The 124,970-nt window shown below is 36.1% G+C and overlaps 4 protein-coding genes and 2 long non-coding RNA genes across 6 annotated transcripts; 1 reads left to right on the top strand and 5 right to left on the bottom strand.

The window, feature by feature from the left end:
* Nucleotides 1–7,074: 7,074 nt before the first annotated feature.
* Nucleotides 7,075–19,404, bottom strand: LOC126812602 (uncharacterized). Its single transcript, XM_050539073.1, has 7 exons — nucleotides 19,318–19,404; nucleotides 14,841–15,155; nucleotides 12,137–12,478; nucleotides 11,118–11,177; nucleotides 9,172–9,483; nucleotides 8,195–8,557; nucleotides 7,075–7,205 (listed from the first exon to the last, which is right to left on the bottom strand). The coding sequence occupies exons 1-7, from the start codon at nucleotides 19,370–19,372 to the stop codon at nucleotides 7,075–7,077; spliced, it is 1,578 nt and encodes a 525-aa protein (XP_050395030.1). The 5' UTR covers nucleotides 19,373–19,404.
* Nucleotides 19,405–27,111: 7,707 nt separating this feature from the next.
* On the bottom strand, nucleotides 27,112–30,596 carry LOC126815547 (uncharacterized). Its single transcript, XR_007677968.2, has 4 exons — nucleotides 30,539–30,596; nucleotides 29,569–29,625; nucleotides 28,060–28,184; nucleotides 27,112–27,252 (listed from the first exon to the last, which is right to left on the bottom strand). It is a non-coding gene; the product is annotated as an uncharacterized LOC126815547 (long non-coding RNA).
* Nucleotides 30,597–36,798: 6,202 nt separating this feature from the next.
* On the bottom strand, nucleotides 36,799–38,655 carry LOC126815575 (uncharacterized). The gene is made up of 3 exons (XR_007677989.2): nucleotides 38,619–38,655; nucleotides 37,771–37,835; nucleotides 36,799–36,917 (listed from the first exon to the last, which is right to left on the bottom strand). It is a non-coding gene; the product is annotated as an uncharacterized LOC126815575 (long non-coding RNA).
* A 2,459-nt stretch (nucleotides 38,656–41,114) lies between these two features.
* LOC126815514 (uncharacterized) lies at nucleotides 41,115–47,226 on the top strand. Its single transcript, XM_050541204.2, has 5 exons — nucleotides 41,115–41,172; nucleotides 42,583–42,725; nucleotides 44,717–44,881; nucleotides 45,673–45,719; nucleotides 47,122–47,226. Exons 1-5 carry the CDS (start codon nucleotides 41,117–41,119, stop codon nucleotides 47,173–47,175), a joined length of 465 nt encoding a protein of 154 aa, XP_050397161.1. The 5' UTR covers nucleotides 41,115–41,116; the 3' UTR covers nucleotides 47,176–47,226.
* A 1,384-nt stretch (nucleotides 47,227–48,610) lies between these two features.
* LOC126808456 (voltage-dependent calcium channel type A subunit alpha-1) lies at nucleotides 48,611–81,632 on the bottom strand (the record flags this gene model as incomplete). Its single annotated transcript, XM_056103067.1, has 23 exons — nucleotides 48,611–54,302; nucleotides 54,657–54,954; nucleotides 57,505–57,582; nucleotides 60,296–60,386; nucleotides 61,265–61,383; nucleotides 64,697–64,714; nucleotides 66,661–66,708; nucleotides 67,745–67,854; nucleotides 68,965–69,069; nucleotides 69,556–69,661; nucleotides 70,070–70,166; nucleotides 70,464–70,591; nucleotides 71,379–71,544; nucleotides 72,187–72,278; nucleotides 72,992–73,057; nucleotides 73,548–73,664; nucleotides 74,103–74,186; nucleotides 76,990–77,100; nucleotides 78,688–78,852; nucleotides 79,466–79,667; nucleotides 80,169–80,312; nucleotides 80,892–81,052; nucleotides 81,450–81,632. Coding segments are annotated over 23 exons (3,621 nt in total), but the record flags the coding sequence as incomplete, so codon positions are not given.
* A 21,575-nt stretch (nucleotides 81,633–103,207) lies between these two features.
* On the bottom strand, nucleotides 103,208–116,452 carry LOC130014132 (voltage-dependent calcium channel type A subunit alpha-1-like). The gene is made up of 9 exons (XM_056103051.1): nucleotides 116,353–116,452; nucleotides 115,658–115,797; nucleotides 114,354–114,445; nucleotides 109,822–109,992; nucleotides 108,043–108,263; nucleotides 107,171–107,274; nucleotides 106,581–106,756; nucleotides 106,029–106,154; nucleotides 103,208–103,329 (listed from the first exon to the last, which is right to left on the bottom strand). The coding sequence occupies exons 1-9, from the start codon at nucleotides 116,443–116,445 to the stop codon at nucleotides 103,208–103,210; spliced, it is 1,245 nt and encodes a 414-aa protein (XP_055959026.1). The 5' UTR covers nucleotides 116,446–116,452.
* Between the last annotated feature and the right edge of the window lie 8,518 nt (nucleotides 116,453–124,970).

The raw sequence follows: 124,970 nt of genomic DNA, 5'->3' as shown, positions 1-124,970 counted from the left end.
AATGACAGATTACAAATGTCCTTATATACTCTTCAAAAAAAGTAGGGGATATTCAGAAACAATACAGAACTGCGGAAATGCACTGCTGTTTTGGGGCAATCTGACCCACTCCTCTTGCAGCGCCACGGTCAATTCTTGCAGTGTTGTCGGTTGACGTTGACGTCGACGAACACGGCTCCCGATCAAATTAAACGTAACACACTAAAGCAAAGATACGCTACGCAGTAAATCTTATGCAAGAACTGATAGGAAAGCAAACATGGATAGATAAACCAGCACGCGGCAGTTTTCATCAACCCTTCCTTGAAGTGTGAAAGTTGACAATGCCCCCCCCCCCCACGTGTATGGCGCTATTGCGTGTCGCATGTGCAGCTCGGTGGTTCTGTTGGGGCAATAAGTTCTTCATCTGTGAACATACTCTCAAAGCATAGGTATTTGCATTTCAATATCCCCTACTTTTGTTGAAGAGTATATATAAAAGACAGAGTTTGTTTGTTTGTTTGTTATTTACATTAAAACCAGTTTGATTAAAATACAGATCCTATTTCGTTTTTGTTTTTAAAGTTTAAAATTTCGTTTTACTTGTCTTTATTACACTAGGATCTGGAAGAGTTGTTGTATAACCTGGGTTCTTGATGATGTGAGGAATTAGCCAATGAAACGGTCCGTTACGGTCAGCTTTTGGGGTGAGGTGCACGGAACCTTGGGTAAACCATTAGAAACGTCAACGCTGATTGATTAACCAATGTCTGATTTCATAAGGTCAAAAGCCGCTCGTATAACACCTGAAGCGACCTCCTACTTTAGCTGTTCAGATACCCATCGACGGTATAAAAAAAACGAAACGAAATATAGATCTGTATTTTAATCAGATTGCAGGAACCAAACGATATATGCGGAGTTTTCGCCGGTGCAACACCGGGTAACTAAGCTAAGGTATTATGAAACAAAAAAAATAGTCTCTAAAAGAGGAAAACAGCAAGGATTATGGGAGTTTAAAGCGGAAGTACTAATAGAAAAGCCACGTTTTATTAACAAAAACATTCAATACTATTCATCACCTAATGTATTGATAGATGTCCTTGATAACTGAACTCTCAATGTTTTTGTTATGATTTTTCAGCAAATGAGCCAATGGTTTGACAATCATATGCTACGCCATGTTTGATAGAAACAGATCCGAATCTTCTGGATATTTTCTTCCCCGTCAACTTTGACATCGAATCCCTTATGCTGCATCATATCAGTATACTGATAGCCGCGAACACCAAGACGAAAGTTCATATTCGAATACCAAGCTATCAAACACGACATAAAGTTGTCCATTTATATTGTATTGCCCGTCTTCAATTAGCCCAGGTTAGGTGCAGAAGAGTAGGACGTTAAACCCCATTTCATTTCATTTATATTGTATTGTATTGTACATGTGACTAAAAGAATATCAGTATTTCTCGCAAACAATTGATTACATGTTGGTGAAGCTCACTAATAGTAACAAACAAAATTTACACAAAAGCAAATACACGGACAGGACATCACACTCAGGAAAACACAAACATACAGACAATTCAAAAAAGTGAATGGATCCGGGGGCTAGCAGTAAGCGTCCACTGCGCTGTACAGTCCCGGGTCTGTAGTGACACAGACTTCACTCAAATTTGAATACAATTAGGAATACAACCAAAAGAACCCATTGTGTAATGCCAGCATGAGTCATGATCTGCTATATGCTACACGAAATATGAATGTAAGCATATGTAGTAAAATTCAACTATAAAAGTAACCACATCGGTGAAATGTATAAAAAAGTAGTCTAAACTCTAAATTCAATCAAGAAATACTTCAGTATTCAATACATATAGGGTACATGTCTACAATATAATTAGAAGCCTAGTTCCTGCTCGTACTTCCTCTTTAATATAGCACAGTGCACTGTAACCCGGGTATCATTTAATCTTGTGTATCTAGTGCGAGCGTGCTCTAGCTTGACGTATTTTAGGACTTCTTATGCTAGGGATGCGTAGCTCTAATACGTCGAGGCACAGCGTTCTTACAATATTTATTTTTCAAGGAGAAGAAACATAAGTACTAATTATTTGACGTCGAACTGGGTTTATTAACGAATGAACATCATAACACAAATAAAGATATATTGAAATCATAATTAAAACATCAATTAATGAATAATTGAATATATAATTTTAGCATATTATGTGACCAAGTGTAATTCTAAGCTATTTCTCATTATTATATTATGCATAAAAGAAACATACATTAAGCGTAAAATAAACATATATACTCAATGAATTATTAGGCGACACAATGTTACAGTATTGGGCCTTTATATCAGGTTCAGATGACAAGACTAGTTCAACATCTTATAATACTTTTATTCTCTGCTTCTTACATATCACGTACAAACATCGTAATGTTAAAAGATTCCATAACTAACTTGTATTGAGGGAGCCATGTCCTAGCTTGGCTAGGCACGAGTGTGCCAACTCCCAGACGCTCTCCCTCGTTCCGTCTCGGCTAATGCCATGGAGGCCATGGCCTCCGCTCTTGTGTCCTTGCCCGGACCTCACTCACTATGTCGTTTCCCTTCTGGGTTTATAAACCCATCAAAACAAAGGATCTTATTAGACACCTGGCTAATGTATCATATCAGGTCTAACATTTAATACATGCTTATCAGACAAAAACAGTTTAATAAAACATGCCACCAACAAGTTAAGGTTACATAATGACACAAGGAATGCTACCAAGACCTCCAGGGGTGTCGATAGTAGATAGGTTTAAAATCACTTTCACGTGTCAAGATGGTAGGAAGCGTCTATACAATCTGTCATTATGTAACAACAATTATAAACTAACTCACCTATACGAAACATACGTACTAATTATTTGACTTCGAACTGGGTTTATTAACGAATGAACATAATTGTTCGTATTTCGTCTCTTATATTTATACCCAGTCGCTATCGCCAACTTAATATCTTAATAATAATTAAACTAGAAATATTTCAACATATACATAATAACAGTTAAACATATAATACAAAATGTGATAACTCAAATATAGGTACTAAGATAGATGTTCAGAAAAGGTAAATAGATAAGAGTGCGTTCAGATTAGAACGATCGGGGTTCGGAGTAAAGATTAACATATCCACTTTAAAGCAATTAGTCAGTTTAGATACGTAATTACATGTATATCAAAATATGTACTATAACACTAGCAATGATCTCTTTCACATTCGTTTAATATCAAATCTTTGTTTAAAAATTCGTAAAAATCATTTAAAACCACCAAAAATCATCTGATTTGTACTTGTGTCCAGTTTAAAACTGATTAATTTTGATAATGAGTGTCTAATTTACATGTATTTAATTTCCTGACCACTGTTTAAAAATTAATCATTATACACCAATAAACAGTTGGGTTGTTTATTTTTTAACAGTGATCGAGAAATTAATCGCTTGTAAATTGGACACTCGTTATCAAAATTAAATGGTCAACTTTAAACTGAATTCAGGTATAACTTAGATGATTTTTGGTGATTATAAAAGATTTTTACGAATTTTTAAACAAAGATTTTATATTAAACAAATGTGAAAGAAATTAGTGCTAAATACACAATATTAAATGATACCCCGATTCGGTTACAGTGGTGGTTCTCAAACATTTTCTGTCAATGGCACACCCTGGAACACATGAAAAAAATAGCGGCAAACCTGGCTCAATATATATGAAAAAATATTTGAATTTTACAAAATAAACACATGGCAAGTGATAGACGGCATACAACCGTAGACATAGACTAGTCATAAAAACATAGAATGACTCAAACTAAATAAAGACAAACACAGCTGTGACCTTACTTTATTCATTGCAGTGTTTCGAATTTCATCAGTTAAATAGCTGGTTTCGCGGCACACTTAGGAAGATCTCGCGGCACACCTATGTGCGGCGGCGGTACAGTGATTGCGAATCACTGATATCGCATTTATTAAGTAAATAACACACAGTTCACAGTTACTCCAACATTAAGTTACTTAACATAGAAAAATAGACCAATTAAAGATTTCGTTTCGTTTTATTATTAATAGTGTTACAATTCCGATGATATAACTGGATTCAATTATGTAAACAAGACGTAAATAATGAAGGATGGTCCATTTACCTGGTCAGAAAGTTTTAACTCAATAGAATTGGCTACAATTTAATAAAATAGATATCCAGTTACTACAATAGGTGTTGACGCGTACATACAAATCTGAATGTTTGATCACATTAAACCTACTTTGTTCCCACCAATAACTTCCGACTACATTTGTGCACGACATGGAGTTATTACCCCGATTCTCGGCCTGGCACTTGTGCTTTGACTGTAATAAGGAAAAGAGGGACGATAATCTGAATGTTTGGCCACATTAAACCGACCCTATTCCCACTAATATCCTCCGACTAAATGTTTGCACGACATGGAGTTAGTAAGGTTACCTCGATTACCCAGATTCATGGAGAGGGTCGTTAAGCACAGCTGTGATATCTGCCATTAAACACATGGCTTACTAACCAGCAAGTCCGATGTTAGTCCTGCTGTTAGGTCGAGAACGTTAATCAGGAGTATCATGTATGGTTATGCCCGTTATCATTAGTAGAAGGTTAATGCACATTTAAACATACATTATGCAAGAGCTAAATCTGTCTATTGCAGGTCTTTCTTTAGGCCTGAAATGTTATCTAAATTATTAATTAGACATTAATTAACTTATTCAGATCATAATCAACTCTAGATGGCATCGCTAGCCTACGATCTTTAGTGGATTATGAGCCGATTTACTGCATAACTTTCCTTCACGATTTAACGATTAAATGGATAATCGAGACTATGCTGTTTATCGTACTGACTTTAGTAATGATGATCGAGGCTAGGCGTAAATTTCAATCGCTTAGTTCTCGGTTCATAGTAGATCAATTTGAATAAAATTTTCAGCAAATTGCCTTTACATTATCTAGTTTTTAACTATTATAGTGAGAATTGCCAGCTCTTTATCTAATCTCCCATAATGTATCTTTAAGTTTTGTTTATACGGTCGACACAGTAATACATTCCCAGAGTACAAACAATATCAACAACAATGTTAGCTGGCAAATGCGTAAGTATAAAAAATGATTTAAAAGGTGCTCAAATTAAATCATGATATTGGCATTGGGTCGTGTCTTGAAAGGCTTGTGCATAAAATTAGCAGTAACAAATGCTGATTAATTCTTCCTTTGATGTTTTCCATGTAGTCTTTTCCCAATTTTAGATTCTGTAAAAAAAACATGGTACTATTTACAAATGACAATAATGTTAAAGGCTTTAAAAATTATCAACATATTTTTTTAGAAGAATCAGAGGCGTTATATAAGACGGACACCCCCTCATTGTGTAAAATTAGACATTAGTCACATAGTGGATCCAAGATGGTGACCGTTTAGCGGATTTTTAGGAACTTTAATATTTGAACTCAACACAGCAGACCTTTGAAAACCTATTGAAGGCCATATTAAAGGGCATGTAAATTGAAAAATCGAGGAAACTTTAAAATTGGCCATTTTGGTGGCCATATTGGATCAAAGATGACCTCGTTTATTGGATTGTGTTGAAACATCAGCACCACCGAAAACCTATAAAAGTATATATTAAAAGGCATGTAAATCGAATAATTGAGGTAAAATGGGGTTTAACGTCCACTCGACACAACTAGGTCATTTCGGGACTAACATATGGTTTAATTTTATTTCAATAATTAGCTTGCGCATAGGGGTCTTTAGCAGTGGGAGGAAACCGGAGGACCCGGAGAAAACCCACGAGGTTGGACAGGCGACCCTACTCCTTGTCACGTACAACCGGGGATTCGAAACCACGCCAGTCGACTCAATGACAGTCTTTATGATACAGCGCGCGCACGCTAACCATTCAGTCGTCCAACCCCCATTGGCATTTTGGAGGCCATATTGAATCAAAGATGGCGGTTTTTTTACCGGATTGTAAAGAAACATCATGTTTTGAACTCGGCATCGCCGAAAACCTATAAAAAGACATATTACACGGCATGTAAATTGAATAATTGAGGTAAAATTTAAAATTTGCCATTTTCGCAGCCATTTTGGCGGCCATACTGGATGGAAGATGGCGGTCGTTCATCGGATTTTTTCAGAATATTATTTATTTTGAACTTAGCACCCCAAAAAAACTATAAAAAGACATATGAAACGGTATGTAAATTGAATTATTGAGGTAAATTGTAACATTTGCTATTTTCGCTGGCCATTTTGGATCCAAGATGGCGCTGACCTGACGGGGGCGTAGTCTGTTCATTTTGCATATAAATATACGTACTCCGTCTTCTACTAAGCATTTTTCTCCTGTTTTTATTTCCAGATGTCCTTTTCTTGTTTCTAGATCTTCGTTTCTTCACATCTCTTTTCTTACCTTAAAAATGACGAATCAAAAGATGAGATTTGAACCCATCTAATCAAAATCTGTCTTTTTGCTTATACTTCGAATGTAAACCACTTTAGCATGTACTCAGTGAGTAAGAATCTTAATTCAGATCTGTTTACCTCCCCGACCCTTCCGCATTAAAATCATAAATATTCACCAAACCGGGACACAAAATGTAAACCCAAACATTCTAGAACAAATGATCAATAAAATGTTCCATGTGAAAACGTGGAAAGGTCAAGCAATAACTGTTATAAATATACGAACTGTATTCGCTAAATGGGAGAAATAATTACTAGCCTAAATCCTTATATATCACCGGAAGTATCGTTTGTTTGATGAATAACGCTTGATTGGAGACGTTCTTGCACATTTTAGCACATATGACGTCACATGTGGATTGCGGGGGGGGGGGGGGTTATGACCTGCAGATTTCGTCAAAGTCTCTTGATGTAAAACAGTGCTAGCGCTAACCCTAACCTTAACGCTGGACAAAGCCTAACCAAATCCTCACCCACAATCCACATGTGACGTCATATGCGCATATGACGTCATATCCGATCTAGTGTTCTCCGTTCTATTTACCTTTCTTTACTTTATGTTTACGTTCATTCCTCTTTGGTCTTTTGGGGAAATATGTAGATTTCCCACCACACGTTCCAACTTCATCCACGATGACATCATTCTCAGTTTGATTGGTTACAGCAACTGAAAGAGAATTTGTCATTTTCATTTCAATACACAACTCGTCATCAAGATACACGCATGCGTTTGGGGCTAATTGTAATTCATTGCCAAGATACTGGTGTTTTCTTAATTATTATAGCTTATAGTAATCTGAATAGACTGGTGTTCAGATTTTCATTAATTAATCTAGTCGGGAGTTATTCTAAATTACCCGGAGAGAGAGAGAGAGAGAGAGAGAAAAAAAAAGATATGGGGTTTAACGTCCACTCGACACAAACTAGGTCATTTCGGGACCCGAAAAAAAAACCCCACAAGGCTGGACAGGCGACCCTACTCTTTGCCACGTACAACCTGGGAATCCAAACCACGCCAGACCTCATGATACAACGCGCACGCGCTAACCGTTCGGTCACCTAACCCGCCATTTAAGATATTCAAGTGTTATAATATAGTAGTTTGCAAGGTCTTCCAAAATCCCCCAAATGATGATCAGCGGCATTACGCTATAGCCTCATAATATAACCCCTTAATTCCATTTAAGCTTGGTTGTCTTTCAAGCTGGGGGCCACGGTAGTTAAGAGGCTGGCTGGCTATCTTGGGGGTTCTGCATTGGCAGAGATAGTTCATCTGGATTTTCCGACGTGGTTTCCATTTGTCAGTGCTGCAGGACGGAGGGCCTGACAAGGACAGCTGACTAGCCATTCGGATGAGACGAAAAACCGAGGCAGTTTGAATTCGATATAAGAGTAGGCCACAGTGCCGCTGACCGGGCAGTTTGAATTCGATATAAGAGTAGGCCACAGTGCCGCTGACCAGGCAGTTTGAATTCGATGTAAGAGTAGGCCACATTGCCGCTGACCGGGCAAAATTTCCCTCATGTATGGCGTAAGCCCGTCTTCATTAGCCCAGTCGGAACTGAATAGTAAGACGTTAATTTAATATCGTCTGTGAAGCTGGGTTTACAATAATATAAACGACACAAAAACACCACATAAAGATAACTAACTTACGTTCAAATTTAAAAACAAAACCACGTCCAGTTTTTGAATGTTCCGATGTTTTAAATTCTATATCAATACAGCCGTCTAGAGTTATGAAATCTATTGTGTCGTTTCCACGAAGTTTCTTTCTCTTTACTCGATGTCCATTGGGTGAAACGTACCATATATTAACCCTTTCTTTTGAAGTGTCAAGGTCAAGGTCAAAGTCATCAGCGAAAATGCGTACACCATATTTCTTATTGACACGTAACCGTTTCCTGCAAGTTTTAGTGACTGCTGGGTAATTCCAAGGAAAGCTGTCGTGACTTTTAATAAGACCATTAGTTTCTTTGATTTCCCAATGGTTGTCGTCACATATGTTGTACACGTAACCTTAATTTAGTAAAAATAGAGATATGGATATGTAAATACAGATAATATTTGCCATATTTGGAATGCAATGAAAATTGTGCTGTTTATTGGAAATTCCCGGTAAATCAATGAAATTATCAAATCTTTTCAATTTCCGCTTCAAAAGAAATGCAATGGGGTGTAGGGTCTATTTTCCTGAATCCAACGGGCTAATAAAAGTAGACATAACTGATGCGGTATCTTATGAGAGGAAATGCGCTCGGGAAGAGGTGTTTCCGCGGATACTGATCTTGGAAACATTACTGACGTTCTTTTACGTGTACATCCGAGTTTATCATTCCATTCAAACGACCGTATGCCCTTTCTTATTCGGTCGTCTATCCTCCATTACTGACGAGGGGGACAGACCTTGAACTTTCTCTGCCCACAAAGGGGCCCACTGAGGCGCTTCAGAGATTTATTTATGTACAAATGCATATAGCTTCATATGGTCCATGAGAGGTCCGTAGCTATTGGGGGTGGGCAAGAGGGACAGCTGGTTCTGGAAAAAAATCGGCGCACCTCTTGCACCACCCCCCCCCCCCCCACAAGATCGAATTTGAGACATTTTTGGATTATAATTATAACAGAATTACCCTTTGGAACACACTGAAAGTAGCTCATCATGGTATAACTCGGCATCAAAATAAAACATCTTTCTACTGATGTCATGGTTATTGGAATTCCCTCTTGCCATGACAGGTTACAAGAATTTAACCAATAGCAGCCATTTCTCTGAGCAAGTAAGGTGTGAATCAGTCCTGTGCAGTCACCGTCTCTATGGTAACACAGGTTGTTGTTACTGGCACCCACGGAAACTTCCGGTTTGTATATGACGTGATTTAATGGACAGGTCAATCGAATGCGGTCGGTTTTGCTGTTAATACATTCTTCAATACTGGCAAAAACTGTAATTAAGATGAAAAAGCGACTTTAATACATCAAATGAAATTAAATGGCGTATGACTATTCTTTGCAACCTTAAACATACATTGCAAGAGCTAAATCTGCCAGTTTTCTGGATTAGAACCAGGTATGCTGCTTCTGATTTTAATGTATAATAGAGACTATGTTTTTTATCGTACCGATTTTAGTTATGATGATCGAGGCTTTGCCCAAAATTCAATCGCTAAATTCTCGGTTCAGGGTGGATCAATTTGCCTGAAATTATCAGCAAATTTTCTTTACATTATCTAGTTTTTAACTATTATAGCTCGTTATCTAATCTCCCATAATGTATCTTTAAAACAGCCGAAAATTGGTCCAAAAGCAAATATTAATGTAATATAAATGTATATAAAGTGATTTATATTCAATTGTTTTAAAAATTGTGTTTGGTGAAACGCGCGAACAGTCGAAATTTAACGACAGTTCTTTACTCTTGCTTGGTCCATTCTACACGTTTGTTAGTATTATTATTTTGTCGTTTGTGAATCAGCCATTATTAAAGATACATTATGGTAGATTCCATAACGAGTTGGCAGTTCTAACTATAATAGTTAAAAACTAGATAATGTAAAGGCAATTTGCTGAAAATTTCATTCAAATTGATCCACAATGAACCGAGAACTAAGCGACTGAAATTCCCCAAAACCTCGGTCATCATTACTAAAGTCAGTTTGATAAACAGCATAGTCTCGATTATCCATTTAATCGAGAAGGAAAGTTGTGCAGTAAATCGGCTTACAATCCACTAAAGATCGCAGGCTAGCGCTGCCATCTAGAGTTGATTATGGTCTGAATAGGTTAATTAATGTCTAATTAATAATTTAGATAACATTTCAGGTCTAAAGAAAGGCCTGCAATAGACAGATTTAGCTCTTGCATAATGTATGTTTAATTACTTTCACATTGTCTTGTAGGATATGTTTTCATTGTCCGTTACAAATAGCATCCGAAACCATAGAATACACGACTCATAACCAACTGTTCACTGACTCTTAAATATTGGATATAAGGATCTCAATTTTCCCCTACAATATAACATCGCCAATATTGAATAAAATGGATAAATATTGAATTAGTGTTTTTAATTTCGAATATTATATAAAATATTGAGTTTGAGGTTTAGCTCCTTTAATGACCATTTTCAGGAAAATGATTTTTACAAGAAATCAATCTTTATACAAGCAGGCTTTCACGTCTATGTTGGCTTGGTTAAATTCGAGTGGACATGAACGCAAGAGAATCCGAGACAAAAGCTCCCCTTGTAGAGTTCAAGTTGTTCACCCTACTAAACTGTAGAGAGGGGTGGGGGATAACGTCCACTCGACACAAACTAGGTCATTTCGAGACTAACATATGGTTCAATTTTATTTCAATGATTCGCTTGCGCGTAGGGGTCTTTAGCCGTGGGAGGAAACCTGGGGACACGGTGAAAACCCACGAGGTTGAACAGGCAACCCTACTCCTTGTCACGTACAACCGCGAAATCGGAACCACGCCAGTTGACTCAATGACAGACCTTATAATACAGCACGAACGCGCTAACCATTCGGCCATCCAAACCCCTATATTATGTTAAAGTGTTGGGTTTACTTACCTTGGGGAGTATCTGAGTATGTTCTGTTAACAATATCTGTTGATAGTCTAATTCTTTCCTCTAGAAATACATAATATAAACATGACCTTCTATACTCATTTACTCTTCATTGGTCCAATCGGAGCAGAACAGTAGGATGTTAAACCCCATTTCATTTCTATCCTGTTTATGTCAATCGTGAGCTCTGTGTTACGGCCCTCATCCAATCTTACTGTTTTGCACAAAACTAGTCAGGAGGTCTGGACAAAGGCGACGTCTTTTTGCAGACGCTACCCATGGCCTTAGCATGCCATATTTGATAGACACCACTTTCTCCAAATGTATTATAACGGTAAATCTCTTTGATCTTTGGGGTATATTCTATGCCCGGAATAACTTGCGCTTTGAAAGTCGAGGGCGGCTTTGTATATATACAGGGGAATTTGGGGTTATTCTTCTGAAAGTTTTTCGTCAAACCTGTAACGGGTTATTCATCCAGAGTAGGTTTTTTCCCCATAAGAAAACATGTTACAAGGTTCTTCTTATGGGAATTCTGGGATATTCTCATCTTGCGTACATGTAAACATTGACGGTTTATAAGCAAGATAAAAGTCCTCGACTTCGGTTATGCTGGGGAAGAAAGACTTTGGAAAAAACTGTCGACAGAAGAAAATCGGCCTGCCAACCTCGGGTTTTCTTTTTCTTGGGTTATTTTCTTCAGTCTTTCTTTCCCCAGCATAACCCCCGTCTCGTGCTTTATCCTACACATATTAGATCTTCAAGATTTTCGTTATTTAAGAACATATATGTCAGTTTCTAAACAGCTTCGGATTACAATTTCGGTTGGTAAACCTGTATTTTTATGGTCCTACGATACAATGTTTAATACCATCCTTCCTAATGACCAGAACAGTAATTCCACTAAAGCATTTTCTTTCAGGCAAATCTTAATTAACATGTGTGGACTCTCCCTGGAACACCCCATAACACTTTCAATTAATGAGAATTCACACGGCTTAAAAATGTTAAGCTGTACTTACTTTGAAATCTGATCACAAAACCACGACCTATTTTCACCCCAGGTGACGTAATGAAATTTATTTCAACCAATCCGCTAATAATAGTCAGGGTTTTACTCAAGGCTGTAGTGACGTTATACGTTACGTCATTAGCTATGTCTCGTATGACAAGAGAGTCTCCGTCTTGGGTTTCAACATCATCTATCATTAATTTCAATGTGTAACCTTGATTCACAGCAATATATTTGGTGCATTTCTGCTTTGCAGACCCATACGACCACGGATATTCTGCGTGACTTCTTATTACGCCCTCTATGACGTCAATTTCCTTTTCGCTTGCGTCACAAATACTAAACAGGTGCTCTGTAAAGTGTATAAACAATAAACTGTCAGTACAAAAATAACTTGAATGTATACAAGGTTGATCTGTTTGTTAATGTGGCACTGACTCACTAAACAGGAGAGACTGGGGTCAGTCCCGGGGCCTCGTTTTTTCGTCCCATCCTAACGACTAGACAGCTATCCTTGTCAAGCCCTGCACCACTGACAAGGGGAAACCCCGCCGAAAAATCTCAATGAACTTTCTCGGCCAACACCGGAATCGACCCCGTGATCTCCAGGCTAGTGAACCAGCGCCTTACTCACCTAGCCACCGTCTCCCCCCCCCCCACCGGGTTGGTGCAGACAGGTAGAACGTTAAATAGTTTATCATATAACCTACTTTAAACTATAAACAATCCGGGGTGTTGGATGACCAAATGGTCAATGAGGACGTTGTGCAACAAGGAAGATAAAGCGATAGAAAATAATCTGAGATAGATAAAATTTAAACATTAACCATATTATAAATTAGGTCGTCACGATTTACCTAGCTTATCATAGCTTATCGCTGAAAATAGGAGGATAATTTTATTTACATACACCTCGCTGTTTATTTACATAAACTTAAAGGTACGGTATGGTAAACTTCTGTGCAATGAAATCAAATGAGATAATGCAGTCGGACATACGATTTCTAACTGTCAGGGGGTCTTTAACGTGCTCTGGTTTTGGTATCGTATCGTTCTTTTGCTTTTACTTTTCAAACCACCCGCTCTGCTATACTGGCAAATCGGAAACTAGGCTGAAAAAATATAGAGGAACCAGGGCCCGGCCCCAATTGTCTGTGAACCAATGTTTTACGCACCGAGCCACAAATGTGGAGCATATTGCATTCATATTGAGAGGGGGGGGGGGGAAATAAAGGTTAGCGCGCGTTGTTTCATAAGGTCTGTCATTGGGTTAATTGGCGTTAGTCATTTAGGGACTAATTAACATATGGTTCAATTATATTTCAATAATTCGCTTAGTGGGAGGAAACCGAGGGACCCGTAGAAAACCCACGAGGTTGTACGGGCGAGCCTACTCATTGTCACGTACCATCGGCGATTCGAAACCCCGCCAGTTGACCCAATGACAGACCTTATGATACAGTGCGCACGCACTAACCATTCAATCATCCACCCCCCACCCTTGGTGTAAACCGTATATTCAAATTACGCCATATGAAAATATATTTCTAATCAGCGACCGAAGTGCAAATTCTCTTTAATAGATAGATATCTTTAAGAGGTTGCTAATCTTTCATGTAAAACGGCCTAGTCGTAATTTAACGTGCTTATCTCTGTGTAAAAACTATCAATTTATACATAACGCAACATGAGCTTATTTTTTGTATACAAAACGATGATGGGTGTCTGTTTATGTTTATTATAAGCTGGTTCTGTTTCTAGATTGGGTAAACAGCACAAGGTCTGCATTTAGCATTTTATCTTCGTAGTCATAATAACCTGGTTTTAGGACCATCTCATTTTAGCACTTATTTGAGGTCAACTTGCAGGATGTAATGGCTGTGGTTTTGTTTTAAGCCCTGTTTCCACCATTCAGCTCACCAAAATCTTCTATCATGATGTTCCACGGGAGCATGTGAAGGACGCAGGTTATACTACCTATCTGCTTGTCCCATAGAAGTTACGTTTCCGTAAGTAGTAATAAACGTTAAAAAAAAAAATCCCGAACGATTAGTGTAATGCGAGGTCGGGAACAGCAAAACGTGACTAGCAGACGTGATTGCACGTGTGCGCTAATGAGACCATGAAAGGACTTCGGGTTATGCTTCACATAACTTCTCAGTCCCGAACTTTGAAAGTCACCCTTTTTCATATGGTACGTAGTTTATAAGAGTCGAGAATAGATACACTTCGTTGCCTCACTGCGGCGGCTATTTCCCTTGTTGGAGAAATATGATCACAAATCTATCTACCAGGCATTATATGTGTCTACGAAAAATCCTCACAATGAAATGAAGACAGGCATACGCCATACAGTGTGCTATGAGGGAAATTATGCCCGGACAGTGGCACTACGGCCTACTCTTATATCGAATTCCAACTGTCAAGGGATCTATTACGTGCACGTCAATGTGTACAAGGGATCTCGTTTTTTTCGTCCCATCCGAACGACTAGACAGCTGTCCTTCGTCCTGCATCACTGAGAAAGGGGGAACCACGTCGGAAAATCTGGATGAACTTTCCTCGGCCAATGCAGGGATAGAACACACGACCTCCAGGCCAGCGTCTTAACCACTTAGCCAACCTGACCCCCAGATAGCCAGGGGATAATAACAATTTACGTAGTTCACGCCACAACTTTCTATTTGGTTTGTAAATATTGAATTTAATTTTACCTTCTTTAATACACAGGGGATTTGAGTAGGCCACATAGTTCGCCGTCTCTCCAGTACATCTTCTGTCGTCTGTTTTAAGGATTACCTGCCCATTTCTCCAACCAACAGAACAAGATTCTCTCCAATAGCATTTGTTGTTTTGCTTCAACACACTCAGGGATTGGCCGATGCAGTCCCCATCTTCATAGCTGCAAGTTGATTGGTTGCCTTTACCAAGAAATATCATTGGACGATAGATCACATGACCTTTCGGACAACTGAAGTAAATGTGTTCCCTGCGTTTAAACAGGCAGCGACTGATTAATCCGTCATTTCCTGTAAATATATTAATTTAAAATTACAAGTCCATGCGACTGTTGGGTGTTTGGCAGGGCCGTAACTAGCTCAGGGCAACCAGGGGGGGGACGTGTTCTTAGGGATGCTGTAAAATTGACGGACAATGTATATCTACTTTTTTTTATGGTCGACAATTTATTCAGGGGGGGGGGCAAAACTTTTTTCAGGGGGAGCTTCACCCCACCCACCCCTGCGCCCCCTCCCCCTAGTTACGGGCCTGCTGTTTTGTCAGTGTAATTAGCCATGTAAGACATGAAATGGGGTTTAGCGTCTAAATTTTTGCAATAACCTGGCTAGTTAATCAACTCGGGCATACCTCATGCATTGTGCTATGGGGACACTCGGCAAACCTCGGTAGATTCCGTTACTCTACATCTAGCCTCGGCTGTATGACGTTAAGTGATATGTACCTACGCTTATACAATTGCGATGCGGCACCGGTTTAGTTATTAGGAAATCTTGCCGCTTTTAAAAAGAAGTTATCAAAATTGCGTTGTTCGAAGCGTGTGTAGAATTTTCAGTGCAAAGTTGTCCTTGAAAGAAAAACAGCTTCAGACTTTGAAATATTTGTATGATAAAACATTCTTCAAAGGCGTCGTCATGGGCAACGCCCTTGGTAATCCTGGAACTTGAAAGTAGTTCCAATAGCGGACTTCGTAATACAGCCGAGGCTAGATGTAGGGTACTGGAATCTGCCGAGGTTTGCCGAGTGCTATGGGGAAATTTCGCTCGGACAGCGGCCTTACGGCCTACACCTATTACGAATTCCAACTCTCAAGAGTTCTTTTATAGCTCATGTCAATATATACACGGGGCCGCTGTTTTTTCGTCCTACCCGAATGATTAGAATCCGTTTATTGTCATCTACTATCTTTGCTGTTTTATCCCTAATGATTCATTTGAGCTCGTCATTAGCTTGTCGTGTGAATTCACACGGAAATTGTTCGGGTGAAGCGCTTAAAAAGGCATTATGGAAGAAAGTATAAAGAGCTGGCAGTTCAAATAATTTAAAAATAGATTACTTCACTCTGAGTCGAGAAATACCTATTTTAAAAACATTGTAGCCTCAATCGTCATTGTTACTGTTGCTATAATAAGAATACACAAATTCTCGATTATCCAGTTTTACTGTTAATCATTACAGCCGTTTAACGACAGGGCGGATTCAAATCTAATAAAAAATCAGATGGCATCGAAAGTTGATTATGGTCTTGTCATGCCAATAAATGTCTAATTAATAGTTTATATAACATTTCAGCCAAAAGAAAGACTTGCAATAGGCAGATTAAGCTCTTGCATAAGACTCGAATGACCAGTACAGTGGTTACGATCAGTTCACACATCTTGTCAAAACTACAACTATTGATAACTTCGCCCAAAATAAAGTAATTTGGGTGAAAGTTTCAAAATATTTATTTTGCATTATCTACTAATGCACCTTTAATCAACGTGTCAAAACTTATTAGGGTGTATGTATTTCTGTTCCTGTATGCGATTGAAATGAAGAGAGAGAGAGAGAGAGAGAGAGAGAGAGAGAAATGGGGTTTACCGTCCACTCGACACAAACTAGGTCATTTCGGGACTAACATATGGTTTAATTTTATTTCAATAATTCGCTTGCGCGTAGGGGTCTTTAGCAGTGGAAGACCCGGAGAAAACCCACGAGGTTGGACAGGCGACCCTACTCCTTGTCACGTACAACCGGGGATTCGAAACCACGCCAGTAGACTCAATGACAGGTCTTATGATACCGCGCGCGTGTGCTAACCATTCGACCACCCAACCCCCACTCCTAACTTAAAATCACGACAGGCTTTATGATACAGCGAGCACGTGCTAACCATTCAGCCATCTAACCCCCCCTCGAAATGAAGAAGGAGGTGTCAAGGAATTTGAGCTTTGGGGGTCCAAGGTGGCAATAGCGCGTGGGTTGCGATAAATTGGTGTGTGTGGTGGGGAGAGTGGAGGGGGGGGCGGGATAATCTATAGTTTTATATAATCAGAAGCTTTGTGCTTATCGTCTCATTTAGATGCATGCATGTATAGGGTTAAAGGGGTGGGGGGGGGGGCTAGAACAAAGCGGCGTCAATGTTTTGCTAGTTAGATTTTTCGACGTTATATCGATAAATGTAGCAGACAGAATAAAATAATAAATAGTGAAATTTATCAAGATCAGTGACTTTTCGATGCGTCCGATTTAACTCAAACCTGTTGTCCAAGGCACACGGCCTTTAACAAGTAACTTAAAGCGATAATTTCATATTTTCTAAGAAAGTCAAAACATGATTATTTCTATGTCTTTTGCTCAATAGGTTATCAACTCACTATTATACGATCATGGGCATTATTTCCCACCCTTAAAAATCATTGACACAGGAAATAATAACACAATTACCTCCCTTGTTTTCCTATTGCCTCCATGCATTAGCTACCTTCAAACGTTGGAATTTGAAGTTGAAAATGATATTTTTGCCAATTTCTCAGCTGGCAATAGTGACTTATAGGATTAATAGGATTATTCTTTAACAAGGTAGGACGGTTTATGGATACCGTCTATTATAGGGCTTTATTTTAATAAATTTTAAAAATATAACTATATGAAATTGCAGCTTTAATGAATCGGATAATGCTGTTTGAAGTAGATATGCGTAACTGATATTAAAAAACTGCATTAGTAGAGAGAGAGAGAGAGAGAGAGAGGGTGGGGTTAACGTCCACTCGACACAGAATAGGTCATTTCGGGACTAACACATGATTCAATTTTATACCAATAATTCGCTTGCGCGTAGGGGTCTTTAGCAGTGACAGGAAACCTGAGAACCCGGAGAAGACCCACGAGGTTGAAAAGGCGGCCCTACCCCTTGTCATGTACACCTGGGAAATCGAAACCACGCCTCATGTTCTCTGAAAATTTCTCATTCACAATAACCTATACCAATAACAGCATTAAAATTTCTACGATAAACTCCTCAAGAAAATCGGCGCAACAAGAAATAAAATGAAATGAAATGGGGTGTAACGTTCTACTGTTCAGCGCAACAAAGTAATTTTGTAACACCATGGCTATAACATTAAAGGCTCAATGCCACTCTTGTTGTAACTGAATAATATGCCCCAATCTTTATTCTGGTCAACAAATTGCACTATTTGACAATATTCCAATTAATTGATGATACAAATTTCATCTTAACACACCTAATTTAAACAATTGGAAAAATTCAACTAAATGATTTGAAAAGCCTGACGTAAAGCTTTTCAAATGTGACTTGGATTTAAAAATATTTTTGAACCCTCTGGACAAGTAAAATAGGATTTAATGGATAATTTACACAACAGATAGGACACAAACACATCTAGTACTTAGAATAAGGCTATTTTTTTTATTTTCTGGAGCTGTCAAGCCAGCAAGAGTGTTATTGTCCCTTTAAAACGAAACGAAAATAAAGAAATCACCTTTACCCACTTATTGTAATCATTCAAAGCTATTATAAAAGTGCAAAGTACTATATACTTTGACTGGTTATACAAGTCATTTGTATGAACTGAAAGCAAACATCAATTTAATGGATTTTTTCTCCTTTTGTAACGATTGTTACAAGACTATCGACCAACTTGAATTGCTTTTGATTTATTTTAAACCTACATTATGCAAGAGCTAAATCTGCCTATTTACATATCTTTCTTTAGGCCTGAAATGTTTTCTAAATTATTAATTAGACATTAATTAACTTATCCAGGCCATAACCAGCTCTCGATAGCATCGGTTTTCTCCGATATTAAATAGATTAGAACAGTTCAGTCATATTTTGATTTACGCTTAAAATGGACGAGCGAGACATAGCTTCGAACAACGAGTACGGTGGTTGAAATTATTGCACACTTCTTGTCAAACCTTCAAAGGCTAATATCTTCGCTAGCAATAGGGTAATTTGAATGAAATTTTCAAATTATTCCTTTTCCATTATCTATTTTTGAACTATTATAGTCAAGAATCGCTAGCTCTTTATCTAAATCTTACATAATTTATGTTTAAATCACCCACTGATTGAAATAACACGAACACCCACAGATTATAAAATTCGTAGCCTAAAGCTTATTAGATATAGAAAATGAAAAATTATAAATAATTGTTTTTACTCACCAAAACAATGGATGAATGTCGTTAAAATGAGAAGAAGGAAAATCCGACATCTCATCGTGACAGAGTTCTCTTATTGAAATGTTCTCTTGACATCCGGGTATTTGCGTTAAGTCAGGTTGAACAAGGAAAGATTTACTTCCGGCATAATAATTACCACTGTCATTTTAAACAATAAAACATGACACGCATTGTCCTTTTGAAGTCGGGGATCACGTGGCTAAGTGGGTAATCCCTGCATTGACCGAGAAAGTTCATCCTGATTTTCCGGCGTGGTTCTCCCTTATCAGTGATGCAGGACGGAGGGCCTGACAAGGATAGCTGTCTAGTCCTTCGGATGAGACGAAAAACCGAGGTCCCGTGTATACATTGGAATGCACGTAAAAGATCCCTTGGCAGTTGGAATTCGATGTAAGAGTAGGCGATAGTGCCGCTGCCCGGACAAAATTTCCCTCATAGCACACTGTATGGCGTATGCCCGTCTTCATTAGCCCAGCATAGGAGCAGAACAGTAGGACGTTAAGCCCCATTTCATTTCATTTCATTTCATTTCCTTTTGAAGTCTGTTGAAATGAAATCAAATAGGGTTTGAAGGAATATTTATCTGAACCAACCGGAATAAATGAAGAACGGCATACGCCATGCTGTGTATCTACTCTTCGTCGAATTTGAATTGTTCTTTCACTTCCACGGGAACTGGCCTCATCCGAACGACTAGCCCTCTTTTTCTGATTGGCATGCCCCCCCCCCCCCCTGCCCTTCATCAATGAAAATGGAAAAGCACACTGAAAAATCATGAGAGACTTTCTTGTGCCAGGCCCCAACTGTCGTGCGATGCGTTACGATAGTATTGTCCCTAATGAGTTCACGATCTACTACGTGCAGATACGTTCGGATACGTTTCAATACGACCAACACGATTGCTACGACTGTCGTGTGTTACGATAGTATTGTCCCTAATGAGTTCACGATCTACTACGTGCAGAAACGTTCGGATACGTTTCAATACGACCAACACGATTGCTACGACTGTCGTGTGTTACGATAGTATTGTCCCTAATGAGTTCACGATCTACTACGTGCAGAAACGTTCGGATACGTTTCAATACGACCAACACGATTGCTACGACTGTCGTGTGTTACGATAGTATTGTCCCTAATGAGTTCACGATCTACTACGTGCAGATACGTTCGGATACGTTTCAATACGACCAACACGATTGCTACGACTGTCGTGTGTTACGATAGTATTGTCCCTAATGAGTTCACGATCTACTACGTGCAGATACGTTCGGATACGTTTCAATACGACCAACACGATTGCTACGACTGTCGTGTGTTACGATAGTATTGTCCCTAATGAGTTCACGATCTGCTACTTGCAGATACGTTTCAATACGACCAACACGATTGCTACGACTGTCGTGTGTTACGATAGGATTGCCCCTATTGACTCCGCGATGTGGTACGTGCAGATACGTTCGGATACGTTTCAATACGATCAACACGATTGCTATACGATACGACTGATCACAATATATGATAAGTCCTGATACCTAGCATTAGCGAATACCGCGAGTGAACCAAGGAACTCCTGTGGTAAATGAACCAGCGCCTGATTCAATAACCCACTGTGTCTCCTTTTAATGGCTTTTATGGAGTTTGACGGACGCTCGTAATAATATGACCCAAATAGGTAGATAATCAATAATTAGGGGGATATGATATTAAATAAAATCAATGTTTTGGTGAATGATATTGACCTTATGCAGCATTCTTAGAAAATAAACAAAATGATGTCTAAGGAGAATTAACAAAATATTATTTCCTGGAAAAATATACCTTTATGAGTTTAAGAACCAACTCTATTTCTGGGGAAACATTCGTTCAATTAAACTATTTACTTGGTCAACACGTGCTTGTTTCCTTAGTGCGCCTAAGGAAAAGTAGGGGACTATTAAAGATACATTATGGGAGATTAAATAAAGAGCTGGCAGTTCTCTCTATAATAGTTAAAAACTAGATAATGTAAAGGGAATTTGCTGAAAATTTCAGTCAAATTGATCCATTCTGAACCGAGAATGTAGCGATTGAATTTTGGACCTAGCCTCGATCATCATTATAAAAGTCAGTACGATAAAAAAAAACACAGTTTCGATTATCTATTTTTTTTATTTAATTATGAATGAGCGTTGAGCAGAAGATCGGATTATAATCCAGTAAATATCGCAGGCTAGCGATGACATCGAGAGTTGATTATGATTTGGATAAGTTAATTAAAGTCTAATTGATAATTTAGATAACATTCCAGGCCTCAAGAAAGACCTGCAATTGGCAGATTTAGCTCTTGCATAATGTATGTTTAATATAGGTTCTCCCGTCTATGTGTCCCGCCATATCTGGTGAATGTCTTGACTGTGTTGCGTAATTGTCTGCTTAAGCAGATATAAGCAATTTGATTGATCAATGATTTGAGACACGATAGCTCTACTTATATTTGAGGTAGTATGTTCAAACATGGTTCAGATATTCATTCGTGTTTTGATTGTGTCCAGCGATGGATAATTTCGAGATAAGTTTACACCTCACACGTTTTGGAACATGATGCATCTGTTTCCAATAGTTGAGTAGGTATTCGTTTTGTAAATGCCTTGACTGACTGCGTGTGGTGATGAGCATTTTCTGTTTAGAATAAGCAGAGATAAGCCATTTGATTCGCTGAGACCTAAGAACGCAATGATGATAATTTTATTGGGGAACTGAAATGGAGTTTAACGTCCTACTGTTCTGCTACTGCTGGGCCAATGTAACACTATCTTAATGAAACCGAGATCAGTTTTGTACTTATTAGGGTTTATTTACATCGAAACAGAACATTAAACAGCTACATAAATTAAACAGGAACGAAATTAAAACAGGGGTATAAGCAATAACATTAACATGGTACCTTAAAGCGAGAATTTAATATTTTCTAAGAAAGTCAAAACATAATTATGTCTATGTCTTTTGCTCAATAGGTTATCAACTCACTATTATACGATCATAGGCATTATTTCCCACACTTCAAAATCATTGACACAAGAAATAATCAAAGCCCTGTATAGGGAAAGTTACGACAACTCATTTCCAGGCGCCATTTTGGGTCCCAATTATGACGCCATAAAAGCTATGACTGATAGACTTTAATTAGTGTGTACGTGTTTAGAACAAAGTGCATCATTGAAAAGCCGATGTTTATTATCAAAACCAACTGGGGTCAATACGTTTACTGCACCTAAATAATAGTTCGTATTTTATAAAATTGAAAATTAAGCACTTTGTCACACTAATGAAGACGGGCTCATGTCAACTGCTGTGAGGGAAATTTTACCCGGACAGTGGCTCTGGGCCTTACTATTATATCGGGGTTCCTTTACGTGCAGTGGGGTTGGATGGCTGAATGGTTAGCACGTGCGTTCTGTATCATAAAGTCTGTCATTGAGTCAACTGGCGTGACAAGGAGTAGGGTCGCCTGTCTAACTTCGTGGGTTTTCTCTGGGTCCTCCGGTTTCCTCCCACTACTAAAGACCCCTACGCGCAAGCGAATTATGGAAATAAAATTGAACCATATGTTAGTCCCGAAATGACCTGGTTTGTTTCGAGTGAACGATAAACCCCATTTCTCTCTCTCTCTCTCTCCCTTTACGTGCACGCCAGTATGTACACGTGGCTGGATTTCCAAGGCAGAAAATTTATCGTAAGACGCTTAGATTATTGTCCGATAATAAAATCCTAAATATAAAGGTGTCACCTTAAAACGGCTAAATTTTGTTGTTGAAACTCTATTTGTATTTGGTTTTAAGGGGTCGTTTGAGATAGTATTTGTTAATTCTCATTCAAACATATATTGTATGTACATATAAAATTACACAGGTCAGTGTATAATTATGGGGATGGAACTGGTTGACACCAAGGCCTAATTTACATTGTCAGCATGCTTTATGTATTGTCTATCTCTAATTATAATATACAATCAAAGGCTTTCAGCTGGTTTTTAAATCATAGATAGTAGACATTATCTATAGCCAAGAAGGATTTAGGCCTAGTAGAAACGTTAACCCTCTCGGTGCCGGACGTCGAGAGTTCTCCACACACGTTTTTTCCATTAGACGTTCAGAGGTCGAAAATTCTAGAACTATAAAGGCAATACGTATAGTATCCAGTACCGCTAATAGGTGACGGATTGTCATTTTACCCGTGTACTCCCGTCTTCTTTGGGAATTTCTGGAAACTGGCATGAAAAGAGGTCATAAACGTTGTTTTCGTCCCCAAAAGTCGTGATATTTATCAGAATTTCATGCGATTTATGAAAACGCCTCTTTTAGACCCGAAAATGGCGTAATTATGATATTTTACTTGATACCTAGATATAACTTTGTGCTTGACGAATTCAAAAACCACAAAGTCCTATCTCCATTTATCGTATTTCAGTTAGCCCAAACTGAATGCCACTACATTTGGAAACACCATACACTCTGTTAGCTTCTTATATTGATAGCTTCCCCAGCTATGAAAATTTAGTAAAAATTCATGGAGATTCAAAATTCAGTGATGCAATACTCCATACCCATTTTTCTCAATTTAGGAAAAGGTGGGCAGGCCACGATATCTTTATATCGGCAAATACCAAAACACAACACAGTTATCTGATCAAAGATTTTAGAAGGCGTTTGGCGCGTTCAACCTGTTACCACGAGGTCGAATGGAGCTATAATGAAAGTGTTCTATTTCAGAGACAATTGCCCAAACGAAGATCTACCCCTTGTTCCTACCCCTTCCAAATTCATTAAAATTACCCAGAAAATCAAACTTCAAACAATGTACATTACTTCTAGAGCAAGATATGAACACAAATTTGCATAGAAGGGGACAGGAAACGGTTTTTCTGTAAATATCTCGAATTACATAATATATAACGGTGCATTTCATTGCAATTAGTGGAGGTCCTTGCGTTTGAAGACCCCCCCCCCCCACACACACACACAACCCTCCATCTTCTCTCACAGTATACACAACATATCTGACCTAATTTCAGTTAAATTTTCTGTTAGTTTTATTAGTTTAAATGACAGATTATTTAGCTTCACCAATATCAATCAAGTGACCGAGAGATTCCAAAAGCTGAAAAACAAAATCATAAATAAAATCATACTTTTGTTTGGTAAAATACTATTAACACCAGGTACAATTTTATGGATACACAATTACTGAGTTTAACACTAAGCGACGTTTCGGCGAGGATACTCGCGTCTTTATTGTCGAAACGTCGCTTAGTATGAAACTCAGTAATTTATCGTCGAAACGTCGCTTAGTATTAAACTCAGTAATTGTGTATCCATGAAATTTTACCTTGTGTTAATATGTTCAATTACTAAATGCCAATCAAAGGAGGTAAAATGTTATTGTTCACTTCTTGTGTACAGTTAAAGTAGCTGCATGATTGTCAGAGCTATAATATAATATCATTTAGTACAGGACAACAGATAACCTCAAATATTGTTTCAACCGGCACGGTATTGAAAAATATAGTCATTGATGGATTGTTTCCCTTTGTATCATGGATTAACAGAATGGGGTTTAGTGCCCCCTCAAAACATTACTTTGGTCATTTCCATGGTTACGTGTGCAATGCGTTGGGGCGATTTTCTCGGACAGCAGAGTATTCACCCACTTTGAATTCCGTCTTTCAATGGTTCTTTTACGTGCACTTCAATAATAGTACTTCGTACTTCCCCACAACAATTCGAGATTGGGAATTATTAAAGGACCCCATAAAGCCATCAACCAACATTAAATCCTTCAAATATCTATACAAACAAAAATTACGTTCCTTAATACATAAAGCGCCAATCTACTACTGTAAAGGTAATAGACATGAAAATATTATTGACACTAGAATACGGCATGGGTGTAGTTCGTTGCAAAATGATTTGTATAAAATAAACGTTGTGAATGATCCCACATGTTCTTGCGGCAAATTTATAGAAAATGCCGAACACTATTTCCTGCAATGTCACTTATATGATGTAATTCGTGCTGAACTATTAAATACATTGTCAAATTATTCTGTGATAAATATAGATATCCAATTGTGCGGCAATTCAGAATTGTCAATTGAGATGAATACAAACCTTTTCCTTGAAGTTCACAAACATATCAAACTTTCAAAACGATTTAAATAAAAGTTATTGTTAGTAGTTACATCTTAGAATAAATTATTAGCTATAGCTTTTTTTGGTGGATAACATTTTTTTTTTTTTTTTTTTTTCCGCACCCCCACCCCCCTTTTTTTATTATTATTATTTTATACATGGATCAGTTCATTTATATCCCATTTATTAAACTTTATTTTTCAATGTTTTAAATATAATTTTATATTCTCTTTATCACCTCTTCACTTATTTTATATAGAGCTTTGCGATATAATTCATCTGACTTTACTTATATTACTTATAAATTATTTATTATTCTATATACTATTTCGCAATCTTGTTAGTATTAAATAATGTCTATCATTTGTATGTATGGAAAGGGCTTTTCTAAGTTTTTGAAACTTGTGCTCAATCCTTTTGATATTTGTCAATAAAATATGTTTTTAAACAAAAAAAAATAGTACATGACCATTCATCTCATACGAACTTCTTTCTTTAAGATCAGGTGTTTTAAATTTAATTTTATATTTTGTATGTTATGTCCCAACCCCCATTAAAGGGAAATTATGGGAGATCAGATAAAGAGCTGACGGTTCTTGCTATAATAGTTACAGGGGCGTTAGGGAGATTAGATAAAGAGTTGACAGTCCTCGCTATGATAGTTAAAAAAAATAGATAACGTTAATAGGTGCTGAAAATTTCAGTGAGATTGTTCCACTCTGAACCGAGATATTAGCTTTTGAATTTTAGTCTAGCCTCGATTATCATTACTAAAGTCGGTTCGCTAAAAACAAAGTATAGATTATCCATTTTTACGTTTAGTTATTTTTCAAAAAATGTATTCCAATCCGCTAAATATCGCAGGCTAGCGATGGCATCGAGAGTTGATTATGGGCTGGATAAGTTAATTAATGTCTAATTAATAACTTAGATAACATTTCAGGCCTGAAGAAATACCTGCAATAGGCAAATTTAGCTATTACATAATGTATGTTTAATATTAATATCATTAATACATTGACGTCATTATTAATGTGACGTCATAATGTATGTTTAAGGCGGGCGGAAATAAACCAATAATTTGAATTCGTTGTGTATGAAAGGATACACATTTACTTACGATTGTCCAGTAGTGTACAAATTCATCTTCTGTTACCAAGCCATCCTCTGTAATGTAATATCAAGAGTGGAATCTAAACATACACCTTTAGAAATATCTAATGTTTGGGCATTCTCTAGAATCCAAGCATTTTTGAAAAAAATCTAACTCGTTGCAGTGTTTCAATAACAAGGCCAGTAACACCAAAATATATGTTGCGATATGTTGCGTTAATTGTGATTATTTGTGATTATAAAGATTGAGATTTCCATAAAATGTCATTAATTTGTCACGGAACGCCAAGGATTTAAATGAGGAGAAATTACTAGTCTGAATCCATATAAAAAGCTTGTTATCTCCCTTTAATCATTCCACTATGTCATCGCCACAGTTAATGGCTCTGAAAACCTCCTACCTACAGTTTCTTAAATGGGTATTTAGAAACCCCAGTACTTGAAGTAGTTGACTACCAATTAAACTTACCATCATAATCCATCAGCTTAAAGAAGGCATCGTAGTCATGTTTCTCCAGTCTGTTATCGTTATCTATATCGTAGATGTCATAGAGTTCATGAGATAATCTATAAAGCTCAGGGGTTGTTTTGTTAATGTATGACGTATATTCTAGTCGACTGATTACTCCATCCACTGTAAATACAATAAGTTACAATTTCATATTTTTTAGTTATATTTTTAAAATGTATTAAAATAATGCCTTAAAATCAATGCTATGTATAAACAGTCCTACCTTGTTAAAGAATAATCCTATTAATCCTATAATTCACTATTGCCAGTTGAGAAATTGGCAAAAATATTATTTTCAATTTCAAATTCAAACGTTTGAAGATAGCTATCCCATGGTGGGGGAAAATGAAAACAAGGGAGGTAATTGGGGGTACTTGTGTTATTATTTCCAGGGTGAATGATTTTTAAGTGTGAGAATGATACCTATGATCGTATAATAGTGAGTTGACAACCTACTGAGCAAAAGACATAAAAATAATTATGTTTTGACGTTCTTAGAAAATATGAAATTGTAACTTTAATTTATATAAAATCAGAGATAGTGAGCGGTCTGAGAGGGGACGTCATGGCCTCCTCGGCTTAGAGGCTAGGGTGTATCAGCAAAACAGATCGGCTGTGTGGGAATTACAGTTATGTCATGTGGTTCAACCAGTAGACAGGTTGTGCAACGATATGATTACGATTTCGATTACGATTAAGAATACGTATTAATAATCGTAATCGTAATCGTGACGACGAAATTCTTTTGCGGAAAATTACGATAAGGAATACGGCGCAGTCATGATTCTGCAAAACAGAGTCTAACAGGCATTTCTCGGCCAATGCAAGGATCGAACACGCGATCTCTAGGCTAGGAGCCAGCGTCTTACCCATTTACCCACCGTAGATCCACATGAGTATGTTCACCCACATAAAACGTCTTATACTTACATGGTTCAGTGTCATAGACGTAGAAAGTAAAATCGAGTTCAGATCTTTCAAACTTATTATCACCATTAAAGTCGTTACCATGGAACATGGCAAGGGCGGTTTCGTTATATGGTTGAAGGATGTTGCTATAAATAGATAAAGAGATAAGGAAATGATATAAAATGGCACATGGTTGAACGTCCTAAAGAATTGGCTAATGAATTAAAGACGGACATATGTCCCTTCAGTGTGGTATTGGAGACATTGTGCCGGGAATTCCAACTGCCACGGTATATTTTACGTGCACGCCAATATTCAATGTATGCACGGGACCTCGGTATTTCGTCCCATCCGAACGACCCTAAGTTGTCCCTTGCCAGACCCTCTATCCTGCACCACTGACAAGGATCAACTACGGCCAACACGGTGATCAAACACAGGACTTCAACGCTAGCAAGTCAACATGCTACTCACTGAGTCAACGCGGCTCAAAACATATAAGGTCAGGAACAGTAGGAAGATACGATGGATGCTATATATCGTCGCCCTTATTATAATGTGTTAGTTAGAATACCACGCCTTGACCCGAACCCTAACCCTAGCTTAGAGCTGTACATAAATCTGTGGGTACAAATCTGTTAGAATACCACGCCTTGACCTGAACCCTAACCCTAGCTTAGAGCTGTACATAAATCTGTGGGTACAAATCTGTTAGAATACCACGCCTTGACCCGAACCCTAACCCTAGCTTAGCGCTGTCCATAAATCCGTGGGTACAAATCTGTTAGAATACCACGCCTTGACCCGAACCCTAACCCTAGCTTAGAGCTGTACATAAATCTGTGGGTACAAATCTCCGTCCTAACTTTAAAGGAACCGATATAGCATTTACGACCATGTACCCATTATCGATGGGATGGTTTTATTAATGATATTTGTAGGCGATGGGGTGGTTTAATTAAAGATATTTGTTGGTGATGAGGTAATTTACTTTATGATATTTGTTGGTAACCGGATGGCTTAATTAAAGATATTTGTTGGTGATGAGGTGATTTACTTTATGATATTTGTTGGTAACCGGATGGGTTAATTAAAGATATTAAAATGTTGCTGATGAGGTGATTTATTTTATGGTATTTGTGTTACGGGGTGGTATAAAGAATGGGATTGGTGGTATAATGATTGGTATTGGTGATATAATGACTGGTATTGGTGGCATAATGAATGATATCGGTGGCATAATGAATTGTATCGGTGGTATAATGAATGGTATTGGTGGTATAATGAATGGTATCGGTCGCATAATGAATGGTATTGGTGGCATAATGAATGATATCGGTGGCATAATGAATGGTATCGGTGGTATAATGAATGGTATCGGTGGCATAATGAATGGTATTGGTGGTATCATTAATTGTATAGTGATTGGCGCTGGGTGGGGGCGGAGCGGGTTAATTAAAGGCAAATGTTGGTGATGTGGGGGCGTTAAATTAAATGTATTTGTAGGCGATGAATATCTCCATAACTTACGCAAAACAACCGGAGAATAACACAGCAACAATAACTAACAGCAACATGATCACTTTTCTACAACAAATTAAAAGTACATTAAGGAATTTAATATTTTGTGAATTAATTGTTTTCATCTATTCAATTACCTTGATTTTTTACCAACGATAGAGCACAGAACAGGGCCATTTCCAGAAAACTCTTATTTGTATGTTGGTATCATTTCGTTGTTTTTGGCGCGGGAGGGAGGGGGTGTTTAAAAAACCCCAACATAATCGTGATTCTTGGACTCTATTTTTATACAATATACAATGGAAGAGGGTTGGCTTATAATTGCTTTGGGGTTGGATGGACGAATAGTTAGCTCGAGCGCGCTGTATCATAAGGTCTGTCATTGAGTCAACTGGTGTGGTTTCGATTCCTCGGTTGTATGTGACAAAGGTAGGGTCGCCTGTCCAACCTCATGGGTTTTCTCCGGGTTCTCCGGTTTCCTCCCACTGCTAAAGACCCCTACGCGCAAGCGAATCATTGAAATAAAATTTGAACCATATGTTAGTCCCGAAATGACCTAGTTTGTGTCGAGTGAACGTTACCCCCTATCTCTCTCTCTCTCTCTCTCTCTCTCAACGCTCCTAGCCTTTGACATATTAAACTGTTAAAACAACCCAAACTCAATATATAAAAATACAATAAAAGTTGTAGGAAATTACTAGACCAAAATCAGATGGCAGTATATCCATATTTATGTCGATTCTACCTCTAAAAGTCCAACATATTATATCTCGATTATGGACTCTGGCATGTATAACAAAATGATGTCAAATTAAGAAAGACCCAATTTTAACATTTGCACATTACTGCTTCATCGAATTCTATAGTTTCTTTGCTGCGTGTTGATGTAAATGTGCCCCAGTCTTTCGCAAGTCTCCATGAGCACCATTGTCACCCATAAAAATACACTAAATTCACCACATAACGAAACAGTTCTTACCTTACTAACGAGACGGAGACGGTCTGGAGATTATCTCAAGAAAAGGAAGGGATAAGGAAAATCTTATCTTTAAATTGTCGTTTGCTATCAGAGTTTGATGACGTTTAATTGTACGTGTATAGTTCTACGATTAGATAAGGTCTTCATTAATATATATAAGGTTTCGTAAATTTCGTGCTGTCTCAGGTGATTGCCATTTCATCGGTCAAAGCCCAGTCTATCAGTAGTGATGGTTCCGGTTGGCGTGTCCATTTTTGTTCATTTATCAATGATTTACAGTATTCAAGAACACTTTATACCACCCCTGGAGCGCTCAAGGCTAACTTTTTTAAAGGGTGGGGGAGCGAGTGGTTTAACGTGTGCGCATGAGATCACAAGGTCTGTCATTGAGTCAAAGTGATATGGTATCGACTCCCCCCCACCGCGGGTTTTCGCCGGGTCCAAGGGTTTCCTCCCACTGCTAAAGACTCCTACGCGTAAGCGAATTATTACAATAAAAATGTATAATACTATATATATATATACTGTAGAGGTTATTTAAGTTCTTTAATTAATGCTCTGTTTAATGTATTAAAGTCGTTAGTGACAACGAGAACCGAGCTAATTATATAATGAGAAATACCTTGTATATTATACTCGGTTAATGACACCATATTCTGGTAAATCCAAATATGGTAATCCCAATCTTTAAAGACGTAAACACTCGTCCTCCTTGATGCCCATATTAGTACATTGTATTTAAATCCGGGGTAGCTTCTGATCAGCTGACCAATCAGACAAAGGAAATGTCTGACCAAATACCTGGGGGTCAATCCATGACTCATTCACGTATCCTCTTTATAAGAACGAGTGAGATTTAGGTTTCTTTAGACATCAGAAGGACGTTCCCACACCCCCCTCAGCTGAGAGCCTGTGGAACAGACATCATAGAGTGGTCCTAGATAGACGTTTAGCCGCCCGGCTCATGGTCCGAGATACCGACACTATGCGGGTTCTTACAAGAAATAGCGACACCATGCAGTGTTCATAGAGGGACATAGCTTTGGGCGTCTTGGCTAAGGGCCCGAGGGAGATCAAAATTAGTTTCATAATTGATCGTAGCATCACAATTAAACAATTGATCGTAGCATCACAATTAAACAATATCTTAGTTTCGAGTAGGCCATAGCACTATAAATGGCGTATGCCGGTCCTCATTAGCCAAGTCGAAGCACAACAGCAGGGCGTTAAATCTCATGACGAATTACTTGTTATTATGATCTCGGTTGAAATAACAGGAAAAACAGGTGTTTTATAATAATCAATATTTTATTATGTGATCTGCATTGAGAAATATTAAATTGGCAGTGAAAGTAACATGAAATAGAATTTAAAAAATTGCAAGATTAGAAGCCCCATCTGATAAAAAAGATTAGATTATACATTATCTTAGATTAGAAATTACACGAATAGAAGTTATAAGTTAGACGACAGCACGACATAATTTTGAATCTAATATATCGCCATAATATAGAAGGATAACCCGTGTTTTCCCTTTGCTTTCGTCATCTTCAATGATCTCTGTATTAAAATTATATTTGGAATGTGTTTAACCACTTCTATCACATATATTGTCCTTTAAGAGCCCGAGTTACTGATACACATTTTACATGCCCTTCCATATTTCCTTTATGTGCTAGATATAGGCATTGAACCAAGGATATGCGACATTGAGTTTGCGAGTACAGGTACTCATGTGCCAATACCTTACCATCACAAAAATGTTAGTTTTGGCATACAACTTTGCTAAAGAAACAAGTACCAGCGTATGATGGGCTAGGGACGTCATCGCATCCTTCTGTCCAAGGAACAGCATACCACGTTTCATGTCTATCAACATGAATTGGCAGAGCTTTGGGCTAAGTAGTGGCTAAGGCCCACGGTCCATGTGCTGAAAATATTTTAAGTGCAAGAAATTCCTTAAAATTAAGAATAAAAACACCCCTAAGTAAAATCCTTATTCCAAGTCGTATGCTGATAACAACTTTGGACAATCGTTATTCCAGCTAAAGGGAAGGAAAATCACCAAATTCTTCCTTAAATCTGAGGTACCTCTAGAGTTATCCCAAGTAATACAATTGTTCAGTATTTTTATAAAAGTATTGGCGTGTACATGTTTATCATGGTTGGGGTTATCGCCTTGAATCAGTTGTATCAGAGAGCTTTACACAGAGAAAGAGTTTACAAGGACAGGGATAATCCCTTTGGGGCATTGACTGATGAAAAAATATATAAACGGTATCATTTTGACAGGAATTCTGTTCATCACTGATTTGACTGAAATGACATCATTCGAAGTACTGGGAGAAACCAAGCCGCCCCGCCATTGCTGCAAGTATTTTCAATAATTCGCTTGCGCGTAGGGTTCTTTAGCACTGGGAGGAAACCGGAGGACCCGTAGAAAACCCATGAGGTTGGACAGGCGCCCCTACTCCTTGTCACGTACAACCTGGGAATCGAAAGCACGCAAGTTGGGCTCTCTCACAGACCTTATGATACAACGTGCACGCGCCATACACCCCCCACTACCACCACTTTGCACTGAGAGAACACATCAAGGTATAATCATCGTTGACAGTGTCTACCAATGTAATTCATAGCTTCTAGTACCATGTATTCACCATAGAATTGATACACAAAGGCGGTATAACTCTACATTAACACGTATAAATTGGTAAGGGCAGATTGTAAGGCGAATTAGGATTCGTTTTAATCAAGCATCTTGTTTAAAGATCCATTATGGGAGATAAGATAAAGAGCTGGAAGTTCTCACTATAATAGTTAAAAACTAGATAACGTAGATGGAATGTACTGTAATGTAAAGTCAAATTGATCCATACTGAACCGAATATTTAGCGATTGAATTTTAGGCCTATCCTCGATCATCATTACTAAAGTCGGTACGGTAAAAACATAGTCTCGTTTATCTATTTTTTTTATTTAATCAGAAGCAGCAGACCGGGTTCTAATCCAGTACATATCGCAGGCTAGCGATGCCATCGAGAGTTGATTATGGTCTGGATAAATTAATTAATGTCTAATTAATAATTTACATAACATTTCAGGCCTAAAAAAGACTTGCAATTGGCAGATTTAGCTCTTGCATAATGCATCTTTGAGTTCGTTGAAATATTGACGTTTATGATACTTATGTGTCGCAGGGTTAATATGTATATTAATGTTGCGCTAGCGTATTTTATTTTATCATCAATAGCTTTATAGTTGCTGATGAGTTTAAGTCATTTACGATCATATATTTATGTGATTAACCTAAATAAAGAATCCTACATGTTTTGGCGTGTTTTTAACTAACGACCCCGTGACATATGTATGAAGGAACATCGAATCGATATTATAACAAAATTATTTTATTATCTAAAATTACAGATTATTTAGTTCCACCAACATCAATCAAGTGACCAAGAGATTCCAAAAGCTGAAAAACAAAATAGGTGAGAAAATAAATCGTTTGGTGTATTTAGGTTTATAGATGATGGATGGATGGGAGTAAATGCTTCTTCGTGATCCGTTAGATTATTACTGAATTCTGATAAATGAGAACAAATCTCCCGTCAAAAGGCAACACCTAGTAACTCACGTTTTTTCTTATTTTGAGAAAACAAAGGAAAACGTAATGAATGAATATTAAAACCCAGCTTGTCCATTGATTTGACTAAAGAGTTGCTAGGGTTTTCTGTGGCATACTAGGCAAATGAAGGAAGTTGCTAGGTTGTGTCATAGGTGTAACTGCTTACAAAATCAAAACATTGGAATATCTTGTACAACAACAAGAAGCACATACCCTAGTAACTACAAAGTGAGGTACTAGGTTTTGACTTTTGACGGGAGAAATATCATGTTGGTCTGATTCCAGCTGTCAAGATAGATTCCAAGGGAATATCTCCCTCCGTTTTGAGCTAAAGACATGTTCTGTTTTCTTAAAAAATTATTGGTAATTCCAGATTGTGTCTTTTTAATGGAGAGGGAGAAAGAAATGGACACTGGACACAAACTAGGTCATTTCGGGACTAACACATGGTTCAATTTTATTTCAATAATTCGCTTGCACGTTGGAGTCTTCAGTAGTGGGAGGAACCCGGAGGACCCGGGAAAACCCACGAGGTTGGACATGCGACTCTACTCCTTGTCTTGGCAATGGAGAATTATTAGTCAGATACTACTGGGTCGTATAAAAGATAGATTTTTAAGTTTAAGCGACAGTCCAATACAAATATAAATCCTAACGGGTTATTAAAGACAAAGCGAAGACAACAAGTCCATTAAACTTTCATCAATCAAAAGTCAAAACTAGTAAGTGATGGCTAGGAGCAGAACAGTAGGACGTTAAACCCCATTTCATTTCATTGCATTTCAATAAGTGATGGCATCTCAAATGGGAAACTAAATAATAATACTAATACCCAATAGTGAGTCATGTGTCCCTGGTACTGGGCTGGGGGCTGACAAGAAATAGCTTATTGCCTTTCGGATGGGACGAACAAACCGAGTTTCCGTATATTGTAGTCACAGACATATTATTAATTGCCAGGGGACCAATGAAAATGGTTGACTTGTCTCGGTAATTAAGATGTTAACAATTTCTTCCCTGTCAACAAGTCATCACACAGTGTACAAGCTCTGGCATATCGGGTCAATTGGCGCTTGTTGTTTATTGTCCAGACCAGGTTATTCATATAAATAAAACATTTACTTACTATACCCCAATAGTGTACAAATTCTTGTTCTGTTACCCACGTATCACCTGTAATACATATCAATAGAACAGATTTTAAATTTAATATTCAAAACTATTTAATTCATACCTGTGCGGAACATTTAAGATTTTCATTATTCCTGGGTTATATGCCTGTTGTACGGGATTATCAAATTACTAGGTGATCGAGACTAAACACCACGCGGAGAGAGACAAATAGAGTGTGTGTGGGGGGGGTAGTTTCGTGATTAGCAGACGGTTCAATTTTATTTCAATAATTCTTAGGGGATCTGACGCTATGGGAAGAAACTGAGCGAGATTGTATTAGCAACCCTAGTCCCTGTCACGAACAAGCGGAAATCGAAATCATGCCACGTGACTCAATGACAGACGTAAAACCATGCGACCACCCAACTCCCCACAGTTCCATAAACAAATGTGGATATCTTAAATGAGAAAAAACTAAATATTTCACATAGCGACATTTTCTTGTATCGTGGTTCTATTAGGCGATACTCATATTCTCCTTGTCCAACACTCAGATTAGTGCATGAGCTATGGTGGGGTTCGGATTATGGCGATAATAATATTGTTTAAATTTATATTCTGGTTTGAAGGTTAACTGCAAAAAAGAAACGAGAGAGAGAGAGAGAGAGAGAGAGAGAGAGAGAGAGAGCGATGGGGTTTAAGTCTTTTCGGGACTAGCTCATGGTTCAATTTTATTTCAATAATTCGTTTGCGCGAAGTGGTCTTAAGCAGTGGGAGGAAACCGGAGGACCCAGAGAAAACCCACGAGGTTGGACAGGCGACCCTACTTCTGGTCACGTACAACCGGGGTATCGAAACCCCGCCAGTTCGATCACTCAATGACAGACCGTATGATACAGCGCGTGCGTGCTAATTTGGCCATCCACCCCCCCCCCCCCCAAAAAAAAGAAACGAAAATGAGAAATTATTTTTGAGATTGAGCTAAATGTGAAATTTGCTACTTACCATCATAATCCATCAGCTTAAAGAAGGCATCGTAGTCATGTTTTTCCAGGAAATTATCATTATCAATATCATAGAGGTCATAGAGTTCATGAGATAAGTTGTAAAGCGTGGGAGATGTTTTGTTTATGTATGACGTATATTCAAGTCGACTGATTATTCCATCCACTGTACAACCAATAGAAAATAAAATTATAAGTCATTAAAAGTCTTCAACGTTGAAAACATGAATTATTTGTCAATTTAAATCAACAGTGATGTTGTGATCTTACTGGGAAAAGATGGACTTCTGATATCCAATACATAAGACAAAATAAACATTTTACCATTGGGGAAGTCAAGCTTGAATCATATTAGGAACATATTTTGGGTCAATCAGCACCATTCGTATCCCAAACCTAAACAAATGCTTGGAAGAAATGTCTAAGGCATATGACGGGTGTACAAACAGTAATTCGGTTGTGCAAACAAGCGAGGGGGAAGTGATTCGTATACGGTGGACAATACTTACATGGTTCTGTGTCGTAAACGTTGAAACTAAAATCGAGTTCTGCTCTTTCAAATTTACCATCCCCATTGAAATCATTAGCGTGGAACATCTGCCGGGCTGTGGCATTATAGGGCTCTAGCTCGTTACTATAGATGCATAACAAGAAATATTAAATACAACGCAGATGTGGGACCTATACCGTTGGAATTTGAAAAGACATTGATGAAGAATGGTTTGACATACAAAAAAAATAACACACTAGTAGTTATCAAAAATGGTTCTGGTAAAATTATTATTTCCGACCATATTCATCTAAAAAGTTCGGCCAGACATTAAGAAACTTCTAATACTATTATGCCCCATACACTAGTCTAGCCTACCCAAGAAATGACAGGGGAATCGACTTCTTACTTTTCTGGATCAACCGAGATAATGCTTGTCTACACAACGGCCACACGGCCAAGTCTTTTTTAGTTTTCTAACATTAATATGCTGCGAAGGGTAAAAACTGGATTTCGGGTTTCATACCCATCCGAACGACAAGAGCCCGTCATGTCTGTCAGCTTATGGGGAAAACCCTCTTGGTCAACACCGGGATAGAACTACAGGTGGAAGACCTCGTGCCATACTCACTCATCGGGTCGCCGTACTTTCCAATTTACAGGAAGACGTCTGTGGTGAGCTAACAGGGGCGTCGATGTGGTATTTAAAGACCACGGGCAGCATGTATTCCATAATTATAGATAACTTTTCTTATCGTGGTTCCGGGGATGTCTATTCCGAAGTGTCTGACTTCCTTTTTGATAGCTACCTTGATGGTTGACTGTCCGTGTCGTTGTGAGTTAGAAAGAAAAAGTCCAGTTTTTGTACATTCTCTAAAACTTCTGTTCTTTCGAAAATTCAGAAACTGACAAGAACAGAACCATCTTCTTCTAAAGCAATTGTCCATCAAACTAGCCATCTCAGTGGTCAGACACTTAAGCCGAGCCCATAACTTACGCTAAACAACCGGAGAATAACACAGCAACAATAACTAACAGCAACATGATCACTTTTAATTTTATCTACAACAAATAAAAAACACAATACATCATTTCAATAAATAGAGAGAGAGAGAGAGAGAGAGGGTGGGTATTTAACGTCCATTCGACACAAACTAGGTCATTCCGGAGCTAACCTATGGTTCAATTTTATTTCAGTCCCGAAATGACCTAGTCTGTGTCGACGTTACACCCTCTCTCTCTCTCTCTCTCTCTCTCTCTCTCCCTCCAAAACCAGCAAAATATTAATGAGAGATAAACGGCCTGGATTCAATTTGATTTAAAAGCAACGCCAGCGACACCAGACAGGGAAAATTTTAAGTTACATGTACTTCGGAGGGTTGGATGGCCGAATGATTAGCACGTGCGTGCTGTATCATAAGGCCTGTCATTGAGTCAACTGGCGTGGTTTCGAATCCCCGGTTGTACGTGACAAGGAGTAGGGTCGCCTGTCCAGCCTCGTGGGTTTTCTCCGGGTCCTCCGGTTTCCTCCCACTGCTAAAGACCCTTACGCGCAAGCGAATTATTGAAATAAAATCAAATCATATGTTAGTCCCGAAATGACCTAGTTTGTGTCGAGTGGACGTTAAACCCCATTTCTCTCTCTCTCTACATGTACTTCTGGTTAGTGAGCCAGCGACATACTAACTGAGCAATATTGGTAAGATTTATCATACGTCAACAGCATTCAAAATCAAAAGGACATCACAACGTGTCCGTCTTGGCGGATCGGTTGGAAAAATGATTGATTCAGAGAACTTCAGATCGTTTTACAGAATTATTCAGCTTTAAACAACAATACCTTACCTTACTATAAAGAGACGGAGAAAGTCTGGAGATTATCTCAAGGAATGGGGGAGAAAAGGACAATCTTATCTGTTAATTATCGTCTGTGTCACGGTTTGGTTTCACTTTTAGTTCTGCGATAAAGATATGTTATATATGGACAGACCGTTTAATAAAGTGCGAGTTATTTTTTGTGGGGGTATTGTCCTACCTGAAGCTGGCAATTTCCAAGAGTGAATACAAATTATAGCAATTTATTATTAGCTTCCCAAATTTCCCAAACGATATTCCGTACAGTATACATTTAGAACACTGTAATGAATGTATACCCATAGCTAGCTCTTCAATAACGATGCGTTCAGATGTTAGTGCTAAATGTTAAGGCCAGCTCAATTTGTCGTCATAGGTCACGGGATGTAAACAGGGCTAGCGCTAATCCAAACCCTAACCCTTACCTACAACCTAACCCCTACCTCCAACCTCGCCAACAATCACGTGGCCTAACCTTATTTAGGTCTAGGCCACCTTAACGAAAATGAGCCGACCTTAACAAATAGATTTAGCCCGTTCAGAGAGTATTTGTGTACTAAATTATATCAATGGGTGAAACACACGTAGCCTACATTCATTCGAAAATAAACGAACTCGGATGTTATCTGGAAAACGGACGTTGACCCCTCTACCTTCGAAGAAACGAGCGAAATGAATCCACATTGGGAGTTACAGTGGCTCATTAATCAGGAATTGTCGGATTGGATATGTGTGTATATGTGTGTATTCATACGTCATTGAGTTCCGGGACGTTGGGTGGGGGATTGTGAATAAGCCTACTGAATAAAATGACAACTAAATGTTTGTTTCAAATGATCTATAAGCAGGATCTGGTAGAGGTTATCAAAAGCAGTGCTTAGATAAAATAGCACATTTTTATAATCTAGTTTTTTTTATCTCGAACAATAGTCGTTTCTGTATATTTCAATAGTTGGCGATCCTTTTAAAAATCAAAAGAGGGATTAGAAGCAGTTATTTAAATATTTTTTGGTGTGCTATCTTGTTACGCATAAGCTTGGTTATTGTACATTGTAGTTCTCTACCGAAAATCCAGAACAAATTCGTACGGACTTGCTGCCCATTTCAAGTAGAACAGAATTACAATAGTTATTGAATCTACCGATGCTTCTTGAGCACAAGTGGAAATGTGCCATATTATAAAACGTACAATGTCATCCTGGCATGGGTTAAGAACACGTCGAACGTTTCGATGTGAAAGAATGAACAATTTGCACTTAGTTCTTTACGGGGACGACTTATTAGATTGCGTTTAAACTATCATCCGATTTGTTATTAATAATTGACGAGTTTCACATTAGCTTATTTATTCTAGAACACTTCGTGTATTTAGCGAGACAAGTCCAATAAGGTTTTCGTCCACCCGACACAAACTAGGTAATATGAAACAATATGACCCGCGTAGGGTCTTGTATAGCAGTGGCAGGAAACCGGAGGGCCCCGGGAAAATTCACAAGGTTGGAGCGGCGGCCTAGCTCTTTGTCCTGTACATGTAAGGAAGCGTATTTGGCATTAGGGGGTACTCCTCATCTCGATGGATCTGACAAGCGACCACAATCATAGAAACTCCACCCAACTGCCTGATACACAATATATACGAAAATTTGTGACTGTAGTTTCCCTGTCTGTTCAGGATTGGCGGCTACACTAGCGCTCCCCACAGACTGACATTTGGTGCTTATGGGTAGCTCGGACCGGCGAATAACATGGCGTTGGCCTACCACTTCCGGTTTTGGAGTCATACTACTTTCAATCCGTGCAGCGTCAGGTCATCCGCTAGAGTCTTATAATAAATAAACATATTTCATATTGGCAAACCACAATGTAACATTACAAAAAATAATATAAGATACATGAGAACAGTGTCATTTCTAAGATATTTTTTTTGTATAAAGATATATATTGTTTGTATATGTGGATTAGATAGGCGGTAAGGTCTAACGTAACACAACAAAACATTAATACGCGCATGAATATATATATTTCTCCGCTTTCTTTCATGTAACGGGGTATTGGATGGCCGAATGGTTAGCACGTGCGCGTTGTATCATAAGGTCTGTCATTGAGTGAACTGGCGTGGTTTAGATTCCCCGGTTGTACGTGACAAGGAGTAGGGTCGTCTGTCAAACCTCGTGGGTTTTCTCCGGGTCCTCTAGTTTTCTCCCACTGCTAAAGACCCCTACGCATAAACGAATTATTGAAATAAAAAATTGAACCATGTGTTAGTTCGAAATGACCTAGTTTGTGTCGAGTGGACGTTAAACTCTCTCTCTCTCTCTCTCTCTCTCTCTCTTTTTTTTATGTAACAATTTGAATAGTTCTGTCACTTTAAGGCTTTATTTCAATTTTAATGATAAGCACTCCATTCATACAACAGATGTCGTATGTTCCCACACAAAGCTTTGACATTCTACGAAATTAGAAAACATTTTTATCTTTGCTAATAGACAATGGCGTTGAAGTTTTTCATTTCTCTGGTCTTGTTTGGTGCTGCTTCGGTCACATGGTGAGATTTTGAATATATATAACTAGTACTGTTACATTTCTAAATAAAATTAGCCAACATTTGAATTACCTTGTAAAAGTACAAGAATAAACCCCATTAAACTTGGCATTCGTTTGGTGGCGCAGTGGCTCGATCCCGGTGTTGGAAGCGAAAGTTCATTGGGATTTTCCGGCGTGGCTCCCCCTTGTCAATGGTGTAGGACGGAGGGACTGACAAATTGACAACGTGAAGTCGTGGCGTGCACATCAAAGATCCCTTGATAGTTGGAATTCGAAATAAGAGTAGGCCGTACCCTGTCTCATAAAACACTGCATGGCGTATGACCTTCTAGATTAGCTCAGTCAAAACAGTAGGACGTTAAACCTCATTTCATTTCATTTTGTTTTGCATTCGTTTGGTTCTTTCGGTTTTACCTAAAAACCAAGACCCTCCTGTGTAGAAATTAGCGTGCACTTTAAAGAAGCCTTGATTGTTGGAATTCGTTTAATGGTAGGCGGAAACTCACAATGTACACGTGACCATTGACGATTTGTTCAAGCAAGTTCCATTCATTCGTTTGGCACATTCATTTCATGTCAGTTAAAACAAATTATCACCATTCTCGCGTAGATGGGACTCTATATCTAGGTAATGGGTCTAGTCTACTGTTGACAGTATGTTAAAGATGCCTGGAAAGTCGAGAGTAGGCCACAGCAAAATTACCTCAATAGCACACCGCATGGCGTATGCATACCGACTTCCAGTTTTGTCTAAGCTTTTTTCACAAGTATACGGGAGCCACGGTGGCTAGGTGGTTAAGACGCTGCCTCGCTAGTCTGGAGGTCGGGTGTTCGATCCCTGCATTGGACGAGAAAGTTCATCTGGATTTTCCGACGTGGTTTCCCCTTGTCAGTGGTGCAGGAAGGAGGGCCTGACAAGGACAGCTGTCAAGTCATTCGGATGGGACAAAAGCCGAGTTCCTGTGTGCACGTAAAAGATCCCTTGCCAGTTAGAATTGAAATAAGAGTAGGCGGCAGTGCCGCTGCCCGGGCAAAATTTCCCTCATAGCACATTGTATGGCGTATGCCCGTCTTCATTAGCCCAGTGTATACTGGGGCAGAACAGTAGGACGTTAAACCCCTTTTCATTTCATTTCACAAGTATACACCCCCACACACCCACACGGTTAGTGCTAAATAATAAGGCCAGTTTAATTTTTCGTCATAGGTCACGAGATGTAAACAGGCCTAGCGTTAATCCCAACACTAACCCTAACCGAGCCCTAATGCTTACCCTAACCCTGTTTACATCTCAGCGACCATGACAAAAATTGGGCTGGCCTTAACAAATAGATTTAGCCCACCCACATACACTGCTAAGTGTGGAGGCCCTGATTTGACCCATGCTCGATTTGATGTTGTTCTATTTCAGTGCTGAAGTTCATGAACATGGATCAACAGCTGATCTATATGATAGAGCTATAACTGAAGTTTGGAGGAGTTCCGACAGAAATGAAGATGGTGTCTTTTCTACAGGAGAGATGCTTTTGGGTTTCGCTAATTTTGACGAAAATAGTATTTAATTTCTATACGTTGCTTTCTTTTGGGAATATATTGTCGTCACCGTTTTATCCCCACAACTCACTCATAACATTTATTCAACACTATGTATGAATTACATATATACATGCAAATTTGAACCGCAAAAACGTCTGATTACTAGCTTATATGTGACAGTTATTAAATCTAAAAAAATATTAAGAATGGAGCTTTTTCATCAATCTGGTTAAAATACAGATCTATATTTCGTTTCGTCTGTTTTATACTTTCGATGGCCTACACTACATAAAGATCTGACCGGTTGTAGTAAAAGGTCAAGTCAGAGGTCGTACGAACGGCTTTTAACCCTATGACATCAGACATTGATTAATCAATCAGTGTTGACGTTTCTAGTGGTTTACCCACAATTCCATGCATCACACGCTAAGAACTCGCCGTAACATACCGTTTCATTACAACTAATATAACAACTCTTTCAAATCCTAGTGTAGTAAAGACAAGTCAAACGAAATTTTGAACTGTAAAAATGGAATAAAATAGGATCTGTGTTTTAATAAGACCGCCTTTTAATTCGCCAAGAGGCAAAATTTGTGCTATGGTTTTAGTGCTGTCCATTAACCATCGGGGATCACGTGGCTAAGTGGGTAAGACGCTAGCTCGCTAGCCTGGAGGTCGGGTGTTCGATCCTTGCATTGGCCGAGAAAGTTCATCCAGATTTTCCAGCGTGGTTTCCCCTTGTCAGTGATGCAGGACGGAGGGCCTGACAATGACAGCTGTCTAGTCGTTCGGATAGAACGAAAAACCGAGGTCCCGTGTACACATTGGCGTGCACGTAAAAGATCCCTTGGCAGTTGGAATTCGATATAAGAGCAGGCCGTAGTGCCGCTGCCCGGGCAAAATTTCCCTCATAGCACACTGTATGGCGTATGCCCGTCTTCATTAGCCCAGTTAGGAGCAGAACAGTAGGACGTTAAACCCCATTTCATTTCATTTCAATTAACCATCGGATTTCTTTGAATATTTTAGTACAAGTTTTCATTGATAGAGCCCCAGTAACATTGAAATCGTTATTTATAGCAGCTCTAAAATGAAATTTGCTTAAAGATGCATTATGTAAGATTTAGTTCTCGCTATAATACTATAAAAAAAAAGATACTGAAAATGGAATATGTTGAATTTATTTTTCAAATTGCTTAATTCTGAACGTAGTTATCGTCGATGGAAGAACAGTGAAGTCTCGATTACATTTGCTACCGTTGTTACAATAGTAAACAGAGACTCGATTATCCAATTTTTTAATTCATTAACTGCTAATCGTATTTAAATCCAAACCATCCGAATTTCTAGATAGTTGATTATGGGCCTGGGCCCTGTTTCTCGAAATCTTAACTAAAGATAAAATCCAAATTTTAGTAGATACTTCAATTTTGATTGGCTATGCACTAAAATCAACCTGATATTATCCAATCAAATTACTGAAATTTGGATTTTATCTTAGTTATAATTTCGTGAAACAGGCCCCTGGCATGTTAATAAATGATGTCCAATTAATGCTTTATATAACATGTGAGGCCTAACGAAAAATCCTCATTATAGGCAGATTTAGCTCTTAAATAATGCATATTTAATGCAAAAGCCTGTAAGCCAGTGATTCTTAACCAGTGTGCCCCGGTACACAGGTGTGCTCCGAGATCTTCCTAAGTGTGCCGGGAAAGTTTGAACGTCACACTAAGAAAATTTCTCACTAAAGAAGCCAGCTATTTGAATTATGAAATTCGGAACTCTGCAATAAAATAAGTCAATAACGCATACTTTATATAGTTTGAGTCATTCTATGTGTCTATGACTAGTCCGTGTCTACGGTTGTATGCCGTCTATGACTTGCCATGTTTTTATTTTGCAAAATTCAAATATTTTTCAAGGTGTGCCGTTGGCAAAAAAGGTTGAGAACCTATGTTAGAAGCTTTTCGACTAGGGTCAAACTAAAGTGACCGTTTATGTTTTAGGTGACGGTCGAGTTTCCCGTAAAGAATACGTAGACTTTGTCGTTCATCCCAATCCGGAATTAAAGGAATTCAGCCACTATCTGTTTAACAGCTATGACGTCAATTCAGACCACCATATTGATGGCAATGATTTCGCTGGACTCCAGAGGGCCATGGATTTAGACCGTTCGTATTATTTATAAATTTAATAACATTTCTTAATTGGACAGAAAGCTATGTTCAATAGTTTTAAATGCTTATTCATTGCATGTAAAACCGTGGATGATTTCAAATCAAAGGATGTCGTCAAGGAGTCAAGGATTTGTTTTGGTCCAACCCTTTTTAGTCAGTAAACGAAATCGATCGGTTCAACTTTCAAAACATATTTCCCTCTATTCCCCATATACTGTTCTTTTAAACACGTGGATGGCAAGATTAATCGTTCAAAATTCAAAATTCAATATCGGAAATTAAATCAAGGATATCATCAATTTGTTTAAGGTGCTTGCTGACTAACATGGAGCTTTGCCTAGCTTGGAACGAAACCCAGAGCGAGAGAGAGGGTTTAATGTCCACACGACACAAACTAAGTCATTTCGGGACTAACATATGGTTCAATTTTCTTTCAATAATGCGCATGCGCTTAGGGGTTTTTAGCTGTGGGGTGAAACCTGAGGACCCAGAAAAACCCCCATGAGAATGGACAGACAACCGGGGAATGGAAACCACGCCAGTTGACTAAACCACTAATAACAAGAAACCCTGCTAGAAAATCCCGTCATACCCATCGTGACATAAAAACAAGATAGACAGAGTACCCAGTCTTTAAGAAGGGTTATTGTCGCTAGTTCCATGATACTTAAAGTTATTTGGTAATTGATAACGAAGAGGTCTGTAATAAAATTATCATCAATGACACACACATGACACACACACATGTGGTGTGAATATCATTTATTATATAATCTATTTTGTAGATGACGGTGTTGTATCAAAAACAGACTTTTATCACTACTGGTATCAGGTATTCACTTTATTCATTGCTGTTTTTTTATTTTCTTTACCATTAACATCTTTTGGTAATCTCTGTACGGGGGTTAAGTGGATAAGACGCTGGTTCGCTAGCCTGGAGGTCGGGTGTTCGATCCCTGCATTGGCCGAGAAAGATCATCGGGATTTTCCGACGTGGTGCAGGAAGGAGGGCCTGGCAAAGACAGCTGTCTAGTCGTTCGGATAGGTCGAAAAACCCCGGTCCCGTGTATACATTGGCATGCACGTAAAAGATCCCTTGGCAGTTGGAATTCGATATACGTGTAGGCCATAGTGCCGTTGCCCGGGCAAAATTTTCCTTATAGCACACGGTATGGCGTATGTCCGTCTTCATAAGCGTAGTCGGAGCAGAACAGTAGGACGTTAAACCCCATTTTATTTCATTAAATTTCATTTCGGTCCGTATGTAGATGAATTGTATACGTTTGGAATTGCAAATTCTGTATATTTTGGATCAACAAATTAAGATGTGGCGTCATTCGGGTAATTGTTAGTCATTGTATATAAACAAAAAAAACAACATGTTCTCGTCCGATATTAGCTACTCTCCGTATTCTGTGTATAATTAATTAAACAGTCGGTAGATGGAAAACTATGAAAGCATATTATGCTTATAGTACGCTTTTTTGTATCTTCTCCGTGAACAACAATTGCCCACATTAGCTCACAGTTCAAGTTGATACTATCTACACTTCGTATCGAGCTCGCGTATCAATTAAACGAAACGAATTATTCCTCGGCTTAAGCATGGTTAACACAATTTGTAAAGTAGTTTTTTAAACTCCTTTTCATTTCTCAGTTAATGAATAAAACATATCAAATCTACAACGGCTAGACGTCTCCTTTTAGTCTAACAGAATCTTGCAAAATTTTATAAGAATAGTATATTTTGTGGCAAAAGCGCCAAACTCAGCACGATGATATTATGTTATAGGGTAGATTTCGATTGAGTCCACAACCAATACCATTCATTGTAAAATGCTTAAGGGTGAATCTTTCGTTTTGATTGGTCAATTAGACACTGTCGATCGGACAATAGCACCCCTCTGTTTTAGTAATTTCTTTAAAAATCCTAAAATAACATGTTACAATGTCGATAAACACTTCCTGTTTCGCATTTAGAGGGGTGTTCTTGTCTAATATACATGTCCTGAGATTTTACATTAGAACCCGCGACGCTAACGTGTCTTGGGTCCTAATGATCTCAGGACATGTCTATTGCACAATAACACACTTCTAAATGCAAAATAGGAAGTGTTTATCTCCTAAATATGTAGAGTGTCAAATTTGATGCAAAATTATTTTACCATTTAATAATATTTCTGTATAAAGTATAAACATTTATTATTTGAACAATTTATTTTTGTTTTAATTAGCTGCTTCAAGATACGGCTCATCTACATGGTCATGGTTCCCATTTAACCGGTTAAAGGTCCAAGGAGGTGGTCATGTATCGCTTTAATTCATAATAAAATCCAAAGGAAATCAAGGTTGTTGTTTTATACAATAAAGGAAGCAGACATTAAAATTTTAAATCTCAAATGAAAACATTCATTTTATGTACTAGTCATTCGGATGGGATAAAAAATAAAGCCGAGGGCCCGCTTAAACTAAACTGTTGGTGTTACAAGCTCTCTTTACACAAAGGGACAGGATGTGGTTTCGGTTATATCCTCGGAATTTTCCGGAGTGGTTTTCTCTTGTCAGAGTAGCCCGTTGCGCTGCTGTAGGGGCCAAATGTCCCTCATAGAACAATAGAAGGAAGATTCCCTTATTCCTTAGCCAAGGTGGTACAGACAAGAAGAACATTAACCCACCGTTTCATTTCATTTATAGAGGTTTGGCGATTCTAACCCTGAACGGTCTTTAGTTCACAGTTTTGACTCAGAATTAGGGATCTCTCAAGGGTAGAGAACAGACATCTACGTCAACTCATGATTTATGTGCCGTGGGATGATACCAGAGGATGAGATTAACAACCCATTTGCTATATGATTAACCTGAAGCCGACTCGTTTAGTTATTTTATTATCTGTCACAAAGGGATGATAGTTTATGTCCACAAACACCAGACTTCGTGTTTCCCTTGTTGGGCAAAACACGGATAAGCTCAAATTATATTTATACGAGATTATTTACTTAACCACCGTTGCTCCACGTCGCTGGTCTGTTCAGGAAGCAGACAGCTCTCCATCAGTGTATATCTATGGGACCATCAGTAACACAACCATGATAACAAAACGTGTCGTGGCACACAGGTGTGCCGCGAGATCTTCCTAAGTGTGCCGCGAAATTTTGAACGGCACACAAGAAAATGTGAAAAACCACATGATCCCAATTTAGTGTTCACTGGTGTATATTGGTAAGTTCATAGCTGTGTTTTTCTTTAGTTAGTTCGAGTCATCCTACGTGTTGTATGCCGTCTGACTTACCATGTTTTTATTTTGCAAAATTCAAATATTTTTCATATATATTTAACCAGGTGTGCCGCTACTTTTTCATGTGTTCCAAGGTGTGCCGTTGGCAAAAAAATTGTAGAGAACCACTGGTTGAGTAGTATACTTCGTTAAGCGTTTTTGTTGTCTCTTATTCTTAGATTTTTGTTGGCTAGTTTGCCATGTGCTATTTATTTAGCAACGCTTAGTACAGATGGGGTTATTGGCTTAGTATATAGTACTAGCTTCATTCGACCCTGTCTTGATTGGTGAGCCAACGTCCTACCCACTGAACAACCGTGGCTCCAGTTGTGGGCAAAGGATCACAGTTCTTTTGAGACAACAAAAAGAGACTAAGTATTTGAAGGAAATAAATAGCTACTACTAAATAAGCCAAGAGTGATACATTTTAAATGATACAAAATACAAACTAAGTGTTTAACAATTTATTTTTTCTTTATTTTTTTTCAAGGCAAAATTTTGAATAGAATAAAAAGTTCTCCATTAATGAAAAGCAATAAATGAAATATTTAAAACATTACGCTGATTACATAAAACCCTGGCATATCGATAGAAAAAAAAATTATTTGATTATTATTCTGCGGAACTGAATATTTTCACCAATTTCTTTTACGTGAATACACACGTGCATGCAAGTTTATTGGTAAATTTAGAATTAACATTAATGTAACGCTGCAAATATAAGCAAGTACGGACAATGAGTCCTGCTAACGATCGCTATGAAATTATATTTACATTTGCAGCTTCAAAAATGTAAACACTTGTTTTTGTCACAGGTTCACGCACATTTTCAGTTAATTGAAAACACTTATCCACACACTAAAAGCATTTGACGTGAAGTTATACACTCAATAATGATCAAAGTTTGAAAAAAATAGTATTTTAGTAATTAATTCATTGATCTATCACGAAACATACGCCCATAACAACTAAATTACCTAAGAAGCCTATAATCGCTATAGACTTTTTTATATATAGGTAATGGGAGCATTTTCAAGACAATAAAACTGACCAAGGGCAGCATTCCATGAAGTAATTATCAGACATAATTATACTATGCGAGGCGCCTAGTTTATCATATCGCTAACATAAACGATAATCGGTTGAGAGCTTTCAGCTGTGCGATTTATAGGAAATCGTTGTGTAAATCAATAAGCTTATTCGTCTCATGAACTGGTTATAAATTTCAAGTACACCAGATGATATCTGGAGCGCTCCAAGAGCAGCTAAAAGTAATTGTGGACAGACGGTGATAACGAAAATACACGACCACATTATGCATGTGGGCATATAAAAAAGAAACTTAAATGTGTAATTATATATAAAAAAAAGTCTGAAAAAAAAAGATCTCTGAAAGTGAGACAAGTCTATAATAAAAATTGGTTATCTTTTTTTTTTGTTGTTAACTGTACATAATAACTTTTTAAATATTTATAGGTATACAAAAAACACCAGGGCCTTTTCATTTTTACAGACTACATTGAGAAGTGCACAAAAATATGTAAAATTCACACTATAATGAAATGTCATGAAAAATGATAAAATGAATTTACATTATGGTCTATGCATTAGGTCTTGACATGATATACATATGATTGAATAACGATAATAAAATTTATGTAATATTCTCAAAAACTTTAAAAATGTGTTTTCCTCCCTTGCAAATGAGGTACAAACAGATTTAATATCTAAAAAAATATTTTAAAATGAACCAAGATATTTAATTGTCGGTAGTTCTGGTTCAACCATTATGTTTTGTAACAATTTTACATCTTATCTCTGTATAGATAAACACATGGTCAAATCACACCTATAGTAAAACCATCTGATCCAATTTATAACACATACAAATCACATGCTAACAGGAAAAAATTTCGAATAAGATGACATCGGAGAACAATAGTGATATATGTTCAGAACAATACTATGACCATCTGTAGTAGACACGGATTTAAAATTCTGATTTCCGGTAATCCGACAGTTGATTTGGAGAACAGCACCAGGTCTCTGTCCCGATATAATTCTTTTCAAAACAGATACGAGGTATTACACAATACCACCAAGACTGCTTGAATCTGTGTATGATAGACTTAAAATAATAAATATAAGAGTAATAATTCAGCAATAAACAGATGAACACAATGGAAGCTAAACAACTGTATAAGAGTTTTGTTATAGAAAATAAATTAACACAAATAAATAAAATAATAATGCAGTAATTGCACAATAAAAATACATATCTTAATATAACTTATTAATAAAGACAAATTATTTAAACATAGAAACAATTAAATATTAATAAAATCACAAAACGTCCATATCACAATAATTGGTAATAAATATATTATGCTAGCTACTTAAACACAAAACAATGCCCGTCTGGAATAGTTGTCACCAGTAAGGACTAATTCAATTTCTTTATTATGATTGGCCAACGCCAATAAAACCGAATAATCACGATCGATAAATGATATTAGCCTTAGTGTTGACCTTCTCCAGTCGTGACAGTACATACCTGGGCTAATTGTCCTAAACTTAAGGTGTAGTATAACGGTCGAATGCGAGACATTAAATAATATATTGAAATTGTACGAGTGCGATAGCACGAGGGCAATATCTATATATTACGCAATGTCTTGCACGAGACCATTAAACAACTTAACATACAGACACCATCTAGTATGTGCATTTCAATGAAATACGTCACGCGGGTCCAATACTGCAACTAGTATAAATAATGTACGCTTGGCACATTGCCCGTAACATTATTTGAAAATATGGTACGCCAACATCAAAGGATGACGTCACATCTGTATTTTAATTTCATTTAATTCACGATAGTCATCATTTTGTTGGTGATTATTCAAGGTTGACAAATTCGTGAGTGCTTGCAAACTGTATAGTATGACAGATCAGCCCTTTGATCGATATAATAGATTTTATGTAAATCTAAATTGTCAATAATGTTATTCAGACATTGGGTGCACTCGGAAATAGGAATATCTCCATCAAAATATTGGTAACGTGGTCTTCACAGGTTTTGAATTGGGAACTGCTCCTTGGGAACACAGAATGCACAATCTCTATTCCAATTCCAAATTTAGGTAAACGACCAAGAATGAATTAGGACTTATGTTTGATCACATTCAAGATTATTATAATAAATATTAAAACAAAGATATAATACACCAATGAGACCAGCTCACATAATAAACAGCATTTCAATAATTTACCATACATTTATAAATAAATAAACATACTATAATTTAGAACTATTTAAAAATAAAATTAAAGAAAATTTACTATATAGTGTGTATGCGATATTTAAAAGAACAATCATAGAAATTGAAACCCCAACCCTGACAAATACAATAAACCTGATTTAAACATATTTTGACAATTTTATAAAGGATATAATTTATGCCCAGGGATCAAATTTAAATGTCAGCATGATGAACATGTGTTTAGATAACACGTTTAACCCAATACCAAATCATTTTAATCTTTAGTTCTATGAGATCGCAATAAATAAATATTCAACCCAGTCTTCACAAAAGTATTTTCTGAGGTGTTCCTGAAGAATAATGACTTAATGACTTGTGTTTAAATTTCAATTTTTTGTCATTATCATTTGTTTCTGTGACTAATTTTCAATTCTGATACAAACTATTCTACACCGTTTCCAATAACCCTGTAACGTTAACATTCCAGTATTAAGTTTGTGTGCGGTAATACCATTTAATTTCAGACAATTACTAAGGTTTTATTTCTGAACACTTTAATTGTCTTGGACATCATCGGAAAATGCAGGAATAGCATTATCAGATAGTTTCAACTGGAATTCCATAGCACTTTAACAGGATTAATAAATCTGCGTATTTTGTGGATATTATGATTGAATATTGGTATTGATTAATCTGTACTGACACCTATACGTTGAATTGTTATTAACTGAAATTCAACGTTTTTAAAATGTATTTATGTTAGTATTAAACACATAATCATGCTCAGTGCCTTACACAATCTTTAAATATATAGATACAAGTTAAAAATGGTGAAAAGGGTAATAATGAGGATGAGGATGATGATGACCTTGATGATCTGATCACAAAAAAGAAACTACAAATTCACAGGTTTATCAACTTTTTTACACGCCATCTTGAGCGAAATAATTAATAAAAACAACAGTTTAAATAATTAATGCACTTGAAAAATAATTTCATCTCAAGATTTAAAACTGTTCAACCTTTAAATTGTTTATTTAAAGGTAAAGTTTGTTTGTTGTATTATTAAAGGGTCAAAATCTATTCAAAGTTCTTGACCCTTTCTTTTAAATATTGAACCTCTTCCACCTTATTACTAAATTCCTGCGGTACACTGTAACCCGAACACATAACTGCATCAATAATCGGCATTAGTCAAAAAGTTGAATGAAACAAAGTCTTGCCGTTTAATATATTTCATGTTCAGCTCCAACACATAAAATTCAACAATTGTTCATTTAATCACAGTAATATTTCTCAACGACAACAAAATTGCTACTGTAATAAACACAGCATGTTAAATCACATAACATCAATATATTACAATACAGAACACAGAAATAATTACACTGGGCATTATGTTAAATTCAACTTGAAATATGTGAAACACGGTTGTTGCCATTGTGTACTTCTATGTACATACAACAAGGGCTTGATCTCAAACGTAATTGAAATCTGTCATTTGGTCTCTTGAATGTTACATGCACCTTTCGGCGATAGCTGGTCTATGAACCCTGTACTTTAAAACCTTATAACTATCCATATTACCATGTTAACCGAAGATATTTATGTGATTTTTCCACTTCACATCATCATAAGCATTGTACGAAGGGATTTTTCAAACAGATAGCACAGAGTTGCTTGATGGTATTTCTGTAATATTATATTATATTATAATAATAATACGTACAACTATCAGCAGATTGAATCAAAACCACATTTATATTTTGATAAACTATTAGTTATAAACTATTAACAGATATATTAACAATGTCAATAAAAACATAACTATTAACAAAAGATTCAATGTTACTTATAATGATTATTTAGATGTTTTGTTATCACCATCGGCTAATCCTCATATAGAGAAAAAAATAACAGAATTTGCTGAATGCATCTCAAATTCACTAACACCAATCCTCTTCATCATCATCTGAATCGTGTAATGGAATATTACTATCACTTCGCATTTCATATTTCTCGGCCTTTCTCGATTTTGTTTTTGGTTTAAAGCCATTTGGAAGGGTTGCGGTTGATCTTGGGCCACCCGATCCGCGCACTCTACCACCATCTTGTGGCACATCGTCAAATTGATTAGCTAATATTCTACTCCTATCACTAGTGCGAATGTCTGGAGATCTACTAGCATGAGAACCACGTTCTCTCTCAACTCCTCTTTCACGACTCCAAGATCTGTCTCGTTCTCTATCTCTATCCCGACCTAAACTACTAGAAGTCCTATGAGCACTAGGCATCGACTGGGGATTAGAATGTTTATTTAAATTGTTCCTTTCTGTCGGACTGTATGGCTCTGGCCGACTTAGTCGTCCAGGTGGCGCCACGTGATGTGGATGTGCAGCAATATTTAGTTTAGGCACCCGCGTCGGTGAAGCATTTAATCGTGGAAAGTTTATACTGCCAGGGCTGCGAGATTGTGTTGGTATTGTGGGGGATGGCATCACACGAGGCATATTATTGTCTTTTAATTTTGGTTGAGCAAGATTTAAAGACGATGGTTTAGTGGGTACTGGGGGTAACCTTCTTCCCGAACGCTTTGGCGGAGACTGAAGGGGACTCGGACTCCGCGATCTATCTCTAAGAATGGCAGAGCCATAATACTCTTGCTGTGGTGGTGATCCATTAGGATTAGATGTTGGGCTGGGTGATCTAGTCTCCAATGATGTAGATCTATAAAATGTTGAATCTCTGTCTCTACGATGTGGTGTTGGACTGGGTGATGGAGATCCACTTTGTCCATAATGTCCAGAAATACGATTGCGGGATCTACTTCTGGTAACTAGTTGTGGTGAATTGGGATTACTATCTGTATCATATTTTCCTGTATAAACAGACAAAAGACTTAAATTTCAATAATCTGCGAGTATTATGAATTCAAATTTTTCACACCATTAGAGCGAAAAAACTTTTCACACCAATGGATAAACAAACCTTTCACACTATTGGAGGAACAAACCTTTCACACCATTGGAGGGACAACACTTGGAGAAAAAGAGTTGACCAGTGACACTGAAGTAAAATAAAGTTGAACCTGTACTCCTTGTCGAAAACTTTACTTGTGTCATTTTGAAACTGAGATATGGTATCTTTTAATTGTGTACAGCGCATAAGGGCACCTAACAATGGAAGCTATGCGCTTTAAAGATTTTTCAATAATAATAATAAAAAATATTACCGTATGGTTTCCTTCTTTCATGTTCAGCAATAACATGGGCTTGGTCAACTATATTGGACACAGCAGCAGCAAATCCAACATCAAACCTACGGGGTGATGGGGAACGTCTAGAGGGAAGAGGGGATGTCCTAGGGGACCCAAAGGGACTGTGATGAGGGAGAGGAGATCCCCTTGGAGATATCGGAGTAGTGGGTAAAGAAGGGGGAGCTCCACCTCTATTGGTATCCGAGCCCGTTCTGTTAAGCTTGTTATGGCCTGCGTGCTCAGGTCGTAGACCTCCTGAAAAATCTTGACCGCTCTGAAAGAAAGAAACATTTCGAAATTAAAGTATTTCATGTCCGTATTGCAGACTTTGCTGTAAATTCATGTAATCAAATACTTTTAAATTTCTTGTTATCATTCAACTATTCCCCCGAATTTGTTAATAAATAATATGACAATAGGCCATTATAGATAAACATATTCCCTTCATGATCCTACTATAGATTTAATTATTACAGATATATACTTTTTTTCAAGAAACTCAATCTCTTTTTAAGTTGAAAGCTCAAATCCTAGAAAACATAAATTCAAAACCCAAAATTCAAAACCCCATAATACTAGCCTAAATATAAAATCTACAAAGTTAAAAGATGAATTAATAAATTACTTACGAGAAACACTTAATAACATTTGCCCATATAAGGGTTAATGATGCACAATAAACAATACCATGATGACCACTTCATCATATATTTAACTAACATTTTTTGAACAAATACACATTAACTATTTGGGAACGGTATTTTAAACACCAGACACTTGGTGAATCAAAACCAAACGGTAAGGATGAAATAAACAATATGGTAAATTTTTATTTGGCACTATAAACAGGAATAAGTGAGGATATCAAGGGGGGTAACTCTGGGTATGTCAGTGGATAAAAGGGATGGGTGAATTAGACTCTATTAAGGATACAATCTTAAAACTAGAACAGAAAATATCGAAAGACGTCACACCTGACCAGTACCCCGTATAACTAAACAACATTATATGAACTGAACAGGGTAAAGACTGGTCAACACTCTACTACAAGTCATCGTATGAATTAAAATACATATACTGATACAGACTGGAGATAAAAACCGACAAAAGAACACGATAACTAATGAACAAATGGATCGAGATACTATTCAACAACGGATCACGAAACTATTCAACAATGAATGGATCACGAAACTATTCATCAATGAATGGATCACGAAACTATTTAACAATGAATGGATCACGAAACTATTTAACAATGAATGGATCACGAAACTGTTCAGCAATGAATGGATTACGAAACTATTTAACAATGGATCACGAAACTATTTAACAATAGATCACAACAGCTAATGAACCATTTATCACAACCGTCACCTCATTCAGTCTAGATATAGATTCTGTTATTTGATTGGCTGCTAAAGCTATGAGAGAGGTATCCATACTGGCTAAACTATGAGTGGAAGCCGTTACATCCATCAATTCCAAGTCCTATACATATAAAATAGGCAAAGTTTAGAGGTTAATTCAACTTGATCGGGGTATTGAACACCAGGAATACCTGATACTAACGAAACCTCTTACTGTAGCTTTTTATGAACAACAAATACCGTGGGCGTACAGCAGTATTTTTAGTTTCAAGGAAGGGTGGGGGCACAAGTAATTGTTTGCTATCACCAGAGACTAAATTCGCTTAATATACCAAAAAATGGCTTTAATATATTTTTCAAAGAATGATATATGAATTATTTGTACGGTAGATTGGAATTTCCATGATCGCCTTGTCCAAATTTTGAGAAATACATTGTATTCACATCAGTATGGGGATGTCAACTCTTTAAAGAACATTTTGGCCCTAGCTAGAGTCAATCAAGGTGAATTTATAGCTGGATCATTTGGAGTATTATTCACCAGAGAGAATGAATCGATCCCTTCAAAAAATTAGCCAGACAACTCAAAGAATTTTGGAGACAACTCATGTTTCTCAAGAAAATTTCTCCACAGTATCTATAGATCAGCAAACGTTATTCCCAAAGAATGTACTAACAAAACTCTTGAACAGAAACAATGCGTGATATAAAATCTGGTAATCAACGCCGGAGGTCCTTGAGACAATCCCGATTTGGGCAGAGATTTATTCCAGTCTGATTTCCCATTTTTAGAAATGCGGGAAGGTTTCTAATTTTTTGGGTGGTTTTATGTATGCCCTTGGTAGAACTTTAAAGTTCCTTGGAAACTGAAATAGGATTAGGTGGTAGTTTCACTGTCAGAGCAATGAGTAGGTGGTAGTTTCATTGTTAGAGCAAAATGTAACTCGTTGCGTGGCGTAATTTCGTCTGCATGGGCCCAGTTGGTACAGAAAAGTAAGATTTTAAACTCCATTTCTTAACTAGATATACCCTAATAACGACATAGAATTGCATTCGTCTTTACTTTTGAAGTAAAATATTTCATATTTAAAAATTGGGTTATAACTTTTAAAGTTGGAAATTATAGGGGATTTGAATTAATTTAACTCGGGGTAGGTAAGAAGAAAAACAAACAAAAACAAGACAGTTTGAAAGCATTTGAATCATAGACCAAAACCAGGAATCATTGTAACCTACACCATTAAACAGCAGTACAAAATGTACGTTCATCTCTTATTTAGGACAAAAACAATACTGCTGTCCGAGCAGAAAAGTCTAAAAAGCTTGGAAAGCAAATAAAAACAGAAAAAAACACCCAATTCCAGACCACCTCAGGAAAATGTCAAATACAAGGGACAATAACCCGTATTCCAACAAAGAAAAGATAACCCATCACTCCTATCTCCTGAAACTACCTTTTTGGAGTCAGTATCATCTTCATCATAGGAAAAAGAGGAATTGACATAACCACCAAAAACTTTGTTGAAACGAGCCTATTGAGAAATAAGATAATAATATTATGAGATATAATGATTCATAATCCGACTGGGTGAATAGATGAAACATGTGCAAATAATAAAAAAATAAATCAAAAACAAATTTGAAACAGTATATTAGTAAAATTTTGTTGTAACACATTAGGCAATTGACGTTCCAATCTCTTTGGGTGGATTTTTAAGTTGACGTCGTGGCGTCGTACTGTTTTGACCGTACCCAGTTTGGCTTGGTTCCCTTTTATTTTTGTCCATAAAATTGCGTGCCTAGAAAATGTACGATACTGGGGTCACAAGTAAAATATAAAAAGATATAAATAAATAAGAAATAAATCACCAAATAAAAGGTTTATAAGCAGTTGGGATTGTTAAAACGCTTTCTAGAAGAGAATTACTAAAGATAATAAAACAAAATAAATGTAGTGACAGTGTATAAAGCAGATATCAAGTGGAAACCAGAAAGCATATTGATGGATATTTTCTCATGTTTCGTATTCAAGGAACCGAACCAAACATGGGTACCAAGTCAGACTGTAACCCGACCTGATTCCTAGGCCAAAACGAAGCATACGCGTTTTATTAATAGTTATATGGGCAATACTATTATCCAGGTTATACAAACAGTTATACCGACTATTGTCCAGATTTATGGGCAGTTATATAGACTATTATACAGGTTTGTGGGAAGTTATACAAATTATGGGTAGTTATACAGATGATTATCCAAGTTTTACTGACAGTTATACAGTCTATCCATCCAGATTTATAACCAGATACATAGACTTTTATTCAGGTTTATGGGAAATTATAAGACTTTTATTCAGGTTTATGGGAAATTATAAGACTTTTATTCAGGTTTATGGGAAATTATAAGACTTTTATCCAGGTTTATGGGAAATTATAAGACATTTATCCAGGGTTATGGGAAATTATAAGACTTTTATCCAGGTTTATGGGAAATTATAAGACTGTTATCCAGGTTTATGGGAAATTATATGACTTTTATCCAGGTTTATGGGAAATTATAAGACTTTTATTCAGGTTTATGGGAAATTATAAGACTTTTATTCAGGTTTATGGGAAATTATAAGACTTTTATTCAGGTTTATGGGAAATTATAAGACTTTTATTTAGGTTTATGGGAAATTATAAGACTTTTATCCAGGTTTATGGGAGTTATACAGACTTTTATCCAGGTTTATGGGCAGTTATATTATAGACCCAGACTATTTGGTTTACTATAGCTTTAATATTTATTAATAAAAAGTATTTTAAACACCTGTTACAGTTTTACTTAATTTTTGAAAAATTTAAAAACAAAAATATTTCTTGGTTATCCTCAAAGGCATTTAGTTCCGCATTTTTAAGTTTTGAAATTTGAAATGAAAAAATTATTCTCAACTGGCCAGTTATATAATATTAAGACCATGAAGAACCAAAAATTAATTTTGTTTGGCCTAATGTATAATGTGTTCATTACAATTAAAAATAATCAACAGATAGAAATATGTGCCAATTCAGATAGAAATATGTGCTTAATGAGATAAAAGAAAACCCTCCAAAAATCCCAATGTTTTGGCCGAAGTAGATACTGGTACTATAAATAGTTTCTAAAAATGTGTTACCGGCAATTAAATTGATCTCTTATATTATACATATAAATGATAACTTGGACCTATATATAGATTTCTTTTCAGTAATTTTAGGTTTCAGATGATAAAATTTGATTAATACAATGCTGTATTTTAGTGTTTTGGATGATAAAATCTGATTACTAAAATGCTATATTTTAGTGTTTCGGATGATAAAATCTGATTACAATGCTATATTTTAGTGTTTCGGATGATAAAATTTGATTACTACAAATTCATTAATTACTACACACTATAATGTCGAAACCATGACCACAAAATAATGACATCCAGTATGATATGAAATATGTTTAATAAATGGTACTTCATAAAGTGTTTTAATATTTATTATAATTATGAATGGGAATATACAATATTGTACATCATCAGGATGTATGCACCACTGTCTACAAAACCATTAACCATTAGTTTAAAAACATCTACATACATAACTAATAATTATCAAAATATGATAAACTATGAAAAATAACTTAACATATATCAACCTCCATTATTAATGAAATTGACAATAGTATATGTCATCTTAATCTCAAATGTTTCTGTATTCAGATTTAAATGAATAAAACAAGGGCAAAATATTTTATGAGATGGTAGGGTAAAATATGAAACAGAATCTCAAACAGTATCCCGTTGCTCCGCTTAGCAGCAGCAACTTTCAAATATACATTGCCCCATGTCACAATAAGGCCCTATAACATTAAGGGTGCTGATTCCTAAAACATATTCAGACATGTTGAACATGATCATCCATTTTTGTTTTAGCAAAAAAGGAAAAAAAACACTTCAATATCCCCAATTTTAAAATATTTTCTAAGGGCCTTTAGACCACTAGAATATTCTCAAATGTATTGAATAGGTTCTTAGGGGGTTTTTTTACCCATTTTATCAATAGTATCTCTCAGGTTAATATCCAGGGACCATATTTAAAAAAAAAGTTAACTAAAATATTTTTTAAGGATTTACCTCTTTCACTGGCTGAATTTTAAAATTCTAGTACTAATGAATAAGGTTCCAAACAGACCAATTTAAGTAAGTAATGAGGAGAAAAGGATGCAAATTACCTGCAAGCCGTCATGGCCTTCTTTTTTCTTTTTACTACTATTGCGACGCAGAAAACTGAAAGAACGCTGCCAGACTGGTCCTTTATCAATACTGAAAACATCAAAATCAACTTGGTATTTGATTTGTCAATCTGATTAAAATACAGATCTACATTTCGTTTGTTTTGTTTTTTTTATTTTATTATTTTTTTTTTTTACTTGCGATGGCATGGCCTACACTACATCAAGATCTGACCAGTTGTACTATATGGTCTCGTCAGGGGTCGTACGGGCGGCTTTTGACCCTATAATGTCAGACATTGATTAATCAATCAGCGTTGACGTTTCTAGTGGTTTACCCACAGTTCCGTGCATGGGACACCAAGAAGTCACCGCAACAGACCGTTTCATTGGCTTATCTCTCACTTCAATCAAAACGTCGGTAATATAACAACTCTTCCAGATCCTAGTGTAGTGAAGACAGGTAAAACGAAATTTTGAACTATAAAAAACGAAACGAAATAGGATCTGTGTTTTAATCAGATTAGGTATTTGTATATGTTTTACATGAGTTGATTTTACAAAATGTTGAACGTTACATATTATCTTATATGCATACAATAAGCGAGAAGTAGTATCAGATTTTTGGGAAATAATAAACATACCCATGCACACACACTTCTCGTGAGCTTCAACAATAAATGTCACTTATTTAGTAAATTTAGTAATTGTCTAGACGCAGATCTTATTGGTTTGTCCAACCTATCTGAATCATTCAAGGGAGTGTTACCAGTACTGTAGACGCGAGGCGGTGCAATAATCTACAGAAGGAATATTGTTGTGGGCTTTTATTAACAATTTTAACACAAAGAGATTTAAAAATTGCATCTATTGCAAATTATAAGGAATTGGCGTGTATATGGGGCCTGTGTGTTGCGGTTGTTACATAGACGACAAATAAATTTTTATGTTAATGAATTTAAAGTATACCTGTGACCCCCTTCTGTGTTTTCACCATCTGAATGTTCTGAATCTAAACTCTGGCTAGATCGAGCCGATGATGGTGTTCTCATGGCACCCATTAAGCGACGGAACAAAGATGGAGGTCTCTGCAAGAGCAAAAATAATAAAATTAAAATTTTATCAATGAATTAGGGATATTACACTGCTCCTATTTTTCAGTATAACCGAAAACACCTTTTTAAATTCTTTTACCAGCATATATATATTTTAGCTCTTAGCCAAATAAAATGCATCATTCTTAAAGTATTTTAGTGGGGTTTATTTACAGAAATTGAAACTGAAATATTTTAAGGATGCAGTCTATTCATTGGATGGGATTTAAAATCATGGTACAAATTTCAGTTCCTGGACAATGAAAGGTGACAGTCTTAAAATATTTTAATTTAAGTACTCTTGAAAAAGAACTTAGTATGAAACAAATAATAATGATTTTTATACAATTCTGGTCCATGTTGCATCATCTATCCTGAAAGAAATTTTGTAGATACCCCTGAATCCTTTCAGTCGGAGCAAATCTCATTATTTGTTTAGTTCTTTTAAATATAATATATGAAATATCCTACAAAAGTACATATAATTCACATTCAGATATGTAAATAATCGTGAAATACCAATCACAATTTCTAAGTATAAATAACTTTAAACACAATAGGTCTACTGAACAAATGTCAGTCAGTTTTCTCTTAGCTAACGAAAATGAATAAAAACATATCGTTATGATCATACATTGGAAATTATAGAACTTCCAAAAATACTTGGTGAAAAAATATAAAAAAAATTAAATAATTGTCACTTATTTTTCTCTTAGCTAACCAAAATGAATAAAAAAAATATCGTTATAATCATACATTGGGAATTATAGAACTTCCCCAAAATACTTAGGGAAAAAAATATAAAAAAAATTAAATAATTGTCACTTATTTTTCTCTTAGCTGACAAAAATGAATAAAAAAAATATCGTTATAATCATACACTGGGAATTATAGAACTTCCAAAAATACTTGGTGAAAAAAAAAATAAATAAATAATTGTCAGTTGTATGAGTATTTACATAAATTTATGGAACCATAGATAGAAGTTCCATGATGAACCATAAATGCCAGTGATTTCTTTAATATTATGTGTCGTTCAAAGGTATCATGCTTAATTGTAAAATCTCAAGATGTATACAGTACATGCAATTAAAAACACAAGTAGTGTAGTGGACACACACGAGTCAGAGGCGAATTACTGTTGTGGTAGTTTCATTAGGACTTCGTATTTATTTGAATCAGGAGAAAACTAGCTGAGCTTCATGGAAAGATGGAAAGACTTCATTCAAACGACAAAATGAAATGTAGGTCTTAAAGATGAGGGTAGTTGTTTGATGGCTCCCATGCTAAGAAAATGACTGTAACAGGAAGGTTGGAGGAGGGGTTAAAAACCTGATTCTGTTCCTTTAATCCTATTTCTCTTAATGCCTCTGATTATCATTTACTTTTTTCGGACATTATTCTTTATTTATGTTAAAACATACTCAAGTTGATTGCTTAAAATTTAGTAAAAAATAAAACTATCAAAGGTAAATAATCTCCTGGTATTAATTCCAATAGCAATACTAGGATGGGTATCAGAAGATTTTACCCAGTTCTTGATTATGTCATCTGCAAGGGGATGCTGATTGTTAGAAGTCAAGTAGCCAACAGAATCAAACGATTTTAGGACTGAAATTACTTTTAGAGGATCAAATTCTCTTAAATCATTACCAGCAGCTTTAGTTATTAGTTATATAAAATAAAAACACAGATTTTACTATGCTAAGAAGAGGTATTAATAAAAAGTTCTTTCGTCTAAAGAACTTGCCTAATCATTCCATCAGTCAATGTTAGTAATTCTAACTTAAGACCCCCCGATCCCCTTCAAAAAGAAATGTTTTTTTATTATTAAATCTTTATTATTATCAATCTTTTTTACTGTCAATGTTTTTTTATTATCAAATAATATAATCTCTCATTTAATAACTATCAAATTTAATATTTTGATTTATTGTCAATCTACATGCTTTTTCTTATCACATGTTATTTTGATTGACCCAATTAGTGTAGTGTGACAAACAGAACTATAGTGAGAAACAAATTCAAACACGTACATATACTGATTGATCGAAATCCGACAGAAAATACGTTTTAAGATAATATAGAGTAAATCATGCAGAAATGGTTAGTTAAAATACAAAAAATCTATATGAAAGCTTTTATTAAAAATGATTCCCCGGAGTTAAGTAATTCGAATTATCTTTGATCTACCTAAATTAGCATTTTAGATATAGCAAATGTGATTAAATAATCTACAAGTCTTACTTAAATCATAAATTTCGAAAGAACTTAAAATAGTCCTCTTTCAAGCTTCAGCCACAACACGCCTTAGTTAATTAAGATGTTAACTTGAAATTTGAATTTGTCTTGGCATAACCATTGTATGGCCATTTTTATATTGCTTTCTGTCATGTGTTTTCAGTAAACAGAGGGAAATGGGAGTTTAGCATCCAATGAACCTTAAATAGATCTTTTTGGACAAATATACTCCAATAATGAACAGAGTGGGAGGGACACTTCCACAAGTTTAGTCGATCAGACAATCACTCTTTACTCGTCAAATACAAACCTCGGATCAAAACCTGCACGCAACTCAACCCCCCCCCCCCATTTCAGCAAAGAACATTTATTTGTTAAAACATCACAAAATATTCTTGAAAAACGTACATACAACCAGGTTGTTGGGGAGTTGGATCCGTATTCAGGGTCTGGTTTGTAGTAGCAATATTAATTTAGCTTAGTTAGTCTATGTGTAATGAGGGAGGTTGGATGGCTGAATGGTTAGCGTGCGCGCGCTGTATCATTAAGTCTGTCATTGAGTCGACTGGCGTGGTTTCGAATCCCCGGTTGTTCGTGGCAAGGAGTAGGGTCGCCTGTCCAACCTCGTGGGTTTTCTCCGGGACCTCCGGAGAAAGGGCATAATATGTTATTTACAGGGGGATTACTCTATTCAATTGCAAAGAAAATTTTCAGAACTCTTTACCCACCCATAATTTAGTACTAGTTATACATCAAACAAGAGCACAACTTTGATAGAAGAGCATATAATTACATATATATTACGCATAAAGGGTGGGCTGGACATAGTTATGCCAAGTGGGATACAAGCCTAAAAGTGAATCACTGTACACTAACCATCATTTAAAGCATGCTTTACGCATTTTTACCCATCATTTTACCCACAAGTTAAAAAATTTACAATTTGAAAAGGTACAACAATGTAAATAATGTGACAAACTGCAAGCTTCTACTAAAAAGTTTGAAAAAGTTTATAAAAAAGGTGAAAGATTAAAAATTTGTTTGAATGAACTAATTTTGTAATTACCTCCTCTGAATCATTATCCTAAATAAATATATAACACAGAGACTTAATAACCAAATTTATGATATTTTATGTAATGTTGTTGAAATATTTTTGATAATAATGATGACTGACAAATTACTTTATAATCAATGTAACTTAAGGAATATTAACACTTTAAAATCAACTTAAGTTGCAGGAACATCCAGCAAAGGTTTTTTTTATTTTTTAAACTACACCCTTTTTGTTAATAGGATTTGTGTGCTAAAGGCCGTCAAAATGTTGATCTTAATCCAACAAAAGTATTCAAAGACTATTAGACATTTATAATTTTACACAATATCAATATGGCATAATGATGATAATGCTAATGATCATGATAAATGGTGGTGATGACAGAAAGGTATGATGGTAACAATGCTAAAAATACAATAATTTGTAAAATTAAATTCTCTACTTTTAGTTTGCAGTGTTTATACTTAACTGATTAATGACTTGTATTATCATGATTTTGAAGATAATTAATGATGTTAATTACAAAAATATATGAAGTTAGTAAATGTGAAAAATGTAGTGCAATTAATTTTTTAAAATTCACTATTTTTTTTACCATGAACAAATAACCTGTGGTCTTGTCAAATCCCCGGAAACAATTTAATTTTAAATTTAATAATAAAGAATGAATGACCAGGTAAAAAAAATAGGTTTGGAATTAACCACTATGGGGTTTTGATAAGAGTATAATTAGTTCTAGGGTGGTCACGGTAATAAATAACATCAAATAACAATTAAATTAAAGGATTATCAAAATGTGATATTGGATTATCCAAAAAGGTGGCAATAATATTTTTAAGTTTCAAAACACTTTAAAGAATAATAATGTGTCCAAATATACTCAATTTACAACTGCAAGTTAAATTATTTTTTTTACTATTGATCGATCATTTTTTTAAACAGAAATCTTGATGGAAATTCAAATACCTTCTTGTTATAAGAATTATAAAATAGTCAATGATATAAAACTAAGTGGTATTTATTATATTTTCATTCAAAGTGTTGTCCCATATAAAACTCACAAAAATTCTTTTGATAATCAAAGTAATTAAATTTGTGCATTTTAAGCCGTGAAAGAAATATTTTTAATTTTGTTTTAAATCTAAAAAATGAAAACAGGTGAATAAGGCTTTTATTGTGCAGTGAAGATGTTATTAATGTAAATATTAGGAAAAATCAAATTAAGTGAAAAAAAATATGATGTTGAGTAGAAAAAATAATGATTTATTAAGAAAATAGATGATGATAAAAAAGGGAATTTCCTAACATATATCATATGAAAATATGATGATAAAATGTGCAGTATACATTGAAGTATTAATTATTAATCAAAATTCTATTGATATCAATTGTTTTTTTAGCTTTACATGATTGGTGTAAATACAAATGTATATTAGTCATATGGACATTGGAAATAATGATTTCAGTCAGGCCTCCTAATACGCCCACAAGCAGAAAAGAAATGTGTGCTAACTCTAAATTTATTGCCAATAAAAACTTCACGAAGAGAAAGGATACTGTACAAAAGACATTTGAAAATTAGTGTTCTTTCTTATGCACAATGAAAATTAGAACCACGCTTTCAAAATCTTGAACATAAGGGGAGGGGGGGGGGGGTAACTTTGAGATATGCAATTTAAAATTCTGAATTTAAATAGATCCCTTGGAATTTGAAAAAAAACTAAATAACTCATGACTTGTGGAGAGGTCAGAAGAAATTGTGAACAGACACTGGATAATGGTGACGACAATGTACATCCACATTATATGTGGGCATATAAAAGGGTCTTGTAAAACATTGTGAACAAGATAAAAAGAGTAGAAGAGAATATTCCATAAAAATTAAGGTTAATGTTAAAGAAGTATGCCCATGCATTATAAATTTTGGAACCATGCACAGTATTGTGTACATGTGGAAAGAAGTAAATGTTTACCTCGTCATGTTCTTCTAGCTGTAATGTATTAAAATAATGAGGAGATATCTACGGATACAAACAGACAGATTATACATAAGACATACACAAATATACTAATAATCACATCCTTTCAGCCTCAACAACTTCACATACTTTTATACACATACATCAACAAAGGATATATGAATGCTGTGAGAACTCTGTTCTATTGTCAATATGAATCGGGGATAGTGACAGGGGACACTATTCGGTTCTATATAAATATATCCATGTTATGAACACATTGTAATAATAACACAACAAATTGTATACACATACAAACCAAGCTATCCAAAAGCTGCTTTTTAACGATTTACAGCTCACAAAAGACAAACATCGAATGAGTGGATTCTATTCAGTATGGGAGGATTACATTATATGTAATTAATATTCAACACAGAACTAGATAATATTTAGCTTTTAGTTGGTCAGATTCTCAAAAACTTTAAACTTACTCAAAAATATCAACAAATATTGTCTGATGGGATAAATCAACAACTGATTGACAAATCTACATTCAGTTTAAAAGTGCCTGGTGCATTACAGAGTCCAAAGGGTCTCATGTCTTACTTATTTATTTGCCTCATAACAAAGAATTTATATTTCGTAAATTTTTTACTCTTTGATAACTTGCATAACGAAGCAACCTGCCTATTTGTCCTAGTAGATAAAAGTTTTTGAGAATACTGACTAGGGTGTAATCTATATTTCAACTGTACGTTATTTCAATAAACTACAAAAAATTGGAAACACAAAATGATATAATTTTCATATCGTCATTGAATCATTACTAATAAATTTTGTGATTGTTTAAATGGACTCGATTGTTAATGTCCAGCAGAAATCAAGTTAATAGGAATTACTTGTAATATAAGAATTATATTTTGCCAGTCATTTTCATGTTGACCATCCTCATAGCCTTTTGAATTTAGAATTACTGGATCTCTTTTAGAAAATTATGGTATTTTGGCTTCAACTCACATAACATTGGTAGGAATGATTTAACATTTGGACTAAAAATAAAAAGTGACAAAAATTTCTAAAGGGCAAATTAAGTGCCTACCATTCTAAGATTTGAGTTTTGTGTTTGGCTTGCCTTGTAAGCTTTCCAGTTTTCAGCAATCAGCAAACCAGCATACACCTTCCCAACAGTCAGTTTACCTTCATTAATTTCTAAACATGGAACATAAATTTTTTATTATATCATGTGTCATTTATTACATCATGTGTCAATTATAAGGGAATACAGTTTAACAAAACTTTGGTAATTTCGAGAATAACATTTTGAGAAATATCTTTCCTATGGTCACAACTAGACAACAATTTAATGTCAATCGTTTAGTACAGTCAGTCACTACCAGTTAAGCTCGGTTCATACTACATCCGTATCCATAAACGTATCCGCATCCGTATCCGCACCCACGTTTTGCCGTTCAAATAGAAAACGCGAAAACATCCGGCTTTCAAGTCTGAATTGTCTGTCAGAGATAACATATTGTCATTTGCAATCATGGAGTCTGACAGTGACACAGAGGAAGTCTTTCTTTTGTATTTGTGGACCCAGAGAAAAAAGAGAGTAGGGGTCCATGAATTGTTACAAAGAAGAAAGAAATATGGAGAATACCACAACCTGGTGCAAGAATTGTATTTTCATCCGGACAAATTCAGACAGGCTTTTCTTGGAATGGATTGAGTTTCTATTTGGGGAGATGATGTAATAAGGGAAAAGTACTCGCTGATTGGCTAAAGCTCGGCTCACTAGCCGAAATGCCGGACTCACTTTACAAAAATACGCTCTGGGAGCAATCAATCCGGCTTAACGGACGCAGTTGTTTTTGTGCGCAATACGTGCCGGATTCTATTTGAACCCTTTCTCTAAAAGTAACTAAAGTATACCAGTACGTATTCACACACGTATTTACGGATACGGATGTAGTATGAACGGACCTTAATACATTGGAACTGGGCTTCACAATCCAGTGCCTTTATGGTTCAACAACCCAAGGCCTGCACCAAAGATTACTCTTGCTTTAATATATATTTACAAGGAGCATAGGGCATGATTAAGGTTGGTTTTGTAATCCTCCATGTGAAGGTTGTAGCAGGAGCTCTAGTCTATAACTAAGATTTTGACCATCATTTTAGCAAGTATAATTAACTGATAATCCCAAGTATATGTCTTAAAACCATTGTAGTTAGTAAAACAACAAAGTACAAACAATCCAAAACATTAGTCAAAATTGGAAGTCCTAAATAAGATAAATGATCTAATAAGATAATCACCTTCCTCGGGTGGCATTAATATATGTTGCATCTTTTTAGCTTGTACTGGCCAACACTGTTTGATAATGTCTTTCATTTCTTGATCCTTCTTATCCATCTCTTCAGCTGTAAAAAAAACCACACAAATTCAAAATCATGAAATTGCACCATTGAAATCTTGAGAAAGTTCTTTTAGTTAATCATAGACTACACTTTCTCTAATTAGACACCCATAATTCCAAGTTATCACTCCTTACAAAATGATGTAGGTGGGTGGCCGAATGGTTAGCACGTGGGCCCTGTATCATAAGTTCATTGAGTCAGCTGGCTTGGTTTCGATTCCCCGGTTATACATGACAAGGAGTAGGGTCGCCTGTCCAACCTCATGGGTTTCTTTCCACTGCTAAAGACCCCTACGCGCAAGCGATTTATTGAAATAATGTTTATGGGTGCAATGTCAGGTAGGAGAATTTACCCAGGACAGTGTCACTTTTGCCTACTTTTCAAATTTCCAACTGTCAGAGGTTCTTTTACGAGCACGACATTTTGTACACAGGTATTTTTCATTTGAGTCTATCCTGGAAATATAGCTAACACTTCAAATCTACTTACCTACTCCCATTTTGATCATCAATGATTCCCGAACTAAAGCAAACAAGGTAGTTGTAAAATGAACCGTACCATCATCTCTTATAGGCATGTTCATTCTTATTAATTTCTGAAATAAATAATCATTTAAAATAAAACTCTAATCTTCTTCAACATTACAATTAAACACACATTATGTAAGAGCTAAATGTTTTCTAAATTATTGGCCTGCGATATTTACTGGATTATGATCCCATTTGCTGCTCGATTTCCATTCATAATTTAATCATGAAATGGATGATCGAGATTATGTTTTTTATCGTACAGACTTTAGTAATGATGATCGCGGCTAGGCCGAAATTTCAATCGCTTAATTCCTGGTTCATAGTGGATCAATTTGACTGAAATTTTCAGCAAATTGCCTTTACATTATGTAGTTTTTAACTATTATAGTGAGAACTGTCAGCTCTTTTTCTAATCTCCCATAATTTATCTTTAAATGGTTATCAATAATGTCTATATTCAAAAATAAACATACCCGATAAGCCAGTCTGTAAGGACATTTTTTACCAAAACCGACAGGTGGTTCCATTTCTCTCAACACATCATACATGTCTGTATAATGAATTCTCCCCCTGAAAAATGTACATACACAAAATATAGTATTTTGTCCAGTTTCTTCTCACTTTAACACATTAATTGTACCAATACTGATTGGGACACACTATAGCTGATGTGCATAGATCAGAAAGTCAATCATCTTCAAACTGGGATATAAATTAATTGATTATAATCTAAAAGTGTTGATAGCTATTTTATAAATTGCTTTTCTATCCTGCCGGAATATGCAATTCTTCTTTAGCTATGGATTTGAAAATTAAAATTTAATTATTGTATGGGGCATCATGCCATAAAGCGGAAATAATACTTACGTGGCCCCAGGATCTATAACGGACCACATTCTAGTGTACTCATCCAAATGATGTGGACCGAGAATTGACGAGTCTCTCGTTAAGTAATCAAAATTATCCATAATAACAGCAACAAATAAATTCAACATCTGAAAAATACAGAATTCACACGTTGAAGAAATAAAATGAGATGTGTTTTAGTAAATTGTTTAAGTGGCATTTAGTAACTGGATGGGAATAACACATGACACAATTATATGGAATACAAGTTACTTAAAGAGTTTATTTACAGCGACGTTTCGACCAGGGTTCTCCCGTCTTTGTCAAGCAAAGAATGTGTCATTGACAAAGACGGGAGAACCCTCGTCGAAACGTCGCTGTAATAAACTCTTTAAGTAACTTGTATTCCATATAATTGTGTCATGTGTTATGTGTTTTAGTGTTCTACAGCTCGGCACATAACATGGAGACAGCAATATACAGTGCTGTGTGATATGAGGGAAATTTTGCCCAGATAGCAGTGTTTGATGTTCACACCAATACATACACCATCCAGACTGCTATTTGCCAAGCTCTCCATCCTGAACCACAAAAAAGGGGAAACCACACTAAAAAATAAAAAGACCTAGGAGTTATCTCCACTAAAACGTTATAAGTTATATCACTTGAGAAACCAGGCTGAAAATTACTTAGGCCAACAAAGGGATTGCAGGGAGGGCATGGTGGGGACCTCCTGTTTAATGAGCCAGTGTCTTACTCATTGAGCCACCGTGGCTTTCCTGAGAATAACTATCTGTAACACTATTGTCAGATGTGTAAGGCTCAGTTTAGTTTTTCTAGGAAAATATAAAACTTACATAATAACAAAACAAACACAAGTCTGTGGGTTCTTTTAAAGGAGATATTTTAAAAATAGACGAATTTAAATATACTTACAAGAAAAGAACAAAGAAATATAAATGTAACAAAATATCCATAGGCAAAATTTAGACCACAGCTATTTTCGCGATCTTTATCTTCGGGAGGGTAAGATTCAGGGTCACATGGTCGACCATGTAAACATGATAACATGATTTGCTGCCAACTCTCCCCGGTTGCACATCTGTAAAATAAATAATTCAAATTTTGACAAACCCAATTACTTATTTGACAACATCTTCATGGTACGGACTGAAAATAAAACGGCTATTTTCAATAATTTTAATCTTAATTATCTGGCACGACAGGTCCGACATGTTTACAGATGCCATTGTTAAAGGTATATCAGGCTCTTCATTGTCTGAGAGTTAATACTTGAGCATTCAGACATTTCAGTTTAACCTTTCTTCAATAAGGGCCCATGTCTCTTCAACTAACTTCACTTAAACATTTAAGCCATTATGCAACACCATATTAAAAAATGAAATGAAATGGGGTTTAACATCCTACTGTTCTACTCCGAACTGGCATACGCGACCATACAGTGTGCTATTGCTATGAGGGAAATTTTGCCAGAACAGCAGCACTAAGGCCTACTCTTATATCGAATTCCAACTGTCAAGGGATCTTTTACGTGCACGCCAATGTGTACACAGGACCTCGGTTTTTACGTCCCATCCTGCATCACTGAGAAGGGGGAACCACTCCAGAAAATCTGGATGAACTTTCTTGGCCAATGCAGGGATCAAACACCCGACCTTCGGGCTAGCAAGCAAGCGCCATACCCACTTAGCCTCCGTGACCCACAACACCATATTAAGATTACCTGAATAATAATGTTAAAGCCTGGAAGAAAGTTCTAAAGTTGTTATGTCGATTTATTCCTGTCTTAGAATCTAACTTTATATTGCCAAACACCTAAAAAAGAAAATTAACATAAAACTTATTGATATGAACAATATCTTCATAAAATCATTTCTTGAAGGGAAAGAGAGAGGGAAATGGGGTTTAATGTCCACTCGGCACAAACTAGGTCATTTTGGGACTAACATATGGTTCAATTTTATTTCAATAATTCGCTTGTGCATAGGGGTCTTTAGCAGTCGGAAGGGAACCGGAGGAACTGGTGGAACCAAAGAAGACACACAAGGTTGGATAGGAAACCCTACACCTTGTCACGTAAACGCGGTGATTTGAAACCACGCCAGTTGACTCAATGATAGGCCTTCTGATCCAACACGCATAGATTAACTATTTGGCCACCCAACCTCCCGAGACGAACATAGAATTCATTTTTATATGTGTGTGCAATGCCAGGGAGGAGAATTTTGCTTGGGCTTGAACTATTACGTGAAAAAGAAAATGAAAGCTTGAATCCAATCAGTACCCATTTAAATTGTTAATTGCAGACTGCAGCTAAAAGTAGAGATGTGTTGCTCTTGATGAAGTAGTATATTATGCTGAGCTCTGCCTTCATTTCATTCCATATTTGTTGAGGTCAAAAAGAGGGCGAGACAGAAAAATGGGTCTAAACCCCCAATTAATAAAAGCCAGGTCATCTCTGGAGACATGCAAAATAATTACATTTCAATAATTTGGAGGAAACTGGAGTACTATATCCATTAACCTACCTGCATTCCGATTATAGCGTATATAAAAAACAACATGAGGATGAGGAGGCACACATAGGGTAGGGCCTGAAATAGACAAAAAATTATATACAGTTAGATAAATTTCTTAATATAAACACAATTTCTAATTAGGTATAGGACAGATGTTTTACAATAGCTTACCAAACGCCTGTAATTGACCACAAATCAATTCTGTATGTAAATGAAATGGGGTTTAATGTCATACTGTTCTGCTCCGAAACTTGGCTAATGAAGACGGCCATACGCTATACAGTGTGCTATGATGGAAATTTTGCACGGGCAGCGGCACTATGGCTTGCTCTCATATCGAATTCCATCTACCAAGGGATCTTTTACGTGCACGCCAAGGTATACACGGGACCTCTGTTTTTCGTCCCATTCAAACGACTAGACAGCTGTCCTTGCCAGGCCTTCCGTCCTGCACCACTGACAAGGGGAAATCACGTCGAAAAATCCCAATTCTTTATGTTGTCAAAAACTATTTTCCAAGGCATGAAAAAAATTAGGTAAAGTTATGTTGAAGTAAATTATTTACCTTGAAAGACTGGAAGAACGTCCACAGTAGCAGACGTATGGTATAGCCCTGACGTAGTAATTTTACTAGACGAGCAGCTCGGAAAAGACGGAAGAAACCAAAGCTGACCGTTGTAACCTGTAAACAAATATATAAATTTATAATCTTTTATGTTACTTCAGCCTTTCTAGCACTAACATATGCCATGGTTAATTCTGCTTTTCTATGTTCAATTGTGCAATGCTAATGAGGAGATTTTGACCAAATGTGTGAGACTTTTTTATCATTCCATCAAAATGACTAGGGCACCCTTTACTATTGTGGCCTGCTAACACTACCTATGACAAGTAGGCTCAGCTATAATAATTTTTTTATGTGTCATTATAATGCCAATGGGCTTATTATCAAGAAGTTTATTTTTGTAAAAAGCAGGGGCATTTGCAAGACCAAATGACAAAACACATAACTATGTTATGGTGTCAGGTATAATGATCAATCAATAGCGAGAAGTTATCCTTTATTGTAAATGTTAATCAACTTTAATTACCAAGGTATTATCATAATTGCAATACTTACTAATAATTCGGATATAAATACATCTATGATACTGCCTATAACTGTGGTAAAATCAAAAACGTTCCAAGGATCTCGGAAATAGTTCTACAAAAAAACAATACAAATTCTGAATTTGTTATATTATATTCTATTTCTTTATGAATCCGTTATTAAAATATATCTAATTCATACAATAGGTAGATATTATTGTTAATAAATTATGAATCAACATTCCACATAAATTCCCCATGTATTTCTTTTTTAAAAAATTTCCAAAACATGTAAATAATTCATTGCCTGATTTTTTTAAAGTGAAAATAACAATTAATGGACACAATAGGAATCATCAATTTCAGAAACAAAACAGATCTATGATCTCTATCAACCAAAATTTCCAGAATTATTTTTTTCTTTTATTGATTTTTAAAATTTATTTCACAATCAATCAGAATCAGAAAGATGATCAACTATTTAACAGCATCAAGGAACTGATTAATTATAATGGTTTTAGTCTTATCATAAAGTTGATGATTCTTATTTAATAATCATTGGGTAAGCAATTAGAAGCTGGATAAAAAATCATTACATAAACTATTAACAATTATTATGGACAACATAACATAACCGTAATACTACTCTATAATTTTAAGTAGTATGTACTCCACTTTACCATCTGATGAAAAGGTGTATCTAGCCACTATAGCGTTAAAACTTCTTGTCATAACACCAATTAAAAACATTTTTAAGTCCTTTTGGATCTGGATAAATAAGTAGCAATTTAAGTTCCATAAATTAGAAAAGATTTTGAGTAGAGCACACAGGTACTTTTTGCTTTTAAATTATTCCAATACTCAAGATATAAGCAGCAAAAGTTTAAATATGGTTCCTGAAAATTACAAGCTCTAATTGGTGTGCCTAAAGAGGTTAAAACTTTAAGTCGTAAGTCCAGTGTTCTAGCTACAAAACCAGCCATGCTTTCTAGTAGAGGTATGTTATTGATAATTATTATTACTATAATGTTACAGATACCGACATTAATCATGCAAATCTTTACTACTTGTACATATAAAAAAAAATTAAATTAAAAGGTGGTAAAATGAACGAAGAAACTAATAAAAAGTCGAAATGGGGAGAGAAACTAGCACGATATACAATGCATTATGGGTAGGATCACAATATCACAACGCATATAAGAACAATAGATGTGAATTCTTCTCGATTACGGAAATTGTCCAAAACAACACTTCTCTTTTTTCAAAAACAAATTCCAGTGCCATTTCGAAAGTATTAACATTTTTGAATTGTCATATTCCCAGTTTCTTTATGGTACATTGGAATAAAATAGCTACAATTATAGCGTAAAAGCGGGAAAAGAAAAAAAATGGCTTGCTGACGCTAAGCAACTTAAGACCATAGACAGCAGCAGTGATAATTTACTATTTTTTTTTTTTTTGGTTTTATTTATGTTGATGGAAAGAAAACACATTTACATGTACGTATCTAATTATCACAACACTGGGGATACGCCTGGCAAGTTTTGCAAGATTTATTGTTTTACTTCGCTCATTGGTATGATAAACTTGGTCAAATTCAAAATAACCTTTTATAAATCACATCAAACGCTCAGAGTTTTCAAAAGGAGTCTGCAGTCTTTTACAGTATTTGTCCACTATCATGCCTGACATAAAAATCTTGAAATTATTTGGATTAAGATTAATTAATTAATACAAACGCACGTTCAGGTTAGGAGAAAATTAAAAAGAAGACCTGCATTTAGTGTCCAACCAAATATTATGTCGCAAATCTTGCAAAAACATGCCGGAGCAATAAAATTACGTAGCACAATACTGAATATTCACAGGAAATTTTAATTGGACAATTTCAAACCTTAACTCCAAAAGCACAAAGCTTGAGGATAAATTCTATTACATAAAATCCAGTGAAAACTGCGTTAATTTTACTGAGCACTCGCCCCATTTCTATGCCTCTGCTATTATGCGAGTTTTTCCCCGGGTCAAACTGAAAGTTAAGCAGGCAATGCATAATAATTTTATAAACCCTAAAAACCCATTTAAAAAAATACAGCTTGCAAAAACTTTGAGACATTTACTTAGCCTACTATTTTTTAGTCATATTCAAAAATGTTGATATCATGTTCAAATTATGGAGGCATTTTAATGTCTAAATGTAAATATTTGCAAACTGTATAATCGTATCTTGGTAAAACAATATATAACTTCATCGATACATATACCGATATGAACAGATTGAACAATGGGATGAATTGCTTGTTATCTGAAAATCTGATACCGGCATACAGGAAAGCCTTTTCTGCATGCAGATATCAATGAATCTTTTCTAGAAAGATGTAGGGACTCTCGGTTGGTTTTTTTTCTTTTGAACTGTTTTACCAAGATATTCCAAAAATTGCGTTCTCAAGCCTGAAAATAATCTAATCTATTCCTTTTTATCACTAACTGTTACTATAAGCTCATGTATTGTTAATACATTGATTTGTTTTAGGAATGGAGATACAAATAAGGATATTTGACTATTTCCAGGCTTGCTTATTAATTTGGTGTGGTTAAAAGATTGGTGCGGATATATTCTAAAAATATTAAATTATGTGATATTTTCTGCTGTTAAAAACAAACACTCCAAAAATTGGTGAAGCATAAACGTAAGTTCAACAAGAAAAAAAAGTAAAAAAAAAAATGAAAACTTGTCTGAATAATATGATTTAAAAAATTGATCCAAGGAAATCCTCTGAAAAGAGGAATCCGTGTCATTCATAGATTCCAGTTATCAACATATTCAAACAAATTTTGACTTTATTTCTAAATAAAACCCATCATCCAAAACTAAAATTTGATGTATTAAAAACGGTAGTCTCGTGCGATTCTCTTACCCTCGGACCAAATCCGATTATCTTAAGTAAGCATTCAATAGTGAAGCATATGGCGAATCCCATATTAAGATACTTCTGTACATCTTTATAGGTGTCACTCTGCCCATGATACTGTTGCAAAACGTATAAATATAGTATTATTACTGGCTACAAAACAAGTGTAAGGGAGGGACAGGCTTTTAAGTTGGGGGTACTGTTACTAATCCATCTATCTGGTTCCTATGTAGATTCAGACCACACATGTAAGTGGAGTGAATAAGTTTGCCTTGTGAGTTATAGTTTCACGAGTATGAGATATCATTACATTATTACAACTTGAAAACGTCTCAAAAACTAAATGTTCTACTCTTTCATTACTGCCATTACCGTACTGTGAATTTGGACTTAAACGATTTTAAATAAACAATAAAAATTTGAGCTTTGTATCTCTTCAGAATTACAACATTTGTTGTTGACACATGATTTTTTCATACACTGCAAATTCATGCATGGAACCCCAGTTTCTCTTTCATCCAAGCAACTAGGTGTACGCATGCATCCTTGCATACTCAGAAGTTGCTACCCTTGGAAAGCCAGAACCTAGCTTTAAAAACATTCAGAATGTTTCTTCACAGCCATGCTGGGATTCAAACCAAGCCGGGGTTCTAACTTGAGTAGCTATCATTCTCCACAATTAGAAGTAGGATTAATAGGAGGATTAGCAAACTTAATGTTATTTTGCATGGAAAATGATCTTAAGCATCTAATTAAATATTTCATTATTAGTAATTTCAATGCCAGATGTTTAAATATTAAAGGTTATTTTTGTTGGATTAAAAAAACCTCTTACTCTTGTCCTCTCTAAAATGAAAATAGGATTAATTATTGTAAGAAATGTAAGATATGTGGAAAAAAATATAGAAATAAAAACTTAAATGGTACATTATACTTCAGATATCCAACATTTTCTTCAAAAGAACTATTATCTCACCAAAATTGTTTGCTTACAATTCCTTTTCAGTTAAATAATTTTTCCTTGAATCAATTTCAAGTATATATAGGGATAATGGTAGTTTTTGACTGTGTGTCTGTGGTAATTTTATAATATATAATAAAAGCGTAAAGAATTTAGAATTCATAGAATATATTGCGTATACCAGGGCTCTTGTTTTGGTCATATTTTCCAGTCCTGACTGACTAGCAATGAAACCGACCATCTGGAGAATTTGCCAGTTTAGTTGCCATACATAAGATATTTAAACATGATAAAACTTTAAAAATCTAATTTATAATCTTTATGCAAAGAAAAACAAAAATATTTATTTCTGTATTGAGATAATGTCATATTGCTTTCAAAACAATATTTGGCTAACAGGAGATAAATGTATTATACATGAAATTGTCTGGCTGGTACAGTTAAAGTCGAGACGCATACAGCAAACTCTGCAAACCATATCACGTTTCGAACAATTAATGCTGAAACATTTGTTACCAATACAAACTCAGTACACTATATTAATTTTGGAATTTTGAATATTATTCACCATGTCTTGATGTCCGATTGCGCATATTCCTGGTCGGACAATTTAGGACGTTTTGAAAATAGCGTCGGACATGTCCAGAATATATGTTCGAAATCCCATCACTACAGTAGACTATATATCTCTACCATGAATATAATGGCCAGAAACAATAAAAAATAGAAAATATATTCCCTACCTTCATCATTAGAACTATAGTATTCAGTGCAATTAATGTCATTATAAAATATTCAAATTTGGGTGATACGACTAGTTTCCATATCTTATATTTTAAGGAATCTTTATTCTTTGGCATGAAACGACAAGTTGGCTTGGCATTTATAGCAAAATCTATGCATTGTTTCTGAAAGGAGAAAAATAAGATTATAATGCAAATAATTAATATTTAGATCTTTCCTCCCTCCACTACCCATGATTCAGGATTGTTCAAGCTCGTTCTTCACTTGTCAAAGAATGTGCTTATACTGTTGGGACAAAAAAAAGATGTCTATAGCATTACCACTAATTTCATCTGGTCCAATTACGCCAAATTAAATATTGGCAGCTGGTGCACTATTTATGTTTACATAGTCTGAAGGATTCAATGAAATGACTCTTTTCTAGTTATAATCTTGTACAATGTTCACTGTCGTAAAGTTATTTACATTTTATTTGTGTGCGTGTACTTAGTGTTTTAATGTGCACTTCCACCAAAGGTGATATCACAGACAAACTGTCTTATTTTCATTTTTATTATCTTAGCGAACGCGCAGGGGTCTTACCTGTGGGAGGAAACCGGTGAACTCAGAGTAAACCCACAAGGTTGAGAAGGTGGTCCTATCTCCAGGCCGCATACGCTCACAACAGGGATCGAAACGATAACCACAAGCCAGAGGTGACCGGCCAGCTAGAGGTTGAAGCGTGACACTCTAGACCACTAGGCCATCCCAACCCCCCACATTTTAATTTAAACATACCTGGTTTTTATCTAGATCTTGATCTATAAGCTCGTTATCTCCCTGTTCCTGGAATGTTATGATAATCAAGGCAACGAAGATGTTCACAAAGAAGAATGGGAACACGATGAAGAAAACCACATAAAATACAGCCATTTCCATTCTGTAGCCTGGTCGAGGACCTTGCTCCTCATAGGTGGAATCCATTGAATGTTTTAATATGCTGAAATAAAACAAATCATTAGCTTTTCAGCTTAAATAAGATTAAATATCTGTATTTACAGTAATTCCTTTAAGCTGATCCTAACGATTCTGAACTTCTTTATCAGTTTTACAGCAAATCAGCTTAAGTGATTAGACAATTTCAACAAATTATGAATTCAATTCAAACTGAAATAAATTCAGATTTTGAATTTAGCTCTATTTGGCATCAATTTAGTCTGAATAGTGAATAAATTCAGATTTTGAATTTAGCTCTATGCGTGCATCAATTGAATCTGAATAGTGAAATAAATTCAGATTTTGAATTTAGCTCTATGCGCATATCAATTTAGTGTAAATTAAAAAATAAATTCAGATTTTGAATTTAGCTCTATGAGAAGATCAATTTAATCTGAGTAGAAATGAAGAAATCTCCAAAACCTAGCTTTGTTCTGATTTTTTTAAAGGGATCAATTATGAGAAATGAATAAAATTTCGGAATCAAAATATCAGAAGAACTTACAAGGGCCATCCTTCTCCAGTGGTAACAGTGAATAGAGTCAACATGGCTGACATAATGTCATCATAATGAAAATCTTGTCGTAACCATCGACGATCTTTTACTGTAGGCACATTATTGCTGCCTTCATAATCAAAATACTGCCCCCTAAAAACAAACAAAAAACAGCTTGATATAAAATTTGTGAAAATAGTAATTAAATCTTATATTCTATATTATGATATCCTTTTGAGTAACATTAGATTACACAGTTATTTCCCTTCTTATCATAATAAATATAAATAAATAGCCATTTGATACTGCTGGAACATGAAACGAGTTGATAAACATAAACAAAATGAAATGAAATGAAATGGGTTTAACGTCTTTCTGTTTTGCTCTGTCTGGGCTAATGAAGACGGGCATGCTCCATACAGTGCGCTATAAGGGAAATCTTTTCCAGGGCAGAGGCCCTATGGCCTACTCTTATATCAAATTCCAACTGCCAAGGGATCTTTTACGTGCACGCCAATGTGTATACGGGACCTTGGCTTTTCGGCACCACTGACAAGGGGAAACCACGCCGGAAAATCCCTATGAACTTTCTCGGCCAATGCAGGGATCGAACAGGCGACTTCCAGGCTAGCAAGCCAGCGTCTTATCCACTTTGCCACCGTGGCTCCGAACATACACAAAAATTGAAAGTTATAAAATGGTGACTAAATATTTTAATGAAAAAGATCTTACTGGCACTCATCTCTTGTTGCTTTTGATTCATCTGTGCAGTAGAAAAACTTTCCTTTAAATAACTGGACAGCGATGACAGCAAAGATGAATTGAAACAGACCATACACAATCAGAATATTGGATACATTCTTCAGAGAATTGAATACACAATCAAATACAGCCTGTAATAAATGAAATGAACTCAAATTAACGATGTTCTTTTAAATCCCCAACACGGCACAGTAAAATATTGATGCTCATACAAAGTGGCCCTGAGTTCACAAAGCATTCTCAGGCTATAAGTTCAGAATTTACTCAAAATTGCTTACCTTATATATATTTTAATTAAAATATAGCCCTTTATAAAACTTTTGTTTTAATGTATCAAATACATCAATAAGAAACTATGTGCACATTTTTTTTGTTTCTGGATCAAAGATATTTCTCATAAACATTGGTTGAAAGTTGAGTAAATTCTTAACTTAAGTCTGAAAATGCTTTGTGAAATTGGGCCCTGGCTTGATTTTTTCGAGACCTTAAGTATTTTAAATATATGTTAAACCATATTTTCCAACCTACCTTTAATTTGGGAACTCTGTTGATGGTTTTAAGGGGTCGGAGAACTCTGAGTACTCGTAAAGATTTAATGGTGTTTAGATTCTTTCCAGCACTGTCACTGTTCGAAGAGAATACAAAAAATATAATATGGATGTGTGTCCCCCATTTCAGAGCAAAACGACATAAAAACAAGCTCTGAATCTGTGCTCCTGCCCCAGGTTACTCTACCCAAAGTACATGTATCGGCCCACTTTAATAAATGGGTCTAGCCTTTAAACCCCCAAATCTTAGTACATTTAATGGAAATTAATATATTTGATAACTCCTGAAAGATTATAATGTATATTAATGAAATTCAGTTGAATCTACTTAGTAACACTAATAAATTTAATGGGGCTAATCAAAGCAACTATGGTAATCAACCCATCCACATTTTGTCTAATTTAATATTTTTTGGGGTGACACTATTTGACAGTACAGTATATGTGTGGTTTAATGGTGGTAATATATCGATACTGCACGGGGATGTCAGTCCGAGTCTTGCTCAAGACTATTAAACAACTTAAAATACAGACCCTATATCCTACACGTTCATTTCAATGAAATCATCACGCGAGTCCAATATTTCATCTAGTATAAAATAATATATGATTGACCCATTGCCATAATTTGAAATAATCATACACCAACATCGTAGGTGATGTCACATCTGTATTTTAAATCTTAATAAAGAATCCGGTTTATTCCCTTGGTATAGCTTGGTCTGTATTCCACGGAACTCTGCATACATACTGGGATATAAAATATCCACATCCATGTCCTATTCACAACTCAGAAATGTTACCTGTGTCGAATTTCAGAAAGACATCCACTGCTGTCAAGGCAACCTTGCTAAGGTAGCCAATATTATAAACACATAGCCACAAACCATAATCAAAATCAGAAATTCTTTGTTGAGTTCAAAAAGTTGAACTTTTTTTAAACAAAAGTAGACAAAATTGGATTAAAAAAAACTTAGTTAAACATTTGATTCCAGTAATCATTAATGACTGTTGATAAAAGTTAACGCTTAAAACTTACGCTAAAATTGGCCAAAAACCTGAACTGATCACTAAGTATTAATTTATTAAGATGAAAAAATATATTTGACTGCTATTGATGCGACCATCACCAGAATATAAACCAAAAACCAAACCCAATCAAAAGACACATTATTCAAAACATATCATGCATAGATTTTGAAAATATATTTTTAAAAGATTTCCACCTCTGCTTGAGTGAAATAGATTTATACAGGACTCGATAAAAGTCTTCCTTTTGAATTGTCAGCACATGTCAATATCAAATGATGGCTCTTTTAGGATACATGATACTTTCAATATCAAATGTATCAAATGATAATCGAATTCACAATTCAGTATTGAATCATTGTCCTTTCAGAAACATAATTATAATAATATATGTTTTATAATATATATGATACCATATAATATGCATGATACATTACTATTATTTATAATATTCATGTTCGTGATACCATATAATATGCATGACACATAATACTATTATTTATAATATTCATGATACCTCATAAATATTCATGATACCATATCAATATTCATGATACCATATAAATATTCATGATACATGATACTATAATGAATACTATTCATGATATCATATAATATTCGTGATACCATATAATATTCGTGATACCATATAATATCCATGATACATTATACTATAATTTATAATATCCATGATACCACATGAATATTCATGATACTTTTATTCATGTATGAATAATGTGTCTCTTTCAAACTAGTTGGAGTGTTAGTATAAATATCAATCCATGAAAATTCAGGAATATTGAAAATGTTAGTTCACTGCAAGTCCCATAAAGTAACATCCCATTTATCATATATCATACTTCAAATTTAAAAAATATCAAAATGCATCATAAAGCTTAGGGGTACCTTCACCACATCACATACTAAAATAACGTTATCTTTCTTTAATAGATTTCAAAATTACACATTTCAACTACACTTTCCAAATTTAATTTGTTCACTTTTTGTCTAAAATACAATGAAATCTGGCAAAACAGACATATTATTCAAAATCTAACATAATTTCACATAAATAATTTGAATCCCACTGATTTTAACACATAGCTATCTAAGCTATGTCAATTAAGCCAGGTTCCATAATGATTCTATAGTATGCCTATATATACCTAACCTATATTTTAACTTTTACTCACCACTACACTGCTAAATCTAACCGAATTATCTCCCTTTGCACAAGATATATTTATAGGCTATCCTTAAAAATCTAATTGTCTGGGATAAAAGGAATAAGGGGTTGACGAAAATGTCATCTTAAAACTCAGGCTATTTTATAATTACCACGAAGAATGTAATTTTCTTGATCCTAGAAAAAAATTATTCAGGTCGACCCCCTCCCCCGTTTCTTCAAAATCTAAATGAAAACACTTTTGATTTATCTATCAGTACCTGTGCAAGAGGGATAACTCTATATAAAATGATTATTCTAAATTTATATGAAGGGGAAGTGGTGTTTTAAGGACTATACATTATCTGTTATAAGATTTGGTGTCAATAACCTCAACTCCCTTCACTGGGCTAAATCCATAAATTAAGTAAAAAAAAAACAAAGCGCATGAAAGGGATATAACTCCTAATGATAGGATATGACAGTGGCGCCACTTACCCGAACACAGCATCGCTTAGAGAAGAAATTTTAATAAGATTTAAGATAAAGAAGAAGAAGAAACTTTCTCAACAAATCAGTTACTGAGATTTTGTGATAGGATTTTTATTACTTTGGAATAAATTTTATTACTTTTACCTGTATTCAAAAATAATATTGTATCCAACGTTCAGACTATTAACATAAGTGTCCCTGACAGGAATTCTTGTCAAGACAAACATTTGAAGATGATGGAATTAAACCTTCAATAACTTGCTCCAAATGTCGTTGCAATCCATCAAAAGCCAATGAATTTGTAAGCTTTTAATACTGTTCCTTGAACAGAGGGAGAGAAATGGGGTTTAACATCCACTAGACACAAACTAGGTCATTTCGGGACTAACACATGGTTCAATTTTAATTCAATAATTCGCTTGTGCGTAGGGGTCTTTAACAGTGGGAGGAGACCGGAGGACCCGGTGAACACTCACAAGATTGGACAGGCAACCGTACCCCCGGTGGAACTGGAGGAACCTTTTAGGCCAACAGGAACATCCCGGTTAGTGAGTCTGCACCACACTCACTTAGATACCGATGCCAAGACTTCAGTTTCAAGAAAATAAACAGAAGAGTACTTATTGGGAAAGGAAGAGAGAGAGAGAGAAATGGGGTTTAACGTCCACTCGACACAAACTAGGTCATTTCGGGACTAACACATGGTTTTAATTTTATTTCAATAATTCGCGTGCGTGTAGGGGTCTTTAGCAGTGGGAGGAAACCGGAGGACCCGGAGAAAACCCACGAAGTTGGGCAGGCGACCCTACTCCTTGCCACGTACAACCGGGGATTCGAAACCACGCCAGTTGACTCAATGACAGACTTTATGGTACAGCGCGCACATGCTAACCATTCAGCCACCCAACCCGTCTGGGAAAGGAAGCTACTACCAGTACATTGAATACAATAAAAGAACTATATTATTCAATAAATATTAAAGTTTGCAAAAATACATCACAAAATCTCAGCTAAGATAATTTGTTCTCAAAAAGTAGTTGGTTAGTATTTGTATTAAGAGCTAATAACAACAACTAAATATAACAATGAAGTTTGTCACAACAGATATTCATGCAAACGCCTCTCACTTACGATGCAACGGCTTTGCCACTATTACTGAACAAATTAAAAATAGAGACAAATAATAGTAATACATTTACACATTTACATCTAAGGTAAACAAGAAATTATTGCGTCTTTTATTAATTGCCAATTAGGGCTTGAAATAACTGACTTAGGGTATTTCAGACTCTGTGCAGAGTACACTGAACACCCCACCCCCTGGACAATGACACCAGTTAAGCTATATTTCAATGCTAGTCATGTTGGCACTGGCTGAGCATTGAGTAATTTTCTAGTTAAAGATACATTATGTAAGATTTAGATAAAGAACTAGCTATTCTTGCTATAATAGTTCGAAAATAGATAATGTAAAATGAATAATTTGAAAATTTAATTCAAATTACTCTATTGCGAGCGAAGGTTTGACAAGACGTATGCAATAATTTCAACCACAGTACTGGTTGTTCGAAGCTAAGTCTCGCTCCTCCATTTTTAGCTTAAATAAAAATATGGCTGAACTGTTCTAATCTATTTAATATCGTAGAAATCTGATGCCATCAAGAGTTGATTATGGCCTGGATAAGTTAATTAAGTTAAGAAAGATCTGAAATAGGCAGATTTAGCTCTTGCATAATGTATGTTTAATTCGTGATTTTTGAAAAACAGAGATCTGTTTCTTTTTATCAGATACAGATTAAGATTTTGTAGGTCACAATCCAGGAAAGACCGCTATTTGTTACCAATCTTAGAATTTTTTTTATAAATAGATAATTTAAACACGTTCCTTAATCCAGCAGTCTCTGAGGTTTATTTTAAGCCATGTTGCTAATGTGATATGGAAACAATAGCAAAAATAAAATACTTGCAATAATATCAAGTTTTTCGGAAATTATAGCTGAATGAAAGATTTATAGCTGTAGTTGTAAGATATTTAATTTTTGCCTCCTATATGTTTGAGAAATTTAAATGCACAAATTGCAATAAACTTCCAGTAATGTGAAATTAAAGAAGTAAAGCCGCAAGGATTAAGTTTTTGGATTGAGCTTTCAAATCTCTGCTAAACTCTCAGTAAATGTTTAAGATTTGACAATCTGAATTTGATTTTTGTCAGTACCAATACTCAAGTGTCATCCAGTGAATAAACAGAGATTCTTTTGGTAAAGAGTTTGTTTAGGATAGAAATTAAATGATATATATATATATATATATACATAGGCACAATCTGAGCTGAAGCAACAGTATAAGACAGGTTCGAAAAACAAAATAATTGAAAATATTTTTGTCCACTTGAAATACAACATTCAACAGTAAGGCCAAAAAATATAATAATAATCTATTTCTCAGACAATGTCCATCCATTTTCATACTCCATAAAATACCCCCCCCCCAACACTTATCTGTCCATATATTGACTGATAGAAGAAATAAAGTCCTGATTTTTTAATAATGTCTTTAATAATATCTGATTTCACTTTTCACACACATCTGCCATAGAAACGAGCCATCAAAAATTTGAAAACAGTAAATTATCAAGTTAGACCAATAATTCCTGTAACAAACAGTCGTTGTCTGACAGACAGATCTTTATTTTATCTTTGGCCTAATATTAGGGTTTATTTGAGTCTACAAGAATAAACATTTATAGAAAAACTTACTTGAATCCAAATGCCACAAGAGCACATATAACAACTGTGGCATCGAGAATATTCCATAAATCTCGACAATACGAGCCTGGATGTAGTAACAAACCTAGATCAACAACCTGTAGAAAGATAATCAATAAGTATAGATGATAAATAATAAGTAAGAATGACGATAAGACATAAATAATGAAATTATGACATCAACTGTCTAAGGTATGGGTTATTTTTAGTAAGCATAGGCCAGGTGGCGTTAGTCTACCACTTCCGGTTTCGGAGTTATGACCCCCGAGCGAAGCCGGGTATCCTGCTAGTAAGACATAAATAATGAAATTATGACATCTATTGTCTGGGAATGGGTTATTTTTGGGGCTTCCCTGAGTTATGGGCTGTGTGCCATCCACTAGTCCACAGGGAGAGGGGCTTTACATAGGCTAAGCCTGTTCCCCAATCCCATTCAGACAACTTGAATAAAAAATATTGTTTACAAAAAAAAACAAAACTAGTCCACACATCATTAAGGCCAGCACACACAGTCCTTTGGAATTGGATTCACCACACCTCCAAGATATATACACAACGGTAGGAAAATTACCTCTTACCTATCGTATTCCTTTTCTGTTGGGGGGATCACGGTGACTAACAGGGTAAGACGCTGGCTTGCTAGCCTGGAGGTCGGGTGTTCGATCCCTGCATTGGCCGAGAAAGTTCATCCAGATTTTCCAGCGTGGTTTCCCCTTGTCAGTGATTTAGGATGGAGGGCCTGACAAGGCTGTCTAGTCATTTGGATGGGACGAAAAACTGAGGTCCCATGTACACATTGGTGTGCACATTAAAGATCCATTGACAGTTGGAATTTGATATAAGAGTAGGTGGTCGTGCCAGTGTCCTGGCAAATTTTCCTCATAGCACACTGTATGGTGTATGCCCATCTTCATTAGCCCAGTTCGGAGCAGAACAGTAGGACGTTAAACCCCATTTCATTTCATTTCATTTCCTTTTCTGTTAACTTACCTTTAGTAACATCTCAATGGTGAAAACACCAGTGAAAACAAAATCAAAATAATTGAGTATGACGTTTCGTTCGGATTTCTCTATGACTGGATCTTCTGCAGCTAATGCTACACTACTGGCACAGATGACAATCATAATAAACAAATCAAAATATCGTAGATTCACCACAAAATGACAAAATCTTCGAATACTGAAATAAAAAATAAATAAAATAAAAATAAGCTTTTATCAAAGCTTGTGTGTGGGGGTCTTTAGCAGTGGGAGGAAACCAGGGGACCCAAAGAAAACTCACGAGGTTGGACAGGCGACCCTACTCCTTGTCACATACAACCAGGGAATTGAAACCACACCATTTGACTCAATAACAGACCTTATGATACAATGCGCATGAGCTAAGCATTCGGCCATCCAACCCCCGAATTATCATTTGATGTAGGCCTACATATCAGTCATAATATATTCTTGACATCATATATCTTTTTGGAATAAATTTTTCGACTCCCTGGTAAGTTAGCTACAGCCATTCTCACCATGGCTCCAAATAAAACAAGTACAACTGTAGTACATGAACCGATATCACTTCTGTGGAAGCGGACGTTAAATAAAGGAATTTCACACACAGTACATAAACCAGTAATCGACCTTGAAGTCATTGCAGCCAACGAAAAATCAAAATCTGTCGATCAATGTGCAATTGTCCAAAGAACCAGCCTACGCGTTAGATCCAATTTCGTTTCATTTTTTTATAGTTCAAAATTTCGTTTTACTTGTCTTTATTACACTAGGATCTGGAAGAGTTGTTATATAACCTGCATTCTGCTTGATGAGAGGGATTAACCAAGGAAACGGTCTGTTACGGCAAGTTTTTGGCGTGAGGTGCACGGAACTGTGGATAACCCACTAGAAACATCAACGCTGATTGGTTAATCAAATGTCTGATGTCATAGGGTGAAAATTCACTTGTATATCCCCTGAAGCGACCTCCCACTACAACTGGTAAGATCTTCATGTAGTAGAAGACATCGAAAGTATAAAAAAAAACAAAATATAGATCTGTATTTTAATCAGATTGCAAGTGTCAAAGCGTTGTCTTAACAAAACAACAAGATTACCAAGTCTATGAAACAAGTTGTTGGTTAAAATTATAGTATACTTACGGATTTGTTGGTCCAAATATAAAGAAAGAGCTATAAGGCAGCATGGGTTTCGGTCCACTGAATGCCGATTCTTCCTTCGGTTCAGGATTTTTATTGGCTGTTATATTGATAGTACTACTACTAGATGCACTGGCTGCAAAAACAAAATACAGCATTTTAAAAATATATAGAGAAGTCAGAGAGATAGAGAGAGAGAGAGAGAGAGAGAGAGAGAGAGAGAGAGAGAGAGAGACAGACAGACAGAGAGATGGGGTTTAACATCCACTCGACACAGACTAGCTCATTTTGGGACTAACATATGGTTTAATTTTATTTCAATAATTAATCGCTTGCACATAGGGGTCTTTAGCAGTGGGAGGAAACCGGAGGACCCGGAGAAATCCCATAAAGTTGGACAGGCCACCATACTTCTTGTCACGTACAACCGCAGATTCGAAACCATAGCAGTTGACTCAATGACAGATCTTATGATACAGCGCGCACGTGCTAACCATTCGGCCATCCAACCCCCCAGTATAGAGAATTAAATACAAACAAGATAACATGGTCATCAACATCCTGCACTCTTGCAGATATTTCAGAAGATACGGGATAGCAAAATTGCTTTTAACTGAGAAATTTCTAATAAGCAGAAGGTCCTACTTCGGTAATAGACAAGGTGTGACAGAGGAGATTTTTTATTATTGTAGCAATGTTACTTGTTAATCGATTCTGAGTCTCGCTTCTCCATTGTTTAATTAAATCATTGAATGGCAAAAAAATAAAAAAAAAAAAATAGACTGATTTTAGTAAAAAGATTCACAAAGATGTCTACAGTGGTTTCTGAAATAAAACTGGGGGAGACAACTCTCAATATCCCTCCCCAAATCCTCATTTGGCACAGGATAATAAAACACAGCAAACTGGCAGGACAAACATTTTGTGTAAACAGATGAAAGGCAGAGTCCCAACCAGACTGGGGCTCAGTAAATATTGTGTTTTTCTGTCCCGAAATATCCTGTGTCTCTATCATCACACCCAAGCAACCAGGGTTGTGCATGCGTTTGACCTAATTTTACAGGAAAACTAAATTGATTGAACTTGTCTTCTTATTTTGTCTTTACAAGACAGGATCATCTTACATTGGGCCACATTAACTAATGGAGGAATGTCCAAAGGCCACAGAAATTTAATTTATTTACAGATAGATCTATTAACCCTTCAGCTTTAAAAAGAAATCAGTGTTATAAAATATAAAACAAAAACATAAAAATATAAGGTACTTATTTCACGCTCTTATACCAAAATGAGCCAAGAAAAGAATTCAAACGGTTAGGTGGGGAACACTACTCCTTACTACATACAGTTCTAGGACTAATGTTATTGAACTCATCACCAAACTAAAGCCTGCACCATCCTACCCAGCAGTATTACATTATCCAGCCAATAGAAATAAAGAGCAAATTATGTAATTTCACACAGAGTTTTTGAACCACTTGCTGAAAATTATGTAACATGTCAGTTATCTAGCTCGTGAGGCAGATTTCAAATGATGAGTTATCTTCTGAGCCAGCCAAAGTCCTTGCCTGGATGTCACCTCATGATCAGTAAGTTCCTCACTGTTCAAGCTCAAAGCTTTAAAGCGTTTAGATGTAGCATTACATATTCCCAATAACCCCCCCAAAAATGAAAGTCTAAGACAAAAAATGGTAAAAAGTGAACCCACATCCATTAATTGAATATAATTAATCTACCTGGTTTGGTTGGATCATTGTTATTTTTGGATACTAAAAAAATCACATTAGCTTATTTAAAAAGATGACAATAAATTGCGTAGTTTTTTTGTATTTTTTCAATATTAACATGCTATAATAAGCCATCCTGTATCTAATAAATTGAAAAATCGTTTTAACATCTATTCAGTTTTTCTATGATAGGGAGGAAAATTTTGTCTGAATAGCTGCATTTCGACCTTTACTCTTCATCGAATTCCAACTGTCAAAAGATTTTTTACATGCACGCCAACATGTATATATAGGTGGATCATGTTTTTTTGTCCCATCTGCATGATTATGCAATGCTGTCTTTGTCAGCAGCAAAAATGCTAGCCCACACAAATGAGGACAAGGCTTTAAAAATACAGAGATTCTTCTTGACCCACACTGGAAAATGAACCTGGCTTGTCACAAGTACACAGGTGGACCTTGTTTTTTTGTCCCATCCGCATGATTATGCAACGCTTTCTTTGTCAGCCAACAATATGCTACCCCAGAGATTCTTCTTGACCCACCGGAAATTGAATCTGGCTAGTCACAAGTCCAGTACCATGACCGCTTGACCACCACTGACCCCACACCCCTTATTTTAAAAAGATGAAAATATATCACTTACAGCTATCGCTATCTTCATCATTGTCTTTTGTACGTCTGACTACAGCGTTGGATTTGGTGTCAAGGTCGATCCTCTTGTCTCTGTTATCTTTCAGATTATTCTGGCTCAGGTTGATGTCAATTCGGTTCCCACTGCTGCTAAAATTAATGCTGTTGGTGAACAGTGGAGGATGAAGTAAAAAAATAACACACAACGTGGCGGTGTCAAAAAATAACACACAACACATGACATGGGCGGTGTCAAAAATAACACACCAAACATCAAACTTAAAGGTATCAAAATTAACATGTAACAAAATAGTGTCAACAAAAAAGAGAAATGCAAATTATCAAAAAAAATAAAACCAATCTGATTAAAATACAGATCAATATTTCGTTTCGTTTTTTTTATACTCATGATGGCCTACACTACATGATTTGACCGGTTGTTAGGACAGGTCACGTCAGAGGTCATACAAGCGGCTTTTGACCCTATGACATCAGACATTTGATTAACCAATCAGCATTGATGTTACTAGTGGATTATCCACAGTTCCGTGCAAAACACGTCTAAAGCTCGCCGTAACAGACCATTTCATTGGCTAATACCTCACACTTTTCAGAACGCGGGTTACATAACAACTCTTCCAGATCCTAGTGTAGTAAAGACAAGTAAAACGAAATTTTGAAGTATAAAAAGCGAAACGAAATAGGATCTGTATTCTAATCAGATTGAAATAAAATATAATTCTCACAAGAGAAATGCAAATTGTAAAAATAAAAACCAGATAACATGCTGATTGTAATAATGTAAAAGAAACAAAAAACAAGATCCATCAAACTATAGTATGAACCAGGAACCAAGGAACCATCCATTTATTACGTAATTGGAGCCATTTTGTTACCTAATGCGCAATTGTCCAAAGAACAAACATGCCAAAAACCATACTACTATGAACCAGGAACCATCCATTTGTGACATAATTGGCACCATTTTGTTAATCAATGCACAATTGTCCAAAGCATGCCAAAACCAACAGTTTCATGTCGATCATACTCGATTTACGGGAGCCTTGGGTTGTTTTTAAAAAAAAACACAAAAAAAACATCTCCCCAGGAAGAATAAGAGAGAGAGAGAGAGAGAGAGAGAGAGAAATGGGGTTTAACGTCCACTCGACACAAACTAGGTCATTTCGGGACTAACATATGGTTTAATTTTATTTCAATAATTCGTTTGCGCGTAGGGGTCTTTAGCAGTGGGAGGAAACCGGAGGACCTGGAGAAAACCCACGAGGTTGGACAGGTGACCCTACTCCTTGTCACGTACAACCGGGGATTGGAAGAATAAGAGGATTACTAAATGTATGCCACGAGTTCCTGGTTCAAGAGAGAGAGAGAATTGGGTTTAAAGTGCACTCAACACAAACTAGGTCATTTTGGGACTAACATATGGTTCAATTTTATTTCAATAATTCGCTTGCGCATAGGGGTCTTTAGCAGTGGGAGGAAACCGGAGGACCCGGAGAAAACCCACGGGGTTGGTTCCTGGTTCAAAAATATCGGACAAAACAAGTGTCAGAATAAGACATGAGATGGCTGGAAGTGACAAGCATCATAGAAAGTATCAGAACATGAGGAAGAATCCTAGACAATATCACGAGGAGCATGAGGAATGATTATTTTGAATGAGAAAAGATGTCGATGAAGATCAACAACATTCTACTACGAAGATATACAATCACCATAAAACTTGATTCTTTTAGATAAAATGACTTATGACAAAAGCATGTGCAGGAAATTTAGAGGGATGTGGATGGGATGGGGGATCAATATATCAATTATACTTTCAATATAACTGACAAAAAAAAAATCACTAAAATATTCTGAACATAACTGACGCTACAAATAATAGATATATATTCCAGGGCTCATATTTCAGTCATATTTTTTCCTTCATTAGTCCAAAGCTGGACTTTAACATCAAAACTTTGCTGGTCGTTTTTCTACAAATTTTGTTTATTATCAGATTAGCAAGATATTTATTTCAAAGAATGTGTCAATTTTTGCATTTAACGTTCTACTGTTCTGCTCCGAACTGGGCTAATGAAGGCGGGCATAAGCCATACAGTGTGCTATGAGGGAAATTTTGCCCGGACAGTGGCACTACAGCCTACTCTTATATTGAATGTCAACTGTCAAGGGATCTTTTACGTGGATGCCAATGTGTACACAGGACCTCGTTTTTTTGTCCCATCTGAATGACTAGACAGCTGTCTTTGTCAGGCCCTCCGTCCTGCATCACTGACAAGGTGGAAACACGCTGGAAAATCTGGATGAACTTTCTCGGCAAATGCAGGGATAGAACATCCGACCAAAAGGCTAGCGAGCCAGCATCTTACCCAATTTTCTCAAAGAATGCGAAAATATTTGAATTGTCCATATTTCTGTATATATATTGATAAGTGTTTTTACAAAATAAAAACAATAAATTTAATTTGATACACAAAAATACATGAATGTGGAAAAAACATGTTTATTTGGGCGACGTTTCAAAGAGTATTCTCTCAACATTATCAAGCTAATACTGGGAGAATACTCTTCAAAATGTCGCCCAAATAAATCAGTAGCTGTTTTATTTTCCATAAGCATGTGTTTTTCACTATCCAGATACTAAATGACTCTAAAAGATTAATAAATTTAATTGTATCATAGTTTGTGTATTAAGTTCAATTCTTTGAAATTCTAATTTATGGCATGTAAATTGACTGATACCTAAGATCTCTTTCTTAGGTCAATTTCACTGCCAGTCAGTGAAGACCAGTTAATATGACTGAAATGAGAGCCCTGACCTCAACTAAATGGGACTTAAATTAATCAAGTAAAAAAAAATGTATCCTAAGAGAAAAACATAATTAAACTTTGGTTATCAATTGGAAAATACTAAAATTAATCATATTTCCAAAATTATTTTCAGGTCACCAATTTCTAAATCTTGCTATAGGTTGATGTAACCGTGTTATGAATCAAATCGGCTATCAAGATGGCCCTTGTTAGGGTTTTATCAGAGATTTAAGCGAAACATGGTGACATAATCCCTAAGACTTCGATTTCAATTAGATTTCCCATATTTTGGGTATTAGGCTTAGGGTCTAAGTCTAATACCCAAAATATGGGAAATCTAACTGAAGACGTAATTTTTTTGTGGGGGGGGGGGGGGTACAGGGACTTAGAAATGTATAAAATGTCACATAGCGTATACAAATGGAAAAAAGGTTGAGGGAATAACTATTGATGTATTGAATGATCAGGACATATGTGATGGATAGTGCTTAAGTGGAAATATGAGTTGTTTTTTTTTAAATTTAAGTGGAGTATCAAATAACAGATGAAGTAAATTTAAAATAAATTCTTTATAAAGACCATCAATGAAAATGAATGTAAGCATTCTTCATAAAATTAATGGTCAGTTTCAAGAATAGAGGGAGATATTTCTCACAAGCTTTCCTTATAACATCAAAAAAAAAAAATTCTTTCAATGGCTAGGTGCAACAATACAGTGTGAGCAGCAGCCTTTGCTCAAAGGTCCAAATAAGAATTGAAATGGAGTTTAATGTCCTACTTTTCTGCACAAAACTGGCTTATGAAGCTAGACAACGAAATCTTCGCATAATTCCATTGTAGTTGTTGTTCATAGTGCTTAATGCCTGGTTCCATCGAAGGTGATATCGCAGACAAGTTCTCTTATTTTTCATTTTTATTATCTTAGCACATGCGCTGAGGTCTTTCCTGTGGGAGGTAACCGGAGTACCCAGAGTAAAACCATGAGGTTGAGAAGGCGCCCCTATCTCCAAGCCACAGGGATCGAAACCACAACAGCAAGCCAGAGGTGACCGGCCAGCAAGAGGTTGAGGCGTGGCACTCTATACCACTAGGCCATCCCCCCATCCACAGAATTCCAACTGTCAAGTGGTCTCTGCATGCCAACAAGTACATGCATAGGCCACTGATACGGGGAGAGCAGGCTGGAAAATCATGAGGCACTTTCTCAGTCAACACCAGTCGACCCATGTCCAGGAACTCTTTTTGAGCCTCCCTCCACATCGAATAAGCAAATCAAGCCAATTTGCAACCTACAGTAATGCTTGCCAAAGTCTAACCCCAATTCACCGACCATTACAATGTAAAAAGCTTAAATTTCATTCAGCAATTGCAATTTAGACTTGATTCAAGATAAAGAACTCTATCATAAAATAACGGATTATCGTTGATCTTAACAAATACTTACTAGTTAAAATTGCCTGTTTTAATATCTTCATTATTTTGTGGGGAAGGGGGGCAGATGTTGACCTGGGGAGTGTGGTATTCATTAGCCTCCTTGTCCATTTCTGCCTGTCTCTGAAAGTATAATACAAAATTTACATTTCAGTCAATACAGTATAATACAGAATTTACATTTCCTTGGAATTGCCTTACCAAGTCCAATTATTTGTTTAGTCACCGCCCCCCCCCTCCCCCCCCCCGCACTGCCTTGGACAACTGCTATACCGATTCAGAAACTGATGCTTTGAAGAATCAGTGCCATCTTTTATTGTTTTTAACAATTTAGCACTTGGATCACACAAAAATAACACTCTATCTAGTGAGAGAAAGAGAAATGGGGTTTAACGTCCACTTGACACAAACTAGGTCATTTCGGGACTAACATATGGTTCGATTTTATTTCAATGGTTCTTTTGCACGTATGGGTCTTTATTAGTGGGATGGAACTGGAGGACCTGGAGAAAACACACAAGGTTGGATAGGTGACCCTACTCCTTGTCACGTGCAACCGAGGAATCGAAACCATGAGGTTGGACAGGTGACCCTACTCCTTGTCACGTACAACCGAGGAATCGAAACCATGAGGTTGGACAGGCGACTCTACTTCTTGTCACGTACAACCGAGGAATCGAAACCATGAGGTTGGACAGGCGACTCTACTTCTTGTCAAGTACAACCAGGGAATTGACACCACGCCAGTTGACTCAATGACAGACCTTATCATGATACAACCATTCGGCCATCCTTCCCCCTCTATCTAGTGCCTCAAACTGCCCGAGTCAGATGAATACGGTCACATTGATGCGGTCCAGGAAGCAAGCAATTGAGTCAGACGGATACAAATTTTATGTATATAAATAAAGTATTAAAAACTTGTGAATATAGTATTAATGATGAATAAAAATGATGTTATTTGAGGAATAAATAAGAGCTAATGGATTCTCCTGTTTTTTCATTGCTGAGCACCTATTTTTTTTTTTTTTTAATGCTGGGCTCCTATTTTTTTTTTTTTATTGCTGGGCTCCTTTTTTTTTTTTTTGGATTGCTGGGCTCTTGTTTTTTCATTCACGCCTGCTTCAAAACATGGTGTAAACAAAACATCCCTTTTCTATATTTTTGTTCAGAGTAGGTTTAATCAATACTGCTAAAGTGCTAGAGTGTTTTAAAAAAAAAAAAACCTGAGAAAATAACGTGTCTATATCTGGCTTACCGCAGCCTCTTCTTCCTCTTGTGCCTCTTCTTCGGCAGCGGTCAGCTCTTGAGCGTTGGCCAAATTGTCTACGGCGATAGCCAAAAATACATTCAGCAGTGTGTCTAGAAACTAGTTAAGGAATATACATTGACTTAAAACAACAATAAGTCCCATTGTTTTTTTTTCTCTTATTTTGGTTTTCATTTAATTTACGAATGTAGTGTTTGGGAAATGTATAAGATTCAATAAGCTAGTACGTTTTAACACCATGCACGGACCGGGTGTGTTTTTGTGGGTTTTTTTTAAAAGTAATAATGATATTAACTCATTTTACTTCATCTAAGGATTTTGGACATGGTTTCCTCTTGTAAGTGGTGTTGGATGCACGGTGACAAGGACAGCTGTCTAGTTGTTTGGATGGGATGAAAAAACGAGGTACCGTGTATATATTGGCGTGCACATAAAAGGTTCCTTGGCAGATAGAATTCGATTTAAGAGTATGCCATAGTGCGGCTGCCTGAGCAAAATTTCCCTCCTAGCAAACTGTATGGTGTATGCCTGTTTTCATTAGCCCAGTCGGAGCAGAATAGTAGGACGTTAAACCCCATTTCATTTCATTTCATATAAGGTAAGACTTCTTATATACTGAAAAATCAAATTTACAGGTGGAAGCCTATTTCAAGAGAGAGAGAGAGAGAAATGGGGTTTAACGTCTACTCGACACAAACTAGATCATTTCGGGACTAACATATGGTTCAATTTTATTTCAATAATTCACTTGCACATAGGGGTCTTTAGCAACAGGAAGAAAACAGAGGACCCAGAGAAAACCCTTGAGTTTGGACAGGCGACCCTACTCCTCGTCACGTAGAACCGGGGAATCGAAACCACGCCAGTTGACTCAATGACAGACCTTATGATACAGCGCACACGTGCTAACCATTTGGCCATCCAACCCCCCCATCCTATTTCGAACAAATGTTGAAAGATATTCCATGTATTGTCAAATAAGATGTTAATATGACCTGAAGTGGATCGAAATATATTGAAATTATTTGTTTTGTGAAGGATACAGTTACCAAATAGCACCAGAATAATAAAATAGAGTGAGAAGAACATCCCTGTGCCTTCTGTTCCACCATGAGCTCTGATACCATTATACATTACTTCATTCCAATCTTCTCCTGTTAATATCTAAAATAAATCAAATTAAATATGTCACCTCCCATCACCAGACTTTTCTTGGCTATTTTAAGAAATTCTTCCAATTTTTCACTGGTGGTGGATAGAGGACATAGCAAAGGAACAGTGTCAGGATGAAAAATGGAGGTCTTATGTACACCTGGGCTTATGGCGTATTCTAATATATGCGATGACCACTTAAAAAAAACCTGAAAATAGGTACACCTTTCGGAAACCTCTGCTATTTATCGCACAACACAATGCATGGCATATGCATGTCTTCAATAGCCTGGTTGTTTCAGATACTTCCTTGCATCTGTTAAATTATTATAGTTTAAATACAAATGATCCTTAAAGTAGATGGGGTTTGCAATGGGAGGGAGAAGAGATATAATTTATTCTTACCTGGAATAATGCAATGGTGGAGGAGGGGAAGAGAACAGTACATTGATATAAATTAAATTTTACCTGGAATACTGTTAATAATATGATGGAGGGGGAGGAGAGGACAGCACAAAGATATAAATAGATTTTACCTGGAATACTGTTTACAATGTGATGGGCGGGGGAGGAAGAGAACAATACAAAGATACAAATAATTTTACCTGGAATACTGTTAATAATGCGATGGGGAATGTATCAAAATGACTGGAAGGACGTCCCTCTTCAAAATTCATTCTAGAATAAACAAATACATAATGTGCAGTAATATTGTATCATTTGAAATTAGGGAGTTCATAGCATGGCTTTCATTTTAGTAATATTTGACAGTCTTGAACGATTGGCTGAAGAACTGAAGGTCAATTGAATTTATACTGTGAAAACATTAAATTTTAAAAATTTGGGTAATCCTTAAAATCATCATATTTTTTGTAAAAAATAACTTACAAAATACAAAGAAACACAATACATCAACTCCTTCGTGAAAAACAGGCAGTGCCTTTCTAAAACAGGCAGTGGGAAGAAATAAAATTTTGACCTTACAATATTAATCAATGTTTGTGAATCAACACTTATTTTTAATATCACTGACCGTGTTCTAATAAATTGATCGTGTTTCAATAAATTGACCGTGTTCTAATAAATTGAAAATACTTACTCTCCTCCGAAGAGCTGCATTCCTAATAAGGCAAAGATAAGTATAAAGAGAAAGAGGAGGAATAAGAGACTGACAATGGAACGCATACTGTTTAGCAGCGAGATGACAAGATTACGTAGAGATGACCAGTATCTGAAAAATACAAATTTTAAGAATATAATATCAATATGATACAAATTTTATGAATATACTATCACAAAAATACTAATTTTAAGTATATATATAAGAATACACTACCACAAAAATACTAATTTTAAGTATATAGTATCACAAAAATACTAATTTTAAGAATATACTATCACAAAAATACTAAATTTAAGTATATAGTATCACACAAATTTAAGAATATAGAATCACAAATTTTAAGAATATACATGTAGTATCACAAATTTAAGAATATAGTATATCACAAATATTAAGAATATAGTATATCATAAATATTAAGAATATTGTATCACAAAGATACAAATTTCAAGAATATACTATTACAAAGATGCAAATTTTAAGAATATAGTATCACAAAAAATACAAATTTGATGAATATCTAGGGTTCCCTTTAGTGATTTTTATCCCAAGTACCACAAACCACCTATGTCACATGAATAGCTGTGGATTATTTAAGGATCAACAACTACCAATTACTGTATCTTAATCGGAGCTATGTTTCTACAATGATTCTCATGTTATTTTCAATCATAACAAGGGTCGGAATAAACTTCGCCCCCAGTCCAACAAAACAGAAGAATTCTATATTTCCCTTTTGTTATGTATATACATATGCATCTAAAATACAGATGCGACATTATCCTTTGATGTTGGCATACCATTATTTCAAGCAATAGTATAACTATTTATAGAAGATGATGGTCTCTTGATATAACACTCAGTGTAACATCCTCGTACAGCATCAATATATTACTTAATGTCTCGCTCTTGTCCTTTAGATTAAAAGTAAACTTACTTGGTAACTTTGAATATTCTAAGTAAACGTAGAGCTCTGAGTACACTAATACCAAATGATGCGTTTTTAAACGTAGACCAGATGACTTCAACTATACTACCAACAATCACCTACAGAAGAAAACAGTTTATAAACTAAAGTTTCATCAATTGAAGAAATTTATTAAAAAGAAGGAGAAAAAAGACAAAAAGTTCTATAGAGGCTCCCAGGATGTGTGTTAAGGACTCCTCCTTGTTTCAAAATGACAGACGAGCCACTGTGGCTCGGTAAATATCGCACTTGCTCATTTCGATTCTATTGGTTTTCTCTTGTCAGTGGTGCGCTTACGGAGAGCCTGACAAATGAAAAGCATCTAATCCTATGAAAAAGACAAAAAATTGCCTGATATACCAGATCTTTATACTTACAACACAGTCAAAGATATTAAATGAAGATTGGAAGTAGATTCGCGGACCAAGTCCGTACATTTTCACCATCATTTCAATTATAAATAATCCCAGAAATACAAATTCTGCTATAACTAGAAGATAAAACAAAAATATGGCATATTATACAAATTGGAATGATTAAATTATAAAGGGAGAGAGACAGAAATGGGATTTAACGTCCACTCGACAGAAATTAGGTCATTTCGGGACTTACATATGGCTCAAATTTATTTCAGTAATTCGCTTGCATATAGGGGTCTTTAGCAGTGGGAGGAAACCGGAGGACCTGAAAAAAAACCCAGGAGGTTGGACAGGCGACCCTACTCCTTGACATGTGCAACCGGGTAATCGAAACCACGCCAGCTGACAGACCTTATGATACAGCGCTCATGCACTAACCATTCGGCCATCCAACCCCTCTAAATTATAAAGAGCAGGCCACATAATAATCAATCATTTTTTACAGGGTTGGATTTTAGCATTAGTATGTTGGGCCGAGACAAATAACTTTTCTAACAGACTAACAATACCCCTAAAACATCAGTCATACAGTCTTATAAATTTTCCTTGAAAAAAATGTTCGATACTGTTTTTCTATAAATTAGTTTTCAAATTCCACTGGTTATATAAAAAATTAAGAAAAAAATACAAGGAGAACATTGTATTTGTTATTTCACATTATGTTAAATCGCAGACAAATGAATTCTGCTAAGAACTGATCAAGTCTTATATTCTCTAATTAGTTCTCTGGAGTAGTACCGAAAAAGTAAGTTTCAAGCCATGCTATATCTGTGTAGCGAAATTAATTCAGTTTGATTATCTCCCCTTGTTGGGAAAATTAATTTCAAGCCGTTTGGAAATTTACACACGCCGAGATAGACACCACGTAGGACTAGCACCGAAAAATTTAGTTTCGAGCCATGTGTAGAGAAATTAATTCAGTTTGATTATCTCCCCTTGTTGTAAGTTAGATTGTTGGGAGGAGTCTATTTTCAGGCTGTTTGGGAATTCCCACACACTGAGTTACACACCACGAAAGCCAAGTCACACCAATCCTGATATATCTTGATCTCCGCAACCAACCTGACCTCACCAGGGGGGCTGGGATGGCCCAGTGTTGCGCTTTGACCTCTAGCTGTCCGGTTACCTCTGGCTTGCGGTTGTGGTTTCGATCCCAGGTGTGAGCGTATGTGGCTTGGAGACAGGGGCGCCTTCTCAACCTCGTGGGTTTACTCAGGGTACTCCAGTTTCCTCCCAAAGGAAAGATCCCTGTGCTGAGATAATAGAAATAAGACAACTTGTCTGCAACATCACCTTCGATGGAAGTGGATGTTAAACACTAACAGAAGATGAAAAAGAAGACCTCACCAACCAGCCTAAAAATAGACATTGCCTGGATTCTTGTGATGCACATTAATTAGCAGTAAATCAGAATTTAACTTACATAAAAATTCTTCATGCCAAGCTGGTTGACCGTAATGTTCTGATGCTACACATGCTGTATTTAAAGCCACTAAAACAATGACAAACCAATAAAATCCCTGGGTTTTTATCATGTGACGTATTTTATACCTGAAACAACAAATGAAATGAAATGGGGTTTAACGTCCTACTGTTTTGCTTCGAACTGGGCTAATAAAGACGGGCATACGCCATACAGTATGCTACGAGGGAAATTTGGCCCGGACAGCGGCACTGCGGCCCACTCTTATATCGAATTCCAACTGTCAAGGGATCCTTTATGTGCACGCTAATGTGTACACAGGATCTCGTTTTTTTGTGCCATCCGAATGACTAGACAGCTGTCCTTGTCAATACCTGAAACAAGATGGTGATAAAATGATGTAACGGGATTTAACACAACAAATACTTCAGTTATTTTGAGACTAGCATATGGTATCTTTCATATATATAATTTGTGAGTAATATGAGCAGAGAGTTTTGCCTGAACAGTGGCATATCCACATTATTTAGAACTATTATAGTATTTTTGGAGAAAATTTGTTTGTAATATGAGCGGGGGGTTTTGATTGAACAGTGACATATCAACATAATTATGATTTATTATAGATTTGTGGGGGGGTGGGAAATTTTATAATATTATTAATATTCCCTTAATGAATGCTTACTTTTTTTTTGCACATATTTACAAAGGATCTTATGGAAGGATTCCGTGTCAAATTTTGAAATTCATACATATGAGTATTTCACTTACCTCTGCCGATAAAATTTAAAATCGAAAGTTGTAAGGGGAAAATCTCAAAATGTATATAATAGTGTACAGATTGGGATGAATATTCATAAATGTAAAAGAGAGACAGAGAGAGAAATGGGTTTTAAATTCCACTCAACACAAACTAGGTCATTTCGGGACTAACACATGGTTTAATTTTATTTCAATACTTCACTTGCGCGCAGGGGTCTTTAGCAGTGAGAAGAAACCGGAGGATCCGGAGAAAACCCACAAGGTTAGACAGGGGCTCCCCCTTCTTGTCACGTACAACCGGGGAATCGAAACCACTCCAGTTGATTCAATGACAGACCTTATGATACAGCGTGCACGTGCTAACCATTCAGTCATCCAACCCCACTATATGTAAATGAAGATTATTACCATTCACAACAATTTTGTTCTTGATATACTAACCTCACTCGTTTTTCGGCTTTCCAGAATGCACCACATTTACCAGTTGTCCTCTTACTACTAGTTTTATTTCTAACAAATGTATTTCCTGAGGGAAAACAAATAAAAAAATTGTTATTAAAATTTGTCGTGTATGTCTTTATCAATAAGTGAATCAATTCGTATGTGTATAAAGCTGAGAATGTAATCAGTTATTTGTAATGGAGGCTTAATTAACTTATCCAGACCATAATCAACTCTCGATGCCATCGATAGCCTACAATATTTAGCAGATTGGAATACATTTCTTGAAAAATAATTAAACGTAAAAATGGATAAGCGAGACTTTGTTTTCTATCGGGCCGACTTTAGTAATGATTGAGGCTAGCCTAAAATTCAAAAGCTAATATCTCGGTTCAGAGTGGAGCAATTTGACTGTAATTTTCAGCATATTCTATTGACGTTATCTATCTTTTAACTGTTATAGTGAGAACTGTCAACACTTTATCTAATCTCCCTAATGCCCCTTTAACCATTTAGCACATGGAATGACCAGAACTACTGCTATTTATTCGCTGAGAAGTACGAAAGGTGAGAATTGTACGTTTACCTCATAAAAATCTAAGTCCCTAGGTAAACTTTTTTAATCTATGCATATTTCATTTGTTGATAAATACTATGTGTTTATACCATTGTCAGGCTGCAGTTATTTATATTTCTTGTCTTTTTGTGGGTTTCATTTGTTCACATATTATTGTAGTACCACTGAACTATAAATGTACATGCATGGAGATCGTGTTTTTCTGCGATGTGGCATAGTTTTATGGAAAGGACTTCCCATTGACATCAAAAGATACGAAACATTGAACACGGAAATGAAACGAAATGGGGTTTAATGTCCTTCTGTTCTGCTCCGAACTGGGCTAATGAAGACAGGCATACGCCATACAGTGTGCTATGATGGAAATTTTGCCCGGACAGCGGCGCTAAACATTAACACATTTAAGTCACAGCTAAAGACATTAATCTTCAAGCAAATATATGTCTAGCACTCTTGAGCAGTTTACTACAAAGAACTGCGCTCTACAAATTCATAATTTATTATATTATTATTATTATGTCTTAAAATCGCAACATTCGACTTCCCCTTTAGAGCATATAAACAAGCATGTGTCGCTATAAGCGCCTGATAATCAAAATCTGACGGAATCAAAGATTATCCACCACTGATATTGTTGTTTTGGTTCGGGAGCCATGGTGGCTAGGTGGTTAAGACACTGGCTCGCTAGCCTGGAGGTCGGGTGTTTGATCCCTGCATTGGCCGAGAAAGTACATCCAGATTTTCCGACGTGGTTTCCCCTTGTCAGTGGTGCAGAATGGAGGGCCTGACAAGGACAGTTGTCTAGTCCTTCGGATGAGACGGAAAATCGAGGTCCCGTGTATATATTGGAATGCACGTAAAAGATCCCCTGGCAGTTGGAATTCGATATAAGAGTAGGCGATAGTGCCGCTGCCAGGGCAAAATTTCCCTCATAGCACACTGTATGGCGTATGCCCGTCTTCATTAGCCCAGTATAGGAGCAGAACAGTAGGACGTTAAACCCCATTTCATTTCATTTTGTTGTTTTGGTTCCTTAATCAAATTTTAATTAATCAATTTAAGTAGATTTTAGGGTCGAATTAGGCTGTAAAAAATTAGATATTGTCAGAATAATACACTATCTGGATAAAAGACTTCAAGTAGTAAAGCAGCTCTCCAGATTTAATAAAATCTAAATATTAATTGTATTGTGTATAAGCATAATCTACCTATAGTATTATATTTAAATATTATATTTAATAAAATCTAAATATTGTATTGTGAAGTATAATCTACGTATAGTATTATGTATTGTTTAATGGTTGAGAGCGAGACATTAAAGATGGGTTCCCAGAAAAGTATTTATCGGGTGGTTATTTCCAATAAAAGTATGGCAATTTTGGTATATATAGAAAGTAGAGATATCCAATCTCACTAGAAAAATACTGGATTCCCCGAAAAACACTCATGGAGCGTATACAGGACAAAAATGTAAGGGTTCCCCTAATCGACAGCCCGACGATTAGGAATTTCTGCACACGTGATGTCAAAGGTCACACGCGAACATTGAGCGCTTGATGTACAAGTTGATAAACTTTATGAAGAGTTAGACGTACAACACTGACTGAGATAAAAATGACGGAAAAAGACGCGGGTAGTGGATAATCTGAGAATTTAATTAGGATTCGATATTTGTAATAAATAGTAAGCGATTAAAGACAACATCGTCTTATGTATGCAATGGATTCTACTCTGACTTCCAAGGGAGGTAAGTCACTTGACGTAAATATGACCTTGTTTGATCAAATTTTTATAGCAGGGCATTCCTTTGCAATTAGAATGTTTGAGAAGGATTTGAAGCAAAATTATGACAAATTAATTAGTCTGAATATGTTTTTAGTCCATATATACCCTTAAATCACCCAGTTTGTACGCGGGAATGTATCTTTAAGTAATATATTGTAACCACAAGAGGGCTGTAGGCCCGAGTGTTTTTACAATATATTACGCAATGTCTTAAGCTCGAGACCATTAAACGACTTAAAATACAGACACTCCACACATGCTTTTACAGTGAAATACGTCACATGAGTCCAATATTTCACTAGTATAAATAATGTACAATTGGCAAGTTGCCTGTATGATGATTTGAAATAATGGTACGCCAACATAAAAGGGTGACATCACATCTGTATTTTAAATTTCAATATTGTATTATGTATATTTACCTATAGTATTATATTTTCCTATTGTTACACCTGATAATAGATCATCCTCCATAGGCTCGTTATTATCGTCATCCGTTTCTTCACCTTTTAACTGTTTCATTTTTCTAGCCGCTGCTCTCCGTCGAGCTGACAAAATATAAAATGAAACTAGTGAAAGCTTCTACCTAGTAAACTTAATCTTCCAGAACCACGTTAAAGATGAATTATATAGAACTAAATGTGCCAATTGCAGATCTTGATTTTGGCTTCAAATGACAAGCCTATAATCAACTCTAACGATATGATGGATAATTTAGACTTGGCATTGGTTTTCGAGCAACATTTTGCTACATCTTAAAACAGTCATAAATTCACCGAGAATAAAGTAATTTGAATGATATTTTCAATATATTCATTTTTCGTTCTATATTTTTGATCTATTATAGCATCTTTGAATAAAATATGTCCAAAATTATAAAATGAAAGCAGTTATACCACAAACATGGGTCAAGACATTTGTGGCTATAGCAAAACATTCTACAATTTTGGCAAAAAATAAGGATAAAAAAATACCTTCTATAATTTTATATTTTTCTTCTTCTGTTGTTCGATCTTCGGTTAAAATGACTTCTTCTGCTTTACAGATCCACTCTAAGTAACCGTTTAACTCTCGTTCTATTTGTTGCTGACGGCGTAATTTAAAAAAAGCTCGTCTATTTTCTACTCGCTCTCTTTCTTTGGCAAATTCACTGAAATTTGAAGGGAAGATATTGTACACAAAACGGAATGGACTTGGGTTTAATGTTTTCGTCAACATTTGGTTATTTTGAGACAAATATTAGGCGAATTTTATTTCTATAGCTATACGTCACGCAGGGTGGGGTGCTAGGTAGAAGAATTCCACCTAAGAAGAATTTTTTGTCCTATTCGAAAAACTATGCACCCTTTCATATCAAATCTTTGTTCTAAATTATATACAATTGGTTATTTTAAGACAAATGTATGGTGAATTTTATTTCTATAGCTATACGTCACGCAGGGTGGGGAGCTAGGTAGAAGAATTCCACCCAAATTAAATCTTTGTTGTAAATTATATACAATGTGTAGCAGCATCATGGTATGCGAAATATATATAGGCAAACAAGTAATTAAATCTAACTTACCCACTGAGAACACCAAGAACTAGATTTAACATGAAAAACGAGCCCAAAACAATAAGAGGTATAAAATATAAAAAATTAAAAATGTTTCCTAAGGCGTCATTTGCCTGAAAAAGAAAGAAAATCAGCAACATAATAAAAATCATATCAATAATAGAAAATAAATTTATAAAAAAACTTTTGGAATAAACAAATTTGAATATTTGGCTAGCATTATTTCATAGTCTTGTAATGAAATTTGGAATTTTACTTTGAGGTGGATGTTCAACATAAAGTTCTGAATGACTAATCTTACCTCAACCCCCTTGTCTATATAGTATCCCTTTATATATTGTTATGACAAGTAACAATGTTACAAACCAACCAAAGGCATCCTAGTTAGCAAAATTATGGACACCAGCACTTCAATCTAACTGATCGATTGTCAAACCTCTGTACAACCCGGGTAAGCATGCTACCGATCCCAGTAACACATTCCCAAACCCCGTCAAGAGGCCAACCTCGGTAATCCCGCCAATTAGTAACCATGGAAAACCCACCTGGGTTTTGGAATAGTATAAATAAAAATGCCCGCTATATGAGTCCAATCTGAACGAAACTAGTCACTGACATCCAGGATAACCTGGTCGTCATAGTCACTGTTATCTCTTACAATTCTTTAATGTATACACATCATGATCTATACTAGTATTTGTGACTGTCATATGTCTGTCCATCTGCTGTCCCGAGGCTGAAATTTGGTGTATATGGGTAAAGTGGACCGGGTAGTAACATAGGGCTGGTGGCTATAGCCTACCACTTCCAGGGCCATTTTTGGACCCCAGACGAACCCGGGCATGCTTTTATAAATATTATAATGTATGGTTTACACTTACATAATACAATACTGTTGTCCATCCTTCCATTGTTATACACTGAAACACGGTTAACATAGCGAAACCTATATTATCAAAACTAGTAATACCATCGTTAGGACCCTTCCATCCGTCCCGACACTCGGAGACGTTATGTTGACATCTAAAACCACCGTATGAACTAATATAATAGTCTGTAGCACACGGTCTTATACTTTCTTCATCTCCTAGATCTATGTCATCTATAATATATAAAATATCAAACATTGTTAATATCAAACATTGTTAATATCAAACAATGTTTGAAACCTCATTAATATCAAACATTGTTACTATCAAACATTATTACTATCAAACATTATTACTATCAAACATTCAAACATTGTTAATATCAAACATTCAAACATTGTTAATATCAAACAATGTTTGAAACCTCATTAATATCAAACATTGTTAATATCAAACCTTGGTTATATCAAACATTGTCAGAGTGAGAAATGCCATTTTGAGACAAGCATGTTTAGATCTATGTCATCTAGAATATATATATTCACAAAGTATTCTCAGACCTCAGTTAAGAATTTACTCAACTTTCAATCACTGTTTAGGAGAAATATCTTTGATCCAGAAAAGCAAAACTTTGCACATAGTTTCTTATTGATGTATTGGATACATTAAAACAACAAAAGTTTGATAAAGGGCTATATTTTAGTTAGAATAAGGTGAACAATTTTGAGTAAATTCTTAACCTAAGTCTGAGAATACTTTGTGAATTCGGGGCCAGATCCACACATGAGGGCTCAGTGAAATATTTTGATGTAAACCTCACATCTTGCTTATTGTTATCCATTTCAGTTACAGGTAGCCACATAACTTGAGTTATCGTATATTCCATCAAATGAATGCCCTACAAACTGTCAATCCCACACCTCATAATTACACATCACTGGTCTCGATCCAGCGTAACACACATTTTAAAACATACAGATATCACAAGGTAAGCCATGTGTTATAATAGATGGAGAGGAGAAAGGAAATGAGTAGTCACGCTTGAATGGTCATGACAGTATACAATGTAGATTCAGTAATATGTGTATATAAACATTAATATATACTCAGGGGCGGATCTAGAAATTTTGAAAAGGGGGGTGGGCTGCAAAATGAAGGCATTGACTGCGGAGACGGGGCCACCGCTGTGGGAGGGGGGGCCAAGAAAATTATCCGTCATTTCCTTGCATCTGTAGCCATTCCAAGAGCTATTTCCCAGACTGGTGTGTTTGAGTCGATGGTTTGAGTCATTTGGGATCCCTACAACGGGTTGGGAACAGACATATTTGAGTCTGAGAAAAGACACTTTCAGCAGTAAAAAAGGGCACTGTCGAAAATTAGGGGGGTGCGCGCCCCTCGCGCCCCCCATTGAATCCGCCTCTGATACTCATATTGACCAGGTATCTTGAGAGAGAGAAGGGGGTGGTTAACGTCCACGTGACACAAACTAGGTCATTTTAGGACTAACATATGGTTCAATTTAATTTCAATAATTTGCATGCACATAGGGTTCTGTAGCAGTGGAAGGAAACCGGACCACCCGGAGAAAACCCACGATGTCGGACAGAGGACTCTACTCCTTGTCATGTACAACCTTGGAATCGAAACCACACCTAGTTGACTCAATGACAGACTTTATGATACAACGCGCATGCGCTAACCATTCAGCCATCCAACCCCACACACCACACACAAACCAAACAAGATTTTTCTTAGTTCAGTGTCTGTGCTATTATAAGATTTCTGACTTACCTTCACTTTGAGAATATTTGGTTCCCTTTTTGAAACAAGCGTTGTGGAAAGCACCAGCGTAGAATTCTAAGCCAATAATAGCAAATATAATGATGGCGAATAATACGAGTAGACATACTTGTAATAAAGGGGCCATAGCCCTTATAATGGACTTCAAGACAACCTGTAGACCTATATTAGAAAAAAAACCATAATTATTACAAATCTTGAAATTCTAATGAAAGGGTATCTAGGTTTTACAGTAATTTTGACATGTTAATTTAATCTAAAGAATGTTTAAATAATCAAAACAAATTATTTCAAATCTTCAAAATAAATTATAGCGAAAAAGATACCTTTATGCTTTTCAGTAATATCAACATTTCATTTAAGGTAAATCTAATGAATTATACATGTTATCAAAAGAATAATGAGGTATATGAGAGTATACAAATTTATCGTTAATTAAAATACAGATCCAACCATCTTATTCAAGATTTGGTCAGATTTTCATGTTGTTGTTTGTAGAGTTTACAGTTTGCTTCCATCCAATTTTTGAATATCCTGAATTTCCTGTGGGAGGAAACCGGAGTACCCAGAGTATACCCATGAAGTTGAGATGGCGTACCTATCTCCAAGCCACATACACTCACACCAAAGATCGAAACCAAAAGCCAGGGTTGACAAGCTTCTAGAACTCGAAGCAATACACTCTAGACCACCACAACCCCGACCCAATATCACATCACACTATTCAGTTTAAATATGCCCACTTTAATTGGTGATAACTCTCTCTTATTGGTCAGAATATTGTAAGTGGTAAACGAAACAATGAAAATCTGATCAAACCATTATTAATTCCTGAATTCCAAGATGGGGGATTTCGGAAATGTTGGACATTTATCATAATTTCTAAGTATACATAAATATCAAATTACTATAGTTTAAATTCTATATCACCATGCACTATGAGTGGAATTAAATTTTGATTAGACCAATAATGTTTTCAATTTAAATCCAATTTATTTTCACCATCAACCAAGTTGGATTTAGTATTTATCGTTAATATTTTATTTATATAAATATATCATTAACACCAATAGGATCATAATAAATGAAGAGCTCTTTTAAACAATACAAACGCCACCAAAACTATGGAAGCCTCTTCTCGACAACACAATATTCTGGTCATTTTGAGACAAACATATGATATGTTTCATTCCAATGGTTACGCACAATGCGAAGAGTGGGAATCTTGCCCGAATGGCAGTGCTTAAATATACATCAACATGTACACATGACCATGGTTTTCCACAGCAACTGGGCACACTATTATGTCAGGTACGCCACACCCCTGACAAGATTGAACCTAGGATGTTTGCATAGTCGAGAGCACCTGACTGCTCAACCACCAGAACTCCCACATCTTGCGCAACACATTATCATACATTATCAAAAAAAACCCAAAACACACGCTACTTAAAGTTCATCAGGATTTTCACTCCACTTAAGCATTACTCGTGTTTGCCCAAAAATGCCTCACTGTCAAGTACGTGTCAGACTCGATCCCGGTGTTGATCATCGATACCTCGCTAAAAAGGATGTGTCAGACTCGATTCCGATATTGATCGTCAATCGAGAAAGTTCATCATGATTTTCCAGCCTGGTTTCACTATGTAATAGCACACATCATGGTGGATACCTGTCTTCATTGGTCTGTCTGGTGCAGACATTAAGCTCTATTTCATTTCATTTGAATAACGAAATAGTATTTACCCTACTTTAAAACACACAACCTAAACATTAATTTAAAATTAATGCTGTCTGTTTTTCCTAAAAAATGAAATGAAATGAAATGGGGTTTAACGTCCTACTGTTCTGCTCCTATACTGGGCTAATGAAGACGGGCATACGCCATACAGTGTGCTATGAGGGAAATTTTGCCCGGGCAGCAGCACTACGGCCTACTCTTATATCGAATTCCAACTGCCAAGGGATCTTTTACGTGCATGCCAATGTGTACACGGGACCTCGGTTTTTCATCCCATCCGAACGACTAGACAGCTGTCATTGTTAGCCCCTCCATCCTGCATCACTGACAAGGGGAAAACCTCGCCGGAAAATCTGAAGGAATTTTTTCCTAAAAGAGCTCTTCAAATATATACAAATATGAAATATAATAGTTATGAAAAATGAAAATGAAAGAATATAATAAAAAAGGGGAACCTACTTGGTATGCCCGAGACTAATTTTAACGGTCGTAAAACTCGGACAGCTCTTAACGTTCTCAAATCAAATGAGGAAGACGCAGTGGAAGTTGTAACAATGGTTATAAACCTATGGGGAAAGGAAATTAAAAAAAAAACATCACCAGGAAACCCAATTCAAAATAAAGCAAATCCAGGGTTGCATCAATGGGAAAACTCAATTAAAACCAGCATATATGTTTGACTTGCAGTGGTGGAATTTTGTGAAGATTTATAAAAATTGAAATTGAAAATCAATTTTAAATTTGGTGTATGGTATGCAAGGGTTAAATACCCTATATACACTGTAACCCAGGTATCATTTAATCTTGTGTATCTGGCACTAATTTCTTTCACATTAATTTAATATGAAATCTTTGTTTAAAAATTCATAAAAATCATTTAAAATCATCTAATTTGTACTCTTGTTCAGTTTAAAGCTGACCATTCAATTTTGATAATGGGTGTCCAATTTACAAGCGTTTAATTTCTCGATTTGATATTAAAGGAATGTGAAAGAAATTAGTGCTAGATACACCAAGATTAAATGATACCCGAGTTACAGTGATGCAAACAAAAAGATATGCTGATTAAGTTAAAACCATTCACCATTGGGGTTTGACTGTTGCCATCACAATTGCTAAGTTGTTAAGCTATGAAATTTAATATCCAGCTTAAAAAGATTAGGGAAATCCAGGGAACTTTACATAAAAAAACCAAAAACATTAAGCACTTTTCAAGACAATAGGCTCATATGAATGATAAGAATGATAAAATGTAGTATTTCATGTATCCATGACAATCTGTAACCATGACAACTACATATATGTGGATGGAATTCCCTTATGTCCATTCTACAACCACAGCAGCTAGGGATATGATAAGAATGATAAAATGTAGTATTTCTTGTAACCATGACAACTACATATATGCGGAGGGAATTCCCTTAAGTCCATTCTACAACCACAGCAGCTAGGGATATTATAATTCCCCTCATACTGTGAAGGGGAAGTAACTCTTACTCTGAACTCCTGTGACTAATTTTAATGGTCGTAAAACTCGTAATGAACGGATGGCGGCCTGGTCTAATGATGGATATAAGTAATCTAAGAACCTGTTGATATTAAAATATGTTCACTATTTATCATTATGTCATTCATTCATTTTCCATTTCTTTTATGCCAGTCCAGTCTGTATTTTTTTTTTTTGAAATAAAAATAACCATTCCCCAGTCCTAGGCAAAATCCGACCATATAAGGACTAAAGGTGTTAATCGTGTCATTAATAGATACTGGAAATAATTAATATCATTTCCCTCTCTACACAGAGGGAGAGAAATGGGGTTTAACATCCACTTAACACAAACTAGGTCATTTCGGGACTTACATACAGTTCAATTTTATTTCAATAATTCGCTTGCTCATAGGGGTCTTTAGCAGTGGGAGGAAACCGAAAGACACGGAGAAAACTCACAAGGTTGGACAGGCATCCCTAATCTTTATCGCGTACAATCGGGGAATCGAAACCTCGGCAGTTGACTCAATGACGGACCTTATGATATAACGTCATTGAGTCAACTGGCATGGTTTCGTTTCCCCGGTTGTACGTGACAAGGAGTAGGGTCGAATGTCCAACCTCGTGGGTTTTCTCCGGGTCCTCTGGTTTCCTCCCACTGCTAAAGACCCCAACGCTAAACCCCATTTCTCTATCTCTTAAATCATCCAAGCAATCACATTCAACCAAATACAAGCTTTCTCTCGACGTAACAAGACATTTATTAAAAGAAATATGTTTAAAGTTACAATTTCATATTTTCTAAGAAAATTATTTCTATGTCTTTTGCTCAATAAGTTGTCAACTCACTATTATACGATCATAGGTGTCGTTCTCACATTAAAAACTCATTTACACCGGAAATAATAACACAATATCCTCCCTTGTTTTCTATTCTGCACCATGGAGTAGCTATCCTCAAACGTTTGAATTTGAAGAGGAAAATGATATTTTTGCCAATTTCTCAGCTGGCAATAGTGAATTATAGGATTAATAGGATTATTCTTTAACAAGGTAGGACTGTTTATAGATACCATCTCTTTTAAGGCTTTATTTTAATAAATTTTAAAAATATAGCGTAAAAATATGAAATTGCAACTTTAAGCTTAATACCTACACCCATAAAAAAAATAATGTTAGGGTTGGCATTATCCTTGTGCAAAAGTAGGGGAGGGGGGAGGGAAGGGGATCACCCGGGAAACCAAATTGATTTGAAAAGCTGCCAACAAAATGCCATTTGCTAAAATGTCTTACTTTGCACTCCATTGATTAGTTTTAACGGCCGTAAGACCCGCAAAGATCTTACGGCCCCTTGGTCTAAGAAGGGCAAGATATAGCCGAGACACCTGCAGGGGTCACAGAAAGAAAAAAAAGGTTTTCAAAAATATTTCAAGAAAGAAGCCTTTACATTGGTTAAGAAATGAAACTTGTTCTAGGATTTTAACCCCCAACCAACGAAAAGACCACATCCTTAAAACATTTTAGTTTAAAGGAGCTAAATCGTTACTATTTTTGATCTAGAAATTGACACAAATGGGTCGCAACGTATATAATAATGTAATGTGAATGTATATAAACTGATTTACATTCAATCGTTTGTTTTTACTGCAATTTCTAATCAGTTATGTTCGGCGAAATACGCCAGAAGTCTCAATCCAATAGCAATCTCTAGTGTCTGGTTATTCCAGTCTATACCGATAGTATTTATTGCGCATGCTCTCCAGATAAGATTATGATGTCACCGTTTGACATGACTTGTGGAATATATCTAGCCTCCTTCTACGAGTCCCTTGTTAAAAATGGCGCTGAAATGCACCATGGTACACGATTCGTGTACCAACAGTAAAATGTTTATTTTGTCTTAATTATTGGATATCAGAAGCCCATCTTTTCCCCGTAAGATCACAACATCAATGTTGATTTAAACCGACAAATACTTCGTGTTTTCAATGTCGAAGATTTTGGATGATATTGAGTTAGAGACTTAGCTACTTTAAATTATTAAGAGAGTCCCGCAATGCAAATGATTTCTCTTAATCAGATCAACTGATTATCAATACTATGAAAAAAAAACCCCACATACATTCAAAATACGAACAGGCATAATAACTTCAATACTTTAAATTCAATGATATTCTAGCTAAAGCTGCTGATGGTTGCTTGATAAATTTTTTTTATCCCTAGCAGCTTTAAATTTCTTACAGAAACCAAGGAAATAAAATATTTCTCATTATCTATAATTATTTAGATACTTGAAAAAAATAAGAGAGCGAAAATACTCTGATAACTAGAAATTAATTTCAGCAGCTTTAAATTTTTAACAGAAACCAAGAAAAAAAAATATTTCTTGTTACATGTTTCTATATCTATTCTTAAAACATTTAGAACAAAAAAGCTCTGATAATCAGAAACTATTTTCAGCAGCCTTAAACTTTTAACAGAAACCAAGGAAAAAAAAATATTTCTTGTTGCATGTATCTATTTATATTCCTAAAACATTAAGAACAAAAAAGCTCTGATGATCTAAAATTATTGTTTTTAAAAAGTACTATACATACCCCGTAACTACTACTATAAAATCCATTATATTCCAGACGTTCCGTAAGTAGGAACCTTTATGCAATACAAAACCTAAAGCTAATATTTTTAAAGACGCTTCCACACAAAATATACCAAGAAAATATGCCTCTGTTGCTTCCTGTAAAATAAAAAAAAGTTTTCGTTATATCTCAGTTTTTATTCAAGTCTTTACCATACATTTCTCACAATTACAGCCCAGTAGGAACTGATTTTTAGAGGGGTGGGGTTGGGGGGTACGTCAGAGAGAGAGAGAGAAATGGGGTTTAATGTCCACTCGACACAAACTTATAGTTTAAATTTATTTTAATAATTCGCTTGCGCATAGGGGTCTTTCTAGCAGTGGGAGGAAACCGGAGGACCCGGAGAAAACCCAAATGGTCGGACAAGGGGTGTACGCCAATGAGCACTGGTGGACCTTGGTCTTTCATATCATCCGAAAAAGGCGTAACTTCTTTTAGTCAGGTCCTTGCACCCTTGACAAGGGGAATCCAGATTGGACCTTTCAGTTTTGGTGACTTTGATATTCATGACTAATTTGTAAGAGCATAAATCTCGGCATCAGCAGAGAAGAAATTGGGAATTTCTGAAATTTATGAAATCAGTGGTCGGCCTATTATCATTCAAATTCTAGTAAAACTACTTGGAGAATCATACATAAATTAAATGAACTTACCAGTTGTACTGCAAGAGGTGTTTTGTCGTGCGCTGGTAAATGTTCTTCTAAGGCTAAAACTATACAATTGGCAATGATGGTAAGGAGGACCATATACTCGAACGGCGTGAACGAAAGTTAAGGAAATTAATTTATTGAATTTTTTTTTTTTTTTTTGTTACACAAATCTGATACACAATTATGCCTAAATTCTTCCCCACTCTCACAACACATATTAAAATTTTCCCCAGACTCCTCACACAGTCATTTTTACAACAATATAAAATTTTCAGCCATTCTCACAAAATGCAACAAATTCTATGTCACACAAATAAAATTTGTGCTTGTCTGCGATATCACCTCGGTGGAAGCGGACGTAAAATACAACTAACTCATCATCAATAAAATTTGTCTGACAAGGCACTAAATTTCCATTCACTTTGACAAAATATAAAACTTTCATTCATTCCATAAAAAATATAAAATTCCATTCATTCCTACAAAATATAAAATTTCATTCATTCCAACAAAATATAAAATATCATTCATTCCTATATAATTCTCTGTCAATCGCACAAATTAGACATTTTTTAGTAATTCTCACAATATATATATGCTAAAAATTTTCTGTAATCCTCACTAGTATAACATTTCCAATCATTTTCTCAATTTTTTATTTGTTCAGTCACCTTTACCTTCACCGAGAGAGAGGGAGGGAGGGTTTAACATCTACTCCACACAAACCAGGTCATTTCAGGTCTAACATATGATTCAGTTTTTTTATTTCAATAATTTGCTTGCGCATAGGGGTCTTCAGCAGTGGGATGAAACTGGAAGACCCGGAGAAAACCCATGAGGTTGGACAGGCGTCCCTACTCCTTGTCCCATACAACCAGTGAATCAAAACCACGCCAACTGACTCAATAACAGACCTTCTGATACAATGTGTGCACACTAACCATTTGGCCATCCAACCACCCCCCCCCCCCCTCTCCAATTTACAATTTCAAGTCTCCAAATAACCTAAATGAGTGAATCCCAAGACAATACAGGTGTATGTAAAAATGATCATGTAGCAAAAAACATATCATTATTGTCCATTTTTATAGCGCACAACTTTCATGACTAATTAAGTGCTCGCGTGCGCTTTACAAAATATGGTAATGTATAATGTTTTTGTTTTAATAAACATACATGTAGAAGAGAAAAGAAATGGTGTTTTCAGTATTATTGGCCTAACCTCAGTCTAATGAAGACAGCAGGAGGTGAATAAGAAATGGCATGATAATGATTAACTCTCAGATTTCGTTCAAATTCCATATCAATTCTACTCTTTCTTTGCAATCTCACTGAAGCATTGGCATTTTCTGCTGGATTAATCAAGATGAAATAGTGAGTGGGCGTTAAATAATTACCATGTCTTCTCTTATAAATGGTAATCAAGGTCAAGGGACGATTAGGATATTGATGGAATCAAGAATGCCGAAGGAAAAGATACAAATCAATTTTGGGATCAAAGCAGACAGAATTTTTCCAGTCCAATGGGTGTATCTTTTGATCAGACAAAGTTTTGGCAACTCTTCTGGAGATTCTGATTTAATCAATCTGTTTCATCACTACATTGGAAAAATGTTGATCAGTTGATGATTGATTGGGTGGGGGAGGCCAGGAATTGGCAATGGATGTGTATAACATTATTTCATTATTTTTAACGTCTTACTTGCCTGCACCTACTGGTCTAATAAAGTCAGACGTACATGCAGTGTGCTATGAGAGGTCGGGGGGGGGGATGGCCGAGTGGTAAGTGCATGCACGTTGTATCATAAGGCCTGTCATTGAGTCAACTTGCATGGTTTCAATTCCCAGGTTGTACGTGACAAGGAGTAGGGTCATCTATCAAACCTCATGGGTTTTCTCCAGGTCCCCCGGTTTACTCCCACAAGCGAATTATTGAAATAAAATTGAACCATGTTAGTGTCAAGTGCATATTAAAGCCCATTTATTTTTCTCTCTCATTATGCCCATTCAGTGGAACTACAGCTATTCTATCCTTTGATTTCCATCTGCCTGGAGACTGTCAATGAGCTGCCAATGGTTTTTTGTACCATCCAAATGTCTAGATACTTTTTCTAGTGTCAATTCCCGTCCGTCCCTGGTTTCCATAATGCACACATCTTGTCAAAACTACAAACAGTGGTAACTTGACTCAGAAAACAGTAATTTGAATGAAATTTTCAATATTTTCATTTTACATTATCTATTATAGCAAGAACATGGTGTATCTTTAATTAATCATTTATCTATATCATTTATGTTGTGGGTTTGACCCCGCGGGTCAGCTTATATGCATGGGGCGCACTCTCAGTTTTTTGACCATAGCAAAGACCCCTGCACATGGGTTGATTTTACTAAAATAAAGGTTCATCTGTGATGTCACTAAGCGTGGAAGCGAACATTAAATCCCCAGTTGACCAATAACATCTACTCCCCTCATTCGTCTTCCCTGTGCAAGGTCATTTCGGTATATCTTCAATTCATTAAGTTTCTTGCTTTACGGCGTTCTGTCACCCAAGAAAAAAACGGCGATTACGGAATACATTCTCAATAACTTCCTTTCCACCAACACAAACGCACCCAAAAAGCCATCGCAATTTCCGCTTGTTTACAATTTTGACTAATTTTCATGCATGCAGTTATTGTACGTTGCACAATACTCGACTTGCACAATGTAATATAATAAATCTATTTTTATCAGACCGATGTTCTTGTAGCTTGATTAGCCAAGATTGTATAGCAAGCAGCTTGTGACGAACGCCAGGAAAAAAACCCCAAGAAAATGAAATGAAATGGTGAAAAAGACATGAGTAATTAGCTCAAGTTTTAGAAAGAATTCCAAGAAATGTATGTCCCTCGATGACTTAGAAGTGGATAATTGAGAATTTCAATTACTTTTTGCGTCTGTTTCAGAAAGCTGTAGTTGATTAGCTACATTCCCTTATTGACAGAAGTCTAAAAATAGTTGCTCATCAAAACTAAATACAATAACAGTTGGAATATTATATTCAGAAAATTGTTCCAGTGCATATTGACAGAAACTACTTGACCGTAAAGAGAGAAACAGGGTTTATTGTCCAGTGGAGAAACTTGGTATATTTTTATTTTCATCATTCTCTTTTGCAGTGAGAGGTGCCAGGCAACCCTGTAAGCTAATAGAAGCTATTTTCAATTTTGTGTCAGACACATATTAAAATCCTCAATCAAATCACAGAACAAAATCAAAGCTGTATTACAGGCACCAGAGGGATTTTGTCTGACAAAGTTTTTATATGTGCCTGAGATTGACTGTACTTCTGTTTAGCCCAATTAACTATGAAGGCCTTTTGGGGTTTGAGGGCCAAGGTGGCTCAATGAGTAAGACGTTGGCTCCCTGTGTTGGTGGTGCAGGATGGAGGTCTTGGCAAATGACAACATATAGTCATTCGGATGGGACAAAAAACCTAGGTCCTGTGTATACACTATAGTTATTTTATGAAATGGAGAGAGAGAGAGAAATGGGGTTTAACGTCCACTCGAAACAAACTAGGTCATTTCGGGACTAACATATGGTTTAATTTTATTTTAATAATTGGCTTGCGCATAGGGGTCTTTAGCAGTGGGAGGAAACCAGAGGACCCGGAGAAAACCCACGAGGTTGGACAGGTGACCCTACTCCTTGTCACGTACAACCGGGGATTCGAAACCACGCCAGTCGACTCAATGACAGCGCGCGCACGCTAACCATTCAGCCATCCAACCCCCCTTTTATGAAATGAGTATGTAACCTAAGCAGTTAACCATTAATAAAATATGATAAAGTCAAGTTTTCAGTCTTCATTCAATCAGGTTTAGGATCAATGGCTCGATGGTGTAAAGAATTTTTCTGAAATCTGTAGGGATGTCCAAACTATTGATATTTCATACTTTATTAGGTCAGCGTACATAGATAGGAATTATTGATGTATCAGGTTAATCCATTGATCATCAATATTCTATAAGCTACTAAATTAGATGAGATTGTTATCAAGTAGTAATGAGAGAGAGAAAGAGAGAGAGAGAGAGAGAGAGGAGGGGGTTAACATCCACTCGACACATACTAGGTCATTTTAGGATTAACATATGGTTCAATTTTATTTCAGTAATTTGCTTGCGTATAGGGGTCTTTAGCAGTGGGAAGAAACCGGAGGACCCGGAGAAAACCCACAAGGATGGACAGACCACCCTACTTCTTGCCACGTACAACCAGGGAATCGAAACCACGCCAGTTGACTCAACGACAGAGAGAGAGAGAAATGGGGTTTAACGTCAGAGAGAGAGAGAGTACAGTTTAGCATTAAGATGTCTGAAAAGAGGAAAATGACAATCTGTGATTTAGCTTTCAGAGAGAGAAATGGGGTTTAACATCCACTCGACACTAACAAGGTCACTTTGGGACTAACATATGGTTCTATTTGATTTCAATAATTCGCTTGCGCGTAGGGGTATGTTGCAGTGGGAGGGAACCAGAGGACCTGGAGAAAACCCATGTGGTTGGACAGGTGACCCTTCTCCTTGTTAGGTACAACCGGAAAATTTGAAACCACGCCAGTTGACTCAATGACAGACCTTATGATAGTACCCGCATGCGCTAACCATTCGGCCATCCAACCTTAAAGATACATTTTGGGAGTTGAGATAAAGAGCTGGCAGTTCTCATTATAATAGTAAAAAACTAGATAATGTAAAGGGAATTTGCTGAAAATTTCAGTCAAATTTATCCACACAGAACTGGTATTTTATAGATTGAATTCTCGGCCTAACCTTGATCATCATTACTGAAATCGGGATGATAAAAAACATAGTCTCGATTATCCATTTCATGATTAAATTATGAATGGAAGTCGAACAGCAAATCGGAACCTAATCCAATAAACATCACAAGCTAGCGATGCCATCGAGAGTTGATTATGGTCTGGATAAGTTAATTAATGTATAATTAATAATTTAGATAACATTTCAGGCCTAAATTTAAAGAAAGACCAGCAATAGGCAGATTTAGCTCTTGCATAATGTATGTTTAAATTGCACATATATTTTACTTTAAATCGCTGTTTACAGATTACAAACAGAGAGTACATATTACTTGAAACTTAAAACTGTATACACCATGTCATTTATTTTACACGCAACAAATCCTCGGTTCTCTTGAATTAGCTCAACACTGAACCTTGCACGTCGGCAAATACAGTTAAACAATGGATCAATAGGCAAACCTTCAGATGGCAGGAAAAAAAATGGTTAGAATGGCAAAATGGAACAGGATCAATATTGTATGGTGTATTGTAAACACAGACTCGCTTAATTTCTGGTTCAGCCCCGCAGCTAGTCTACTCGGTATCTTTCACTGTATCTCTCTATTTCTAATAGAGTAAGACAGGCCTGGCAAGACAGAGAGGGAGAGAGAAATTGGGTTTAACGTCCACTCGACAAACTAGGTCATTTCGCACTAACATACGGTAGAATTTTTTTTCAAATTAGTCGCTTGCGTGCAGGGGTCTTTAGCAGTTGGAGGAAACCGGAGGATACAAGAAAAAACCCACGAGGTTGCCTGATAAAAACAGCGTCTAGTCATTCGGATAGAATGAAAAACAAGGTCCCATGTATAAGTTGGCGTGCTCGTAAAAGAACCCTTGACAGTTGGAATTTGAAATAAGAATCGACCATAGCTAGTCTACTCGGTCCCTCTGTGTGTGTATATCGCTCCCTCTCTATCTATCTTATAGGCAGAGCCAAGGTAAAGTGCCTAGTTTTTCCCATGGGACAAAAAACAAAGTCCTGTGTACATGTTGGGGTGCTTGTAAAAGAACCCTTAACAATTAAAATTTAACAAAGAGTAGGCAGAAACACTGCCTTCCGTGCAAAAATTCCCTCATGGCACATGGCATGACGTATGCCCATCTTTTTTTACACCTGTTGGTGCAAGGCACCTGTTGGACATTAAAACCCTCGTTCTGACTACTACCCTCCATCAGGGCCGTAACTAGCTCAGAGCAACGAGGGGGCGGGAAGTGTTCTCAGGGGTGCTGTAAAAATAACGGACTATGTATATCTATTGTTTTTATGATTGACAATTTTTTCACAGGGGGGTGGTGGTTGGAGGGCAAAACCTTTTTGCAGGGGCCTGCGACCTCCTTAGTTACGGGCCTTTTCTCCATCCAGTTCCAACTGTCAAGGGTTAGTTTATGTGCATGTCAGGTTGCGGGATTTTTTTAGGTGCTTGAACAAGACACCATTATGATGTAGCAAAATAAGAGTTGCAATAACACTCAGGTTCCAATGACATTAAATACAATGTGTAATTTATACAGACAAAATAAAAAGATGTCATTGTTTTGCCTTTATTTATCTGCACGGTGAAGATATTTACTTTTATTCATATTACTTTCGATTCATCAATTCAATACATGCCTGAAAACTCAGTTCACTTTTGATGTTTTGTTTTCAGTAAAACCAGCTTTGTTCGTGAAGTTGTTGAGAAAATGTGCACAATTAAAACAAAGTCGATATTATTGTGAGTGAAAACAAAATGGTAGCCATAGTGCTACGTTTCTGATTATGAAATCTGAGATATTTAAGTACAAGAATGAGAAAATCAGCATATGGTGATATATTTGATTCCTGTTAGAATCTCATTTTTGAATTTTGATCGTTTTCCTCCTTAGGCCCAAAGCAGGGTTGGATGGCCGAATGGTTATCACGTGCGTGTTGTATCATAAGGTCTGTCATTGAGTCAACTGGGGGGGGGGGGTCTATTCCCCGCTTGTACGTGACAAGGAGTAGGGTCGTCTGTCCAATCTTGTGGGTTTTCGCTGGGTCCTCCGGTCTCCTCCCACTGCTAAAGACCCCTACATGCAAGCGAATTATTGAAAGAGAATTGAATCATATCTTGGTCCCGAAATGACCTAGTTTGTATCGAATGGACGTTAAACCCCTTTTCTCTCTCTCTTCCCTCTTAGGCCCGAATAAACAATCCCATCAAAATATTAACAATTTCGCTATATACTTTGTTTTGTATGAATTTTGCAGGGCGGAGGGCCTGACAAGAACAGCTGTCTAGTTGTTCGGATGGGACGAAAAACCGAGGTCTGTGTACACATTGGCATGCACGTAAAAGATCCCTTGACAGTTGAAATTCGATATAAGAGAAGGTCGTAGTGCCGCTGTCCAGGCAAAATTTCCCTCATAGCACACTATATGGCGTATGCCCATCTTCATTAGCCTAGTTCGGAGCAGAACAGTAAGACGTTAAACCTCATTTAATTTCATTTCATTTCTGTATGAATTTGTAGCAGGAATGAAAATGTATGGTGTGCTGTGTGACTGATTTTATTTCTGGTCATGCCTAAATCGTTTTGTCAAACATCAAAAGAGATAACTCCATAATATACATCCAACAGATTCTTTCTAGCAAAAACTAATCCTTGCAAATTCCATCAGACAAGAACTCTGACCTATGTGTTCACAAGACATAGAATAGAAAGAATTGCTTGTAAAATTAAGGTGAATTTCATCGGTGGTCGATAAAAAGAAAGTATGGTAATTTAGTTTGTTTGCAGACGGAATTTATATTATTTTTTGGGGGCAATACAGTTCTATATGAGGTCATTTAATATTAGTCACATTATTCCATATTACCTCAATTGTTCAACTTTATACGCCATCAACTTCTTGATTACAAAACCCCCTTTGTCTTTCCTTATTGATCTTTTATACTATAAAAACTTCCGCCTTTTTTCATTTAACGGAAGTGCTGCACCAAATCAATGGAATGATGGATCCGTGTTATCCAGTCACTCTTCCTGAACAACATATTCCTCAGGCACCAAAATCAATAGAGAAATCTACATTTTATATCTCGTCAACACTGACATTGGTCATACAGATTGGGTGAGGCATTGATTTTTTACCAAGAGAGAGAGAAATGGGGTTTAACGTCCACTAGACACAAACTAGGTAATTTTAGGACTAACATCTGGTTAATATTTTTATTTTAATAATTCGCTTGCGCATAGGGGTCTTTAGCAGTGGGAGGAAACCGGGAGGACCAAGAGAAAACCCAGGAGGTTGGACAGGCGACCCTACTCCTTGTCACGTACAACCGGGGATTCGAAACCACGCCAGCTGACTCAATGACAGGCCTTATGATACAGCATGCACGTGCTAACCATTCGGCCATTTAACCCTCCGAATTTGATTGACATTTATCAAGGCTAGAGTGGTGTGATAAGTGTAATATACACTTTATCTAGATCTACTGCCATAAAACATTGTGTATATTTGTTTAACGGTTCCACTTAATCCATTACTGTATGATTATTCATTGATTTATATTTCCAATCAATAAAATAAATACACGCCTAAGAACTATAGAAAATTTTTCGGCCCGTAACTAGTGGGGGGGGGCAGCCCAACCAATGTCACTCGGCTTTATGGCTTCATATTGTGTCCAATGGAAAGGGCACCCCCACCGGCTAGCTACGGGCCTGACTTTGTTATGGTAAATTATATAAAGAGAAGAAATGAAATGAAATGAAATGAAATGAAATGGGGTTTAACGTCCTAAA

This window comes from Patella vulgata, chromosome 1 (genome assembly GCF_932274485.2).
Source record: "Patella vulgata chromosome 1, xgPatVulg1.2, whole genome shotgun sequence".
NCBI classification, from domain to species: domain Eukaryota; kingdom Metazoa; phylum Mollusca; class Gastropoda; family Patellidae; genus Patella; species Patella vulgata.
This window is presented reverse-complemented; position numbering and strand designations above follow the sequence as displayed.

What these genes read in the sequence shown, in the direction of transcription:
- LOC126812602 (XM_050539073.1), bottom strand. Translation starts at nt 19,372, where the DNA reads ATGAGATGTCGGATTTTCCTTCTTCTCATTTTAACGACATTCATCCAT. An exon ending in TCCCCTGTGTATTAAAGAAG is followed by an intron (nt 12,479 to 14,840) that starts GTAAAATTAAAT and finishes TACACTTTACAG; the next exon opens with AGCACCTGTTTAGTATTTGT. An exon ending in TTTTGTTTTTAAATTTGAAC is followed by an intron (nt 7,206 to 8,194) that starts GTAAGTTAGTTA and finishes ATTCTCTTTCAG; the next exon opens with TTGCTGTAACCAATCAAACT.
- LOC126815514 (XM_050541204.2), top strand. Translation starts at nt 41,117, where the DNA reads ATGGCGTTGAAGTTTTTCATTTCTCTGGTCTTGTTTGGTGCTGCTTCG. An exon ending in CGCTAATTTTGACGAAAATA is followed by an intron (nt 42,726 to 44,716) that starts GTATTTAATTTC and finishes TTTATGTTTTAG; the next exon opens with GTGACGGTCGAGTTTCCCGT. An exon ending in TTTATCACTACTGGTATCAG is followed by an intron (nt 45,720 to 47,121) that starts GTATTCACTTTA and finishes TGTTTTAATTAG; the next exon opens with CTGCTTCAAGATACGGCTCA.
- LOC130014132 (XM_056103051.1), bottom strand. Translation starts at nt 116,445, where the DNA reads ATGGTCCTCCTTACCATCATTGCCAATTGTATAGTTTTAGCCTTAGAA. An exon ending in CACCTCTTGCAGTACAACTG is followed by an intron (nt 115,798 to 116,352) that starts GTAAGTTCATTT and finishes TTTATTTTACAG; the next exon opens with GAAGCAACAGAGGCATATTT. An exon ending in TTTATAGTAGTAGTTACGGG is followed by an intron (nt 114,446 to 115,657) that starts GTATGTATAGTA and finishes TGACCCCTGCAG; the next exon opens with GTGTCTCGGCTATATCTTGC.